Source organism: Crinia signifera, chromosome 8, assembly GCF_055691185.1.
Source record: "Crinia signifera chromosome 8, ASM5569118v1, whole genome shotgun sequence".
In the NCBI taxonomy this organism is placed as follows: domain Eukaryota; kingdom Metazoa; phylum Chordata; class Amphibia; order Anura; family Myobatrachidae; genus Crinia; species Crinia signifera.
This window is the reverse complement of record NC_139224.1, coordinates 142,898,567-143,042,745: the sequence shown is the minus strand read 5'-3', so window position 1 is coordinate 143,042,745 and position 144,179 is coordinate 142,898,567. Positions and strand designations below refer to the sequence as shown.

Below are 144,179 nucleotides of genomic sequence, written 5' to 3'. Positions count from 1 at the left end.
CACCCAATGGTATTGTGGGCTTCTGAGGTTTAGAGCAGGTTAGGGATAATTGGAGGAACAATAATAAAGACATCCAATTAGCTAAAAAAGAAATGAGGTGGATTTATGACATAAACACCCTTTCACCCCATGGTCTTAACTCTGACTTCGAACTAAAATGTTTTTTATATGTTTTTTAATCATTTTAAATGTATATCTACTTTTATTATATTTTATTGTTCTTTTATATGTATATTTTTGTAAAAGTATGGGTATTTATAAGTGGTTTGCTTTTTGTTACATATCCCCTATATTTATTCAATATTATTTACAACTGCTCTTTTGCACTACTATAGGAATAATACACTACAGTCAAGCATTTTATATTCATATTTGCTGTCTCTCTAACTACAGTAATGATGCACTTTATTTGAGCTCCCAACAGTAACCATAATATAAGGTGTTGGGTTGTAACCTCGATTATTTACTAAGTCCCCGCATTTGAGCTATTAAGGAAGTGTTGGATGCGCTCCATTTGCGTTCCAAATGTTCACTTCCGGGAGCACTATCATCCAGAGTAAGCTAGTACTACACGCACGAGCGGCGGAAGTGACGTCTTCCGCGAGCGTGCGTGTCACCCGCCGCTCTGCTATGTCTCATATGTGAGGGAATGTAGTGATTGGGGAAGTCAATTATACGTGCTCCAAAATACCGGACATGCACATCCGGTGACAGGGACCCTTACTGATTGGCCTGTAATATAAACGGACGTGACGTATGCGCTCCATGTGCGTGTCACTAGCCGTTTCCGGATATGTTTTATGAGCCCAAAAAACGAGGTTATGTTCATATTAATTCGTTGTAAATTATATAGTTCAACTTATTAGGAAAAGCGATATGCCTACATTTATTAGACTAAGGATGGGGGCTTATCTAAATATGAATTCCCCAGCAACATGAGGAACTTCCAGGCTGTATCCCCTCCCCATTGTGGGAGTTACCAGGAAGATTGAACCACTGGTATAAATACCACTACTCAGCACATCTCCTCTCCAGCCTTGAAAAAGACAGGGAATCTGTCGAAACGCGTTGGTGGAGAGGAGCTGTGCATCTACACTATCTGTACCATCTGGGGACTACCTGGCTGACAGTGGATGGCCATACATTGCCTTTCAGGTATTGTTTCCCCTTGTTTTTTTGCATCCATTTGGTGCATTTTGTTTTTAAGCACACCACGTTATCCCGTTCAATAAAATAACATTTGTACTGAGATAGAACCTTGTCTCCCTTTATGCTATACCGGGTACATTGGAGGTAATCATTGAAGATCCCACCAACCAACTGGGACCCAAAGATACCTTGATAGGAGTACCATCACTAGTGTACATGTGAGTATTGTACACACCTGTTGCAAATCTATTCCCATGCACGGAGGTGTTCTGTTGAAACCAAAGATACCTTGATGTGGATGTGCACGCATTGTTTCATGTGAGTGAGGGTACGATATTCCCTTGGGAGTTCTTTCTATTAAACCTTCTGTCCACTATCTGTATACAGACCCCTCATTGATCACTGTCCAATAACATTTGCTGTCAAAAATATATCTATACTGAGAGAGAACCTGTTTTCTTTCATGCCATACTGAGAACATTGGAGGTAATCATTGAAAATCCCACTAACCAACTGGGACCCAAAGATACCTTGATAGGAGTACCATCACTTGTACATATGTGAGTACGGTACGCACCTGTTTCAAACCCATTCCCATACACGGAGGTGTTCTTTCTGAAAAACCTAAAGATACCCTGATGTGGATGTACACGCACTGTTTCATGTGAGTGAGGGTACGATATCCCCTTGGGAGTCTTTTCTATTGCGCCCCTCAAACCTTCTGTCTATTATCCATACACAGACCCCTTAATGATTGCTGTCCTTTTTTGTCATTTTTGTTTTTCCTCATAAATCTGTATGAGCCATTGGACAGCTACCACATTGGGTCAACAAGAATCCAGCGCCCCCTATACACTGGTTACTTCTCCACCTGTACACTGAGTGTACAGTCAGCAGCACTGCAGCCCCTGCATGTGAGCACTGCAGAACCTAGTTTACATCAAAATAAAAAATCAGTCACTAAATAAATCACAGCACAGGGCACAGGGCATGGATCACGGAGCACAGAGCACGGATCCCAACCACCCTCTTCCCTCTATAATGGAGTGAAGATGGCGGGGCGCGCGTGCGTCTTATATAGAATCCAGATCCCGCGAGAATCCGACAGCACGATGATGACGTTTTGCCTCGTTTTCGTTCCGGAATTCAGGCGGGAACTCCTGAGCCGACTCGGATCCTGACCCGGATCACCATATTCGGAACTGACAGATCCCGGAGATCCGGACCCGCTACTCTTTAGTTGATATAAGGAGCCTTTGCTGGCAGCAGGGGGTAAATTTACCCTTGCCAGGCTGCCCATGATATTTTCAAGAATTCCATGGAGGCTTTTATTGAATACCATGCTTTTTAAATAGGCATTTTCTTGAGAAGGAAAAGAAGAATTGCACAGCAAATTCCTTCTTAGATGGACAAAACCATGTGCACTGCAGGTGGGGCAGATGTTACTTGTGCAGAGAGAATTAGTTTTGGGTGGGGTTTTACTTCAAAGTGAGATCTATATTGCAGTGTAAAAATAAAGCAGTCAGTATTTACCCTGCACAGAAACAAAATAACTCACAAAATCTAATTATCTCTGCACATTTTACATCTGCCCCCCTGCAGTGCACATGGTTTTGTCCATCTAAGAAGGATTTTGTCAGAAGCAGTGAATCAGAATAAGGCCCTTAATGCTAAGTGAAAATATAACTGAAGATTCAATAAACAATTAAATAAATGTAACAATAAACATAAATGTAAATGCTCTTGTGCATGCCTGGCATTCTAAAACATTGGGGTAGATGTATTAACCAGGAATAAGTGCATATGCTGCACTTAACACTGGTTATTGGGGGGGTAAATGTTTTTTTAACATGTAATAAGAGTGCACTTAACATGCATTAGGGGCAGCCCACTGTCCCCTTCAAACCCCCAGCCGGTCATGCATCGCCATACCTCACAACTTTATCAATCTGATAATACGGACACTTTTCCGCGCAAGCCCCCGGAAAGGGGCGTGGCGTATGTAAATGAGGGTGCTGCTTAGGCTAATTAGGCCACGCCCCATTTTCGGTCGCAAATAGACACTGCGCATGTGCATGTGCACAGCGTCTATTCTGTCAGATTGGGGGGACGACTCCCAACTGCCCCCCCCCCCCCACAGCGACACTGCCGGCTGTGGGAGCTTCCCCAAAAAACAGGACGTTCCCGCGTTTAGCGGGACAGTTGGGAGGTATGCATCGCCCATTAAGCCGCCGAGGGCTAGTGTTGTCCTATTCCCACTGCAGAGAAAGCGCTGGTCCGGTTGCTGGCTCTGGGCTGCCCTCGAGATCTCACAATAATAGAGAGATTTTGCGCATGCCCATTACAGCCGGCCGGGGGGAAAGAGGTTTTTTTTTAAAAAGTGCGCATGCGTATTGCTGCCGGGGCGCCGATAAGGAGAGCCGTGGGCACAAGACATAACAGCTGTCCTTTTCATGGCAAGGGGGGTAACGGGTGCCGGCAAATGTAAACAAAATAATAACACATCTCCCCCAATGGCTGATAATGCCTTCAGTTCAGTTTTTCTATGCCAGTAGTATTGTAACAATTTCAAATACATCCCGCCAATTATCTCAACAATACTAATTTCATATACAGTATATTAAATATGTGATTAGTAGTACAAAGGGAAGCTCTTCCGAAAAGAGCTGCCTTTCCCTATGTGAAGCCGCCGGCGCCGAGTGAGAGGATCCTCGCGGGTCTCCCTCACCTCCTACGCCTGGGCGCCTCCTACTGCTTATGGAAAGTCTGCGGCTACCCATTGATACATATGAAAATGCGATGTAAAGGTGTGGCCCCATTGAAAAAATAATAATTGTGTGGGATACAGAGGGAGAGAGATGACAGGCTGCAGCTGTCTCTCTCCTCAGCTCAGCGCACGGCACTGAGGGGTAGATTTATGAAGCAGTGATAAAGGAGAAGTGATAAAGTGCCTGGTACTTTATCACCGGCCAATCAGCTCTTCCCTGTCCCTTATTAAAACCAGCCTGTAATGTAACAGTCAGGAGCTGATTGGGGAGTGATAAAATACCAGGCACTTTATCTCTACTCCTCCCTTATCACTGCTTCATACATCTACCCCGGAGCTCCATGTGCTGAGCTGGGGAGAGAGGCTGTGCTGCAATGGAAGCCTGTCATCTCTCTCCCTAGTGCCTGGCTCCCTGCAACTTGGGAGGGGGCCCAGACCCAGGTCCAGGTAAAAATGAATTAGCTACCCCCCCCCCCCTCTCGACGCCACTGGCACTGCGAAGGCCGTGGGGAGAACGAGGCCCCTGATGACATCAGGGGCCTTCCCTACCAATGACCAGGGAAGGTTCCTGCCCCCAAATGGCCGCAATCACCCTGCGAGCAGCCAGCAAAGGCTAGCATACCGTGCACATGTGCAGTCATCTGATAATCGTGTGTGCTGCGAATTTGCAGCAGTGTATGCAGCTCTGAATCGGGCCCATGGTGTAATGCAATGCATGAATCTTGTACATTCTCCATCCAGCCTGTAACTGCCTATGAAACCTGGCATTTATGGCCTGTTTATGACGCTGGGCTCCTGTTACATTACCATGGGACACTGATCAGGCTCAGCCAGTGCAGAATGTGATTTTGAAGAATAAAATATCACCTTTACTATTCATGGAAATTCTTTGTGCGCAAATCACTATGATGATATTTTTACAGACAGACCTCATTTGAAGTACATGGGGCGAAGGAATCTTGGAGTGCGCACGTTATTACACACGTGTATCAAGAGGAGCCATCATGCTGGGACTTGTAGTTCTACAAATAAAAAAAACTATGTTAAGTTCTTCTGTCACATATTGCGCAATAATCAAGGTTCTTGGTTTATGTATTGGCCAAGAAACATGAAGTACAGTAGCTGCTGGATGTTTGCTGTAATGGCTAGCCAATGGCTCCGGACCATAGTTGCCTACCCTCCTGCATTCTGCAGGAGACTCCCTGAAATAACAGCAATCTCCCTCTCTCCCTTATTAGTATAGCAATCTCCCTCATGTCACCTATCCCACATTACAATGTTACATTTTTGGTGAAAAAAAGGAACGAGAGACAGATACATTTACATTAAATCATCAGCACCATTTCCCAGCACTTTACCAAGTATAGTATCTCTTACTAACAGCTTTGGGGCTCATCTACATTTGTATATAAGTCATTGTAAAAGATTCCTCTCAGATGTAGCAGTACACACCCACGCTTCTAGGTGCCACGTTCACAATCATTTTTCACAATCTCTCCATATATGGAACTAGACACGCCCTTTGGGTGGAGCAAGAAATGCCCCCTCAATGGGGCGCTTTGCAAAAATCTATTTCCAACTATAATCTCCCTGAAACTAGTTTTCAAAAGTAGGCAGGTATGCTCCGGACACATTTTGCTTTGTTATGTATTGGCCAAGAAACATGAAGTACAGTAGCTGCTGGATGTTTGCTGTAATGGCTAGCCAATGGCTCCGGACACATTTTTGCTTTGTTATGTATTAGAGTGGAAGGAGTTAGACTATTGTAAACAATTATCTGACTTGTGGTTTTTAATGAAAAAAGCATGTGTGCTACATAATAAGCATGCATAGTAGCTATGTATTAGGAACATGAAAAGAAATTGTTAAATATATTATTTATGTCAATATTTATAAACTTTATGGAAAAAATAATCTATTTTAAAACACTGCTAGAATGTTGCAACCGCAGCTTTTTTTTTTCCCAATACATGTTGCACCATGTACATACTCGGACAGAGACGGAAGTACCACATGCAGCAGATGGGCCCACTGTTGCCCCTGTCACCCACTGTTTTTCCCTGTCACACTCTGTCTTCCCCTGTCTCTCCCTGTGACCTACTGCCTTGTTGCATATTGTTGCAGGTTGGGGTGGACTGGGGCAAAACGAGAAAATTACATTGGGTCTTATTCAAAACCATGTGCACTGCAGGTGGGGCAGATGTAACATGTGCAGAGAGAATTAGATTTGGGTGGGGTTTTACTTCAAAGTGAGATCTACAGTATATTGCAGTGTAAAAATAAAGCAGTCAGTATTTTTCCTCCACAGAAACAAAATAACCCACCCAAATGTAACTCTCTCTGCACATGTGACATCTGCCCCACCTGCAGTGCACATGGTTTTGTCCATTTGAGAAGGAATTAGGCTTTGCTAGTGAACCAGAATATGGGCCATTGTTTGCCCCACCACACATCTTTCACACTGCTGGACCTGGGTTATTGCCGGTGTGAAAGGGCCTTTTGAAAAATACCAGGTCCAGCAATACGACCCGGGTAAAAAGAAGGGTTCTACTCAGGTCGGACCTGGGTTACTGGGCAGCGTGAATGTGTAACCCGGGTCCTGTTTAGTTCTGTGGAGGCAGCTGTTTCCTCCCCCGCCCCCACTTGATACGCCGCAACTCCGCTCTTAGATGATGTCAGCGACCCGGAACCACAAAGCTCGGGTCACTCCCGGGACGTACCCATGTCCAAATACCAAGTGCGACACGGCATTTGCAATGTGAAAGCAGCATAAATGATATCAGTAACACTTTTCTCCTACTAATGGCTAATCTCGAGCACTTTACTTCTCCAAGTACCCACACACTTTAGAGAGGATCCCCCCATCTCTGCTAGTCCTCACAGGACTGGGACACCTCCAGCGGATACCTTGGATTACAAATTGCCTCCAGCTATTATCTTTATTTTGGCCCCACTGGACCTCCCAAGTACATATCACACGTTAGAGAGGATCCCCCTACATTTGTATGTCCTACATCGTACTGGGACACCTCCAGCGTCCATCTTGGAATACCACTGACTCCAGGGGTTACCATTGGCCCACAAGTGGATCTCGCATTGGGAGATTGACTGACCAGAGCAGGTTATATCACCATTAATTATTCAGGTCTCAGTGACTCATGGTTTTATTATATGTACATTTATGTAGTTTTTAATTTTGCTTATCTTTTAATTTACTAAATTCACTTTTAATCATTATAATTGTTTGAATCATTAACCGAGCGCTGCGTATCCTTCTTTGTTCACGTTTTATCTCGCAGGGGTCTGACTAGCCCCTCCTGCAGCTGCTCATATTAAGCAGACAGCCTTGACAAGCGCTCTATACAGTTATTACTGTACATTTTCTCTGGTGGAAACAATGGGTCTGATTCAGGACAGTTCGTATGCGCAGACCCCCTGTGCAAACACCTTCAGCGAGCATCACACCGGCTGAGGCGTTGCACTGGTATAAGTCATAAATTAATATGACAGCCAGTGATATACAATATCACCTGTTTGGTCACAATGCTAAAACAAAAAGAGGGAAAAAATAAAATTCATGCAGACCCAGGCCAAAGAAATGTCCAGTTCTGCAGCTAATATTAGTCTGGCAGCCCTGCCTCTATGTTTACCTGTATTATGGATTAATGGCAGTGAGGCTGTAGCTGTGGCTAGGCAGAACCACTTCTGCTGTGTAACAGAGCATACTGTGCATCCTAATAGTCCTGCGCTGCTCCAGTTATTACAGCACTCAGCAATTTCACACTTCATACATTTATACTATTTTCAAGGAGACTTCTTCATTTTCTCTCTTTAATATCTGGCTTCCCAGTCAGCAGGCATGGAGGGCCCGTCTTCCTCAGGATGCCAACCTTCAGGAGATAGTCACACATCTGGCATGTCCGGTGGCTTTATGCTCCAGATGTGACGAACATTAACTGTTTGCAAATTGGTCGGCCTTCTCCATGGCCTGCACAGTAAACTGCCTCTAGACAAACATCATATTATATGTGAAGGACAGCAACATAAAATGTAGCAGCGATTGGATTAATACCCTACAACCCTAACAATACAGTTTCATGCTTATTGTCATGACTAGAGACAGGATTATATGCCTTTGCATATTTGCATATGCATTTGCATATTTTGCCCATTCTCACTGGTTATTGCATATTTTACCTAAAATCTAGTGATGGTGCATATTTTAGGCCCCGCTCCCTTTCCACCCGCGAGTCACAGCACTGCTTTGCCCTGCTGCTGCTGGCCAGGTAGTGGTAGAGTGTGCAGGCTGGGGCAATATGTGCGCAGTGTGGGGAACCTTGGATGTACGCTATGTCTGACACTGCTCTAGGCTGCCTATCCATGTTGATAAAAGTCAGTCGGAGTGGATGCCATTACGAAGCTCCTGAACCTTTGCCTGCCCCTGGCCTGGGACTTTACACCAAGATACAGACTTCTGCAGCAGTGGAGGTGGGCAGAAGGGTTGTGACATCACGTGGCGCAGAGAAAATGCCATGTCACAGTGAGTATGCGGCGCAGGGAGGAAGCCTTCCACTGCGCCGCCCTCACACGCTATGATGACATTTGATCCATCGGCGCTGGAGATGAGGGTCTGTGTAGTTGATGCAAGAAGAGCCTAGGACGCTGCAGCCTGCTGTAGCAGCCAGGAAGAAAAAAAAATCCTGTGTACAGCACTAGACATCTGCAGATGCTGTGGGCCTATATTTGAGGTTTATTTGCAACTAATTTTATGCTGATTTTTTTAATAAATAAGTTAAAAATTACTTTTTATTATTATTTAATGTAGCATATTTTAACACTTTTCATGCATATTTTAAGTATTTTTCAGGCATATTTGCATGCATATTTCAAGCTTTTTATGTTGCATATAATCCTGTCTCTAGTCATGACTGTAGCATGTCTACTCCTAGAACTATGTTGTTGGGTTCCACCCTGCAACAACATTCAGGGACATTGTGCATTTATTATTTATTAAGTTTCTTATATAGTGCACATTACATTCCGCAGCGCTTTACAGGGAATATTTCAACATTCACATCAGTCCCTGTCCCAAAGGAGCTTACAATCTATATTCCCAACCACATGTGTACTATATATATTCTCACACTTAGGCGTACTTGCCTACTTTTGAAAACTAGTTTCAGGGAGATTATAGTTGGTAGTAGAATTTTGCACAGCGCCCCATTCAGGGGGCGTGCCATGCTCCACCCAAAGGGCGTGTCTAGGTCCATATATGGTGAGATTGTGAAAAGAGATTGTGAACGTGGCACCTAGAAGTGTGGGTGTGTACTGCTAGAGGAATCTTTTAAAATTACTTATATCCAAATGTAGATGAGCCCCAAAGCAGTTAGTAAGAGATACTATACTTGGTAAAGTGCTGGGAAATGGGGCTGATGATTCAATGTAAATGTATCTGTCTCCCATTCCTTTTTTATCAACAAATGTAATAGTGTAATGTGTCCTGCAAAAATCTTGACAGTTGTAAGGTGTGATATTGTACTACAAGAGAGGCAAATGTGCAGAGAGAGTTACATTTTGGTGGGGTGTGTGCAAACTGAGATCTAAATTGCAGTGCAAAAAAATAAAGCAGACAATATTTACCCTGCATAGAAAGAAAACAACTCACGCAAATTTAACACACGTTGGGTGACATTTAATAGAATGCATTTTTTGCCACGAATTTGCATATTTAATGAGGTGCGTATTCTGGGCAAAAAAGTGCGATTAAGTGCAATAATGTGAGGTTTTTAGGCATGAAAATGTGCAAGTTTGAGGAAATGTGTGAATTTGTGTTTTAAAAAAAAGAACAAAAAATGGTGTGGGGTCCCCCCTCCTGAGCATAACCAGCCCTGGAGCATAACCAATCCAGGGTCCAGCGCTGGTCTCTCTGCTGCAGAGCCAGCTCATCCCGCACTGACAGCCTGCTAGCGTGGTTAGCCGATGCGTCTCCATGTGCAGGGTTATTGCCAATTCACCTGTCAGATCCTGCTCTGCATGTGTGGCGATCTTTAGACACGTTTTTCCGAATTCACATCTCATTCAATATGCAAATTGTATACTTTTCATTGGGAAAACATCTGGATGCGAGTTCCAGCGCGACTAAAAATCGCACTTTCAGAATGTGCGATTTTGCCTTTTTCGCATCTCATAAAAAATAGGAATTGGGGGAAAAAGTGCGATTTCGGCGGTTTATTGCCTAAAAATCGCAAAAATCTAATTTTCGCCTATTATTAAATGTCACCCATTTTGCATCTCATTAAATGTCACATCTGCCCCACCTGCAGTGCACATGGTTTTGTCCAATAGAGAAAAATTTGCTTTGCAATCACCTTTGAATCAGACCCTTAATACATTCACTAGAAAAACTGCAATTGCATACAACCCAAATGCCTGGAAAAAAATTATGGATCCTGTAATGCTGAAGACTACTGTAGGTGCAAGAAACTTGTCTGAAACTGGCTTCCCTTGCCATGAATACTGTAGAACAAGACTCCTGCTATGCTACATACCCATGACACTCCTTTGATACACCCACAATACAGTACAGTGCCAATGCATTGTCACTGCCCAGTTCCAATTCATAACACTTATTTCATGCAAAATAAACCTGCAGAGATCATCCGCCTCGGAATCGGAAAGAGATACTCACAAATGTGTACATTTATTTACTTGCTGCAGTAACAATCACTGGCCCTTATTCTTGTTGACTCGGACAGAGGTGTATTTTCAGATGGCCACCGAGTGTTCTTAGCCCCGCCTACCGTACGGATCGCTCACACTGTCATAATGCGAAAGACGCCGAGCAAACGGACCACAAGTGGATGTTTCATGTGAACACCTTCCCAATCTGTCGGAAATTCCCCCATCCTCCGATGGTCACCGACCATCGAATGATGGACCGAGCGGTCAGGCAGCACCGAGTGCTCCAGACCACTATGACATTTTTCAGGGATATGGGCGGGCAGCTGGCATCCGGCTATGTCAGCTGTCCGCCCCCCACACATGCGGCAGGATTACCATACGTACGCCCAGCGTTTTAAAGGGAACGCCCATGACATGCGGGGCGTACGCATATGGTAATGATCCCAAACAGCCCTATACACCCCTCTCCTCCCCCTGCTCGGATGGATCCATACGATCCTTTTCTGACTGTAATTCACGCCGTGTTTGGATGTGCAAGGCGTCCGCACATGCGCAGAAACGCCTCTGCACATGCGCAAACACAATACATAGGCTGTCCGACCGAACACGCAGCCGTCCGACTCAATCAGAATAAGGGCCATATGTGCATATGTGTGTATCTGTGGACCTGAGGTCACGGATATAGGCAGTAGGCCCAGGTGTGCCGCAATGAGACCCCCCCAATCAGGTGATTGACTACCCACATGAGTGACCCAGCTAAAGTGGGTATGGGTCATTAGGTCAACCCATATGCATTGGGTCGACCACAGAAGGTCAACATGGCTTAGGTTGACACACGAAATCGACATGGCTAAGATCAACGGGGTTGGAAGGTCGACACATGCATTAGGTCAAAAAAGGCTAGGTCAACAGTCAAAAGGTTGACATAAATTGTTCAAGTTTTTTGTGCAGAATGTTGACATAGTCGACATGGACACTGTCAAAGTGCACCGCTTCCCCTTGCATGCTTCGGGCACGGTGCCCCGCTACACTTGGCACACTATTCTATTCTCCCTCTTCGCTCTAGTAGATGGTACATGTCGGCTCAAAAAACCTTTAAAAAAACTCATGTCGACTTTTTGACTATAGACCTAGCCATTGTCGACCTACTGCTTGTGTTGACCTTGGCCATGTTGATTTATTAGTCAACATCAGTGGTTGACCCAATGCATGTAGACTAATGACCTATACCGCTAAAGTGGGGAGGTCCTGTTGCGTGTCGCTAAAGTGGGGAGGTCTTCCTGTGCCAGCTCCGCCACATGCTCTTAATCCTGATTAATCTCGGTGCCACTGACTAGATTACTACTTTTATTGCAAAGGAATTTGTGTCACAGATTAAGCACAGAGAGGGCCACATTCGTATCAGTCCTTCCTCTTTTGCCTAGTATAAGACGTGCTGTGGTTCGTTAATTAGGGCGTATTTGGCATAACCTGAACAGAGATATCTAATATGGACACGTCGGAAAGTGGTGTGTGGAACACATTGATACAGTACATAAAGTGGCAGAAGAACAACAACTGTATTGTAGTGGCCGGTGGTGGGACAGTCCCGTGTGCCTACTGTAATGCAGTGCGTTATCAGTCATCAGTATTACAGCCATTGGCGATTAGTATATAAGTCAACAACTTACTTTAAGCATATTTTTAAGGCTTTGTCACACGTGGAATTAAGGTGGCCATACATCAGAAAGACCTGCTTACAATCATTATTGTGTCCAACTTTCCCTTCAACTCCCCGGCAGTTCTTGGTGGTTTTTGGACACACAATGTGCTCACAATCCGTCATACAATCTGTTGTACAATCCAGCTGCTGCATATGACCAGTCATCTCCACTGCATATGACCGGTCATCTCCCAATCGATTGTATGCACCTAAAATGCCTGAAAAACTGCCATTCAAATGACGCCGATTGTGTGACCAGTCAAATTACAAATTGCATGTGTTTAAAAGCACATGCAATCGGCTCCCAATTCCAACTGATTAACTGATGCAGCACATCTGATCAGAGGACCGATCCTCCAACCTGCGGGGCCGCGCATTGCACGATTGTGTGCACACGATCATCATACAATCCCTTGATTTTGTATGATTGGGTTTAATGTCTTTCAGGTGTATGGGGGCCTTAATTCTAACCTCCACACCATTATCTGGGGGAGGCTTGAAAGAGTTAACATAGATTGGATATCTATTTTTTTCTAGAGATGTTTCACAACAATTAGCATTTCCACTACAGCCACAATCATCCCCAGTTCCCTGCTCCATCTGTTACATGCAGATTTTTTTTTATGATCTGGTACTCCATCCTCTGGCATCGCAGAACATGTGCCTTTAATCATAAGAAGGTTTTGCCAGAATTTGTTTAGACTGTCTGATAGTCCCAGTAAAAGGATGGGAATAATGCCTGCCGGTGCTTGAGACCGACTGGTGCAAACCTCCAGTTTACACGTCCCCTGTCTGCAGCTGGAACATTCCTCAGTGCCTACAGTCTCTTTGATGTCAGAATGCTGCATGTGATACATTCAGGATTTGTTTTCTATATATGCTTTTGAAAACTGTATCTGCAGTAGAACAGGTATGCAGGTTCCCGGCTGATAGATAGCACACATCTTCACAGCCCTGTCTGCACAACCACAGGTTCTTTGGTTGTGTACAACCACAAGGTTATAAACATCTGTGTGAAGGACTGGAGATTGTGATTTTATTTTATTCTAAAGCTTTCATTAGAGAACAGATTTGGGAGATTTTTGTTACCTTAAATCTTTAAGTTTTTATTTATTGTCTTATGTACGGTTTGTGTCAGCTCACATGTACGCAGCGTCTGACAACATATTGCGCTGACAATAGTAGGTACCCCTAGAGAACGGTGCACTATAATCAATGACATGACAACATCAAAGAAGACAACATCAAAGCGGAAAAGGAGAATTCTTTCCTTAATAATGACCTTGTGGCAACATTTTATTTCATTATTTTTTGCGTAATAATTACTCAAGTGTATGATTTATTGCATGGCTAAAGCATTGCGACACAAAGTAACTGGTGTATGTAAGAAAACCTTATTCTCGGTGCCTGGGAAGAGACCTGTGGGCAAAAGAGTTTATCTTTGTGCTTCCGATTCACCTCCCAGTCACCACCTCTGTGCATGCACTCACAAGTGTCCTACCAGTTATATTATATCACATGTGCAATAGCAAAACTTTGGTTAATTTTGTACACAAATCGGCATTGCGTGTGAGGCTCCTTTATTGAGGACTCAGACTCCATTGCTTCTTCACTTAGCATGGCATGCGGCTCCCTTGCTCAAGAATCAGACTCCAATGCTCCTTTACTTGTCATTGCGTGCGTCTCCCTTTCTCAGGACTCAGACTCCAATGCTTCTTCACTTAGCGTAGCATGTGGCTCCCTTGCTCAAGATTCAGACTCCAATGCTCCTTTACTCAGCATTATGTGCGGCTCCCTTACTCAGGACTCAGACTCCAATGCTTCTTCACTTAGCGTAGCATGTGGCTCCCTTGCTCAAGATTCAGACTCCAGTGCTCCCTTACTCAGCATTGTGTGCGGCTCCCTTACACAGGACTGAGACTCCAATGCTTCTTCACTTACTGTAGCATGTGACTCTCTTGCTCAAGATTCAGACTCCCATGCTCCTTTACTCATCATTGCTTGCAGCTCCCGTACTAAAGACTCATGAGGAAATTTAGGTACTTGTGTATTATCTGGGCACCCAATTTTTTCATTGCATGCCACTACTTAAGGCATGTAATGCGATGCAATGCGATGCAATGTGATTTTTCATTGTAAAGACCCAATTTTTAATTGTATAGTCACCCATGGGTGATTTCATACCCCCACTATCCAACTACGCATGGAGTTGATTTTATATAGTGTGGCGAGCGCAGCGAGCCACCGTGCCCGACGCGGATTACTTTACATGTATTCTGCTTCCCCTCGCGGGGCACGCTGCGCTCGCCACGCTTCGGGCTCGGTGGCTCGCTGCGCTCGCCACACTATATAAAATCAACTCCATGCGTAGTTGGATAGTGGGGGTATGAAATCACCCATGGGTGACTATACAATTAAAAATCTGGTCTTTACAATGAAAAATCACATTGCATTGCATTGCATGCCTTAAGTAGTGCGATGCGATGCAATACAATGAAAAAATCGGGCGCCCACATATTACACAAGTACCGAAATTTACTAAACTGGGTACGAATGCATGTAGTCGTACCCATTAGATGTAGAATACGGCTGGTAAATATATCAATGTTGAATACCTGCTGTGGGTTGAAATAACTAATCAATCTGAATAAGCCTCATGTTAATAAAGTGCCATGTAGTAAAAAAACAAGCAGTTAAACCGCCCATACACGTCCCAATACGGGTGTGCCTTCAGTGCTTAACTAGCACGCATCACATCACATTGCATTGCCTGTGCATGCGTTGTGCATGCAATGCGATGCAATGTGATGAAAACGAAGAACAAAAAGTATGTGCAAGCACATACTTTTTGTACTGTGCGATGAGGTGCTGCGGGAGCGCGCACCCCAAAGCACACATCGGACAGCCCGCATTGCAGCGTGTATGGGCTGTTTTACACTTCTCTATCTATAAATGACCAATCAACATCAAAACTAAAGGCTAAACAGGTGCACATATGGGGCTGTATATCATTAATGGGATGTAGCAAAATGGCACTCAATCCTTACTATGCTGCAGAGTTGTAACGTTGGGAGGCAATGGAGTGATCTGCAAAAAGGCTCCTGCTCCTAAAGGGGCACCTCTCCTCCCCTGAAAGTTTGAATCAGTTAATTAAAAGGCATCCATATGGCTTCTGTGGCTGACTCCTCCTCCTAGCAGGACCTTAGAGGTCACACTCTGTTTATTCTTTATCATTTTTGCAAGTGCCACACCCTGTGAACCCATGGCCTGTTCCAGAAGCCGATACCTTACTGATAGAGCTATTGCACCTGCATAGGAAGCTTGCAAATTCTAGCTATACATACCTCCCAACTTTTGACCTGAAGAAATAGGGACACTCCCGAAAAGGGGCTGGGGCGGGGCGTATGCAAATGTGGGCGCGGCTTATGCTAATTAGCCGCGACCTCATTTTCATACGAGAATAGACAATGCCTGCCGCGGGTGGGACAGCGGGACAGGACCCGAAAATCGGGACTGTCCCTCTAAAATCGTGACAGTTGGGAGGTATGCTATATGACACTACACAGCTCTGCTTAATAATGGTTTTGGACCAACAATTATACATACTGTAGTCAGAATCTGTAGGCTTACTGTGCAGTAAGGTGTCTGTCTCCAGTGAGACAGGTCGCAGGTTCTAATCCTAGGTATGACTGCCAAACAATGTTTTTGTTTAAAATAAATGATAATGTGAATAGTGCAATCTAACAAGATTTATAGAACTAATTTCTGAATTGTTCTATTATATACTTATATATAAGGTGTGGGACCAAAAAGTACACTAGAATTGCAATCACTTTGCACAAAATAAAATGTGTGATTATTACAACATGTACTGTAAGTAAGAAGAAAGAAAAAACTCCATCACACAATTCACAGCAAATGCACACACTATAAATACTATATTTAATACAAAAATAGAAAGATTAAAAAAAAATAAGATGTCGCTGGGACTAATTCAACAGATAGTTCTAATGTTGGGAGTAATGGGAACTGGTCTCTCCAGTGTGCCAACCCCGTCTGTTGAGTTTCATAGTTCAGGGGGTCTTGAAGGAAAGAGTAATACACAGAAATGGCCTTTAAAAGAGGAATTTTCTTTCATCAGCAAGTTACCAAGCGGGTTGTTGTAACCTGGGGCCTTATTTTGGTTCATTCTTTCTGACAAAATCCTTCTTAGATGGGCAAAACCATGTGCACTGCAGGTGGGGCAGATGTTACTTGTGCAGAGAGAATTAGATTTGGGTGGGGTTTTACTTCAAAGTGAGATCTATATTGCAGTGTAAAAATAAAGCAGTCAGTATTTACCTTGCACAGAAACAAAATAACTCACCCAAGTCTAATTTTCTCTGCACATTTTACATCTGCCCCCCTGCAGTGCACATGGTTTTGTCCATCTAAGAAGGAATTTGCCAGGAGTGAACCAGAATAAGGCCCAGTGTGTGTGTGGATGATGAGCACATGCCTGTCATCCATCCTGCGCTGTTCTCCCACTTCCCAACCCCCCTCCCCCCCAAACTCCCTCTGCACGCATGACACTACAACCCACAGGTGGGACACAGCAGTACAGTTCCAGAAAGTGGGATTGTCCCACAAAATCAGGACAGTTGGGGGGAGCAGACATATTAGCTCTCTGTGTAGATACTTTCTGTGACCTCTTATGGTGTTTTTACTTTGCAAAACTGGGTGTAGTATGCAACTGTTATATAACATGGAAAATATTACATAAAACAGAAATGAAGCAGTACGTGTCCTCTGCAGCACCACACACACATAGGAACCGATTCAGATCTGATGGTAGGGCTTTTGCAGCCCTGCGATCAGTTACTACCCTCCTGCCCCATGTGAAGAGGGGGGGAATTCAATCACCCTTGAATTAAACCCCCCATGTGCCATACTTACTCAAGCTGTGGAGAGATCGGGGCCGCTGATGACGTGATTGTCGGGCCCACCTGCATTTATGTGCGGCACTCCTAGAAAACACTGGGGTGCTGCCAACAAATGCAGGATGGCTGTCAATCAGACAGCGTACAGCCTGCAATCGAAGAATGTCGCTGGCTGTTGCCGCATGGAGGGCTTGCACATGTCCATTGTGGACCCTGCCCGTGTGCGGTCCTCTGATCTTTGCAGTCCTGCGATCAGGACTGAATCAGCCCCATACAGCATAGCAAGTGTTGCTTTCACACACCTATGTAGTAGTAAACTATGTAGTAGCCAGTATAGATGCAGTATAGATGTAGCCAGTATACTGTAGATGTAGATTAGATGTAGCCAATATAGATGCGGTATAGATGCAGATTAGATGTAGCCAGTATAGATGCAGTATAGATGTAGCCAGTATAGATGCAGTATAGATGTAGCCAATATAGATGCAGTATAGATGTAGCCAGTATAGATGCAGTATAGATGTAGCCAGTATAGATGCAGATTAGATGTAGCCAGTATAGATGCAGTATAGATGTAGCCAGTATAGATGCAGATTAGATGTAGCCAGTAAAGATCCAGTATAGATGCAGATTAGATGTAGCCAGGATAGATGTAGTATAGATGTAGCCAGTATAGATGTAGCCAATATAGATGCAGTATAGATGTAGCCAGTATAGATGTAGTATAGATGTAGCCAGTATAGCTGCAGTATAGATGTAACAAGTACAGATGCAGATTAGATGTAGCCAATATAGATGATGCAGTATAGATGCAGATTAGATGTAGCCAGTAAAGATCCAGTATAGATGCAGATTAGATGTAGCCAGTAAAGATCCAGTATAGATGCAGATTAGATGTAGCCAGTATAGATGTAGTATAGATGTAGCCAGTATAGATGCAGTATAGATGTAGCCAATATAGATGCAGTATAGATGTAGCCAGTATAGATGTAGTATAGATGTAGCCAGTATAGCTGCAGTAAAGATGTAACAAGTACAGATGCAGATTAGATGTAGCCAATACAGATGAGGCAGTATAGATGCAGATTAGATGTAGCCAGTAGAGATGCAGTATAGTCTTGTAGCCAGTAGAGATGCAGCAGTGCTGAGTTCAATAGTTATCAATTTGTAGTCTGTAAATGTAAGGATCATCATCTCATGATAGACAACAGCAGATATCTCTTCTTTCTGCTGCGATTTCCTTTATTTTCGTTTGTAACAGCAGCCCCAAGATAAAGATGATGTTAGCCACTGTAGCCTATCGGCTATTGATCACAATAGTTATTGGGAGAGGATCTATAAGATCCCTCCCCCCTACACTCTTCTACCTGCTCAGTCATCAGGCCAAGCTTGCAGTAGCTATTGTGTTAAATCACAATATACATCATATTTTATTTCTGCAGTAAGCGTTCAATAGAAATGATAATTATGGGATCTAAAACCAGATCATTAATGACTAGGCCCCTCAATCTTATCTGATGCACAATGTTGCCATTAGTAAATCATTAGCTGTCCTGAAGCTGTGGAACTAGCTCTCTATGCAGTCCCTAGATGACACAGAATTCTTAGAAATCTAGCGGTGCATCAGAATGAGAGATACATGTCCGTACCTGGCGAATTCTCACCCAGATATTTCAAATATTATAATGTTTACTACATAAACTCACCATCAGGTATCCCCCTGGCCCACCCCGACGGTTGATACACCTAAATACAAACTTAACTCTAAACCTTATATAACTTAACTTAAAATAAAGACACGACACAAAGTGCTGGCATTTCCAAAAGAATGTCAAATTTATTTTGACAATTAACTAAGACTATGAATGGTGGCGGCACTAAAGAACGGTCACTATAGGAAAGGTGGGGTTAAAGATCACTAAGCATACTTACAACGCTGGGTGACCACTCTCCCTGGTCAGCCACCAGGCCTGGTGGTGACGGCCATTCCCCGGACAGAAGCATGGCCCATGACAATCGATGTCGAGGGAGAGTGCACCCCACTACCTACACACACACACAGAGTTCTTAAAGAATGACCATTCTTTACCGCCGCCGAAGAGGAAGAGAAATAGGGAAGGGTGGGTGGGGCTTCTTGAACAGAGGGTGATCACTCTAAACTCGTGATCATTCCTACCCTGTCTAAACCCTCCCCCTGCTCTGATAGGCCTTGTGCCCATCCTCATTACAATAGCATGTGACCAACAGCAGAGTGTACCCTGGGAGAACCCTCAGTGGTTTATGTCACCTCAGGCTTATTCAGCCTTCTGTGTTTCTAATTCAGCAGTGTATTACACTGGGATGTGCATCACAGTAATTTACAATGGGGAGGAAAAATGGGGGGGGGGGATGGACGGACTGGTATTAAGTCTCTTACATAATGAGCTGTATGTCAGTGCTGTTATTTTCATTTGGTTTTCATTCTTTTCTCCAACTTATGAAGTGGGACAAATTAAATTAGATTCGAAGGGTGCACATCAGCCGTTCCCACAACGTATTAACACCAGCAACTGCAGCCCGATTCCTCCTCTTCAAACACCTGGCCTTATTCACCTGAAAGTGGTCACTGACTATGGTCAGCAAGCACTTATCAGCGAGATCCCTGCCTCCAAAAAGTGTGGCAGTATCCGGTGAATTTGGCCAGCGCGTCCTCAGGGCACCTAATTGAATTCCCCCTCTGAGCATTTTTCAGCAATGTCTCACCTGTGCACATTTGGGGTAAAAATGTTTAAGCATACTAACCCCATTCATAGAATCATGTAACCTAATGACCCTGTTGACCTAATGACCGGGTCAACCTAGACTCATGTCGACCTAATCAGTGGCGTCAATAGGGTTGGTGTCACCCGGTGTAGTAACTCACGGTGTCACGCCCCCAAATTTCTGGAAGATGGAGACGGGATGCTGGTGTGCGTCGGAGGCGGCTGAAAAAATTAGGGGATTGGTCTATCAGAAGGGGGTGTCGCCTGTACCATGATTGTATTGTGTACCTGCAGAATGCACATTTTAGCAAACTCTGTAATACCCATTACACGTAAAGCCACATGACGTAATGCCATTATGCCGCACACCGTGATGCCAACAATACATTACGCCCTATACCGCAATGCTAATTACACAATATGCTGCTCACTGTGATGGTAATTACACATTATGTTGCACACCTTGATGCCCATTACACCCTACACTGTGATGGCAATTACCCAATGCTCCCTACACCGTAATGCCCATTACACATTACGCCCCATACCATGATGCCCCCACAGTGCTGAATGTACATATGCCCCCACAGTGCCAGATACACATATGCCCCCACAGTGCCAGATACATCTTTGCCCCACAGTGTCAGATACACATATGCCCCCACAGTGCCAGGAATGCCCCCACAGTGTCAGATACACATATGCCCCCACAGTGCCGGTATGCCCCCACAGTGCCGGTATGCTCCCACAGTGCCAGAAACGCATATGCCCCCACAATGCCAGAATTTCCCACCAGCAGAGTGTAACTCACCATTGTTGCTGTCTCCATCTGCTGCTGCTGCCAATAGGAGCTCACGGTCCAGCAGCCAAACAGGAGTGGCCACCAATACCACCAATGCCGCCCCTGATTGGCTGCCGGCCGCAAGCTCTGGCTCGCGGTCCAGTGGGAGCATTGAATATATTGACAGGGATGGAGCTGCTGCTTTGCTTAGAAGTTAGACAGTGACTATACAGCCGGGCAGCGGCAGTGCACAGTCCTTTCTGCCAGGCTGTCATATCTATATAAATTGCGTGTGCCCGGTGTCACTCCCCCTTGGCAACGAGCAATACCCTCCCCCTTGGCAACTAGCAATTCCTTCCCCCTTGGCAATGAGCGATTCCCACCCACCCCTGGCAACAAGCAATTTTACTCCCCTCTGGCAACGAGCAATCGCCTTTGGCAACGAGCAATCCCCCCCCAACAAGCAAATTCACTCCCCTTTTGCAATGAGCATTTAACTCCCCCTAGGCTAGGGACAATTCACTCTCTCTTGGCAACAAGCATGTATTCCCCCTTAGCAATGAGCAATCCCCACTTCCCACTGCAATGAGCATTTAACACTCCCTCTTGTCAGCAAGCATGTATTCCCCCTTGGCAACGAGCATAAAGCCCCCTTGGCATAGAGCATGAAGCCCCTTGCATCGAGCATGAAGCCCCTGGCATCAAGCAAGAACCGGCGGGGTTTTGGGAACCGCACAAGGTTGTACCCACCTAGTGTGAAGTAGGTCAAAGGAGACCTCTTTCACCTTTTGGTGGGGTTCGGCCTGGGTAGCCTGGTACCAACTTTTATAGACGTTATGTCCCTGAACGGGTAAAGGGACTTTGTGTGTTGGTGGTGCTCCCCTGAGTCCAGTTTAAATGCAAAGTGGGGGAGAAGGGAAAGAGGACTCTTTTTGTGGGGCACTCTTGTATCTGAATTTGTAATAAAATTGAACTTTTAATATGTTTTTAATTAGAATAGAGTGGACATACACTTTGTTTATTTTTGTGTCTTTTTGTTTGTTTTGACAGTGTATGTCCACTCTATCTTAATTAAAAACATATTAAAAGAAAAATGTTATTACAAATTCAGATACAAGAGTGCCCCACAAAAAGAGTCCTCTTTCCCTTCTCCCCCACTTTGCATCAAGCAAGAACCCCCTAGCAATGAACATGTAGGTAAGCGGCAAATATGTAATGGCATTACGGTTTGTTATATAGTATGTAAAGGGCATCATGATGTGTAATTGGCATTACGGCGTGTGGTCTTATGTGTAATTGGCATTACGGCGTGTGGCTTTATTTGTAATGGGTAGTTTGCTAAATTGTGTAATGGGCATTACGGTGTGTGGTCTAATGTGTAATACCACGCCCCTTTCTGTGATGACACGCCTCCTTTCCACGAGACCACGCCCCCTTTTTTGCCTCACTGCTTCACCGCGCAAAGGTCCTACCTGCTTCGGTACTTGGATCTGGTACCACACATTACCATATTTCTATTCGCCTATGTCTGCACCTCTGCCCTCATCAAGAGCCCAGTGACCGGTATCAGAGCTGTCCCAACGCTGCTCTGCTTCATGCCTCATCTAGTGTAACAGTGAGTACAACTGCACCTTCTCCTATCAGTAGGCCACACTACTAGTTAAATCACACTACTTCTGATTGGGTAAAACAATTCTGCCGTTGTGTACATGCCAACCCTGCTGTGCACACAGTATTTTCATCAGTTGCTCAGTGCTTTGATGGAGCACCACACTGATGTTATCCATTTGTCACGACCTTTTGAGTCACAAGTCCTGAACCTAATCAATAACTCATGGAATATTTGTGAGTGATGTCTCAGACAGCTATGTACAGTCTCTGCGCGATGGACGTCCATGCATCGATGGACGAAACATTCTCCATGTCCTAGTGTCAGACCTCAGCCGCGAACGAACAAAGTAGTCCGAGACTTGCCAGCCCTTCCCTGGCATTCTGTGTATGATATATAAATGAATGAACTCAAAAGCTTATAGACAATGGACCTAACTGCACGACCACAAATTCATAGCCCCGCTCCAGTGAAATCCCGCCTTGACAATGAATGTGCACGCTATACGAATAGATGTGTACGTGTCCACATCCATTCGCATCCGAGTGAAAATGACAAATCCCATCAGAAGCTGCTTACCGTAGAATGATTTTTACACTGGGCACCAGTCATTGCAGGCGCTGCATAGCCCAGGCCTTACACGGCGGCTGCGATATCCAGGCCCATCCGGGCTGATACTGGCATCACACACCCTCCCCTAACAAGCCCCTCACCCCTGCGTTTTCCCTGACACTCCCAGAATTTTTTTCGCCACTCCCAAGAAACGGTCGGTTACCACCCCACACGCCCACTGCCTGCCAGTCACAGCCAGCGAAGAGAAATATTTGCAGGATTTGATCGCAGCCGAGCATCGCCTAATGCGGCCCATATACAGGCACAGCAGGGACGTGCGGTGAGGTAAAGAGTCCCTGGCAAGTACCAGAGCCAGATTTGCACACAATATATGAGCCATGGGGAACATACCAGCATTATACACATGGGCAGCAGTGTGTACTGCTGGAGATTCACTGAGTTTTGATAAGAGATGTGCAGAAAAGGTAGCCAGGTGAGGCACTGCCTCACCTGCCATAAATTTTTTTACTCCAGAGTTTTGACTATAAAAATGACTAGAATAATAAAAATAAGATTTTTTTAAATATATTCTTTGTATTTTTGACATACTTTATAAATTCAAAACGCCGTCATATACGCTAGTATGACAAGAAAGGCTGTGCCTCACCTGCCTCACCCCACCGCACACCACTGAGGCACAGTACATTGATAACCGGCGCTGTGCGATCATCAGGATTGAATCGGACCCAATGTACTTACATGCTATATAAGCACCAGTGCTGATGCCGGGAGGAAGACCCTCTACTGATAGATCCTGCTCACTAGGTACAATTAGCAATGCGGTCAGTCTGAAATTTGCTCCATTGAATGTTGAGTGTTAATCCTTGATAGATCGAGCTATAAAAGGGCTGATCTGAAACCAAATACAGATGTGTGCTTAACATGACGGACATGAACCACAAACTGCAGACGACCCATGATTTCAAAGCGTCGGTTTCCTAACAAATACTTGAAAGGGATTTTTATAAGAACTGTGACATTTGTGAGGTTCGGGCTGGTGATCATTAGCCGCTCTCACGAGGTTAAAGGTCTGGGTGCCTTCTGTATTTCCTAGCAGATAATGGGCATTTGATCAGGACCAGGCGTATGCCTCCGGGTGCGTGTGTATCGATTGATGTGCCTGTACACATCGACATACCATGTTGCTTCAAGTCTACCTTAAGTCAATTAAACTTGAATTCCTCCTTATCTGAATCTCAGAGGGGGGGCGGAATTCAGAGAAGTGGTAATTCCGCAGCTGTGTTGGATTATATTGGAAGTCAGCCGCTATTACAATATCCATTATAAATCTGACATCAAAGGAATGTTCGAACATCTCCTCGAATGCAGTGCTATTAATGACTTTTTACTTTCCATTATATCACACGTCCCAGAGCTGTACTTGAAGTGTCTCATTTAGGACATTATTTATTCACCGTGGAGTGATATATTTGCTTAAACAGTCGTTATCTCTTAATAATAGCTATTACAGCCAGAGATCTTTCTACCGTGCTGTGTTGCGCTCCGATACATTCATCAAATTGGTCACATTACTTGACAAATGCAAAGTTGCTTGTAGGAAGCGTTGGCAGGTGTCCAGGACTGAATGCTGGGAGAGAACCTGAGGAGCAGCATGAAAGCTGCGCATGATTGTACAGGTGTGCGCTACCTACAGGTGAGCTGCAGGATATCTGGCCGCGCTTCGCAACCTCTTTGTTGTAGCAACACGTCGCCTGGAGGCACAGATGTCAGGAGATTTATTTTTATGTGAGAACATTGCGGAAAATATTTCCGTAAACATTAAAGAAATATCATTATTATGAAAATTTACAGTCTTTTTTTATGAGTTTTCCACTGATAACTATTCATGCTCGTAAAACAGGGGCGTAGGGAGGGGTGTGTATTGGCACCCAGCCCCTTCATCAAATTCATACGCTATTCTCGAACCATCAAACAATTTTTGAAGTCTGTGCAAATGTGAGTAGGTTTGAGGCTTCCACAAATCTGCGACTGAGAAAAGCAGGGCCACCAATAGGGAGGTGCTGTGGGTAAAGCTGTCCCGGGCCCCCGGATTCTGGAAGGGCCCGGGCAGCTAATTTTGCCCACTTGAACATCAGCAACTGCCGCTGTTGCGCTGCGCTCAGTGCACTGAACAAAGCAGGTTCCGGAGTGCAGGCTTATTCAACCCAAGATGCCGGCGGCCAATTAAAATGCTGCACCGGCTTTTGAGCCAATCAGAGCTCGCATACCGGCAGCCAATCAGAGCTCTGATTGGCTCACCAGCCGGTGCTGCATTTTTATTGGCAGCCGGCATCCTGAGTTAAATAAGCCTGCACTCCGGGACCTCCGGGCTGCAGCTCAGCGGAAGAGGAGATGGGGGAGCAGGAGCTGGGTTATGGTAAGTCAAGTGAGGAGGGGAAATGAGCCCTGAGCCCCAAAATTCCTGATGGCAGCCCTGGAGACACGTGGTAAACGCGGAAGTCACAGGCCCTATTCGTAAACTCCTGATTACACCAGCATTTCTTCCGATACACCATGAAAACGGTTTCTGCCCCCAAATGCCGGATTCCTGTAAGTCAAAGTCCTGCCACAATTCATTTATGATAAATCCACATTTTCTATCGATATTTCCTCTTGCGCATGTACGATGCAAATGTTACGCATGCGCAGTTATTCGATAATCGCTTGATTTGCAAATTCTCAAATTAGTGATCAGGCCTGAATCATTTCCTGTGTCTAAAAATGAAGTTTCACTGCTGCCCATATGTCCTAGTCTTTTTCTACCTTTCTCAGAGATAATCCTCTCTGATTTTTTTTTGCCACAGTTGTACAAGATTGAACGCTGAAAGCTATATTCTACTATATAGAACATTTAGGGGTCTTTTGTTAGTGGTGTGTTAGTGGGTTTTCTCTGCAACACAGGGTTTGTATAAAAAGTAATGAGACCTATTTTTTTCTGATGCGACTGTACGTCGCAGCGTGCATGCTCCAGGCAGGAGAGGGGACACTCCTCGATGGAGAGGGGACGTCAGCTTCAACACGCACCGAGCCTCAGTCGCCTACTAGCTTTCGTGCTGTTCGTATCGTGGTTTTAGTGGCTCAGTTCAAGCTTAAAAATACAACATTCTATCAAACAGCGCTACATCATTAAATTCTGTGTGTGACTCAGAAAATCGGATATGGAGACGTAGGCCATGATCCAGAAAATGCATTGCCGCCAATTGGAAGCTGCATCATGACAATGGACCGAGCCACACCTGCTTCGTAGTCAACAACTGCCTGGCCCGGAACGGCATCACACCGCATCCCCAGCCCCCTACAGTTATGATCTGGCCCCGTCTGACTTTTTACTGAAAGCCTGCCCTGTGCAAGTGTGTGAGAGAATTGCAAGTGGATCACTATTCCCTTTTATCTGTAAATCCATACGTTATTCACTCACCATTTTACCAGTCTGTGGAAATGTGAGTAACTATGACCCTTCCACAATCCTGAGACAGAGACAGGCTGATTGAAGCCATAGCTGATGTCATGACCCTCCCGGAAAATGTCCGTTTACCACCCATAGATGCCAGCTTCACGTCTGTCAAATTGTGAAAGGATTGCAATTAGATATTTTCGCTATTTCTAATGCTATTTTGGCTCGTGCGTGGGCGTAACGGTCCCACCAGGGGCGTAACTAACTATTTAGCGCCCCCCGCCGCACGTTTATTCAGCGACCCCCCCCACACACCTAACCTGCCCCCCTTCTTACCCGCGGTCTGCGTCTCGCCTGGCTCTCTGTCGGGACCTTCCTGACCGTCACGGTCCCGGCCGGCTCCTGCTGCTACAATGAAAACGGATACTTAGAAAATGGCTGCCCCCATACTGCAGACAGAAAACTGTCTAATTGTCAGTTTTCATTGCAGCAGGAGCCGGCCGGGACCATGACGGTCAGGCAGGTCCCGGCAGAGAGCTGGGCGAGACGCAGACCGCGGGTAACTATAGCCCCGCAGCCCCCCCGGCGGCACCCCAATTTCTCTGCGCCCCCCCACGCCACCGCGGGGGCTGCGGAGCTATAGTTACGCCACTGGGTCCCACTCCCTACTCATGTGCAGTCATTCGATAATCGATATGATTATGAACTCGCATAATAACAATCATATTTTAACACATAACACATAATTTCTGAATAACCCCCTAAGAGAGAGAGAGAGAGAGAGAGAGAGAGAGATTTACCATAGACTTTGTGGAGCTAATATCAGACAACCATTCGATCAGATGCATCCTACTGCATTGTGGAACCAAGCTTCTTTTATGATGTCTATATAACTTAGGTGGAATTCCTAGTTTGTGTTCGGCACTGTCTGCAATGTGAACATTTGCTAGCATATTGTGCCAATACATAAACTTTAATCCCCTTCAGATTTATAACAATAACTCACCATGCTCTTTTTATTACCTCGGTATCCTCAGCTTCCCACATCTGCTGCTGCTTATGCTACATTTTGCTACTAGTTTATTCACTTTTACCTATGGGCATAAAATTCCAAGTTGTTTCATTTACTTTTTAACTGTTTTCCTGCCAGGGATATAGATCATTTCTATTTACAGGCTACAGGTACCAATGGACATATGACCTACAGTATGTCACATATTGTCACTTAGCTTAGTAACCATGGTCACTACTACCAGGAAAAATGCATTCTGCTTGCACTCCAGAGGTTAAAGGATAGCCCTCCAGTCACTAGATGAGAGACCTCTGGCACCGTGATCTCTTAGCCTGGAAATGCAGCAGTGTTTATAGGTATTTTGCATTACTGGCCTCAGGGGGAAATCTGTTGACCGTGTGAGAGTGAATTATATACCATCCAAGCACTCCCTGAGTCAGCAGCGGGTTATTCAGCAATTTATTCCCTTCAGTATCCCTTATACATTATCACACGGAAAACAGTACTTGTTTCCTAGCACGCGCCCACTACGTTGATTGCGTAGAGGGCTATTCTGCGTAAAAAAAATTGCATCGCATGCGATTTTGTGGGATGCTATGCCATGACATTAGGGGGGTGCGTTAAACCTATTTTTGGAACATACAATCATATTATTGTATACCTAATGTCATTGCATCGCACACCCTATAAAATCGCATGCGATCGCATGCAATTTTGCGGGACATGCGATGCTAATATGTATACTTTAGAGCAGAGAAGGGAAAGGGGGGACATGATAGAAACTTTCAAATATATCAAGGGTTTTAACAAGGTACAGGTGGGAGACATTCTTCACAGGAAGAGGAGCAACAGAACACGAGGACATGCACTGAAACTAGAGGGAGGAAGATTCAGGGGAAATGTGAGGAAGAATTTTTTCACAGAAAGAGTAGTAGATAAGTGGAATAGCCTCCCAACAGAGGTGGTAGACGCAAATACAGTAGTACAATTTAAACATGCTTGGGATAAGCATATTGATATCCTTACAAAAAAAAATAAGGATCAAATATAGTTTGAGGTAACATGTTTAAAAAAAGGGGCAGACTAGATGGGCCAAGTGGTTCTTATCTGCTGTCAAATTCTATGTTTCTATGATGCCATGCGATATAGTGGGGTACAATGCCAATAGAAAAAAAGACATAAAAAAAAATCGCATTGCATGCCGCTATAACGGCCCATGCAATGCGATTTCCCTACGGTACCGTACGTAGGAAATCTGGGCGCCTTTCTAAGAAACAAGTACCCGGAAAACAGTATCTGAGTATCCCTCCCCCCTAATAATGGGCTAAATGTAATAAACAGCAAGCTGCCGCTGGTCTGTGACTTTGGATGGTATTCAATCTCCAGCCGCTATTCCCAATGGGGGAAATAGCACCGGGGCCTTACTCAATGCTGTCTTCCCTGACAGCATTGAACAAAAATCTCTGCAGAACGTGCCTAACTTTAGAAGCAGTCAGGCACGATGTGCAGAGAACGGCCGTGGATTGTCGAGCTCCCGGCCGCAGCTCGACGAACCACTGCCGTATCCCGCAGCCACGCCCCCTTTTCAGCATTCAGCAGGTGGGACATTGAATCCCACCTTCCGATTACCAGTCGAGCCAGCTGACAGGACAGGGTCAGGGCTATCGGCCAGTCCGACAGTAGTAACTCGGGATTGAATACCCCCCTTTATGTGAGTATGCCTGTATTTTTAAAAATGGCAATCATTTACAAGGCAAAACCAGGTTGGTTGTGATTTATAAACGATTGCCGCTTAAAAAATCCACCAGAACCGTCAGCTCCCAGGCTATTACAATTAGCAAAACATCAGTTTAAAACTGTGACTCACTGTCCTAAAGTAAGGAAAATAATGAAATAGGTACAAAAACACACAAACACAGCAATGTCACTTCCCACTTGTCTCTTTGGATCAGGCGGCATTTTAGTGTCGCCGCCACTGAGGATGAAACCCAGGTGCAATAAAATCAGGGGGCCACGTCTTTTCTCTATGCAGTGCACCACACCCAGCGACACCTATGTCCCTGTGGGCCAGTCTGACTGTATCTCGAGGAAAGTACAGTATTAACACGAAAACAAAAAGAAGAAGAGAGTTCCTATCTTGGGGCATTTGGCAAATCTTTATTTGTAAGACTCGTCTCATCTCACATGGAATCGTTCAACTTTTATTAGTACAAAAGCTAAAATTGCTGAAGAGCAGCAAAATATAACGTGAAGTGTGAAAAAGTGTTGAAAGTGAATGAAGAGATTACAATGATGTGCATTGCGTTTATATACAGTACTATGAAATTCTACTCTGTCTTATATAGGGTTACCTACCCTCCCGGAATGGCTGGGAGGGTCCCGAAAAATCAGGTCCCCCTCCCGGCCTCCCGGAAAGATGGGCAACCCTTCCCCCGTACCGCCATTTAAATAGTGGGATATGGCAATCTTCGATGAGGGGGAGGGGCTAAAGTGGCAGAATCATTTCATTTTAGCACTGCCCCATCTGCTGTGATCGGCAAACCGGGTAATTCCCATGATGGGTGGGGCTTAATGTCGGAATGCTCCTCAAGCTCCGCCCCTGATCTTCTGCTGCTCCCAGAGAGGAGATTCAAAAAGTTGGCAACCCTGGTCTTATAGATCTTTATAATTACTCTGTATATAATTACATTTATCCACTATAAATCAGTATGATACTATATCCAGGGGGATAAGCTTTTGGTAATCCCATGCAGTTTCAATCGTCAAATTATAATTACCCTGCCATCAGTCCCATAAATGCCGTATTAATTGTCATTCACCAGTGTGTGGTTGGAAGTTACAGTATGTCCACTTAGACCTAAATCTGGTGCTAACTCCTCCCATGGTACATCTGTACTCCTCCCCTCATCAGTCTGGCAGGCAGACTGCGTTACAGATGGCAGTGTCATCTGTACTTTATATCGATGATGGAGAAGTATGAATAGTATGCACCATCGCTGATCACCAAAGTGCAAGCAACGTCTCGGAGGTGTGTGGGCCACTCTGGCAATGGGGCGAAATTATGCATACCCCTATATCCAGGAGAGAAAAAAATATGGCTTCCTATCTGCAAATCTTTTCACCATTGTAGAAAACGATCTATAGTCGATAGTCAGCCCTACTCTATCTTCCCTGACGGAGCTTGAATGAAAATTGATACGGGATGTAATGCTGACCCAAGTTCGGTGGCCATTTGGTATGCCGGATGAACTTGGTTGTTTTAAAGGGGCAATCACTTAAGCCCCATACACACTAGTCTATATTGGCGTCAGCGGGAACTCGCGGTACTGGCATCAGCAAGATCATACACACATGCCAATGCCAGTGGGAAGGGAGCGACGGGAAAGCATGGTCCTCGTTAAGGCAGTCCTGACTCGTCTGTACATGTACAAATGAGGGAGGGGGATTGTTAAAGAAATTCAGTGTAAACGCTAGATGATATAGTAAATGACATCGCTTAGAAGGGCCCTTGTAAGGTATTGCCATTTTTTTTTTTTAAATGGCTGAATTCGTCCAGCATCCCTCATGGCCTCCTAACTTGGGTGGCATTATATCCCGCCCCTAGTATTTGTTGATTTGTCTGCACTATTTGTAGTGGTAAATAATAGACACCAGCAGCATCCAGCAGACAGCCCAAGGTGTCTGGTTTATTGAAGTGTACCAGAGATGTTTATACAGTTGTTACAATTACACACTAAGGGGATCTGAATGGAGAGCAAATTGAGCAGAACATACAGAGGACCGGCTAGTCATGCAGGATACAATGCAGGATACATGCGGGCAGTGGTGGCTCCTACCTTATGGTAAGAGGGGGGCAATGCTGGCACCATCCTGCCACCGCCACTCCTCCTGGTCCCAGCCGCATCGATCCCGGTGCCTGTACAATGAGGACAGGCGCCGCGACTTGCGCATGTGCAGTACCGACCTCTGTACTGCGCATGCGGCCAACTTCTATGGGCTGCTTCGGCAACAGCCCCTAGAAGTGAAATCATCCCGGATTTTATGGGCTGCCACGCAGCAGCCCATACACTGGGACAGGGCCGGCCTTAGGCATAGGCCAACTAGGCAATTGCCTAGGGCATTTGGAATGCCTAGGGGCATCAGCAGCTTCTGCTGATTAAAATGATATGCAGCATGCCTATATTCTGTGTGTGAGTGAGGCCATTCCCCTTCCCAGCAAGAACACACCCCTGTTTGGGCTGTGCACAGAATGTGTGCACTGTTTCTATTTAAAATATTGCGGGTAGGAGCACCAAAATGATGACTGCTATGATGAGGGTTGATGGTGCTGGGAAAGGGGAGCAGGGTCAGAGGCAGAACTAGTGGCGGTGCTAAGGGGCGCCAGCCAAAATCTTGCCTAGGGTGTCATTTAGGCTAGGGCCGGCTCTGCACTGGGATCCCGGAGGGAGGGAACACCTCCCAATGGGCCTGCCTTGGGTGACTGGCAGCTCGACTTCCAATAGGAAGTCACTGCCAGTCACAGTGAAGCCAGTGCAGTCACACAGACTTCATCTGGCTTCACTACAGTGGAGGATTTTATCTGGGGGAACGGCACTCCTGCAGCCCATAGGTAAAAACCGCCACTCATAATACATAATACATTCGTATTATTGCCTGCATTGAAGAAGCATTTTACATTAGTTAAACAGAGCACTGGCAACAAAAGCCTTTGCCTGGAAGGTGGTTCCACTGTATGCAAGAGCTGCCCCGGCATGGTGGAGTTGTATATAATAATCTTAACAGGATGTGAAATATGCTGGTATTTGTTATTGAAAATCTGCCAATTTGATAAACAGACACCTAAATAACCAACAAAATGTATATTATTGCAATTAGACCAGGGCCGGTGCAAGGCACCGGAGCGCCCCAGGCGAGTCGGGGTGGGGGCGCCCCGCTGCCGGGGGTACCTGTCCTGCGGCTGTGTATATAAAGCTTGTGGTGGCGGCAGCGGGGGGTCCCTGCAGTCAATAAGAAATAACGAGCGCTATCCGCCGGGCTATGCGGAAGCACTTCTGTTGTGAAAACACTGGCCGCACGGCGCACGTTGATTGGCTGAATCTCAGCCAATCAGCGTGCGGCCAGTGTTTCCACAACAGAAGCGCTTCCGCTTAGCCAGGCGGATAGCGCTCGTTATTTCTTATTGACTGCAGGGACCCCCCGCTGCCGCAAGCTTTATATATACAGCCGCAGGACAGGTACCCCCGCGGCATGGGGGGGGGGGGGGGGGGCGGCAAAATGCCGCCCTCCAGTGGCCGGCGCCCTAGCCAAATGCCTAGATTTGCCTAGTGGTGGCGCCGGCCCTGAACTAGACCCATGCAATGCATCTCCTAACACACACACACACACAGTATACTACGAAAACACGCAACTGAACATTGACAGTAAATCTGATTCAGGCATGTCAGTGGGGACACTGTATCCCATGGTGGGAGGTATATCTCTGGTAGCATTCCCCATATATTCATCAGCTCTCCCAGCATGGCTTAGAATCCAACAAGGCTGACAGCCTGCACTTTATGACCTCATGTCTTGTCTGGCCCAGATACTTTTGGCTGTAGGCTAATATAATACTGATGCACAACATACTCCACGGTGTATGGTCACTGGAGGTGATTCCAGGATGATTTACTGCAAGAAAACGCTTCACTGTTTTAACAGAGCTGTACCTTCTATATGTATCTGTACCTACATGTATCTCCACTGCGTTATTATGCCATATATTCATGATGTACGAAGCAGCATAATTGTGTGCACCATAAATAAAATATATTATTATTATTATTATTATTATTATTATTAATAATAGTATTACAGACTCACTAATGGGAAATAATGTGGCTGAGAGGAAGTAAATGAATGACAATAAAAAAAAGACATACCTTCCTCAATGTGGGCAGGATGCACTAAAGCAAAAATGCAGACCCCCTGCCACATCGCCGGCTGCATCGCAATAGGGCAGCTCTTAACGCAAGAGGTGTCCTTTGCGACAATAATCACGTATGTTAGTGCACATGTGATTTTATCGTTGCAGTAGCCGGCGATGTGCGGCGGAGAGGGTCTGCGGATGTAAGTGCATCCCACCCTGTGTCTTCTGCACTGGCTGAGAAGTAGTCCCTCTCCTTACCATTCTACATGTGCATAGGGGGGAACAGGGAATGCCAGGGGGTTGATCCCCTCTAAGGCCCTTATTTTGATCTGAGCGGTACGGACCGCGTGCGGCCGTACCGCCGATGTTTACACTCTGCACATGCGCAGAGGTCACTCTGCGCATGTGCAGGGGAATTCGCCGAGTAAAAAATTTAGACGCCGCAAAGGGGGCGTATAGGGGTGTGAGGGGCTTAATAGCCTCATTACCCTATGTATACGCCCAGCGTTTCATGGGCGTTCCCATGCAAACGCGGGGCGTATGCATGGTAATGAGGCTATGACGCCAGTGATGGGGGCGGAAAGCTGACATCGCCGGATGTCAGCTGCCCGCCCCAATACAAGCTTTCACACGGACGATTGTCCGTGTGCTCTAAGCTTGCGTGAGCGGGGGGAGCGTGCGGCCCTGCCTTCGATGGTCATCGACCATCGAATGCAGGGGGCAGCTCCCAACATGGTGGAGGCGTACGCCCCGCCATTTTCATGCGGATCGGCAGCCGTCCGTGTACGGACGGCCGTGCCGATCCGTCTTGTAGGCGGGGATTCGTCTGGTGCGGTCGGAGCCGCATATGCGGCTCGACCGCACCAACCAGAATAAGGGCCTAAATATTCTAAATATTTGAGAGGAGCCAGTCATAGTACTGGGTCATGGGTAGCAGTGCTGCTGCCATCTACACTTGTTACAGGTAGTGTCAGGATGGATATAATACTATTTTCCTCCCGGTCCACAGCTATTTTCCATGCCCCTCCTCCACGGCCCCACTCATCCCTGCTCCAACCCCTACAGTGTGTGACAATCCCTGTGCAGGGCCATCTTAATGCATGGGCTTGCTAGACAGCTGCCCTAGGGCAGGGGTTTGCTACTGTTGTGATCCCTCTACATCACTTCCTTATCAGTCCCCTCCTAGTGTGCGGAGACCAGCCACATATCACCTCCAAATCCACTTGTTTGCAAAGACAGCCATCCCTCTTTCTTCATTCTTGTGCACCAAGGTTAGGTCTAACTTCAAGTGGGCTAAAGGACCTCTTGACGCAACAGGGGAGGAGAGGGGGTGGAGAGAGGAGGAGCAAGGTCGAATAAGGGACCCAAACGGACCCTCACAGGCTCGCTTCGCTCGCCACGCTTCAGGCACGTTGTCTCGCTCCGCTCGCCACCTGGTTACTTAAGGCAACCAGTGGTGGCGTGGATAGTGAAGGAGCAAGGCACCCAGCTTTGCTCCTCCTCCCTGGGCGTGAAAGGTCATTTAGCCCACTAGAATTTAGCAACTACCATGGCACCAAAGAAGATGTCCTGACCATTTTTATTCCTGTGGGGTTCTGGGATCAGAGGTTATCCTGGCTAATTTGGTGTGTAGGATTGGCCGGTGCCATGTGGGAATGTATACTTCTCTACTTTATATCTCTCCAATGCTTGAGACATCTGACGCTAGATAAGTAAAGTAGAAATTTTGCAGCATTAGATGAGGAAATATAAATATCATTATTTTTATACTTTATGGCTGACCGGTGGCCAACTGGGCGACTGGTCATCATTATGCTGTCATAATACTGGGGGCCAATTTTTATGCGGGGTCACAAGGCTGTAGTCAGCGGCTCTGACAAGCTTACCGGACCCCAGTAAAATGAGCGGTCAGGGACAATGGGAGGAGGCGTGGCTAGAACTCCTTTAAAAAAGAAAAGAAAAATGAATTTCTTTGTTTGGCCGTACCCGCTACACAAGGCGATAATGGTGTATAACCTGGTAGCAGTGGGGAGCAGGGAGAAAGAGAGGACAGGCTGCCTCTCTCCCCCGTAACACACGTCAATGAATAGTGTGTGCTGGGATGGAGAGAGAGGAAGCTGCTGCAACAGTTTTCTATCGCTCCCTGCAAAGGGGGACGGGAGGCGGGAATTGGGCCCCTCCAACAGACCCAGGTAAGGAGTACCCTCCCCCCTCAGCGCCCCTGGCTGTGGTACCTGGCCCCGTTAGTAAAGAGCAAGGGGAAAATGCACTTGCAGGGTGAATACCATACATGTAAGCATTTGGCTGTTCCCACCAACAATATATCATATCCAGACTAACGACTCAGATTAAACATTTTGGGAATGTCTTTATTCTAAAAGTACCTTTCTTTACTTTCTCCATCATAAATGGGAACCGCTTGATCTATTGTCTGCTTCTCTAATAATGTAATGTTCATTAGGGCCTGTGGAAGGAAATCCTACTCACCCAGGTCCACCATGGAAGCTCTGAAGTCTTGATCCGACGTAGTCCTCTGTCACCTTCTGTGACACTCCGGCAACTCCATCGGCTCCCCGCACCGGACTGTCAGAGGCGCAGAGATCCTTCATCCTCTGCGCCTCTCATCAGAATGATTCAATAGAGCTCCTGATTGGAGCTCTATTGGCTCCAATCAGGAGCTGAGAAAGTCGGCTCCTGATTGGCCGCCTAGCGACCAATAGAATCATTCTGATGAGAGGCGCAGAGGCGCCTCTGACAGTCTGGCGCCGGGAGCCGATGGAGTTGCCGGAGTGTCACAGAAGGTGACAGAGGACTACGTCGGATCAAGACTTCAGAGCTTCCATGGAGGACCTGGGTGAGTAGGATTTCCTTCCACAGGTCCCCCATGGATTTCTTCGGACCGGATGGACGCCGACAGACGCCGCCGACACAGACACCATCGACATGGAGCCCACCGACGACATGGAGCAGGACAAGGCACCGGATCAAGACCCTGGGACCTAGCTATGGGATCAAGATAGGTAAGTATCAGTATGTGTGTGTTATGTATGTATTAAAGTTTTATTTTTCTTATGTGTCAGTGTGTATTTATTTACCTAATTTTTTTACTGTGGAACTACAAGTGCCAGCGGGCCCTTTAATGTCCCGCAGGCTGGGACTTGTGGTTCTCCAAGTCCCAGCTTGTGGGGGAGGCTTGCTGGGACTCATAGTTCCACAGTTTAAAACAATAGTTTTTACATCTATTTTTTTACACTGAATCAGCCCGGTGGCCACCGCACAGGGCCACCGGGAACAGCACCAGGCTTCAGCCTGGTCAGGTAAGTCCTGGAGGGGGGGGACCCCTTTGATGGGGGGTCCCCACTCCCCCAGGGCCCCTGGCCAGGCTGACTGGACAGTAGGTTGATGTTTTGGCCGGAGGAACTTATATAAGTGTCCCCCGGCTGTGACATTACCCTGCTGGCTGGTTTGGCCTGGGGCTGGTTCTTAAAATACGGGGGACCCCTACTCATTTTGTCCCCCGTATTTTGGGAACCAGCCCCGGACCTGGGGCTGGTTTTAAAAAATATGGGAACCCCTATTTGTCGGGTTCCCTGATTTTTAATTACCGGCCCCAGCTCTTTCAGCCTGGTGCTGGTTACAGCTGTGGGGGGGACCCCACACTGTTTTTGTTTTTTTAAATGTATTTATTTTTCTATTTTTTTTACACTGAAGCCTGCACGGATCTGACTGATCCGTGCAGGCTTAAAGCAAATACGACAGGAAAATCAAGGTGTATTTTCCTGCCGTATTTTCGTGGCTGTTTTACGCCAATTAGAGGCCTTATTATCAATACGGGTGCTTAGTAAATCAGGAACCACCATTCTTTTGAATGGTGATTCCTTTCGTATCCTATCGATGGTGTAGACATTCGTATTTGTAAATACAAATACGAATGTCCCATCTTTAGGAATACGAATTGCTGTATTTTCGGGATAGTAAATCCAGAAAATACAAATGTGTAAAAAATAGGTGTATTTCTGCCTACGAATACACCTATTTTTTACGTATTCCTATTAGTAAATTTCCCCCTGTATTACAATATTTACCATGCAAACAAGGTTTAGTGAATAGAAACACAGACTGGTCAGGTCCCTCCACCAGCGCAAAGAGATAGAGAAACATTACGGACCTACTGTGTAGGTGGCGTCTCCTCTTCTCCGAGTCCGTAACCAGGGTTTGGCATAATCAAAACTTTCCCTGAGGACTATATTCAGGTCTCTGTCTCTCTTCTCCCTGTATATGGGCCAACTTTCCCGGTGTGTCAAGCCGTGGTAGTTAAACAGGGATAGAAGCAAAAGTAGGACCAAATATAGTGTAGTATTTATTATAATAAGAGAAAATTCAATAAGACATGCAGTAAAAAAATCACAAATTCTTTAAAATTCTTTAAAATTTAGCCAGGTGGGTGTAGGGATAGAAAGGTGGACAAATACCCTTTAAGGTGGAGAACTGGGTTTTAGGCAGCTCTCAAACTCGCATAAAGGGCAAACAGTCTTTCAGGCAAACAGTCTTTCAGGCAGGTACCGGTTTCCTCCCCCAAGATCTGGATGGTAATACAGGATGTCCACCTTGCAGTCCTCAAACACTCTCCCCAGCTTCCTCCAACGCGTTTCAACCTCCACTGAGGTCTTTTTCAAGGAGTGTAATGGCTGAAATTCTGGGTCTGTAGTTATCCTCTGGATGCCCAATCCAGAGGTCTCAAGCGCCCCATGTGATCAGCGTGTCTTCTTCCTGGTTGTAGTGGTGTCTGTAATGTTTGACCTGCCCCACTTCCGGCAGTTGCGTGCCCCACTTCCTGTATGCGCAATATTTACCATGTTTACCTTACAGTATATTGGAAATATAATCTGTTTTTACAAAACATTTTTCATTTGAATTTATGGAATTTATGTAACAAATGTGTGTTCTATTTCACATAGGATGTTGCTCTGGGCAACCAATCAGAATCTACTTCCTGTTTATTTAGCGCCTTTAAAATGATAATAGAGAGTACCCGATTGGTTGCCCATAGAATACATCCCAACTGTCCCATTTACTGCAGAAACGTCCCGTTTTTTGGGGACGTTCCCGTGACCTGTCCGGGGCCAGCAGTGTCCCGCGGTGTGAGGGGGAGGGGGGTGTGTGAGTGGGGAGGCCCTGCTGCCACTCGCTTGTCAGCAGGGAATAGACATATCTATTCCCCGCAGGCAGAGGAGCAGCAGTGGCAAAAACGGGGTGTGGCCTTGCACAAGTGATGTGTTTGAAGGCCACGCCCCCAAAAGTTCGGGCACGCAACTGCGCCCCGTGCAAAGGTCCTGTTGGACCACCAATGAAAGTTGGGAGGTATGCCATAGCAACATCCCATGTGAAATACATCTTAGAAAATCCCCCCCTCTCTATCCAAATGGATTGCAAACGGCACAGGAGCAAAACATACTGTATGCCCAATTACATGAACATCACCATTGCTTACCACTAGGAATCAGGCCCTATGTATCCTTGGAGGAGATTTATTAAAGTTTGGAGAAAGATAAAGTAGAGAGAGATAAGGTTCCAACCAATCAGTGTCTCTCATTTATTCAAACACAGCCTGTAACATGGTACCTCGAAGATGATTGGTCGGTATGTTATCTCTTTCCAAGATTTAATAAATCTGCATTATTTCTTCTGCAACCTTGTCCTCAGAAATGATCTGCCCTTTGCAATGTATTTCTGGTACCAGTTGTTGAGTTTTGGGTTCTACACATCACATACATATTCTCCCATATGCGAGTCTAAAGAATGAAACAATCCTCTAAATCCTGCACAAATTTGCCCCGTCCTTTGCCATGAAACACATGGCCCATCTGGGGAATCTGTCTCTCGTAAACAGTGGTATTTGTGTTATGTAGAACGGATCCTCATAAATGGTCAGCTTTATGCATTTCACATGTCACCGAGCGTTTGGCTATCACACTGCTTTCCCTTTTGTCACTATCTGTCCTTTTGTCATTTTGCCCCTAAAATTTATTTTTATTGTCTCAACTTTGTTTGCCATTTGCTACGAGGTTTTAACCGTTATTTAATTTGTGTCACTTAAATGGTTAAATATTTCTCACGACTAATTTCCACCGGGTCATTTTTGCCGCACACGATGCAGGGATAAGTAAGCAATTAGAAAAGTTTGCAAAGTAATGTCTCAGTCACATGACGTTACAGACAGGGCTATTTTTGTGCAGGCTCCAGCAGGAACTGTGGCCCTTATTCTAGCTCACTCTTTCTGACAAAATATTTCTTAGATGGACAAAACCATGTGCACTGCAGGTGAGGCAGATGTAAAACCCCACCCAAATCTAATTATCTCTGCACAAGTAACACCTGCCTCACCTGCAGTGCTCATGGTTTTGTCCATCTAAGAAATATTTTGTCAGAAAGAGTGAGCTAGAATAAGGGCCACAGTTCCTGCTGGAGCCTGCACAAAAATAGCCCTGGTTACAGATAGAAACTTCCCCTAATGTACTGTATTCATCAGACTGTCCTAACGTAACCTCTCTGCTTAGTGCGAAATGCTGGGATCCTCAACTTAAGTTCATTAACAAGAAGGCTTTAATTAAGTGTAGACTGCTTATAGTCAGAGGGAAGGAAACTGTATGGGAGTTTATTTGAATGCTAAGACGTCAGCCTGATGCTTTTCATCTGGAAGATATTAGTCTACTGCTTCCTGAAATGAGCGCTGGCTTTTTCCTTGAGCAAACATCATCTCAAACCATTTACCTCCAGAAATTAACTGCATCCAATTTAATTCACAAAAATAGTCAGGCAAATGTCAGTGGGATGCAATAGATTAGAAACAGTGGTTCAAAAATGCAGTTCTTTAGGCACCAAAATAGTCCGGGTGTTAAGAATATCTATGCTTAAGTACAGATGACTAAAGCACCATACACGCTAGAACAGGCATGTCCAATCTGCGGCCCTCCAGTTGTTGTGAAACTACACATCCCAGTATGCCTTGCCATAGTATTGCTATTAGGGAATGCTAAAACTATTGCAAGGCATGCTGGGATGTGTAGTTTCACAACAGCTGGAGGGCTGCAGGTTGGACATGCCTGCGCTAGACGATTCGATCTGGGAGCATTAACGATAATGATATTGTTGGAGTCCCCGAGTGAACAATATAGCGCACACACACTAAACAGTGTTTATATCATACTTGCGTACTTTTGAAAACTAGTTTCAGGGAGATTTTAGTTGGTAATAGAATTTTGTAAAGCGCCCCATTGAGGGGGCATGTCATGCTCCACCAAAAGGGTGTGTCTAGTTCCATATATAGAGAGATTGCGAGTGTGGCACCTAGAAGCAGGGGTGTGTACTGCTACATCTGAGAGGAATCTTTTAAAATGACTTATATCCAAATGTAGATGAGCCCCAAAGCAGTTAGCAAGAGATACTATACTTGCTAAAGTGCTGGGAAATGGTGCAGATGAATCAATGTAAATGTATCTGTCTCTCATTCCTTTTTCCCCAAAAAAATGTAACAGTGTAATGTGGGCTAGGTGACATGAGGGAGATTGCTAGACTAATGAGGGAGAGAGGGAGATTGCTGCTATTTCAGGGAGTCTCCTGCAGATCTTTATTGTTCAGTGATGTCACCCGGCTCCCGCTGCTAACATGCTTTGTTGACGATAACAGTGAGCATGCAGCACAGAGGACATTGATGGAGGATCAGTCATTAACAATGCATTGGAGTGCGCATTGTTAACAATATTAAGGGTACAAACTCAATTACATTATAAACGATATCGCACAGAGGAGCCAAAATTTGCGATATTGTTTATAAGAGAGCTTAATGTGTTTGGGGCTTTAATAAGTATCACTTAGGGCTAGATGTATCAAGCTTCAAAAAGTGATAAAATGCAGAGTGATAAACCACCAGACAATGAGCTCCTACCTGTCATGTTACAGGCTGGGTTTGGAAAATGACAGGTAGGAGCTGATTGGCTGGTTGTTTATCACTCTCCACTTTTGTTTTTGTAAAGGGTTATAAATGTATAAAAGAGAGGAATATGTGTAAAAATACTCAAGTGTACAAATATAAATTATTTTGTTCTAAATGAACAGTAAAACAATTTAATGTTCTGGAGTAGTACAGAAATATCTCACTCCTCTGACGGCCCACCGCAGCCTCCCAAGGAATGGCTGGTGCTTGTGTTTCTGGTTCTCAGTTCCAGTCCTTGGAAGTTCTCCTGCTCCAGAGAGGTCTGTGTGTTTATGTAATGCCAGATTGTGGTCTTCTGTTCTTTTTCCTTTGTGGTTATGTTTGTTCCTTATGTAACAATGTGACAGGATCTGCTCAGAAATTCATATACATCCTTAAATTATTACTTGCATATGTATATCGGATGAAGTCCTCTTCTGGGTTCAGGCTTTTCCTGACCTTATCTGTGTCTTCTTAGTCTGGTTATATTCACAACACACAGACACACACACACGCCAAATAACACAGCGGGGTAAATTTACTAAGATGGGAGTTCTATTGAAGTTGGGATGTTGCCCATAGAAACCAATCAGATTTGATTTCTTATTTATTTAACACCTTCAGGAAGATAATAGTTCTGATTGGTTGCTATGGGCAGAATCCCATCTTCCATAGAACTCCCATCTTAATAAATTTACCCCAGTTAGATGATAGTGTTAGGAAATCTTGCAGGGGGCGGGGTTTCATTCTGGCGTTGAGGCGTATACCTGATCCCTAAGCTATGAAAATCAGCAGCTGTGCAATCAGGTCTGTTCAGACACAAAGTTCTCAGATTGTTGGTTTTGGGAGTTTGGGGTACACCTGACAATTGTATGTAGATGCTACTTCTGTGTGGTAGTAAGCTGCGTCTTTGGCCCTTATTCTGGTTGACTCACAAGGCTGCGAATTTCACAGCCTTGCGAGTCCACTAAGTGCCATCCGCACGGCTGCCCCTCCCCCCTCTGAACCCCCGTAGGCATGCGACTGGATGATTTGCATAATCATCCATTCGCAGCCTTGGGTGCGGGGGAGACCATCAAATTATTTCTTCAGTGCTCGCAGATCTGAGACACCTCTATGGTATCTCAGACTTGCGGGCATCCTGTGCAAGGACAGGGCGGGCAGCTGACATCCGCTGACGTTAGCTGCCCTCCCCCTGCACCCGCATCACCATGCAATTTGCATGGGAACGCCCAGCGTTCTCATGGGAAATCCCATGAAATGCTGGGTGTTCCCATATGCAAATTGCCCACCCCACCACCCCACGCCCCTCCACGCCCCCGTCCGGACTTCTGTGTGCGAGTGCTGTGGGCGCAAACACAATTGGTCGTCCGTGTGAATCACAGTACCCCCTTTATCCCATTTTTACCCCCTCTGAATCAATTTCTAAATATAAAAGATCTGAATAGACTTTCCAGGAATGCTTTTGGGGCAGTTCCTCTTTAACAAACTCCTGATGTACATTCTATGTGAACATGCATGATCAGAAGTACATGCCCATTGGTAAGAAGCACTGTGCAAGTCTATCCATGGTTGGACTGGCCCACAGGTCTACAGAGAGAATCCAAAGTGGGCCCCAAACCCTCCTGCAGACGTGAGTAACTTGGTGGAGCACGATCATGGATGAACTTGGGTGCTTGAGTTGCTTCTAAGGAAACTACACCAAGATGAACCCTCCTTGCTATCAAAATAGATGTTCTGACACACCCCTGTCCCCTCCTTTATAAAGTGTCCCTACTCTTTACATGTCCTCTTTCATGATTGGCCAAATACCTCTCAGGTGTCTAGCCATGCCCCCCCCTCTGGAGAAAGGCCACACCACTTACGCTTCGGCCCCCTAGCACTGCATTCCCTGGTGGGCCCTTCATACCCTAGTCCAGTGGTTCCCAAACTTTTTGAATCACGGCACCCTAAAGTATCAGAATATTTTTCACGGCACCCCAAGGCCAAAAGTTGGTTACTAATTTCAGGAAAAATATAAAAAAAGTTGTGATTTAAATGTTTTTCCTTAGGTCCACTTATGTGGTGAGAAACATGATTCACTTCTGTTTACCCACATATTCTTAATTGGAAGCCACAAGCACTGATTTTGCCTATTTAATTGGCCATAAATAACTTGAATTGATTCTGTACCACCAACCTGAGGCACCCCTGCAAGTGCTCCGAGGCACCCCAGGGAGCCTAGGCACACAGTTTGGGAACCACTGCCCTAGTCTGTAACAGTATACACAGAAACATACACATACATAGACACATCGCCACCCTAATATGGTTTGTGTATGTTGCAGTTTGCGTCCCGCAAAGTGTGGAGGGCAAAGCCAGGCATATGATGGTACATGGTACACTAATTTGGGGTCCTTCAAATGTACAAATTGATACAGAAAATAAATAAATAAAAAAGCATTTTGACCTTTTGGTTGTTTTGACTTTTTCCCCATGTCGACCTTGTGTATATTGACACTGTCAAATTTATTACTGTTGACCCTGTGATCTATACCTTAATGAAGTAAGCTGAGCGGCCCAGTAACATTACATGTCCTGGCAATAGCTATAATTATTCCTTTTTACACATACGGTAGACCTGATACTAGAGATATTATTTTCCGGAATTCAAGTAACAGTCTGAAAGTGTTATTACACCTAAGGCAAATAACTCTTCTGCATTCCATTGCTTAAAAAAGAAACCTAAGTCATTCTAGATCAGTGTTTATCAACTCCAGTTCTGAACATATCTGTCTGTGGGAACAGGTACGCTAATTCCTGACCCAGCCAAGGCTGTCATGTATGCATTGGGATGGCCATTATATATCGATGTTCTAAAATGATTAAAGGTTTATGGGCAATGATGAATGCTTTTGCAAATGATGGGGAGAATCAGGTAGTTTCCCACCATCAACGGTATTGACCCATACGATGGTGCCGAGACACAAAGTATAGCTCTGCCCATGACTCCCACAAAGCCACTTGATCTTGCAATTCTAGATGAGTGGGCAAAAAAATGGAAGATGAGGTTCAATGTAGATAAATGTAAGGTTATGCACCTTGGGAGACACAACCAGTGTGCAAGTTACAACCTTAGCGGAGAGGAACTGGGTAATTCCATACTTGAAAAGGATCTAGGAGTCCAAATAGACAGCAAACTAGGATGTAGTGCCCATTGTAACGTAGCTACAAAAAAGGCCAACAAAATTCTGGCATGTATTAAGAGGGGAATGGAAACTAGGGACTCGAGGGTAATTATGCCACTATATAAAGCATTGGTGAGACCTCACCTAGAGTACGGAGTACAGTTCTGGGCCCCACACTATAAAAAGGACATCATAGAATTAGAAAAAGTCCAAAGGCGAGCAACAAAGCTTATTAGTCGAATGGAGAATTTAAGCTACGGGGAGAGATTAAGCAATTTGGGACTATTTACATTAGAAAAGAGACGTTTAAGGGGGGACATGCTCAACATGTACAAGTATATCAAGGGCCAATATAAGGAACTGTCACGCACCCTCTTTTCTACTAGAAAGGAATCTAGGACACGAGGGCATGAGTATAGATTAGAAGAAAAAAGATTTCATTCAGCTAGTAGAAAGAATTTCTTTACGGTCAGAACAGTCAAACTCTGGAACTCTCTTCCCAGAGAGGTGGTAACGGCTGGCTCATTAAATGCGTTCAAGGCAAAGTTGGACAAACATTTACTGAAGAAAAACATCCATGGGTACAAATAAGAAATATAATTTGTCTGTAAAATACCAGAACCTACCAAATCAGCAATGGATATCTATACCAGGTTGAACTAGATGGACGCAAGTCTTTTTTCAGCCTTACCTACTATGTAACTATGTAACTTCCCCAGCTTATGATTGGCCAAAAGGCCAGTCAGTGTAAGTACAGTGATGATCATTGGGTAGTGTATATATTGATGTCAACTATTGCATAGTATGTAACCACTGATGGACACATTCCATTTCTCCTTAGATGGTAGGCACATTGATGGCCATCCCTATATGTGCTTGAATAAAGATATCCAGAAAACATGAATGGTTGGCAGTGCACAAGCAATGGAGCTGCTATACACTGTTCAATATGCATCAACAATATAATTACTAGCAATTTTTTGTAAACTAATAAATACAGCATGTCCAACATTCCTACCCCACCCAGTGTATGAATGAAAATTTTATTACAGAGCAATGGTTTTAAAGGTACTATACTCATGGGATACGATCACTAGGTCTACAAGTATTATGTCGACAATCATTAGGTCGGCACCACTAGGTCGACATGCATTAAGGTTGACCGGACTGAAGGTCGACATACAGGAAGGTCGACATGACTGAAGGTCGACATGGTCATTAGGTCAACAATCATTAGGTCGACATGGGGAAGGTCGACAGTCAAAAGATCAACATGGAGTTTTTTTCTTATTTTGAGCATACATCTGCCGACAGGCCCTACCTTCCACTAGGGCGTGGTGGGAGAATAAAATAGTGTTCCAAGCATGGCGAGCGCAGAAAGCCATGCGAGGGGACGCATTGCTACACTTCAGTGTCCATGTCGACTGTGTCAACATTCGGGACAAAAAAAGTGAAAAAACCCATGTTGACCTTTTGACTGTCGACCTTCCCCATGTTGACCTAATGACTGTCGACCTAATGACCCTGTAGACCTAACCTATGTCGACCTTCAGTCATGTCAACCTTCCTGCATGAGGACTTTCAGTCATGTCGACCTAGTGGTGTTGACATAGTTGCTGTCTATCCAATGATCCATACTCATGTGCACATTTATTACAGGGTTGCCGACTTTCAAATTCTCCTCTCCGGGAGAAGCCCAGAGAGGAGACTTTCATTACCCGTTCGGGGGCGGGGCTTGACTGTGACGTCATTAAGCCCCACCCCATTACGGGGAAATAGTCTAAATCACTGATCTCCATGGAGGGGGCGGGGCTAAAATGACACGAGGGTGTCATTTTAGCTCCGCCCCCTCCTCTGAGACCCGCGGATTGCGGCATTTAAGTGGGGGTCCCCCTGAGTCCGGGAGGGTTGCCCACCCTTCCGGGGGGCCTGGAGGGGGACCCGATTTTCGGGAGACTCCCGGTAATTTCGGGAGGGTCGGCAACCCTGATTTATTATAATTAAAAATGTATGCAGGTTTACTGAGACCTTCAACCTTATTTTTTCCCCCTTCATTTGTGGACCACAAATAATCATAAATAACCCTAAATTGAGGTCAAGTGTATATAGAAATATGAAGAAACACCTCAGAGTATTACACATTCCACCAAAACGACAGAGGCTATGACAAGCTTGTAATATCATGTTTACATACTTCTGCTACATTTCAAATACCTGAAAACATTTGTTCAGTGTGTTTTACTGGTATTTGTGTCTGCTGTTTAAAATTCAGAGAGAGGGGGAGGACTTCATAGGCAGATGTACTTTAGGACATTTAATTCAATGCAGAAAGGGGTGGGAAGGGCATACAGGGGTAACTCTGGCACGAAAGCAACACCCCTGCATTGACGATTGGTCCTTACTGCTGGGTCTGAAAGGAACATAAACATCTGATAGAGGAAGAGGCTAACAGAGTCCAAATCATCAGATTGGGGTAGGTGTGTGCTAATCTGTGGTACCCAGTGCAGGAATGCATTGAGGATAGAGAACACTACTTAGTAATACTGTATATCTCTGCCAGTTTTCAGCAGCAAAGTAGAATAGAAACTTGTGAATATTATCTTGTAGCTTGTGAGACAATTGTAGCTTTATTATGAAGAAACTTTTTGTGTAAGTTTTTGAATTGTTGCTGTTTATAAACTTGTTTAACATGTATTGATATATAGATATATTAGCTATAGAGATACCTATTGTAAAATGCCATGCTTGTAAATATACTCTGTATCATGCATCAAAATGTGTGAGATTACAATTGTATATGTTTCGTATTAGGGGAATGCGTTTTAGTTCTAATAATTATTGGGACTCAAAATGAGAAACACATGTGCGCTTTATAATAGCACAGAATGTTTAATAGGAACAGCAAAATGAGCATCCTGTACTGTATGTTTACTAGTCAATTACCATTTGTAGTACTTGTAGTATATATATATATATATATATATATATATCTATACACACACACATATATTAAACACAATTATTAATAGAGTTCAATTTGTATTTGTCTTGTTTTGTATATTTGTGGTATTGCTTGTTGAACAGCCTCAGCCAAGAGCTACAACATGGAAAAAAACTCTGGGCCAGATGCACTAAGCATTAAAAGTGATAAAATGGAGACTGATAAACAACCAACCAATCAGCTCCTGCAAGACATTTTTCAAACACAGTCTGTGACATGACAGGTAGTAGCTGATTGGCTGGCTGTTTATCACTCTCTGTGTTATCACTTTTGAAGCTTAGTGCATCTGTGAGGTAAATTGACTAAAGTTTCTTAAAAATAAAAGTGGATATTGCAGGTGATATAACAACCAATCAGATCCTATCATTTCTCAATTGCATCCTAGAAAATGATAGACAGAACCTAATTGGTTGCTATGGGCAACCCCACTTCTTTCATTTTTTAGAAACTTTAGCAAATTTACCATTACATTTCTAGTGCGAGTCGTCGTTGTATATTTCAACCACATTTTTTTTCTTTTAACAACCAGATTTTTGGCACTTTATGAAATGCTGTCTGCTTGTAAAACACCTGAGCATGTATATCAGTGATAAACATGTATCTCTACAGCTAATGTGGGACTACAAGTGCCAGCAGTCCCAGCCACCATGATTGCTTGTCTCCCCTTTAGCAGGCATCCTGAGACTTGTAGTTGAACAGGAGTGGTATCACTTATGTAAACAGTATATACAGGTTGAGTATCCGGTATCCGGACATCCCTTATCCGAATTATTCCAAAAACCGTGGTTTTTGGAATCATTCGAATTTTTTTTTTTTTTTTTTTAACCCCCTAACCCTCTTTTCATACTTACCAAGTCCCCGGGCGTCCACAGCAGGCCTCCGGCATCTTCTCCAGGGTCTCCAGCGGTCCCAGGAATGCATTGCGCGAGTGTGCGCGCGCGCCGGTGACGTCACCGGTGCGCGCGCGCACTCGCGCAATGCATTCCTGGGACCGCTGGAGACCAGGAGAAGATGCCGGAGGCCTGCTGTGGACGCCCGGGGACTGCGCGGACGCCGAGGGACGCCCGGGGACCATCAGGGGACAGGTAAGTATGGCTGCAAAAAAATATTCTAAAAACCGGAAAATTCCCCTATCCGAAATGCTCGCGGTCCCGAGCATTTCGGATAGGGGATACTCAACCTGTAACTAGTTCCAGTACAGTAGAGAATTAATGTCATTTATATTTCTGCTATGGAACTTAAATCTTTTTAATGGGCCTTATTTCTCTGCATTTTGTACTTATAAATATGCCATATTGTTTGATTAACCAATTTATGATAAATGTCCACCATAAATTCCAGAAAAGGGGGTATCACATGCAATTTATCGCATGCAATAATCCCAGGGAGCTGAAGGTGGGAGGCAGAAGAATTCATATAAACACATTCAAAATAACGGACGGCCGCTGATTGGCTGAGAGAGCTCTGTCAGCCAATCAGTGGCCAACTATTCTTTTTAACGTTTTTGTTTTTAGATTATTATTATATGGTGCCAGCATATTGGACAGCATTGTACAGTGTGTGATATGGACTACAGTATTATTATATGGTGCCAGCATATTGTACAGCATTGTACAGCGTGTAATATGGATTGTTATTATATGGTGCCGACATATTGTACAGCATTGTACAGTGTGTGATATGGACTATTATTATATGGTGCCAGCATATTGTACAGCATTGCACAGTGTGTAATATGGATTATTATTATATGGTGCCAGCATATTGTACAGCATTGTACAGCGTGTAATATGGATTGTTATTATATGGTGCCGACATATTGTACAGCATTGTACAGTGTGTGATATGGACTATTATTATATGGTGCCAGCATATTGTACAGCATTGTACAGCGTGTAATATGGATTATTCTTATATGGTGCCAGCATTGCACAGCATTGTACAGCGTGTAATATGGATGATTATTATATGGTGCCAGCATATTGTACAGCATTAGCATGTAATATGGATTATTATTATATGGTGCCAGCATATTGTACAGCATTGTACAGTGTGTAATATGGATTATTATATGGTGCCAGCATATTGTACAGCATTGTACAGCGTGTAATATGGATTATTATTATATGGTGCCAGCATATTGTACAGCATTGTACAGTGTGTAATATGGACTATTATTATATGGTGCCAGCATATTGTACAGCATTGTACAGCGTGTAATATGGACAATTATTATATGGTGCCCGTATATTGTACAGCATGTAATATGGATTATTATTATATGGTGCCAGCATATTGTACAGCATTGTACAGCGTGTAATATGGATTATTATTATATGGTGCCAACATATTGTACAGCATTGTACAGCGTGTAATATGGATTATTATTATATGGTGCCAGCATATTGTAAAGCATTGTACAGCGTGTAATATGGATTATTATTATATGGTGCCAGCATATTGTACAGCATTGTACAGCGTGTAATATGGATTATTATTATATGGTGCCCGTATATTGTACAGCATTGTACATCGTGTAATATGGATTATTATATGGTGCCAGCATATTGTACAGCATTGTACAGCGTGTAATATGGATTATTATTATATGGTGCCAGCATATTGTACAGCATTGTACAGCGTGTGATATGGATTATTATTATATGGTACCAGCATATTGTTCAGCATTGTACAGCATGTAATATGGATTATTATTATATGGTACCAGCATATTGTACAGCATTGTACAGCGTGTAATATGGATTATTATTATATGGTGCCCGTATATTGTACAGCATTGTACATCGTGTAATATGGATTATTATATGGTGCCAGCATATTGTACAGCATTGTACAGCGTGTAATATGGATTATTATTATATGGTACCAGCATATTGTACAGCATTGTACAGCGTGTAATATGGATTATTATATGGTGCCAGCATATTGTACAGCATTGTACAGCGTGTAATATGGATTATTATTATATGGTACCAGCATATTGTTCAGCATTGTACAGCGTGTGATATGGATTATTATTATATGGTACCAGCATATTGTACAGCATTGTACAGCGTGTAATATGGATTATTATTATATGGTACCAGCATATTGTACAGCATTGTACAGCGTGTAATATGGATTATTATTATATGGTGCCAGCATATTGTACAGCATTGTACAGCGTGTAATATGGATTATTATTATATGGTACCAGCATATTGTACAGCATTGTACAGCGTGTAATATGGATTATTATATGGTGCCAGCATATTGTACAGCATTGTACAGCGTGTAATATGGATTATTATTATATGGTACCAGCATATTGTTCAGCATTGTACAGCGTGTGATATGGATTATTATTATATGGTACCAGCATATTGTACAGCATTGTACAGCGTGTAATATGGATTATTATTATATGGTACCAGCATATTGTACAGCATTGTACAGCGTGTAATATGGATTATTATTATATGGTGCCAGCATATTGTACAGCATTGTACAGCGTGTAATATGGATTATTATTATATGGTACCAGCATATTGTACAGCATTGTACAGCGTGTAATATGGATTATTATTATATGGTGCCAGCATATTGTACAGCATTGTACAGCGTGTAATATGGATTGTTATTATATGGTGCCAGCATATTGTACAGCATTGTACAGCGTGTAATATGGATTATTATTATATGGTGCCAGCATATTGTACAGCATTGTACAGTGTGTAATATGGATTGTTATTATATGGTGCCAGCATATTGTACAGCATTGTACAGCGTGTAATATGGATTATTATTATATGGTGCCAGCATATTGTACAGCATTGTACAGCGTGTAATATGGATTATTATTATATGGTACCAGCATATTGTACAGCATTGTACAGCGTGTAATATGGATTATTATTATATGGTGCCAGCATATTGTACAGCATTGTACAGCGCGTACTATGGATTATTATTATATGGTACCAGCATATTGTACAGCATTGTACAGCGTGTAATATGGATTATTATTATATGGTACCAGCATATTGTACAGCATTGTACAGCGTGTAATATGGATTATTATTATATGGTGCCAGCATATTGTACAGCATTGTACAGCGCGTACTATGGATTATTATTATATGGTACCAGCATATTGTACAGCATTGTACAGCGTGTAATATGGATTATTATTATATGGTACCAGCATATTGTACAGCATTGTACAGTGTGTAATATGGACTACTGTTATATGGTGCCAGCATATTGTACAGCATTGTACATTTTGAACACTCGGATTCAGCAGTCGGTCCCCTGGAGTGTATTCTGTAACAAACTGGAGTGGCAGGGATGGAAGACATCAGGGACCCTGATTTTACAACCCAGTATAACTGGGTATGAGTCTACCCTATTTAGGCAGCATACAATGGGTTGACCACTGAAGGTCAACAAAGCTAAGGTCGACACAAGTATTAGGTCAACAATGGTAAGGTGACAGTCAAAAAGTCAGCTTTTTTTGTAACTGATGTTGACATAGTCGACATGGACCCATCAAAGTGTACCTCATCCCTTCACATGACTCGCTGCTCGGGCACTATTTTATTCTCCCACCACGCCCTAGTGCAGGGCTGGGCAACACCAGCCCTCCAGATGTTGATGAACTACACATCCCAGCATGCCTTGCATCAGTTTCAGCATGGCCACATAGCAAAACTAATGCAAAGCATCCTGGGATGTGTAGATCACTAACATCTGGAGGGCCGGTGCTGCCCAGCCCTGCCGTAGTGGATGGTAGGGCATGAAATACCGCCTGCTGGCACGTTGGCTCAAACAAAAACGTGAAGAATCATGTCAGCCTTTTGATTGTCGATTTTCCCATTGTCGACCTAATGCTTGTGTCGACCGTCAAACCCTGTCGACCTATTTCAGGTATTGACCTAAGCCATGTCGAACTTCAGTGGTCAACCCAATGCATATCAACCTGAATAGGGTGGACCTAGTGACCCTTTCCCGTATAACTGATATGCATGCTGCAAACTCTTCTGCCGCCCACTGCTGCCAAGCAATGCTGTGCTATATGTTGTGTGAGGGGGTGGAACCCAGGTGTCTGCTATATGTTGTGTGAGGGGGTGGAACCCAGGTGTCTGCTATATGTTGTGTGAGGGGGTGGAACCCAGGTGTCTGCTATATGTTGTGTGAGGGGGGTGGAACCCAGGTGTCTGTCTTTCCTCCACCACCGGATATTCCTGCAGGGATTACCTTGTTGCTATGTGCTATAGAGGATTAGTTAGAGTGCAGCACACTCTATCTCCTAATCCATAATGTGGGTGGTCTGGTGATCATCAGCCCCCTCCGCTCTGCACAGAGGTCTTTCCCACATGTCTGTGGTGTGAGCTGCTGTTAGGAGGATCAGAGCCCGTATCCGCTCTACGTCTGTAGGCGACAGTGGGAGGAATGGTGACAAGGACAGAGTTATACTGCCATCTGCAACAAGAGGAGAGTGCTTCATGCACCACATTGTGAAGTGTAGCCAAGATTCATGTGTGGGCTATTTGTCCATGGCATAGTACATCCCAGGGCCCAAGATTGCCCTGTTCCTGAGAATAGCACCATGTTAGTAGGCAGCTGTGTGATTGCTGATCCGCAAGGCATACATTGGCCCATTTATCATAGTATATCTGCAGCGATATCCACAAAAACACACAGATCGGGCCACAAAGCTGCCTAAATTACCTATATACAGGAGGCCATTTTTTGGGGACTGTCCCACTTGGTGCCAGCAGTGTCCCACAGTGGGGGTGGAGGTTGGAGAGGGGGGTAGTTGGGAGTCCCCCTGCTACCAACTGCTCTGCTCAGAGCATCTATTCAGAGAAACAGAGGGCCTGGGGGCATGGCTGGCAGCTGGCCACTGTGGCAGAACTGGGGGGTTAGGCATCGCAGGAGTACCGCAATCAGGGGCCTCGACACGCATATGGGAGGCCACACACCTACTTTTTATAGGTGCACCCACATGTCCCACAGCCGTGCATTGAGAAATTGAGAGGTATGCTCAATTTATACCAGTCATCTCTATATTAATACCGTGTCACCTCCCCCTTGGAATGCATTCCTCCACCTCACATCAGTAGTAATATATTCCACCCTCACCGTTCCCTGGAAATCACTTCCCACCCCCAATCTCTGTAGAGACATTCTCACCTTCGTAGCAAGAACTTCCCCCTCACCCCATCCCTGGAACACATTTGCTCCCCTATGTAAGGAACAGGTAAAGTGCTAACAGCAGACAAGAATAGTACGTAGCTAGTCCAGGGTCAGGGCTGGCAGCCGCTAGAATTAACATTATCATGTGATTAATCTGGCTGGTGTCAGTGTTTATCTCAATACAAATGAAGTAACAGTAATACTACTGATAAAAAATATACTTCAGAATTCAACTAAAGAAACAGGTGGCGGTTATCAAATGGTTTACTAGAAAATAAAAATTGAAACATACATAAAATATACATAGTCGGAGGTGCACCTGCCTTTTCTGCTTATGCAACTACAAAGCCCTTCCCTCGTGTACACCAGTGCGATTAACGCGATTTGCAGGCTATGCCGTTAGGCAACGCCCCCAAATTTCACACGCGCGCCGGAGGTCCTGCGTCCGTATTCTTCTTTTTAGAGAGCCTGGCACCAGAGCAGTAACTTAAGGACGTCGTGTGCGGGATTCACTATCCATATATAGGAATTGTTTCCTGACGAAGGGGGTTACACCCCGAAAGCTTCATGTATAACAATACAACCCGATGTTGAGGTTTTCATTCATGTCTCTTGACTGCCATCATTCCTTGGATTCTGTGCATTACCTTATTGCGTTGGACACCAGGGTTATATGGATATATATATATATATATATATATATATATACAGAGGCGTAACTCTGGGAGGAAATTGCTGCTGGGCTCTTGCTCCCAATGGGGCACCTCTCCTCCGCTTCAGTTAATTGAAAGCCATTTATATCGCTTCCTGGCTGAATCCCCTCCTAGCAGGACCATAGATGTCACACACTCTTTATTTTAAACAAAACATCCATAACATATATAGTTGATATACTGTACATACATATACACATGCATGTAGGACTATTGGTAGATCAGCTTAGAACATTTGTAGTAGTTAAGGCTGAAAAAAGACTTGCGTCCATCTACTGTAGTTCAACCTTGGTTTATTAGCTTAACCCTTGTTTTTATGTAGTGAATACTGATATTTTATTTTAAAATGTAAAGACTGATTATCTTAATTGTACCCCTGGATGTTTTGAATCAATAAATGTTTGTCCAACCTTATTTTAAACGTATTTATTGTGTCTGCCGACACCACCTCACCAGGAAGAGAGTTCCACAGTTTAGTTGCCCTGACCGTGAATTTTTTTTTGTTCCTTCTAAGGCAGGGGTGGGGAACCTCAGGCCCGGGGGCCGTGTGCGGCCCCCATAGCAGGTCTGAGTGGCCCTCCCACCCGACTGGCGGCTTTGCCGGGAGTAAAGTACAGGGGAATTCTCGCGAGAGGTCAGTAGTTCTCGCGAGGTTCCTCTTAATCAACAGCAGCCAGAGACTGTCAGTCATATACAGTGGCAGCCGCCGGAGCGTGGGACAGCTGCAGCAGGACAATTTTTACATATGGCCCCCGAAGGATTTTTTTTCCCCATACAAATGGCCCTTGCCACAAAAAAGGTTCCCCACCCCTGTTCTAAGGGAACAAAATCTTTTCTCTTCTAATCTAAACTCATGCTCACGTGTCCTAGAGTCCTTCCTTGTAGTAAAAAGTAAGCTGGACAGTTCTTTATATTGTCCCCTGATATATTTGTACATTTTAAGCATATCCCCCCTTAAACGTCTCTTCTCTAGCGTAAACAATACCAATTTGTTCAATCTGTCCTCGTAGCTTAAATTCTCCATTCCCTTTATTAGTTTTGTTGCTCTTCTTTGGATTCTTTCCAGTTCTATGATGTCCTTTTTATAGTGTGGGGACCAGAATTGTACTCCGTATTCAAGGTGAGGTCTCACCAGTGCTTTGTACAGTGGCATAATTACTTTTGAGTCCCTAGTTTCCATGCCCCTTTTTATACATGCTAGTATTCTGTTTGCCTTGTTAGGCATTCTGTAGAGCATGTGTTTAGTTTATTGAGGCAAACATCTGGATACCAAGCTGTTGCTGAAATACAACCTCCACCAGCAATAGTGCCATTACCCCAGGGAGTTTATATTTGAATAGCAGTTAGTGGCAGTTACAGTAAATAAACTCTTTATAAGAGTGTGTACAGTACTAAACAATGCAGCAAAACGTTTAACAACTGCTATAGTTTATATGTGTGTTGTAAAAGTATTTGTGAATGAGAATGTGTCCGCACACAGGCATGATTCCAAATTGGACGCTGTTAGCACCTCTGCTGTTACCATACCTCCCAACAGTCCCGATTTTATCGGGACAGTCCCGATTGTCAGGGCCTGTCCCGATGTCCCACCCGCGGGCAACAGTGTCCCGCGGTGTGGGGGGGCTGTTGGGAGTCCCCCCTGTCGGCTGCTAAGCAGCGGGGAATAAACGCTGTGCGCATGCGCACAGCGTCTATTCCCGCAGCCAGGGGGCTGGGGGCATGGCTAGAGGCTCACAGAGCCTCTGGGTCATGCCCCCATAGCGGCAAAATGGGGGCGTGGCCTCGCGGGGAGCCGCGAGTATAGGCCACGCCCCCGAAATTAGGCCACGCGCGGGAGATGCGTCCCGAGTCGCCGGAGACAAATGTTGGGAGGTATGCTGTTACCATGCGCACAACAGAGATGTGAGCAGCATGACCATTGGTCGGCTGAGTAACCCTCAGAAGAGTGTGACACAGTGACGTATTTTCAGTTTATGCTGACATTTGCTGTAGCTGTCTCTATGCAGGACAGGTGCAAGGTTTTTTGGCACCCAGGTCAAAATTACAACTTATTGTTCCCACCACCAGCCAGACACCAATACCGACTTTTCAGAACCTCAGGTGAAAGTGTGGAGGTGGTTTCCAGGAAGTTCAACACTTGCCATCCTTAATTTTGCACTGATCACTTCTGTGATAGATATAAGGAATTATCTGCAAGGCATCTTATTAGATAGTTGGTCCTCTCTATGGCCCAGATTCTCTAAGCTTCAAAAGTGATAAAATCCAGAGTGATAAACAGCCAGCCAATCAGCTCCTACCTGCCATGTCACAGGTTGTGTTTGAAAAATGTCAGGCAGGAGCTGATTGGCTGGCTGTTTATCACTCTTCATTTTATCTCTTTTGAAGCTTAGAGAATCTGGCCCTATGGCCCTTATTCAGATCTGAATGCAGTACAAATTTGTTTGGAAAATGGGCAAAACCATATGCACTGCAGGTGGGGCCGATGTAACATGTGCAGAGAGAGTTAGATTTGGGTGGGGTGTGTTGAAACCGAAATCTAAATTGCAGTGTAAAAATAATGCAGCCAGTATTTACCCTGCACAGAAACAAAATAACTCACACAAATCTAACTCTCTCTGCACATGTTACATCTGCCCCACCTGCAGTGCACATGGTTTTGCCCATTTTCCAAACAAATTTGTACTGCGAGTAGATCTGAATAAAGGCCTATAGTAGATCACACATTACTAGCTGGTGCAGATGCCACCACTTCTGTTTCCAACATTTAGGTTAGTCCTGGCCTTGGCACTCCAGAAAAATAGGGCTAGATGTCTCCACCCCCTTCCTCCCATAAATGTATTCAGACTGACAATTCTGCCCAACATCGGATTAGTGCAACTTTTTTGAATCATGGCGCCATAGATTTTTTTACATTTTTTAAGTTTCTTATTAATTTATTTACAGTTTCTTATATAGCGCAGCATATTCCGTTGCGCTTTACAATTAGAAACAACAGTGATTAAACAAATTGGGTAGAAACAAATCGACATGGAGGTAGCTTATTAAGAAGTGTAGAAAATAACATTAAATTATGTAAATTTGAATAACTTCTGGACCACCGATCCGAGGCACCATTTTAAGTAAAGCAAGGCCCCCCAGGGTGTCATGCAGTGGCGTAACTAGGCCTCCGCAGCCCCCGCCATGGCGGGGAGGCGCAGAGTAACTATGGGCGCCGGGGGGGCTGCGGAGCTATAGTTACCCGCTGCGCTGCTGCCCGGCCGCATCTTCGGTCACTGTCCCGTCACTCGCTCCCGGCGCCGGCTCCTGCTGATAATGAAAAGTGACACTTAGAAAATGGCTGCCCCCGTATTGCAGACAGTTTTGGCAGCCATTTTCTAAGAGTCACTTTTCATTATCAGCAGGAGCCGGCGCCGGGAGCGAGTGACGGGACAGTGACCACAGATGCGGCCGGGCAGCAGCGCAGCGGAGCTGAGGGAGACGATGCGGCTCTGTCAGGTATGGGGAGGAGGGGCGCCGAAATTTTTTGGCAGGGGGGCGCAAATTATATAGTTACGCCACTGGTGTCATGGCACACAGTTTGGGAACCACTGGATGAGTGCATAGACCATCAGGTTTACATACTAATCATTATAAGGCCCACAATCTCCAATAACACACGCTTAGCTCCTAATCACATACAGAAATGGTCAGTCCCACATACATATATGAGCACTGTCCATGATCGGGTATGGGCCATTAAGTCAACCACTGAAGATCGACATGGCTTAGTTCGACACCTGAAATAGGTTGACATGCCTAAGGTCGACATGGATGGAAGGTCGACACACATATTTGTGTGTCGACCTTCTGGCCCATAGACACAGCGGAAGGCTGCACCTGACAGAGAATCAGGCCCAAATTGCTGCAGCTACCTGTCATGGGATACATGAACACTGATAGTCATTATAAACAGCTTCAGCAATCATATATAATAACATGGGTGCGTGTGGGTAACACAAATGTCCAATATTCAAAATATGACACAATATCAACGATGTAGTCCTGCTGTCAAAGTTTCCGAACATGAGTCTGAACGAGCATTAGTAAATTCCAATCCGCCCCGTCACACCTGGAATGGAAAATACATTTTGCTTTAAACAATGACAGTTTTGTTGATGCGAACAACAAATCTATTAGACAACACGGCTCTCTACAATCATGGTCAACTTGATATCCCAGCATGCTTTGCTCTTCGGATCCTGTAGCGGTCACTCTGCAAAGCCAGATACTGCTAAAGTCATTTCTTTCAACCAATAACTTTATTCATATCTGCTTCAATACTGGTCTATTTTTTTAACAAATCTTCCTTCCATTCACAGCATGGCTCATTGCCCCAGTATTTCTTCCTGTTTCGCCTACATTTCCATCATGCATTTTTTTCCAGGGATATCTCCATCCATCATTTTGACTGTCCATTTACACCAATAATCTCCTTCTCCAATCTTCCTTTGTGTTATCTATTTTCCTTGTAGCCATGATGTATTGATATTATCTCTGTGCCTCTGGGAAACTTTCCATCCAATCCATCACAGAGGTCAGTAATGCTTGTTAACCTCTGCTCTTCATAACTTCCTAAAGTGAGAAATGTGATCAGCCGCCACTTGTAGATGAAGTGACAGCCTGGTCTCCACAGAGGATTATGTAGAGAATACATGCATTAATCATTCAGACATTGGGAGGGTGGGGGGGCAAAACTCACCCTCCGCAACATCTATAAAGCTTTGCAAGGGAATTGTGAAATATGGGAACATGAGGAACGGGGTTGGGCCAAGATTATGTGATATTTTGGGCCAGTTTTCATCATGCGCATCTGAGCATACGTATGTGCTGTGATATTGTCCCAATCTGCAATGCAATCATTTCTTGTACTACATCGCACGGATGTATCAATATCGTATGCATCACTTATCACTTGCAATTGAATTACATATGCAATTTGCGGTATGAGTATACTGTAACAATGGCTTGCATGACCCTTAAGTGTTCTTAGGGGGTGATTCACTAGTGAACGGACAGGGCTGAATTCGGTCCCATTCTGATGGTGAGGGGTCCACGCATGTTTCCTCGAGGCGTTTGCACAGGTAGGGGAGGGAGAGGGGCGGACGGTGACAAACACCAGCCCAGAGCAGGGGAACGGCCATGTTTTATGGGCGGGCCCATGAAAACTCTGGGCTCTCCCCTGGGAATGCAGCTGGGCCAAGCGTCTGACATCACATGACATCAGTGACCGCCCCCGTCTTTGGCAGACTCCGAAGGAAATAAGTCAGTTTAGAGTAGACTGATGTTTATTTCCCGAGGGGAGCAAAATCATTCGATAGTCGGTGACCATCAAATGATTGCTCTCCCCAGCAGCCGCAAGTAAGGGAGTGTGTTCGCTTACATCCCCTCGCATGGTGCTAAGGAAATTCGGTGGCAGCAGGGGAGGGGGGGGGGGGGGGGCTGGCATTTGGACGAGGGGCGTTTATGGGCTCGGTAGGCAGCAAATGTATGCTGCTTAGCAAGCCTTGTTGAATCAGGCCCTTAGTTAGGAACGTTCTTATAAAATTATTGGTAGGTGGTATATAGTTGAAAGGGTGGACAGGGATGTTTTTTTGGAGGGGCATGGCAGGAGTCCTCCTCCACACACACTGTGCTGGGCTGAAGTGGGGCCAGGTAGGCCGTTGCAGCTGAGCAGAAGGCTACTCTGCCTGAGCAGGGGGAGGATGACCGCACTGATTGACATCCCTCCATGAATTTGTTGATGGTCTGACCGTGCCGCCCTGTTCAGCAGGTGGTGCTGCAAATATTTCTACATTTTCTCTTGAAGGGGGCATGCCCAATATCGGCCAATTCTGGAACATGATGCCAGACGTGATTGGTTAGATAAGCAAGGAACTATTGTTGACATACAGACAAGAGGGCAACAGTACACGCTGGTCTGCAGGATAAATATAACACATTTGGATGCAAATAAAAGGCAGTAGGATATGTAAAAAAATGGGACGGCAGCTCAAAAATATTTAATAAAGACATTAGAATCCCACATGAAGAGTCTTTAACTTCAGCGCTACAAAGTGATACACATAGGTCACAATTGAACATAAATGCAAATTGTGTCTTTTTCTCTGGCAAGAAGCCGACCAATGGTGATTTTGCACGTAGCAATAACCTAAATACAGTAGAATTTTCAATGAAATTGGCAAATATGACACCTAAAATTGTCTTTATTTTCTTACAAACTTCCAGGGCTCCCAGCACTGACCCAGAATGGACCACTTAACTGTCTCCAGGGCTTTGGTTTGGTTCATTCTCTGCTGCCCCTATGATCTTCTGAGCTCCGCAGCTGCCATCACACCCGCAGAATCCAAAGACTGCAGTGGTGAGAAGGAACTCACCATCACTCATATTTACAGTGTGCCCGGCGAGGACAACGGACAGATTCAAACAGTGCAATCAGACGATACATCGCTAGTGTTCAGGCATCAACTGCGGCTGCAGACCCCGGCTGCAAACTGTGAGAGGGATGGGCTGATCAACGACCTCCTCGCCAGGCTGCTGGCTCTAGAGACAGAGATGAAAGAGGTGAAGGAGCAGTACCAGGGGTGTTGCCAAGGTAATCCATCATTGTATTGCTCTCTGATCACATTGTAGGCCATTCTGTCTCAGAGCAACCCTACTGTCGCTCACAATCAGTGTATGATCTCTAGAAGCCTGGTCTTCTACAACCTTCTCCTCACAGAGGCGCAGGTGCATTGACCATATGTTTATTCTATACATTTATCTGCGCTTCTAAGCAGGCCTTCAGAAAATCTTAATATTGAGAATCAGAGGCAGAACTCTGGGAGGCAATGGAGTCGGGCTCCTGCTCCCAAGGGGGCACCTCTGCTACCCTGCAAGTTTAAAACCTTTAATTGAAAGCCATCAAAATCGCTTCTGTGGCTGGGTTCTGAAATATATACAGTATGTGTTATCTCTATTTCTATTTCTCTCTCTCTCTCTCTCTCTCTCTCTCTCTCTCTGGGGGGGGTGGGGCGGCACCAATATACAACTTGCCTCTGGGCAATTGGGACAAACTTACGCCACTGTTGAGAATGATCCTCTGACACAAGGAGCGATCAAGGGGATGTGTTTGGCTCCATTCCATTCCAGAAGGGTTAAGTAGTTCACACGATTAGTGGGTGCATAGAATTGTTCTTTCATGACCAGAAATAATAATCTATATAAATACCGGCTGTGGTCTGTCCCATCTGTAATGTGCGCAATGTGGGTCGGTGCACACAATGCCATAGTGATAACCATTGATGATTGGTGGTTTACAACCATCAGTAGAAAACCATCAATGGTTTTTGCCATCGATGGCTCAGTGTTGTGTTTTCCAGACCTCAGCCATCAGGCCGGAGACGTTGATGTTAATCCTGAGGGTTTGGATTATTAGATAGTGCCTAGATAGACAGTCAATAGCTCGACCCCAAAAGGTCAACGTGCAATAATTCAACAGGGTCAAAATTTCAACAGGGTCAAACAGTTAAAAAAATATGTAGACATGAAAAGGTCACCATGAGTTTTTCACAATTTTGGTGTCAGTTTCTACAACTGTCGACATGGACCCCCAATTAGTGTAACACGTACCCTCGCATTGCTTGCTTCGCTCACCATGCTTCGGACACTATTATATTCTCCCTCTATGCCGACATGTATGGTGAAGTAAGAACAAGCCAGTTGAAAAAATCATGAAAAAACTCATATCGACCTTATCATGTTTCTACCTCTTTCATGACGACATTTTGACCCTGTCAACCTGTTGCATGTCAACCTTTTGGGGTAGACCTATTAACTGTCTATGTAGACACTGTAGATCTAGCAACCGGAACTAGCCAATGATTTGGTGGCATCGGCTACAAACGCAGGGATTAGACACATGAGATTGATGGGTACTTGTTTAGTTTCAAGGCGGCAGCGCGCGCCACTCTGTGTTTGAATCTTGGCAGCTTGCCAGACTGCCTTACTTCTCTAAGCTACATTATCAGTGTTGCAACTGTTTGAATCCTGGCAGCTCGCCAGCTGCCTTACTTCTGTAATCTACGCTATCAGCGTCCTACGCTGACTCCGCAGCAGCCGAGCGCTGACAGGTCATTGTGGCACTTGCAGTTTCACAGAGAAATAGACAGCCCGGGACACCGCTAACAAAGAGGCGTCTAAAGTAGACACCCCGGCACACCGGGCTGCCTTACTTCTCTAAGCTACGTTATCAGCGTAGAACCGGCAGCAGCGCTACGCTGACTCCGCGGCAGCCCAGCGCTGACAGGTCATTGTGGCACTTGTAGTTTCACAGAGAAATAGCCAGCCCGGCACACAGCTAACAAAGGGGGCATCTAAAGTAGACACCCCAACAAACCGCGCCAACAAAGGGGTCGTCAAAATTTAGACGCTGTAGCTTAGGCGCTGTTGCGTCTTAATTTAGACGCTAACAAAGGGTTTTGACGCTAACAAAGGGTGCATCTAAATTTAGACACTCTAACGTGTAAATTTAGTTGGGTTTTGCAAACCTTTCAATTAATTTGTCATCTTCATTTCCCTTTATTGAGCTCTATCAGCTTCTTAGAATTCCTTTTCATGGAAAATATCCAAAAGAACCTGCAATGAAAGTGGCCATGAGATAAGGGGCCTTATTTTGATTCATTCGGTCCTCCGTGCAGGGCCGGCGCTACCCACTCAGCAGCTCCTGCAAAGCAGGGAGGCGCCATGCTGAAAAGGCGCTGTCTCCCTCCCTGCTCTGCCTCAGCTGCCTCAGCCCTCACTGTCACTGCCTCCTGCACGCCGCCCGCAGTGCCTGTCTGACAGCGGACGGCAGTATGGAGAGGCTGAGCAGCTCCCTGCACCGCGCACACACTGTCCTCCTCCTGCGACCTGCCCCCTCTTCCTCACAGACACTTGCGCTGAGGCATGTAGCGCTGTCTGTAAATGCCTGGATGACATGTCTTGTCCAAATCCTCCCCCTACCCATTGCTCCCTGCGCCTGTCAGCTGTCATTCAAATGACGAATAGGCAGCAGCGCCGCCTCCCCTCCCTTCCCTCTTCTCAGTGTGCTGTGCCAGTGCCACTGCCAGTCCTCAACACTCCGCCCCCTCTATCTCCTCTCCTCTTCTCCCATCTCCTCCTTCTCTCCCCTCCTTTTCCCCTCAGTCACGAAAGGGGTGTAATGTGCTGCACATACTTTTTGGATACCTCCCAACTTCTGATGAAATGAAATAGGGACACTCGCACGGCGAATGAGGGCGCGGCTTATGCTAATTGGCCGCGAACTCATTTTCATACGCACAGCGTCTATTCTATTAGATTTGGGGGTCTACCAACTGCCACCCCCCGCAGCGGGACAATGCCTGCCGCGGGTGGGACAGCGGGACAGGACCCGAAAATCGGGACTGTCCCGCTGTAATCGGGACAGTTGGGAGGTATGCTTTTTGTACTGCTTTAGGATCGCATCGCACACACTTTGCATGCATGCCGTGCGATGCGATCTAGCCCATAACGTGATTCTCGCAGCGTGTATGGGCACCTTTAGTGCCTGCAACATTTTGCGGACGCAGTACTGAGATGGTGTATGCATACATGTACATGCACCCGAGATCCTCCATAGGATCGCATGTTGCATATACTCCCACAATCGGGCTGCAGCTTGTTGCAATGGCACTGTGAAAGGGCGCAAAATGTATGGTTTGCAGGAGGGCGCCGGACACCTTAGCCCCGGCCCTGCCTCCGTGTGACCGATGTTTAGTGTCTGCGCATGTTTAATATCTGTGTGCACCTGGCGAACTTTCAGTTCGCCAGGTGCACACACCCTACTCGCCGAGGGGGGATGCTGCCGGGCAGCCCCGTTAGCATATGGGAACGCATGAGAACGCTGGGCGTTCACAGGCTAATGAGGCTGTGACGGACAGGCAGGATGTCACCTGCCCGCCCTGTCCACCGTCTGATCAACTTGCAAGGCTGCGAATTCAATCCGAGTCAATCAGAATAAGGCCCAAGATGTGTTACCAATCCTATTTCTCTTTCATACTCGTTAGATATTATCCCAATACACTGGGATCCTAATTACAAAATCAGAGCTGAAACCTAATGGAACCGGAATTACACATCTTTTGCTCGTGTTCACTAGTTCCCAGTGATTTATCGTCGCTCAGACATTGCTGGACATAACGACGCTGTAGATTCATTACCAGACAGGTTAAAACAAATCGCTGGAAACATTTCTATCACTGAACTCAGTAGAATAAAATGTTGACCCTTTCTCAATACTTGTGCATATTACATTCATTTAGTAAGATATTTATCACACCTTCTATAGGAGACACGTGGAGACCAATCAGGTTCTAGCTTTTATAGAATGCGTTAGATACATTATAGTTAGTCTTTTAGTGGTTGCTATGGGCAACATCTCCATTGATAAATCTGTACCTAAATGATGCTGCAGGAAGTTGCTATGGGCAATCAATCACATTATTTTTATTATCTTCTAGAAGGTGCTAAATAGATAAATAGAATTTGATCGGTTGCTATGGGCAACATCCCATCTCCAATAACTCCCAACTTAGTAAATTTACCCCTTAGTGTCACACCTCAGGGCGTGGTTTGGTCTGGATTGGCGTATGGTACTGATATAGCCTCTTTCTCTTGGAGTGTGAGAGCGATGTCTGGGAACAGAGTTGCTCCGACGGTTCGCTGAGGACAACTACTTTATTGTGCACTAAGATATACTAGAGATGCTCACGAGACTGGATAAGGATTGGTGAGCACCCGGAACCGTATTAGTGTCTGGAGCCGGGTTGGAATTGGAAGAGCTTAATACCAGACTGGATCAGGATTAGTGCTGAAAGCCTATCTGGAACTGGACTAGTGCAGGAAGCTGGACTGGAACTAGACTAATGGTGGAAGCAAGTCCCAATTACCAGATTGAATCTTAGAGGAAGTAACACTTGATACATGGAAGTTGAAACCTCAAGGGTCGTATGTACTGGAGCCGTAGAGACACTGATTTGCAGAGTGCACAGCATTGACTTCAATAAAAGCGATATCCTACTGGCTATTTGACCAACACAGGGAACAGAATTTATAGGGTTGACTTTAAGATGATTTGTTGTAGCAGTCAGGTGACTTGGGAGTTGAGGGGGGTCTGATGACTAGCCTTTGGAGTGGAATCTCTGAGAATGGCAACCTGCGGGGAAGTGCCTTTATGCACAGACTTAGAACACAGAGCGGCACCAGTGCGAACAGCCAGCTGCTGCATATAGGACTGCATATAGGACTGCAGTGAGACCAGTATGTATACAGAATGTCCAGGACACACAGGGGCCAGTACAGCCACACATTACAGGGATCTTTTTAGTGTCTTTTGCTATAGCAGCATCTGTGGCCCTATGCTAATTCTGCATCAGCCCTTCCACTGGTGTAAAAGTGTGCATCTAATCTAACTGCGCAAGAGCTGGGATGCCCACTCTGAGCGGCTGGCGGTGTAACCATCAAAACTTGAACCTGTCCAATACTGTGTGTATAGTCTTCATCATAGAATGACCTCCAATGTGTACAGTTAAACGTCCGAGTTTGCAGCCAGTTATGCCACACAATCCTGACACTGCCATAACACGCCCATACGTTGTTCCAATTCCAGGCATCTGAGTAGCCGCCTCTCAGTCACCGCCCAGAACCTTTCTGAGACCATGCTCAGTCCCCACTATGTCTCTCTGGTGGCACACAGGTCCTTATCCAGATCGGATCGCAGTACAAATTTGTTCCTGAAATGGGCAAAACCATGTGCACTGCAGGTGGGGTAGATGTAACATGTGCAGAGAGAGTTAGATTTGGGTGGGGTGTGTTGAGACTGAAATCTAAATTGCAGTCTAAAAATAAAGCAGCCAGTATTTACCCTGCACAGAAACAAAATAACTCACACAAATCTAACTCTCTCTACACATGGTATATCTGCCCCACCTGCAGTGCACATGGTTTTGCCCATTTTGAGAACAAATTTGTACTGAGCTCAGATCTGAATAAGGACCACAATATAATGCATATGCCATGCAAGTCTTCAGGGAATTTTGCGCATGTAGTACCGAAAAACACTCAATTCCGTGAACATCGGCATTGGGTACGACTCACCATTAGGCCCAGAATACCGACTTTATGACAATCTATAAAAAGTCATAATTTCATGATCTACACATAATCAAAGGTGTAACAAGGTTGTGTTATGACTGGTCGACATTCAGAAGTTTGTCATGCAGTATGTCGACACCTGAAGGTTCTGAATATCAAAAGTCAGAATGCCGAAAGTTAGAACCTTGCCAAGATCATTAGTTCAACAGCTAAAATGTTGACATGCAATTTGGTAGACATTTTAACATGTAAGCACATTCAAAGTGTCTTCCTTTTTAATATGTCGACACCAAAATTACAACTTATTTTTGCTTATTTTAGCCTGACCCTGACACTAAAGCTAACCACTAAATGATGCTGCAATATGAGTAGTCACTGGGTGAGATTAGCAACAGAATATACTAGATATAGCAATGGGCATAATCGTGGCACAAACCAAAAAGTCAGACTTCATGAGCCAAAAATAGGTCAAGGTCAGGATCATAGGCACAGGTTTGGAGTCAGGGATAGCCAAGATTGTATTGGAGGATGTAGCACAGCTTAGTATTACTAAACAGTGACCTGGAAGGTGGTTTGTAGAAGAAGCCATGTTTACATAGCTGCAGCAGAGACTTCCACTGATTGGTTGCAGCTGGTGAGCCAGCGGAATTCCTGCATTATAACTGTGGCTGATGTAGTGCTGTATAGTGGTTTATTTAAATTCTTTGGGATCACCCTCTGCCTGCTGTAACTTAGGGGGAGAAGCGCCAAGGCAGCAGAATATCAGCAACATAAGTTACAGTCCCAGGAGGTTCCCAACAATTCCACTGGAAGAGATGTCTGAATTGTTTAATACTTGATTCTCTGTGAGGTTATTGCTCTGTGCCGGCTAATCTGTATTCCAAGAAATATGTTTATCTATTTCCCTAGTAGAGGAATAAAAAAAAAATTAATTGAGATACAGAACCCCAGGAACAGATGGGGCCGGCTCAGTGACACGCTACAGCGACCTCTTTAGTGTCTTTGCCATAGTAGCATCTATCTGGGGTATTCAATGCCGCAGCGAGCGGCCGGCGAGGGGGTTAAACAGCGAGGATTGCTGAAAACCAGCGGTCCTCGCTGTTTAACCCCCGCGCCGGCCGCTCGCTCTATTCAACGTCCTTGGGAAATTCACAGGACGGCGAGAATTCCCCAAAACAGCGAGACCCGCGGCTGCTGCAGAAAACTCGCAGTTTTTAGCCGCGGGTCTCGCTGCTTCTGGAGCCGCATCCGCCAATTCCCCCTCGCTCAAAAAACGGAGCGAGGGGGAATTGGCGGATGCGGAGGCTGTGTTGAATGCTGTCAGGGTGAGTGGTGACAGCGAGCAGGAAGCTCTGCTCGCTGTCACCACTCGCAAACAGCATTGAATACCTGCCTATGACCCTGTGTTAATGCTGCCTCAGCGCTTCCCCAGTGTATAAGTGTGCGCTTGACTGTACAAGGGCTGGGATGCCCATTCTGAGTTTTTTTTTATACCAAGATGGGAGTTCTATTAAACATGGGTTGTTGCTATGGGCAACCAATCAGATTATATCTATTATCGTTTAGATCAGGCATGTCCAAACTATGGGGTGTGGTATGACACACCGACAGTCGGGATTCCGACAGTCCTTTCTCCGATGCACAGCGGGGGGGGGGGGGGGGGGGGGAGCGCAATTAAGCCCCTTGCGGGCTCGCTGCGCTCACCACGCTGCTCTCACCACGCTGCGGGCACAGTGGCGAGCAGTCGGAGTAATGACTGTCGGAATCCCGACTGTCGGGGAGCCGTCCGGCACCTCAAACTATGGCCCTCCAGCTGTTGTAAAACTACAGGTCCCATCATGCATTGCCGCAGATTTGCTATTAGGGTATGCTAAACCTATATGGCAAGGCATGCTGGGATGTGTAGTTTTACAACAGCTAGACATGCCTGTTCTAGATGGTGCTAAATAAGTAAGTAGATTCTGATTGGTTCTTATGGGCAACATCCCCTCTTCCATAAATCTTATTAAAAAAAAACAAAAAAAAACTGAGAGCCTGCAGGCGCAACCATCAAAATTTGAACCTGTCCCAAGTCAGGTGCAGATTCTTCTTCATAGCATGGCCTCCAATGTGAGCGAGTAAACATCTGAGCTCGTGACACTGCCCTAACACGCCCATAAGACGGTCCAATCGAATGCATCTTAGTAGCCACCACCCATTCATGCCTTGTACCTTACTGAGACCATGCATCTCAGTCACTACAGTGCCTCTCTGGTGACACACTATGTAATGCATATGCCATGCAATTGTTTAGGGAATTTTCACTTAATTACGGGAACATTGGAAATGGGTACGATTTAGTCCAAAAAGAGAGTACTGACTCAAGATCTATATTCATCATTTCATAGTCAAAAGTTATTAAAGATAACAAGGGTGTGATAGGACTGATCGACGTTCATAAGATTGTCATTCAGGTTCTCAAAGTGGACAGTCAGAATCTTTTACAGAGAATATTTGAGCATTCACGTCAGTTCCTGCCCCAGTGGAGCTTACAATCTATATTTCGTACATACACGCTCACACAGACATTCTAGGGTTAATTTTGTTGAACCATTTAATCTACCTGTATATTTTTGAAATGTGGGAGGAACCCAGAGCACCCAGAGGAAACCCACGCAAACACAGAGAGAATATACAAACTCCACACAGTTAGGGCCATGGTGGGAGTCAAACCCATCTCCCTTTAACATGTCGACACCAGAATGACAACATATTCTTTGTGTATTTTACCCCAACGTTGACACTAAACCTAACCCTAAAAATAAAATAAAAAATATGTTGATCATTTGGTGTCGACATGTTAAATGTATTTAATGCATTTTTAATGCGTTGACCTTGATTCGCATCAAACTAATGACTGTGTCGACATCCTGTATGTCCATATTTAGAACCTGTCAACATTTGTTTTTTGACATACTGACCTTCTAAATGTCAGTAACCAAAAACGAGATATCAGACATTTAAAATAACATTTTATACATCATCTATAAATCTCATTCAGGAAAGAGAAATACTAATAACCAGCAACTTATTGTAATATTTTTTGTACATTATCTGGAAAGGAAAACTTAATTTTCTGCTAATAACCTCATTGCCTGATCTATTAAACTGAGCTTAACCAGACAAAACTCATTTTCACCCACAGGTACGGTGTGAGCTCCATATGATGGTGATTACAAGGTCAATTAAACTGTAACTGCGTATAGTGGGGAATTATCTCATGACTGCTCAGCAATAATAATTCCATCATTACCTGCAGATAGGCCCGCACAATAGGAGATAACATAACACTTGTATATAACAACGTCCTTACAAAATGGCTTCGAAGAACTATACCTCAGTGGAACTTTACATCTGGTCATTACTCATTGTGAAATTCATTAACATATGGTAATTGCTTTTCCAGATTAGAACTAATTCATAAATGTATTCATTTAGAACTCTTTATGTTGCGTGCTTATGTCCCTTTCTGTATGTCAATAACATACTAAGGGCCTGATTCAAACTGTATACTCACAGTCTAGCGCCAAACTGCCGCCCCCTCCCTGTCGCAATTCCACCCCTCCTGAAGCGAACAGCTTGGGCCGAATTCGTGCCGGAACGAATGGGTCTGAATAGGCCCCTAAGTGCAATGTAAGAACCTTATAGATAGTATTGGAAACAATATTCATAGTGTTGCGCTAAACGTTAACCTTAGTATATACTATAATGAAGTCCCGGTGCTCAATTTATTTTCACTAATTCTATAATAATAGTTAGAAAAGGAGAAGCTGATGTTCCAGTGGTAATCAGTGTAGATTGGAAACTAATGAGATCATTGGTTTTAATGAGAAAAAGGATCTTTCTGTAGTTTTGTGATAATCTCACATTGTTAGCGCTACTTGGATAATATGCATGTGATTTATTCCTAATAGGTTTCCATCAATGAAGAAACTACTTGGGAATTGGGGGGTGATTCTGGTTGGTTAGCAAAACCAAACTCCTTCTTTAAGTGGAGTTGATTTTAGATAGTGTGGCAAGTGCAGCGAGCCAGCGAGCCCGAAGCGCGGCGAGCGCAGCGAGGCCCGCGATGGGACGCGGAATATGAGCCGAGCCTGAAGCGCGGCGAGCGAAGCGAGCCCTGCAAGGGGACGCACAATACATGTAAAGTAATCCGTGTCCGCTCGCCACACTTCGGGCTCGGTGGCTCGCTGCGCTCCCCACACTATCTAAAATCAACTCCACGCCGACATGGATAGTGGGGGTATGAAAAGGTCGGAGGACGCGTACCGCCGCCCCTCGCGGGCTTGCTGCGCTCGCCACGCTTCAGGTTGGTGTTGATAGTGGGGGTGGCGTTGCCAATGGGGGTGCATTTAACATTAAAAGCACCCATCAGGGTGCTTGTACAATCAAAAATCGCATCGCATGCAGCTATATTGCATGCGATGTGATGGTATAAGATGTAATACAATCAATATCGGGGGCGCCGTGCTAGGAAACAAGTACCGTTTTTCCTTGTTTTATGCAGTAGCAGGAAATAATGGAAATATGGCAACATTGGCATTTTGCCCCCACTCTTATCCTCTGTTGTTTTCTGACAGACCACCGCGACTCCTTTGCTCAGCCTGTCTCAGTGGTACAATTTTGATGAAATGGTCCCTAAATGTAAAAAGTCTGTTGTTTAGACACCTAAAGTGCTGAATATTATTTTGTGCAACTCTGGAGAGTGAGAGAAAAAAAAGTGACCTCCGTGGCTGCTGGGTGCCCCAACCGCAAAACAATTTAATTACTGCTAACTGGCGCCATCTAGTGACGTGATTTTGAATCCCTCCCCCCTTCCATAATTTAGCTGAATGGCACCTTAATCTAGTGACTATATCTGTGGAATCACACCAGTTCATGCAAATTCTACTTCCAGGGTCTGGACTGACTGGAAATAGAGGGAGGCCAGGGGTGTACTGAGAACTGAAAGTGGCCCTGGAAAAATTTCTAGAAGTGACCTCACATGGATGGCACTAAATCATATGTAACCGACACCAAAATAAGCAGGATTAATACATCACTACTCCTGTGTGGAAGCCATTGCTTTCAATATGCTTGGCAGTCTGGCGGCCCCCAGACCTTTAAGCTGCTGTGACAAACCTCAAACTTCCACATGTTACATAATACCCCCCCCCCCTCCCCACTAAGATTAACCACAGACCCCAAACCTTCAGACAAATATCACAAAAATCCCCATCCATCCCACAGTGGAGCCTTTAACAGATGTCTCAATGCATATAGATGGGCGCCCACTTTAGATAAGTATTTGCAGCATCGGGTAAACCGGCTAACGTTGTTTGGGTACTTGTGTAGTTTCACGGCGGCAGTTACGTAGTCGCGTATCGTCCCTGTCACGCTTCGGGCTGGCGTGGATAGTGGGGGTTTCAAAAGGAGGCATTTGCTAGTATGTAACATGGAGCACTAGCAAATGCGTCCTTTATTGTGCATGAGACGCACTTGCGCCGCACCCCCCCCTTTGCGCACGATACACACACACTACCGAACCCCCTTACCCCGTCTCCCTGAAGCGGACACGGGCAGGACTGCCGTACCCTGCCTCAAGAATTACTGAGACACACAAGCGTCTGAGGCAGATGGAGCGCCTCTCCGCCGGCGCCCGCATGATCGCTTCTCCGCCGGCATCCGCCAGCGCAGAGGATCTGGCGGTTACCGGGGACAGAGCTGCATATCGCGGGGACAGTACGGTGACTACGCTGCCTGACAGTAAGGTGACTAGTGCTGCCGCGGGAATGCTACGCTGACTACACTAACTACGCAGGGCTGCCACGGAGACATTACGCTGACTACATTAGGCTAGAAACTACACAAGTACCGTTGTTTGTGTGGGAGACAGGAGGGGAATGGGGCCACTAATTTGGGAAGTGCAACAAGTAAGTGGCTGACAGGCCTCACACGTGCCCTGGTCTCTGCTGTTTTAGACTTGTGGTGTCCTGGTCTGAGAACCGGGTGGGCGGCTAACGTCCTGTGACATCAGCTACCTGCCCACGGCCTGTGTTTGCATGGGGATGCCCAGCGTCTTCCTGGGTGCACCCAGCATTGGGTACACCCAGCGTGGGTATACCCAGCGTGGGTACGCCCCCTGCCTGCCTCCATCACACACCCCCCCCCATGCGTGCACCACAAAGACTATGCAAGTCTCCAAAGGTGCCCACACAGAAGTCCTACACATGTGCATATGAGAATATGTACATAGTTACGCAGGGTCCTAGGTGCGAACACGCCAGGGACCGAATCAACCAGAATAAGGGCCAATATGCGTTACTGCCTGATCTATAGTCGAGTTCAGATTCCCCCACCCACCTTACGCACAGCAGTGTAGAGTCTGTATACTGTTGCTTAGCCATACACTGAGTTATATAATACCAGCACCATTCTGCTGCAGAAAATGTTACAGAAAGATTTCTCTTATTTTCTTTTTCAGAAATGTATTTTAAGTCTTCCGACATCTGTCAGCAAAACCGACAAGCAAATATATAGACATTAGCAAACCGATCTTCCAGGATTTCTCTCAATAACCTTTATTGCACATTATCTACCTATCTGGAATTATCAAACGCTTCATGCAATGATTATTGCAAACTATTCTCCTGCAATTTTGAAAGTCACCACAAGATGGCACTTTGCACCTGAAAAAAAAAATCTTTGCAACCTACACTCCAGCAATACAAAAAAACTATATTACTGTAAATATTATAAATCTCTCAGGCAGTCACATTCAAATCCCTTGCAGACCTCATAGATATAGCATCATTTCCCATAAAACTTTTAATTTTTCTGCAACAATAAACATTTCACAAATAAACCGGTGTAGCAACCTCATGCCAAGCACCATAATTAATGGAAAAAAACAAATATACTGTACTGGAGGCTTTCAGCAAACTTCCTTACTTGGCACTGTAATATACTTGATTAAAGATATGTGTTCTTTTCAATGTGCCTTCCAGTTCCAGAGTTCTAAATGGATGCACTTTAATAACAATTTAATTGGCTCCTGCAGTGGTGTTCTGTCTTTGCAAAGGACTCTGGGTACCACTTGAATTACAGGTGTTAATGATACTTTCTAATTATCTATACTTGTTCTTCTTTCTGCTCCTGATTATCTCACAATTACCAGAGCTAACCCGATGACAGTTTTAAACCTTAATAGAAAAGAATTCATAATGAACATATTTTTTCATTTAACTTTTTTATTTTTTGTAAGTCCGTGTTCTCTGAACAGTAACAGAGTTTTCTTCATATAAACTAATGAAAGTTTAACTGCCGGAGGAAATCATTGTAAAGGTGCCCATACACTGACGATTTCCCTTTAATCGCCCTAGAAGCTTGCTGGGCAGCAGGATCGCGTACTATACATCGTATGCTGTCCTTTTGCATACAGTATATTACATGCGATCCCAGCAAGGGCTGTGCATCCGATAAACCTTAAGTTCATCTCTTGTGATTTTCGGCTCCGATCCAATGGGCACGGGACTGCACAATGGATCGGAATCAGAGCTGAAACACATTAGATTTGACACTTTTCATCCGTTGGGCAACTTTAGTCTTCTGTCAAGGCACACTATGCAACGCCCCTTGATATATTGCATGCATTTTCATTCTGCACTGCCGAAAGGCTGTTCGAGTTGGAGGCCAGACGTGCAGCACAGCCGAGGTCAGATGTGCAGCACAGACGGTCTTCGACCGCACATCAGATCAGATATCAAACACATGCAGTTTGGTCACTTTTCACTTTCTTGGCCCGATCCGCCAGTTTAAGAGTACAAGATTAGAGTTCTGTTAATGCTAAATTGTCTACAGTTTGGTCTTGGATCTGAGGGCTAGATTTAGAGATGTTTGCAAACCCGATGTTTTGCGTACATCTGTGATGTTTGCAAATCTGCGTATGCGGATCTGTGCTGCCCATGTGCAGATCCCTGACTGAGATGACGGTCGCAGTGTCCTCTATGCTGCAACATGACTGAAAAGCTGCTGCTATTTAGAGATGTGGAAAGGGGTGGTGACAGACAGCATCACAAAAATCAGGGGTGTGTCATCCCAATTTTCTGGGTGTGCCGAGACGCAGACTGTGTGCAATCATCGGCCATCCTGAGTAACTGGAGGTTCATTCAGGATGGCCAATGTTCATGTAGAGTGATCCAATGCTGCATCCTTAGACGCAGCAGTAGACTACAGGAGCCACCAGGAAGTGTCACCTCTATTTTCTAAGATGCAATGACTGAGTCAGCTCTGTAAATGGAAAACCAGTAGGCGGAGCCAGTGGTGCTATCAGGATCAGTGACACCCGATGCGGCCAATAGACAACCCCCTGCACGTTTTATTGAAAAGGCGTATGCAACCCCGCAAACCTTTCATACCCTACAAATTGAGGGAGAGGCATGGTCACTGGTAAAGGGGGTGTGCCACAAGTAAAAGGGGTGTGGCCATGTCGTCCTTTTCCTATCTTTTTCATAGATCGGTGGCATGTCTGGACTGCGGGGAGAGGTGTCCGGCTGGAGCAGGTGCTGCAGGCAGTGGGGTGGAAGGGGGAAGATGGGGCTGGTGGCTGCTGTTGCTGTCCCATTGCTCTGGACTTGCCGGAGCCTGAGGAGGCAGCAGTGCTGCTTCGGGGGAGGAGGGAGTTGAAAAGTGGTACAACAGGGGACATTGATTTTAGCCGGTACAAACCATAAAAAAAATGGTACTGTACCGGCTAAAACATTACAGTTGGAGGTTATGGGGTTGTGGCTAAGCAAAAGCCCCCTGGTTGCATCACTCTGGGAAATCCCTGGAGATGCTGGGCTGCCCCATGAGATTCTGACTGTGCAGCTGGCTCCTTCTTAGTGACAGGAGCCAGGTGCTGCAAGATAATGTCACACTGCAGCACCCAGCTCACGTAACTGCAGTGGAGCTGGCACTGACAGCCGCTGCAGTCAGCATCCCACTCGTGACACCACAACTTACTATGTTAGTCATTATTACTTTGCTCATCAACTCTGTGATAACGTTTTTTGTATGTTTCTTTTACATTTTGGCTTTTGCTTGTGGCCATGTAAAATTATAGCAGCACTGTGTGACCTGTTTTACTAGTAGTATCACATAGTGCTATTTATTCATTTGTGTTTCGTTCCTTTACTTTTAGGAAACAACTGCAATGGGAATGGGAAGTATGTGCCGGCACTAGGTTACTGTCAGTGCGATGACGGCTGGGAGGGACCTGATTGTGCTACAAAGAGTTGCCCAGGCAATTGTGGTGGAAATGGGGTATGTATCGATGGCGTCTGCCAATGTGCAGAGGGCTTCACTGGTGTGGACTGCAGCGTGAAAAAGTGCCCCTATGACTGCGGCTTGTACGGTACCTGTGTTGACGGTGGCTGCCAGTGCGCGGAAGGGTACACAGGCCCAGCATGCAGAAAGAAGAAATGCCCGGTTGACTGCAGTCCACATGGTCGATGTGTCGACGGATCCTGCCAGTGTAACGAAGGCTATACCGGCCTGGACTGCAAAGAAAAGAAATGCGCTGTCGATTGTCGCCCCAATGGCCAATGTGTTAATGGACAATGTGTCTGCAATGAAGGCTTTATGGGAAGTGACTGTTCCGTAGGTAAGAGCCTTTATTAAACACTATGTATTGCTACGGTTCTTATTATTTTTAGATACACTGCATGGAACCCAACAGCTGGAATGTGCTTCATAAAGCATCAATTGGAGATTTCTGATCTGTAAAGTGAGCATGCAGGGCCTTGCCAATAAGGAGACCAATTCCCTGGCCATTTTTTTTTCAATCCTGGAATTTGGGATTGAAAAACGGCTATTCCTGGGATCCCGCGATGGAATCGCAGTAGGCAGCAGGGATTGTGGGTGTTTCAAGCAATGAGAGTAGCAGGGAACAGCAAAAGAGGTAGCAGTGAGGGAGGGTCATTGTAGAGAGCAGTGAGGAAGAATGAGAGTAGGGAGCACTTAGAAAGTGTGGGAGTAGGGAGCAGTAAGGAAGGTTGCAGGAAACAGTGAGGGAAGGTGGGAGTAGAGACTAGTGAGGGTGGGTGTTTGGGAAAAACAGACAGGATGGATGTAGGGAGTGGGTACAACATGGCATTTACTATTAGGTGATCAGCCTAACAATACTACCTTGCCCCAACACCTGATGTGTCTGGATTAAAGGAGGTGGAGCAGCATCAGGTCCCGGATAATCGGTGGTCAGCCTGTATATACAAGTACAAAAGTTGCATAAATGTAGATCCCTGTACAGTAGTCACAGAGAGGGTTAATCTCTGCAGCTGTTGCTCTTAGTTACATTGTTGCAGAAGCTGAGCTGGGAGCTGTAACCATGGACCAGCTGCACTCATTTCTCCTGTATATAACACAGCATCAGGGCCAGACTAACAATGCAATTCTGGATCTCTTGTATATATCCTGTAGTAGTGTTCATGTTCGGTTATCCTGCTTATTAGTATGATGTAACCTTTATTCACATCACATATGATGAGACCTGATGAAGGGAGGGGGAGGGGGTGGGGGCTTGGGGGTGGCCATTAGGGTGTCTGGGTGATAGATCTACAGTTAAAAGATAGGCTGTCAATAAGTCATCCCCAGATAGTCAACGTGCAAAGGGTCGACAAGGTAGACAGTGCTTAAGGTCAACAAAATGACAGGTTTATAAGGTCAACATGACCAGTGTTCCCTCTAAGTTGTGCGCACGTGCGCACGCACACAACTCGACGAGCATGCGCACAGACATTACAACTGAGCGCACAAAGCAGCAGTGGTCCCTTTTTGCAGTTGTGGACTCAATTATTGTGTGTTTCACCCATTAACTACATTGTGTGCTGTGTTTTGAATGTTTAAATGCTGAATGTCATTTTCCAGTTATATATAAGTGACGCACAAAAATTTTAATTTCCTTCCAAAGTTGCACAACCAAAATCTTTTACCGCACACAGACTTCATAAAATTAGAGGGAACATTGAACATGACCATGGTTGTCACACATGTTTTTTTCCCAAAACTTTGCTGTCTACCTTTTTATCTTTTTTACTGTAATGAACCACACCCGGACATGAGATAGGAGGAGATTTATCAAAGCTTGGAGAGAGGTAAAGGGGAATATTTATCAAAGCGTGGAGAGATAAAGCAGAGAGAAAGTACCAACCAATCAGCTTCTACCTGTGTTTGACAAATAATAATTAGGAGTTGATTGGCTGGTATTTAACCTCTCTCCATTCTGTGATAAATCTCCCCTTTAGTGTCCTTATGCGTCACATGCCCCAGTGTGCCCCTTAGGCGCTCAGGTACAGTTGGATGCATTCATCCAGCATCATCAATGCGTGCCAATGAATCAGCACCATCTCAATCCCTCCCATTAGAGAACACACCCACTGACCTAACAACTAGCACAGCAGGAATAACACTAGCGTACAGTAACTATGAATACACCCCCATCATACGGATGCTTGTTCATGTTTGCACTTAGATCTATAATTGGGAAAAATTACATAAAAAATGTGTCTGCAAATCTACTTTTCCTGTCCCCATTTATTGCAGAGATGGCTAGTCTTTGTAGCTTTAATGGCAGATTCCAGGTGGAAACGGGCACCTGTGTGTGTGATGAAGGCTGGGAAGGACCCGACTGTTCCCAGAAGAGCTGCCCCAACAACTGTGCTAACAATGGCGTCTGTGTCAATGGCGTCTGCCAGTGCGCAAGTGGTTTCACCGGCCCCGACTGCAGTGAGAAGGAATGTAACCCAGGCTGTGGCGTTAATGGGATCTGTGTTAATGGTGTCTGCCAGTGCAACGTGGGATTCACGGGGCCCACCTGCAATCTGGTGGACTGCTTGGTCAGTTGTGGCGAGAACGGGCGCTGCGACGGAGGGCAGTGCTTCTGCGAGGAGGGATTCTTTGGTGATACCTGTTCTGACGGTAAGAAACTGTTTCAATGGATTTCATGCATAAGTTTAATTCATTGATTACCGCATGTCCTAATGCATATTTTACCGGGATTAGGAAAAAAACGGACCCGGACAAGACCCCGGAATGCGAATCAAACTCTGCATTCCGGAGCTTGTAGTGTGCGTTCCAGGGGGTCTCCTTGTGATAGCTTTCACATGAGAAGTTGAGATTACAGTCTCCCTGTGTGGTCCAGACCGATCCGGTTTTTGCTACATGCCCGTACCATAGAGGGAGGGTTTATTCTCCCTCTCTTCCTCTCCCTGGTGACAGCTGTCACAGTCCGCCCCCCGGACAGGACACCCTCTGGGTCTTGTCCAGGTCTGGTTTTTACCCATACCCCATTTTACCTATCGTTCTAGTCTCCTGTGTTCTCCTAGAAACTGTTTATAACCTAAAGCCCCATACACACTAGGTGACCCAGCTGAAGCCAATAACAGCAGCTGCGGGGACCCAGCGGAGGGTGCTGACATTATACACACTTGCTAGCTCCGTAGTAAACAACGGCGAAGGGGTGGCAGGAGGGGGCGTCGGCTGGGCTGCCTCTACATACGGCAGTCACTGGTATACACCCTGTTAGTACCAGCTCCCCCACTCTTAGTGACCCTGGTTACCCATCTGGGCCAGCAATAAGTGTTGTGCCACGGCATTATCTTCTTGTAAGACAGATCTGAAGAAAATAAATGATATCACCATGAAAAGTAGTGATAGGAAATCATTCCTTTTTATCCATTTTAATAAATAATCCCTCTAGTGCGGCTAGTCTTGCTTATGTTGATACACATACATAGTAACGTTACAGTACATATATGTTATTTAGAAGTGAACAACAGTGTTAGAACTGTAATCACAACTATTCCTTTTATATTTTAAAGGGCAAAACAATGTTATTTACATGTTAGTCTTGTATCCTTGTGGAAAATAATACTTTTCATCTTGGTAAACTCTATCTTGTAAGAACTACTCCATGAAAGGGGGAGAGAGGTGATTTCTGCTGAGGATGTAAATCAGACGCCTCGCTTTCATTTCAGTTGTTATTACAAGTCATGTACTTTCCTCTGCTCTATAATAGTGCTGGCGGTGGAGAACCTGCGTCTCGTCAGTACATCAGAAGACTCACTGAACATCGCCTGGGACGTGCTGGTGGAGGTGGACTATTACTATATCAGTTACTATCCTTTTGGTGATGAAAGCCTGAAACAACAAATTAAAGTGTCTGCAAACCAAGACTTTTACCAGATTGGGGATCTGAGTGCAAGCACGCTCTACCAAATTCTTATGTACCAAGTGAAGAACGGAGTGACCAGCGAGCCTGCCGAACTGCAAGGCAAAACTGGTGAGGAGCGCCAGAGAGCTCGAAGCTGTAATACAGCCCGATAGGGGTTTACAAAGTAATGACTTAAGGTCCATACACACTGGGCGACTATGCCCAGCGTGTATGGACAGCGATGATCGCTATCATCGCTGGGGGGAGAGCCGCTCAGTGCATACACACCAGCAGCGCTATGCAAAGCCGTCCTCAAAGCCGCTCATCTGCTGGTTATAACCAGATGAGCGGCTTTCCCAGCGATGATGTGGGAGCGCGCAGCAGCGCTCACCGCTGGGGCATACACACTGGGCGGCTTTGAGCTGAAAGCCGCTCAAACCTGCTGTTTTGAGCGACTTTCAGCTCAAAGTCGCCCAGTGTGTATGGGCCTTTACACAATGGGGGTTATGGTTGATTCGCTCGGATGCAAATTTGCATCCTTGCGAGTCAACCTAACCCCGCCTTGCGAAAGGTAGAACGTCGGCCCGCCATTCGCAAGGTGCGTTCCTTCGCACTGGCTGCGGATGGATGTTTTGCATTAACATCCATTCGCATCTTGCTGGCTAACACCCACAATGCAATGATGTTGAACATGCACTCATATGTACAGTTCAGAAGGAAGTTGGTGGGCAGCTGACATCTGGTGATGTCAGCCACCCGCTCCCCTCACCCGCGTCGCGGCCTCTTTAGCATGAGAATGCCCAGTGTTCTCATGGGAAATGCTAATGGGGCCACCCACCGCCCCCCCCCCCCCTGCCCGCTGTCCTAGGTGCATGCACCCAGCGAACAGACTGTTTGCAGTGGGTGCATGCACCCTGCGTATGCACATGTGCAGAAATACACATTAATAAAACATCAGTCCCCGTGCGAATGAAGCTCTGCTGCGAACGGACCTGAATAAGAACAAATGTCATTGGTACCTACAAATAATCTCTCTTCCAACAGTTATTTGCCAGTATGGAACCAAAAACTAAAATTGCCTTAATCCATTATGACCTTGGGTGGACTGGGTTGGGTGCCGAAGTTCCCTTGAAGTATTGCTCAGAGCCAGATACTTCCCTTTATGGTGCCCATACACTTGTGCGATCAGTTCAATGCGACATCGAAGTGCGATGTCCATCAAACCCGATCGCATCTTGTGGTGCTAAAGTGCCCCCTTTACAGCACCTGATGTCGCATGCCATCTTGAGATGGCACATCGGGTGCTGGAGGAGGGCAGCGTTGTGTAGCGCAAGAAGTAGCGCTAACGAGTGGCGGGGGTCAGTCAGCGGTGGCGGCAGAAGTGTTTAAAACACTGGGCAGCCCTCTGATTGGCTGAGATAGCTCAGCCAATCAGAGGGCTGCCCAGTGTTTATACAATTCTGCTGCCACAGTAGCACTTACGGGCGGCAGAGGTCAGCAGTGGCCCAGTGTTTTAATCACTTCTGTTGCCACCGCTGACCCCCGCCACCCGCTAGCGCTACAGCTACAACACCGTCCTGTACATGTGTTTACACCAGACTAGATTGGCCAAGTAGTTCTTATCTGCCATGAAATTGTATGCTTCTATGATGGCGTTAGCTTTTCAGAACTTGGCAAATTGGTGGTCAGTGGGGTTCTGAGGGTCTTTAAATAATGCAGGAAATCTCTATAGCTCCATACACATGGAGCCATACATTGCTCAGTGTCCTGTTTCATCAGCGACCAGAGATGGTCACTGATGAAAATGGGACACTGCCGGGGGAAGAGGCAGGGAAAAAGCTGACTGTCAGGGGAAGCCGCTGGTTGCAGAAGTATCCGCCTGCGAGCACCCCAGGGTGCTCCCGCGACCATCACCCTGTACACACGGGATATGGTTGCTTAGCGACCACGTACCCGGTGATTATTGATAAAATCGCACCGTGTGTACAGGGCTTATGATATATATAATTTATAATCGGGCGCAGATGGTTAATTAAATAGTTTATACAAAATAAACAAAGTATTAAAAGGAAGCTCCCAGTGGATTCCCACAGGGGGACCCAATAGATCAAAATATGGGGGATATAATTATTTAAATCGAATAATTGTAGAGAGCGCACTGAATTAAGCACAAATATCTATTAAAAGATCAATTGATGAAAAATGGCTTTTCTCTTTCAATGGTCCTGGTGACACAGCTCAACACTGGGATGTAGGAGGGTCCGAAGGAGCCAGGCACCTATCCTAAAGCTTTAGAGGGTAGGCTCCTCCCCTACTGCATCCCTGGACTCTTCAGTTCGTGTTAGGTGCCCACTGGAGTGGGTGCTATTCTAAAGGGCTGCAGGAGCAGCCGAAGAATTAGAGTAGTTAGGGGATTTTTATTATTTTATTAACTATTACCCTAGCTAGGTAGGCACAGTGTGAGGATTCTCATAGTGAATCCTCACACTGCTAGCGCAACAGGAGCTGACAGAAGCGCGTCCTGTCAGCTCTCTGTGCACAGGGGAGACACTGTCTGGTCTCCCTGTGCTGCGCTTACAGCCTCTATTAAGAGGCTGCCTGGGCTCCGGAGTAGCCTGAAATCGGCTCCACAGTTAGGTGGGGATCATGGGGGACAGGCGCTCCGTGATGGCGGCGGCCATTTTATGCGGAGCTTACACGCTGAGCTCCTGATTGAGAGGACAGCAGCGCTGTGACAGGCATGTTCCAAGTGGTTCCCATTCGAGGGGGAGACACTGGAACTAGGAAATCCTACCTAAGGAGCGGCTGGCTGGGGGTGGTTGGCGCCAAAAGGTCACGGACCCCGCAGCAGCAGGGACTTTTGGTCTCTTTCTTCACTCTGACTTTGGCGCCTTTCAGAACGCTTGCAGCGGAGCTGAGCTGGCTAATTGATCCTGCAGAGTGACTTGGATTTCCTGGGCATCGCTTCCCCGCAGTTGAAACCTACAGACAGCTAAGTGACTGGGTGCATTGGCTTTGTATAAACGCTTGTACATTGTTTGCACTGTGTATATTGAGATATATATATTGTTTCACTTGCATCATGTCTGAGCATCAGGCTGTGGTTTTGGGGGAGGGAGCCCTTAGTGCACTGAGCGCGTGCAATGTTTGCACACAAAAGTTTGTCCCTGAGCAGATGGCCAAGGGGGGCTTATGTATTACTTGCGCTGATGTGAGACCCATGGGCAGTGAACCCCATAGGGCAGAGCAGAGTGAACCTGCGTGGGCCAGTGCCCTAGGCAGGTCTGTAAACGCTTTGGTGCAGCTTCTGGACAGGCAGAGTGATGTGCTGGTAGAATCACAGAGACCTATGCCATCATCTCAGCAGTCTTCTGGCTCCTTGCCTCTTACCCAGGCAGATCCTGCGCTTATTCAGGTGATGCAGGATACTGCTAAGGGGATCAACAGATTCAGTGAAATACTGGACAAAATGGATGATGTTGCAGGGACCCCTAAAAGGTCTTATGCTATGCCTACTGTGGTAGATGAGGAGGAAGGAGAGTATACTGACACACCCTGGGACCAGGGTGATGATTTTGAAGAGACCTCTGCTGCTGGTATAGAGGATCTCATTGTGGCTGTAAAACAGGCTTTAAAACTGTCTGTAGAGGATAAGACTCCTGTTAAGGGTGTTTTTAAGCGACAGCGGAAGGAGGCTGTCACTTTTCCTTCAGATGAGGGGTTGCAGGAATTACTGGAAGGGGCTTGGAAAACCCCAGATAAGAGGCTACAGATGCCTAAGAGATTCCTCAGTCTGTACCCCATGCCAGAGTCTCATGCTGAACTCTGGGAAAAGGTGCCTGTTGTAGATGCTTCAGTGGCACGTTTATCAAAAGCTACGGTATTGCCTGTACAGGGTGGTGCAGCTTTTAAAGATTCTGTGGATAAAAAGCTGGAGGGAAACCTCAAGGCGATTTTTGAAGGGGTGGGGTTTACCCTACGTCCCCTTATTGCTTCAGCCTGGGTCTCTAAGGCCATTATAGAGTGGGCTGGTGAGTTATGCACCATGCTGCAGGCTGACCCTGGTGCCTTGCTGGTAGCAGAAAAGATTAAGGCTGCTGCAGAATATGCGGTGGAAGCAGAGGAGGAAGCTCTTAAAATGGCTACCAGAGTGTCCACAGTCTCTATTAATGCCAGGAGAGTGCTCTGGCTTAAGGCCTGGGAAGCGGACAATGAGTCCAAAAAGGCCCTAGAAATGTTAGCTTTCAAAGGAAAGTTACTTTTTGGTTCTGAGCTAGAGGAGATTATAAAGCAAGCCACAGGCGGCAAGAGTACATTTCTGCCGGCCTCCTCCACAAAGCAGTCATCCAGATTCGCTGCTTTTAAGCCGTCCTTTCGGCCCTCCCCTAGAGGAGGTGCGTCCTTTCGGGGACAGTCCTTCAGGGGAAAGTTTCAGACCTCTAGGGGCAAATCTCAAAGGTCCAAGTTTGGCTCCTTCCATAAGAAGCCTGCCTCCAAAGGAGAGGAAAAACCCTCCGCATGACTGCCAGGGGATAGGCCCGGCAGGGATAAAGGTGGGGGGGCGTCTCACACACTTCAGGGACGCTTGGGCTTCTCTAGACCAGGATGCCTGGGTCTTAGAGATTATTACCCAGGGTTACAAAATCCCTTTCAGAGGGCTGCCTCCGAAGAGGTTCATCCCCACACCCATGCCAAAACAGGCGCTCCTGCGCACAGCTCTTATGAGAGCGGCTCATTCCCTTTTGGAAAAAGGGGTGGTAATTCCGGTTCCCAGGGCAGAGTGGAAGAAAGGCTTTTACTCCACGCTGTTCCTGGTGCCCAAACCAGACGGGTCTTTCAGACCAATACTAAACTTGAAGTCCTTAAATGTCCACCTATGGGTAGACCATTTCAAAATGGAGTCTTTGAGGACTGTACTCCTGAGTCTGGATCAGGGAGAATTTTTGGCGTCCATGGATGTCCAAGACGCATATCTGCACGTTCCCATTCACCCGGAACATCAGACACTGTTGAGGTTTGCTATAGGAGACCTGCATTTGCAATTCCGGGCGTTACCCTTTGGGCTAGCAACCGCGCCAAGGGTATTTACAAAGATAATGTCAGTGATGGCGGCTGTGCTGAGGCTCAGGGGAATCACAGTAATACCCTATTTGGACGATCTCCTGTTCAAAGCAGAGTCAGCAGCCCTGCTTCAAAGTCATTTAAAAGAGGCCATCAGTTTTTTGCAGGCTCACGGCTGGATTTTAAACTTACAAAAATCTCAGTTGGTACCATCACAGAGGCTCCAGTTCTTGGGAGTCATACTGGATACCCATCTCCATCGGGTATTTCTCCCGGAGATAAAGGCCAGGGACCTGGTCACCTTAGTTCAGGAGATTCTCAGAACTCCGAGCTTGTCAGTATGGAGGTGCCTCAAGCTCCTGGGGAAAATGGTGGCGTCATTCGAGACGCTTCAATTTGCCAGGTTCCACTCTCGAGTATTCCAATGGAACATTTTGTCAGCCTGGTCAGGAAACACTTTGACCATGAAGACGGAGTTGATAGTGCTGTCTGCGGACACTCGGGACTCGACAGAGGTAGATTCCCTTCAATGGGGTCGGTCATTACAGACCTGGGACTGGTTAGTAGTAACTACCGATGCCAGTCTCAGGGGCTGGGGGGCAGTAGTCCTGGATCTCAGGCTGCAGGGCCTGTGGACGGCAGAGGAATCAGTGTTACCAATCAACATCTTGGAGCTGAGAGCTGTCTGGAAAGTGATTTCCTTGGTGGGAGACAGGTTACGGAACCTCCCTTTGAGGATTCAGACCGACAATGCCACAGCTGTGGCGTATCTAAATCACCAGGGAGGTACACGCAGCAGATTGGCCATGTGGGAGGTGTCCAGAATCTTCCTATGGGCGGAACAGAATGTTCCTGCCGTATCGGCTATATTCATTCCAGGAGTGGAGAATATAGAAGCAGACTTCCTGAGCAGGGAGGAGCTCAAGGAAGGAGAATGGAGTCTACACCCTCAGGTGTTTCACCAGATCACTGCAATGTGGGGTACTCCGGATTTGGACCTAATGGCTTCCAGGTTCAACCATCAGGTGCCCAGGTTCTATGCCAGAACGAGAGATCCGCTAGCAGAGGCAGTGGATGCCATGACGACTCATTGGCAGGGAAATCTTCTTTATGCGTTCCCGCCAATTCCAATGTTAGCGAGAATGTTGAAGAGGGTACAGGACCAGAAGGTTCCGGTGATCCTTGTGGCCCCAGATTGGCCAAGGAGGTCCTGGTACTCCAGGCTTCAGAGGTTATCAGTGGATTCATGGCGTCTACCTCTGAGACCAGATCTGTTAAGACAAGGCCCATTCAATCACCTGGATTCCGATCGATTGATTTTGACGGCCTGGCTATTGAAACCGCCATTTTGAAAAAGAAAGGGTTTTCTGATGCAGTGGTGCAAACTATGATAAAAGCCAGAAAAGCTGTTTCTTCAGCAAATTATTATAGAGTCTGGAAGACTTATATTAGTTGGTGTGAGAGGCGAAAGGTTCACACATCTCACTTCAAATTATCAAAAATGTTGGAATTTTTACAAGATGGGTTTTCATCGGGCCTAAGCCTTCAGTCATTGAAGGTGCAGATTTCGGCCTTGTCCATCTATTTTCAAAAAAGAATTGCCATTTTGCCGGAGATTCAAACCTTTTTACAAGGGGTATCCAGACTAAAACCCCCTTACAAGCAACCAGTAGCGCCTTGGGATCTGTCACTGGTTTTGGATTGCCTTCAAAAGGCACCATTTGAACCTTTAAGGTCGGCTGACTTTAAGTTTCTCACGTGGAAGCTAGTGTTTTTGTTAGCAGTAGCATCTGCTAAAAGAGTTTCAGAGTTGGGAGCCTTGTCATGCAAATCTCCCTTCTTAATTTTTCATGATGACAGGGCTGTTCTGAGAACAGTGCCTCAGTTTTTGCCGAAGGTTGTATCTGCCTTCCATTTAAATCAGGAGATAGTTCTACCTGTGTTTCAACCCCCAGAGGGTTCTAAAAAAAGGGACAAGTTGAAGACTTTGGTTGTTGTGCGTGCCTTACGCATATATGTGGACAGAGTGAAGAGTGTCAGAAAGACTGACACATTATTGGTACTGTATGACGTACACAAAATTGGTTGGCCTGCATCTAAGCAGACTATTGCTAGGTGGTTGCGATCTGTGATAGCCTTTGCTTACGCCAAAGCGGGTAGGCCTGTACCGGCTAGAATTAATGCGCATACCACCAGGTCAGTTGCCACCTCTTGGGCGGTTCGACATGGGGCCACAGCTGAGCAGGTTTGCAGAGCTGCCACTTGGTCATCTGTTCACACATTTGCCAAATTCTATAGATTCCATGAGTTCGCGTCGGAGGACGCATCATTCGGGCGAGCAGTGCTGAGAGCTGCAGACCTGAGCGTACCCTCCCAAAGGACCGGCTCTGGAACGTCCCAGTGTTGAGCTGTGTCACCAGGACCATTGAAAGAGAAAAAGGGATTTTTGTAAGAACTTACCGTTCGAATCCCTTTCTCTGATATGGTCCTGGTGACACAGCGATCCCTCCCTTACGCTCAGTAAGTATGCCAGAAATTTCATGATGTTCATGTTAAAATGGTTAATGTTAACAGTTACTGTTATAAAATGTGCATGTAATATGTGCAGGCGTTTGTACTGAGTTAATGTATTCCAGTGGCTTTGAAAGTTGAACTGAAGAGTCCAGGGATGCAGTAGGGGAGGAGCCTACCCTCTAAAGCTTTAGGATAGGTGCCTGGCTCCTTCGGACCCTCCTACATCCCAGTGTTGAGCTGTGTCACCAGGACCATATCAGAGAAAGGGATTTGAACGGTAAGTTCTTACAAAAATCCCTTTATATCACAATCACAATTATTTAATATAACAATAAAATCAATACAACATAATATATAAAAATAAATAGAACTAAAACCACTTGGGCAGTCACTGACACCCCACACAATGCTATATTTATATATACAATGCTATATATTTATTCATTATAGCATTGTGTGGGGTGTCAGTGACTGCCCAAGTGGTTTTAGTTATATTTATTGTTATATATTATCTTGTATTGATTTTATTGTTATATTAAATAATTGTGATATACCAGAGTGGGTGACGTTGCCTAACTTGACAGGCGCTTACATACAGTATGTCAATTCAATGTTACTTTCTGGTTACAAATTCAATTGTTGCCATTGGTATGTGATAAGGAGACAGCAACGTATCCTGTCTCTGTGTACAGTGCACCAAACACAATGCCTGTCCGCTTTCTATCTCCAGATGATTCAGCACTAGGAACTCTTTGGGTGACAGAAGAGACAGAGGATTCTTTGGAGGTGGAATGGGAGAATCCTGCCAATAAAGTGGACTATTTTAAACTGAAATATGGTGCCCAGGCAGGAGGAGCTGAGACAGAGGTTCAGGTGTCTCAGTCAAGTGACCCCAAGAGCAGGTATATCATTACAGGTGAGTTATCAATAAGGAGTTAAAATTAAATGAAAATACTTTCATGTTTCTATGTGTCTCTTATACATTTTATATAGAATGTGTGACCCCTGTGGAGGACTAGATGAAAATCATCCATTGGTCCAGGCCTGGCAAACCTGTGGCTCTTCAGCTGTTGTAAAACTACATATCCTAGAATGCCTTGCCACAGTTTTAGCATTCTCTATTAGCAAACAGTGGAAATGCACTGCAAATGCCACAGGTTGGTTATAAAAGCAGTGTAGGGCTGGATTACAGGGTATGCAGCTACTGTGATCAGAGAAGCAAAACTGGATTACAGAGTATGCAGCTGTTGTGGTTAGAGAAGCAGTGCAAGGCTGGATTACAGGGTATGTAGCTGTTGTGGTTAGAGAAGCAGTGCGGGGCTGGATTATAGGGTATGTAGCTGTTGTAGTTAGAGATGCACTGTGAGGCTGGATTACATGGTATGCATCTGCTGTGATTAGAGAAGCAGTGCTGGGCTGGATTACAGGGTATGCAGCTACTGTGATCAGAGGAGCTGGGCTAGATTACAGGGTATGCAGCTGCAGTGATTACAGAAGCAAGAAGCAGTGTGGGCTGTATTACATGGGATGCAGCTACTGTGGTCAGAGAAGCAGTGCGAGGCTGGATTACATGGGATGCAGCTTCTGTTGTCAGAGAAGCAGTGCAGTGCTGGATTACAGGGTATGCAGCTGCTGTGGTCAGAAAAGCAATAATGGATTACACGGTATGCAGCTGCTGTGATGAAAGAAGCAGTACTATGCAAATTTACAGAGTATGCAGCTACTGTGGTCAGAGAAGCAGTGCAGGGTTTCTTCCAGTACAAGAAAATGCTGGTAGATGGAAGGAAAATTAAGACCTAAAATTTGAACTACAACCAGGGCCGGCGCCACCACTAGGCAAATCTAGGCATTTGCCTAGGGCGCCAGCCACTGGAGGGCGGCACTTCGCCCCTCGCCTCTCGCATGGAGGCTGCAGGGGTGTCCGTGCCGGGTACCTGCGGCACTGTGTGATCTGGCGGCAGGGTCCCTGCAGTGATGCGCGATATCCGGCAGCCAGGCGGCGGCGTGGGAAGCGCTGCTGGGTTTGAAAACATTCCGCATGCTGATTGGCTGAGATTCAGCCAATCAGCGTGCAGCGAGTTTTCAAACCCATCAGCGCTTCCCACGCCGCCGCCTGGCTGCCGGATAGCGCGCATCACTGCAGGGACCCCGCCGCCAGATCACACAGCGCCGCAGGTACCCCCCCCCCCGTAGGCATCGGGGTGCCCCACCCCCCCTCGCCTGGGGCGCTCCGGTGCCTTGCACCGGCCCTGACTACAACTAGAACTACAACTGCTCTCTAACATATCTAGCATGCTGTTTAAGGGGTCAAATGTGTATAATTCAGCATCATACAATGAATCATCTGCTAAATGAGGCCCTTAAATTGTAAACCTGAAGACTGCCATAAATTATCACGTGATCCCTGTACAGTACTTTATATTAAGATTGCCAATATATAAATAAAAGAATAAGTGGTCAAGGGGAGGAAAGTTGGTGGATGAGTCTTGTATAGGCCATTATTGATGCCAGAAAGCACTAAATTAATAGTATTTGTATTTCTATCATGATTTAAAATCCTTTACATACACGTTCAGAAAAGGTTCAGAACGTGTAGTAGACATTTAACATTCTGTCTGTCACTATCTAGGGAGTGCTTTGCTAGTATTAAGAAGTCTTTGCACCTATAAAATTCTCAATTAGTTCCCTTATAACCGTCAGTTGGTGCAATAACCATAAATCATGTAACAGCTCTTTGGTTTAAATTATACATTGTCTCCTGTAATTAAAAATCAAATGCAAAGAATTTACAGCTGATGCGTCGAGTTGCTGAGTTACTCTATTTTCCATGAATTCTGACACTAATAAATTTCATACAGATAGCAGGGGTCTGGTAACAACTGTCAGTAGCAGTTTAAGGTAACTGGTTCCATGTGTTCACAAGCTGCACGGAACATCTTGTAGAGGTTGCGCTAATGCACTGCTGGCCCCCAAGGTAACAAAGGAGATAAGAAATGTAATACAGTTATAATAGTCGAACGGCTTAAGTGCATTAACTTGTTACTTAAAGTAGTGGATGCTTATAATACAGTATGATATACTGTATGATATTTATGTCTTTATCCTGTCTGAACGTGGCAGAGATAGGAGCCGCCACTTATAACAGCAGTGCACTGTGGAAAATATTTCTATGCAGTACAATGTAAAATAATGTATAATTCAAGTGCACAGTTTGAAGCCTAATACCTAGCAGAGAAGGTGGGGCCCCAGTCATTGCGGTCCCAGGAGGATTTTCCCCTTACCCCTGTGGGCCAGTTTCTATGCCCCTGTATTTAGTTGCAGGGTAAGGTACAAAGGTTCTGATTCAGAGCTGGTTATTAATGCTAAATAAATAGTAGGTAAACCTACTCTTAGGTTTACTCGCACCCATGAAAAAGAGGCCAGATCTTTTTCGTCCTTCCCACTTCCTAGTGAACTGGGCAGAATGAGGAGACTTTACTGGGAATTGTGAAGAATCATAGAGGGGCAGGGCTTAATGATGCAGATTTGTGTCATTTAGCCCCGCCCCTCCTCATGGACCGACAAATCACAGCATTTTGGGGACAGAGCTTAGTGACAGCCCAAAAGTCTTCATCCTGACAGGAGACTTTAAGGAAATATACAAACCTCAGCCTTCCCTTTGTGCTCCACCATGTGATGTAGTGTGTTCAACTTTATGTTACACCCTGAATCGGTCTAGGGGTATGGCTCATAGGAAAGACAAGAACTAGGTCAATAAGCATTCGGTCAACACACTAGGTCTTCATCCATGAAGATCAACATGACTGAAGGTTGATATGGGCTAGGCCGTCAGGGTCATTAGGTCAACACAAGCATTAGGTTGACATGGTGAAGGTCGACAGTTAAAAGGTCGACATGGGGTTTTTCACTTTTTTTGGCCCGAGTGTTGACACAGTCGACATGGACACTGAAATGTAGCACCGCGTCCCCTCGCATGGACACGATGCCTCTCTACACATCCCCTCGCATGGACACGGTGCATCTTTACGCTCCGCACACTATGTTATTCTCCCACCACGCCATCAATGGCATCAAATACCACCTGTCGGCACATGTCGACTTTAAGTATATTCAAGCCCCTTGCCCCAAGCTGTGGACCTCCACGAGGGAAAATAACCAGTGTAAGTCGGGTTTCCAACAGTCGGGATCCTGACAGTCGGGATCCTGATATTGGAGAAACGACCGCTGAAATCGGTGAGTCACCCGGCATAGAAACATAGAAACATAGAATTTGACGGCAGATAAGAACCACTTGGCCCATCTAGTCTGCCCCTTTTTTTAAACATGTTACCTCAAACCATATTTGATCCTTATTTTTTTGTAAGGATATCAATATGCTTATCCCAAGCATGTTTAAATTGTACTACTGTATTTGCGTCTACCACCTCTGTTGGGAGGCTATTCCACTTATCTACTACTCTTTCTGTGAAAAAATTCTTCCTCACATTTCCCCTGAATCTTCCTCCCTCTAGTTTCAGTGCATGTCCTCGTGTTCTGTTGCTCCTCTTCCTGTGAAGAATGTCTCCCACCTGTACCTTGTTAAAACCCTTGATATATTTGAAAGTTTCTATCATGTCCCCCTTTCCCTTCTCTGCTCTAAAGTATACATATTAAGATCTTTTAGTCTTTCCTGGTACGTTTTGTGATGTAGGCCATGCACCATTTTAGTTGCTCTTCTTTGTACAGTCTCTAATGTATTTATATCCTTCTGGAGATATGGCCTCCAGAACTGAACACAATACTCTAAGTCAGGCATTCCCAATCACGGTCCTCAAGGCACACCAACAGTTCAGGTTTTGCAGATATCCAGGCTTGAGCACAGGTGATTTAATTAGTATCTGAGGGATTCTGATTAAACCATCTGTGTTGAAGCCTGGATATCACTAAAACCTGCACTGTTGGTGTGCCTTGAGGACTGTGGTTGGGAATGCCTGCTCTAAGTGATGTCGTACCAATGACCTATACAGTGGCATTTTTACTTCTTTCTTTCTACTGCTGATACCTCTCCCTATGCAACCAAGCATCTGACTTGCCTTCTTCATTGCTTTGTTACATTGCCTACCTGCTTTTAAGTCCCCTGAAATAGTGACACCTAGATCCCTCTCTTCCTCAGTAGTTTCCATTATAGTGCCATTTATACTATATTGAGTCTTTGGATTTCTGAGACCCAAGTGCATGATTTTGCATCTTTTGGCATTAAACTGTAGTTGCCATTCTCTTGACCATTTCTCTAATCTGCCTAGATCCTCAATCATTTGTTTTACCCCTCCTGGTGTGTCTACCCTGTTGCATACCTTTGTGTCATCTGCAAAAAGGCACATTTTACCCTCAATTCCATTTGCAATATCACCAATAAAGATATTAAAAAGCACCGGTCCAAGTACAGATCCCTGGGGTACTCCACTTGTAACCTTTCCCTCCTTTGACTGTACTCCGTTTACTACAACTCTCTGTTTTCTGTCCTGCAACCACGCTCTTATCCATTCAACTATCTTAGAATCCAATCCCAAGCTTTCAAGTTTATTTAACAGTCTGCGATGTGGGACAGTGTCAAAAGCTTTACTAAAGTCTAGATAAGCTACATCTACAGCCCCACCTTGATCTATTACTTTAGTCACCCAGTCAAAAAAGTCAATAAGATTTGTTTGACATGATCTTCCCCCAGTAAACCCATGCTGTTTTGGATCCTGAAAATTGCTGGTTTTAAGATATTCTACAACTCTTTGTTTTAAGAGTGTTTCCATCAATTTCCCTACTACTGATGTAAGGCTCACTGGTCGATAGTTGCTTACCTCTTCCTTGCTTCCACTTTTGTGCAGTGGGACTACATTCGCTGTTTTCCAGTCCTCTGGGATTACTCCAGTAGCTAGTGACTGGTTGAATAATTCTGTTATTGGTTTTACCAGCTCCCCTTTAAGCTCTTTTAGTATCCTTGGATGTATCCCATCTGGCCCCATTGATTTATCCACTTTCAGTTTTGAGAGTTCTGTGAGGACTTTCTCCTCTGTAAATGTACTTGTCTCTCCCTCAGTTTTCTGACTATACTTGCAACTTAACTGTGGCCCCTTCCCCTCTCTTTTAGCAGTGAATACTGAGCAGAAATAATTATTAATATTATCTGCTATTACATTGTCCCCCTCAAGAAAACTTCCACTCTCTGTCTTCAGTCTAATTATTCCACTTTTTGTTTTTCTCCTTTCACTTATGTACCTAAAAAAAAAGTTTTCCCCCCTTTACCCACTGACTGGGCCATTTTCTCTTCAGCCTGTGCTTTTGCACATCTGATTACCTTCTTAGCCTCCTTCTGTCCATCTGAGCAGAGGCTCAGGGTCAATAAAAGAAGAACAAGAATTCTCAGCCTGGAATTCCTCTTTAAGAACTTTGCGTCCAATTTGCTGGAACAGTGCCAGGTTCCCTCTGCCATATCTGTCTCCCCCCCCCGTGCAGCCGTGAGGTAGATTGTACAGTGTACTTGCATTTACCCAAAGCTGGCGAGACTAGAAAAACTGCATGTACTGGTTGTAGATAAACACAATCACAGCCAGATATATCTGACGTTCTGTGGAAAATACAATTCTAGTTAGATAAGTATAAATTAGGTTGTTCATCAGGGAAATATTCTTTTAACACATCCTGAGATTTGTAAAATAAATCTGTTCCACACAATACAAATCGGAGGCAGTTTTATGCTCCAATTTGATCTCGATTCTTCAGCTGTAATCTTAACACAAAGTTCTCGGTGACTGGGGAGAAATATAAACAATTTATAAGAGAAGATCTTTGTATTTAAATGTGCTTTGTCTTATCTGTTTGAGCTGTTCATCTCAATGTGAAGAACTTTCAAACTGAGCCATCTAATGAGATAGCTCATTTAGGCCCATTTATTGGGTTCCCATGGACAGACAGATGCATCAGGCCAGAGCCATTAACTCATTAAAACAGTATCAGAAGACACTTTGCACTAGCAGCAGTTGATGTAGGGAACGTTCTGCCCTCTGCATACTGTGATAGTCATTTTCATGCCTATGTGTGATATTTGTAATACTATTCTGTATGCATTACTTTGTATCATGTAGCTGTGATTTATAATTTCTGATGTACGGGCTTATATGCTTACAAAAACTCTATAACAAATTTCTAGGCGCTATTTCATGTACGTGTCTGGTTTTTATCCCCAGGTCTGCAGCCCAGCACCTTATATGACATCAGTGTAAGGTCTGTGAGAGGAGCCCGGGAAGGGAAGGCTGCCAGTGTAGTTGGCATGACAGGTATGGTGATAAGGATATGCAGTATCACATTACATGCTGTAAGATGAGCGCTTCTATGCCAATGTACATATATCTGTCCTGCGTACATTAGTAGGCCATCCAGTAGAATGTGTTCACTCCTCATCAAGTACACTGTGTTTATTTGTAGGCCAGACAGTAAACTTGCACTATACTCATAGACAAACCAGTAGTGCTCCCTCATCGTCCAGTCAGTAGAATGTGCTCACTCATAGGCCGAGTATAAACCACTTGGGGTGATGTACAGTTAGATGCTGTAAATTCCCAAAGCTAATGAGTTCTCTGGGGACTATCCAATTAGACCCTATAACTCGGCAGTTATTGGGGATTATGCTTTAGGTGCCTCAGACATCTAAAGCTTAATCCCCGATAAGCAGCCCAAAGATCTGCGATAACACATGGGTTATCACCCAAAAACAGGACCTAATTGGACAGCCCAATCATAACCATTAGGCTAAAAAGCATCAAGGCTAATTGGATACCATTGCAAGTCATAGAGCAACCAAAACACGCTCACAGACAAGCCAGTAGAATGCACTTACTTAGGCAGTAGAATGTGCTACCTGCAACTTGCGATTACCCAACAGCTCACGTACACTCACACCCATTGGGATGGATTAGAAATGTTGCAATTTGTGAGCAAATGCAAGTGCATTACAGCAACAATGCATGAGGACACATCTGTAGCTCATAGACCAGACAGTGCCATCTCATAGAGCAACCAATTGACTCATTGCTTTTTGGTACCCACCTTGGGACCCACCTTGTGTAATATATTCATTAATGATATAGGAAGTGACATAGTGAGTAAAATTGCAATATTTGCGGTCGACACAAAATTGAGTAAGGAAATTAACTCAGGAGAGGATGTGGATGCACTACAAAGTGATTTATACCCCTTTTACACTGCCATAAACACCTGTGTTTTTCCCTCGTGGACCAGGGTCAGCGGCGGTGTTTAAGGGGTCAACCCATGTCCATTTACATGGGACTTCTTCCCAGGTCCTGACAAAGGTGGAACATGGGAAAGAGCTGGGTAGTGGGCAGTGTAAATGGGTATGCCGGCTCATCTGACCCGGTTCCCGTTTACAGCAATGGGGAAGCCCAACCTCTGGACCGCAGCGTCCTGCTTTCACTATGGAGCTTGGGTGAGGGGCGCACACAGCCTTTGCTGCTGTCTGCTGTACTGTGTCAGGTGTGTACAGGTCTGCCTGTAGAGCACCAGATAGCAGGGGTGCCCGAAGCCTGTGTGTGCTGTCCACTCATGGCCGTGTCCTTGCTGGCTGCTATCTTTTGCCGCAGCAACGCACTGTGGAACGCGTGACTGCTTTCATCACTACCCGGATGTTGGGACTGTTTACACCGCCCACTACCCAGGTCCTACCAGTGTTCCACCCTGGTCAAGACCTTGGTAGGATTCCCGTGTAAATGGACCTGGGTTGGCTCCTTTAACACCGCCGCTGATCCAGGTCCACAAGGCAAAATCCTGGGTTTCTGCTTTGGAAAGGTTGGTGTAAAGGAGGAAAATGCGATTTCATGTTGATAACTGTAATTCATTATGGGAACAAAAACGAACAAGCTACTTATAGGCTAAATTAAGTTATTATTGGGAATTCTGCTGCGGAGCAGGACTTTGGCGTCATCATGGATGAAAAATTGGGTAATAGTGCACACTGCTCAAGTGCAGCCGCAAAAGCAAACTGGACACTGGCATGCATTAAAAGGGGAATGGATTCAAGGGATGCCAATGTGATAGTGCCACATTACAAGGCATTGGTGAGACCACATGGGAATGCCCAGTGTTCTCATGGGAACGCCCATGAAATGCTGGGTGTTCCCATATGCTAATGGACCGCTCCCCCTCCCGCCCTCTAGGATGGGTGTGTGCACCCAGGGTACAGTTTGTTTGCCGTGGCCACACTCACCCTTCGCATGCACAGAAGTGCGCACAGACAAAACATCGGCCCCGTACGAACAGGGCCGCCGAGAAGGGGGAGACGGGGACTAATTACCCGGGTCTGGGCTTGCAGGAGGGGCCTTGGTCTGACACACCCCTTTTCCCTCCGTCCCTCCCAGGCAGCACACACCTATCAGCACAGCACATGCTGTTGGTGTGTGCGGCTGATGCTGGGGAGGGGGGGGGAGGTTTGACAATAACACTCCCCCCTCGATTTTAAAGTGATTTTTGAACCCCCTAAACGTTTTGGTGGCCACCTCCCTTGATTAGGCCACACCCTAATTTTTTTACTGGGGCCCGGCATACCTCTCGGCGGCCCTACGTACGAACACACGCGGCTGTGTGAATGGACCTGGATAAGGTCCATAGACAATTCAGTAGAATGGGGTTACCTATAGATTTGCCAGTATCACACAGTCAACCAAAACTAATTAACCATTTCAGCGACTGATTGAACCAATACAAATATGTTCACGTGACCTCATTGAGCCACAAAGTGACAAATCTGAGTATAGCTTGATCCCAGTGAGTTTAAAGCAGTGGTAGCCAACTCCAGTCCTTGAGAACTACCAACAAATCACATTTTCCAGACACCCTAGCTGCTGCACAGGTGCACTCATTATTCACTGATCCACAGGTGGAGCTAATTACTTCACTTGTGATTCTGTGAGGAGACCTGGAAATCATTAACTGTTGGTAGTTCTCGAGGACTGGAGTTGGCTACCCCAGGTTTAAAGCATGCCTATGTGTGACAGCTGGTCCGGGAAGCACAATGGCTGCCTCTATTGCACTAATGCTCTTACAAATATAATCCTAAGTAATAAGGGCAATATTATTGCTGTGTGATGAATCCTTTATATAATGTCAGTGGTACCAAGAGAGGGGGGTATGGGGTACTAATTACCTGGGCCCTGGTCTGTTGGAGGGGTCCAGTGGAGTCCCCCATTACCTGGCCGCTGCAGCAGCTCTTCTCAACCCAGCACATGCTTCTGTGTGGACAGGGAGGTGCTTAAAGTGCTATGTTTTTTTGTATTTTATTCTAAGGGTGCATGACCACACCTCCCACAATTAGGCCACGCCCCCCAAAAAGTACCTAGACCCGGCCAGGCTCTGTATATTATAGATAATATGTAAATTGCTTTTTTTTTTAAATATGTATTGTCTAAAAGGGATCTCACTGTACAACAGAGCCACCGCTGCCATCATGCTTGCTGGGTGAGCAGCAGGTACATAGATGGCATGCATGGCATTTACACAATGCGGGACAGCCCATACCCACAAGACCATTTTCCTTTTCGGATACACACACACACAAAGGTGCGCAAGGTGTCCCGCTCCACTGCCCATCAGAGTGGGAAGGTATAAGTGTCACCCATGAATATGACATGAAAATGCTGTAAAACGTTAATCTGGCATTTACATTCCTACGTGTATAAATGATGTCCCGGCTGCTACACTGATATACATTGTTTTTGCCCCTTGCATGTAAATTTAGATGGAAGCTGCTCAGAGTTATTTATTTACAGTTTCTCTGTGATCCGTCATTAAGCAGTACTGTTTACCCAGAGTGCACTGCATGAAAATGCTACATTTGCAATTTCTATCCCAGGGTACACAAGCCCTCATGGGTATCGTAGCGTATATATCATCAGCCGCTGCCTCGTACATCAGTCAGATAAATATCACTTATTCTGCAGTCTTGTACAATTTCATTATCCATGTTTTCCTATCTCCGCCACTAGCTCCAATCCATAAATCGCTGAATTATGTATCATTTAACCCCATCTGTGAGGAATTATTTTATGAAGAGTAAAGTGCGACTTCTCCTCAGCACTAAATAATCCAGAGGTTTTTTTATATACTAAAGACAGCGAAGAAAACACTCGGGCAATTAGTTTGATTAAGAACACTGGAGCATCATAAAACAAGTAAATGAAAACAGAAACATGTAGAAGTGAGATAAATACCATTACGTGCCGTCATATTACACAGAATATAAATTGGTTCATAGACAGCACAGGTCCTCTATTTGGTTAGTAAATGATATGCAAATATTAAAATTCTGCGGTAAATTAGAACTTCCCCCTATCTAAGGGGGGTATTCAATCTCCAGCAGCCATCTTCCGATGGGGGAGATGGCTGCGGGGCCCTATTCAATGCTGTCTTCCCCGGCAGGGTATCTTGCAGAACGAGCCCGACTTCACAAGCAGTCGGGCTCGTTCTGCGGAGAACGGCCGAGCTCCCGACCGCAGCTCGCCGATTCCCGGCCACTTCTCGTGGGCATACCCCTTTCTTGGTGGAGCTGACAGGGTCATGGCTGTCGAGCCAGCTAGACAGCCATCACCCAATATTGAATACCCCCCTAAGGGGGCAGATGCAGAGAGGGTGGGGTGTGTGTTAACAAGCGTACTAACAAGCAGCCGCGATGTACCACTGTCAGGCTGCACATACGGTTTATCTTAAGTTCAGCCCGTCCGACTCCAATGCATACGGGACCACGCATGTTATTGAATGTCATACACATGCGATTTGGCCTGATTTCACCTGATTTCTCAGCCAGATCCCCAGGAATCGGGTGAAATCTGGTCCAAAACTGCATAAATAAGTAGAATCTGGTTGCTAATGACAACATCCCATCTTTATTAGAACTCCCAGTTTAGTAAATAAACCTGTAAGAGCCCTATCTATCACAATCCGCATGTAGAATGTGATAAATACTTTTTAGATAAATTAGCTATGGGCAAATGACTACCCTCCTGGTTAAGACCTGGAAACTGTATAATAGCGAAGCGCGGGATGGCAGAGACCACTTGCATAGACATTACCCATTTAGTAGTTTATAGACTGCTGTAAAATGTCTGCAAATGGCGCTATCCTGTTAGCATGGCCCTAAGGTGGGCAGTGCTGCCAGAGCCATCACCCAGGGTGGAGCGCGAGGGTCCTAAGTGCGATTGGAGCAATGCAGAAATGGCGGGCCCTCCCACCCGCTACAACAGCTTATGACAGTATGTGCCGAGGAGGGTGGAGGGCTGGCTGCCATCTTCACAGCCCCAGAGAAATCCATGGTGATTGTGGCTGCTATCGAAAATGGTGTTACCGCAGCAGATATTGGAGATATCTGCTACATTCCCTTAATGGTACAGTTAAGCGATACTTATTATCCCCCCCCCCCCCCACATCCTAATCCTCCGTGCCAGTGCCTAACCCAAACCCTCCATCCCAGGTGCCTAAAACTACCCCCATCCCCTCCCCCAGTCTAACGCTACCACTCCCTGCAGTCACTCCCTGCAGCGGAGTCCTGCAGTGTGTGTGTGTGTGTTGTGGAGGGAAGGGGGGGGGCAGCTGGGAGTGCCCCCCAACACTCACTGCACTGCTTAGCATAGCAGCGGTGAACAGATTTTGTGCGTCTATAAAATAAGAAAAACTGGGCATGGCTTGCAATAATGTCAGTTGCGCAAAGCTATGCCATGTTGGATAAAGCACCCCTGTTTGAGCCGGGCATGGCTACGCCGCGCAAAGTCCCGATTGGTATAGACTTGAATGTTGGGACGTATGGCATGAGACACAATGTACCCTGTGCTTCAGTAATATGAAGGGCTAGGATAAATTGACAGATGTTCTGGCTTTGTATATATTACTGTTGCCTCTGTTATGTGAAGCTGAAATGTTCATTTTAAAGGTAACAGAAAGCAGAATGTATATCATAAAAACCAAAACGATTGTTAATTGCAGCAACGCCGACAGAAATGTAGTTATCGGTATTGGCCCTTTAGAGAAAATGATAATAGGGAAAGGAGATGACTTAAAAAAAAAAAGTCACCACTTTCTACAGGTGATAAACATACGACCATCTGTCCTCATATAACTACAAGAGGACCATGAGTCTCAGTGGGACTTTAATAAGCTGACAATAAAGCTGGAATAGGGCCGTATACCGGTGGTGCTCAGGATATACAATGCACCTGCCCCGTTGTTCAGAGCGTTACAGTGGGAAAAGAACAATATTATTTATCATTTAAAAGAGAATTATCTCCATAGGGCCGAATTAAGGATTGTGGGGACCCCGGGGCAACTAACTTGTGGGGTCCCTGCCAATATAGTTATCATTATTATATGCTGGAGATGTTATTGGGCAGTATAATGTGTGAATTCTCCACCTAGCACCACAAATGTGGCAAACACACTGCAATGCCCCCAGAAACCCCAGGTCACATACTGTAAGCCATAATGTAATGTTTGGTGAGCCTGTGATTACCCCTGCCCTGCTCTACAAAGGAGCCGGTGACCATTGACAAGATGCTGTGAGCATACACATGACATCTAACTGTGCGGGGAGTCCAGATGCTCAGGGAGCGCTAGGCACAACCCCAAAAGGACAAAATCGGGGGTCTCTGCACTAAGCTATGCCCCCTCCATTGAAGGCCCTGGCCACCCCTACCGATGCCCTGACCCTTTTTAGGATTTAGTTGGGAGGTATGATAGTGCAATGTTAGTTCCCCCTAGTAGGCCAGAAGTAGAGGTAAGTAGGGAAAACGGTACTTGTGTAACATCTGGGCGTCCGATTTTTTGATCGGGTCGGAAAAATCTCGTTGATTGCATCGCATGCAACCAAATTGCATGCGATGCGATTGACGCGATTTTTCCATAGGATTCAATGTTAAATGGTCCTGTTCATACCCCCACTATCCAAGTGGGCAAGGAGTTGATTTTATATAGCGAGCCCGAAGCGTGGCGAGCGCATCTGATTGTATGCCTTAAGTTAAGGCATACAATCAAACACATCGGGTGCCCAGATATTACACAAGTACCGGGAAAACTGTACAGCACAATGGGGCAGATGTATTAAGCCTTAACAAGAGATAAATGCAAGGGTGATAAAGAGAGATAAACGTCCAGCCAATCAGCTCCTTACTGACTTTTTTCAAACACAGCCTGTAACATGGCAGTTGGCAGGTGATTGGCTGGATGTTTATCTCTCCTTATCACCCTTGGATTTATCTCTTGTTAAAGCTTAATACATCTGCCCCAATACCGGGTTTATTGACTAAGATGGGAGTTCTAATTCAGATGAGATCAATCTAAAAACCGATTGGTTTCCCATAGCAACATCCTTTTTGAAAGAGAACTCTTAGTAAATAAATCCCTACAAGTCTTCTAAACATTCAGTGGAGATATAATGGAAAGTGAATCAGTGAGAGCTACAGTATAGTATGAAGAAGTCCTAACTTACACATTTACACGGTGTGTCAGGAGTATTCTTATTACCAAATTGTTCAATAATTGATTTTTTTAAAACAGCCAATGGAAACATCTTACATCATGAGTATAGATTCTAGATGTTTTAGTAATGGGGTCTGATCGTATACAACAGCTGGTTGAGCCCCTGCTCCTTGTTATGGGAAGGAGATCTAGGGTAGCAGAAAGGGATCCAAATGCATTACTCTGCCACTTCCACATTAGCGCAGCTTTTAGCTGTATGCATGTGTGAGCAGTGATCACACATGCGCAGTTGGCTGGGTGGTCTCCAGTCGGTATCACTGGCACTACTTTACCAATGTTACTGAATAGGCCCCGAAAACACATATAATTCAAGGAGCATAAGGTGCGATCCATTCTCTATTCAATACCGATTCAATCGGGATTGAATCACAAAGCACAGTGTACACATTCCATTCAGACTATATAATACAGATCTGCACTATATAGTCTTGCCTGCAAAGTCTATTATTATTCGATTTCGATGCCGTGGGGCTGCGCATCAGGAACAAATGCAACTGAAAACCGTTTGATTTCCATTTGATTTTGATCATACAATCCAAAGCATATCGAAAGTTAGATAAGATTGAACCGTGTGTACGAAGCTTTACTGAAGCCGGGGAGATCTCTATATGAAATCTCTTTGCAATTGCTATGGAGTTTCATACAAACTGAATTCCGTGGCAGAACAACATATTTTAATCAGGTTGAATGTTCTATCAATGTTATCTTCCAGTTCCTTTGCTTCTGAATTTATTTATTACCAGTTATTTATATAGCGCACACATATTCCGCAGCGCTTTACAGAGAACATTCACATCAGTCCCTGCCCCAGTGGAGCTTACAATCTATGTTCCCTACCACATCTACACGCACACACAGACATTCTAGGGTTATTTTAGTTGGGAGCCAAATAACCATCCAATATATTTTTGGTTTGTGGGAGGAAACCGGAGCACCCGGAGGAAACCCACGCAAGCACAGGGAGAATATACAAACTCTGCACAGTAATGGTGGGAATTGAACCCATGACCTTAGTGCTGTGAGGCAGTAATGCTAACCATTACACCATCCCTGCTGCCCTAAATAAGTACTAGGCTGCCAAATAATCTTGCATTGGTCCTGCATACAGCACTGTATATGTAACCTTCAAATCATGTAGCATCAATTCATTCTGTTATGTGATGAGGTTGTGGTATTTTAAACGGAATCTCCAGGCATAATAAATAGATTGTGGAAGTCACCCAGGAACAGGGGTTGCCAAAAACCCTAGCACTGGCCCTGTCTCTGCCTAATGGGGGGGAGGGGAGGGGGTGTAATTAGGTGGCATATATAAAGAGATCTTCAGTGTGACTTATCTATAGCATGCATACATAGATCGATATACTGTATATATTTTATGTAAGTATAATTTATATAGAAGACCATATGATTTTCAGGTATTGATGGCCCCCTAAACCTGGCGACTACAGAAGTGGGTGAAGACACAGCCAGCTTGTCCTGGGAAGCTGCACGAGCTCAGATAGACCGCTATATATTATCATATGCATCTCCTGATGGAATCAGGGAGGAGGTGACTGTGGACAAAAAGAAGACCTCCACTTCCCTGAACGACCTTACCCCCGGCGTGGAGTATGTCTTCCAAATATGGGCAGAGAAGGGCAACAAGAGGAGTAAGAGATCGACCGTCACAGCTATGACCGGTAGGAACTGTCATGTAGCGGAGGATTCGTCTCTGTTATATATTATTATGTGGTGTGACCTATAATCAGTCAGTTCCACTCTGCCTGGAAGTTTCCATACTTTGACAATAATATCCAAAGCTATCACTGTACCTTTTCTGCAGCGTACTTCAGTGCAACTGCTGCTGTATTGGTCTACAGAGAATTTATTACCTATTTCTGTGGACTCTAATTTTGTTATAACAGCATAAGGCCTGTTATCATATAAATAGAGGGATATATGCAATTACCGCGAATTACGTATTTTGCACGGAAAAAATGAAAATAACTTGTTATAGTTTTAATTATCTCTACGGTACTTGGCGCTGAAATAAAACCGTTAAATTTCTCATATATTGGGCCAGCTTGACTTGTACTGAGGCAGAGTTGGACTGGTGCATGAATGGTCCACCGTGGGAAAGCAGTGGTAAGGGCCCATGCTTAAGGGTGTGGCTATTCTGTATAATGGGTGGGGTCAGCTACCGTAGAATCTTGGCTGACCATTGGAAAGTGCATGGTCTAGACCAGTGGCTCTCAACCTCAGTCCGACTCCTCAAAGACCCCCAACAGTGCACGTTTTCCAGGTCTCCACACACAATCAAAGGTGAAATAATTAGCTCCACCTGTGATCTTTTAAAATGTGTTAGTGACTAATGAGGGCACCTGTTCACCTGCCAGGTGACCTGGAAAACATGCACTGTTGGGGGTCCTTGAGGACTGAGGTAGAGAACCACTGGTCTAGACTACTTTGATTGGATATATACAGTAAATACTGCTGATGCACGCATTATAATGTACCAGCCATGCACTGTAATAAATACATTCTAGTCCTTTGCAGTAAATGATGATTTAAAATTCAACCGCACATTCTGAAACCTGAAGAGAGGGTGGGCTCTCAAGAAGTGGGGCCCACTGGGGGTTTCCTCTGTGGGCCAGTCCAGTCCTGTACTGAGGTATACTGTACTCTTTTCTAGACATCGATGCCCCTAAGAACTTAGAGGCCTCTGAAATTACGCAGACAGAAACCACCCTGACTTGGACTCCGCCCATTGCGCAGATAGATGGTTACATACTTACTTATGAGGATGAAAATGGCAATCGTCAGGTAATGTGGGATAGTATTTAAAGCCTTTTTTTTATATTTAAATACTGTAACTTATCATTGTGATTTTCTGTCCAGCTTGTAGATTCAAACGTACTAATATCAGGTCTTAAAACAGGCCCTAGTAAGAAAAATGTCTCTATGTCTCTACGTGTACAGTATGGCTATGCAAATCTACCTGAAGTAAGGAGAGTGATTCCTACCACCACCTGACCCTCTCGTTCAGGGAGAATATGCTCTGTTCCTGGACATCCCTGGTAATGTAGGATTGCCATCACCTGTGGGGAACTAGGTAATTAATAAGAAAGGTGTTTCACCACAGGTGATGGCAATCCTACATTACCAGGGAAGCCCAGGAACAGAGCATGTTCTCCCTGAAGGAGAGGGTCAGGTAGGCAACCATGGGCTAATGTGAGGATTCCGCAGTATACCTACCTTACTACCTTATGCTAATGCCAGTTTCCGTAGGGCTATTGTGAGGATACCACACTGTATACTTACCTTTGTACCTTATGCTAATGCCAGTTTCTATACAGCAGTAGCATACATTTGAGTGAGGGTTTAAAAGTAGTCTGTGGTGACTGTATTCAGGGCCATCTTATCACGGTGCAGTGATTTTTGAGGTAAAAGTGGTTTGAGGCACATTTGTTTGCGATGTGAGTCACAATAGATCAAAGTGTGAAGCACAATTGGTTGAGGTGTGAGGCACAGCCTAAATTTGGAGGGTTATTGTTAATAATCTAATTGTGGGAATATCAGTGTCAAAAGGGATGTGTATTATTAGCAGGTCAGTAGCACACCATGGCACCAATTTGTGGTTATTTTGGATAATTTCCCCAAAATACCTTTCCTCCAAATAGATATTTAATTACAATTACTAATGTGTATTATTAATTACATTTATTATGGCGCCCTGTGGAGACAGAAAGCAGCTGCACAGCATCAGGGAAACCAGTCTGCGCATGTCAGCATTCAAGAGACACATTGCGTATGCGCAGAACGCAAAAAAAATAATAGAAACTGTAACGCAGGAGAGTGCACTATACGCGCAACATGCAGGGCGGAATAATATATAGAACAAAAACTAAAGAAAACTGTGCAGAGCGCTTATCAAGGCAGGTTTACTCAAAGGGAGCAGCTGCAGGAGGGACTAGTCAGGCCCCTTAGTATTAACAAGAGGATATTGCAGCGCTCCTATTTTTTAATAATTCAACCACTTTTTATAATTAAAAACAAATTTTATAAAAAGGTGCATGAATATGATATAAAAACAAAATAACATATAGGGACCTGCCAAATGGTGTGTAATATAACCTGCTCTGCTCATTTAGAATCCCAGCATATTGGAGAAATGGGACCAAAGGGTTGTTGGAGTCCAGTGTTTATAATCCCAAAAGTTGCCGCTGGAGGTGTCCCGGTCCTGGAAAAGGACTTGTTGGTTGGTGGGGATCCTCTCTAGGAAGAGTTTGTGTTTGTGGGAAGGATGCTCCAAATTGTGATCCCAAGGATCTCCTTAAAGGTGTCCCAGTCCTGGGGGGGGATAAGAGGATGTCAGTATCCAGATCGATTGGCAGGTACAGTACAAGGCAAGGTGGCCAAGGCAGGTCCCAATAGATCACCAACGCGTTTCGCTGTCACTTCAAGGACAGCTTTTTCAAGGTGGGTGGCAACTTTTGGGATTATAAACACTGGACTCCAACAACCCCTTGGTCCCATTCCTAATAATAAATGTGGAGGGTGCTACATAGTTTGTTTAGTATATATGTAGCGTCCTCCACATTTATTATTACCTCTTACCTAGGTAAGTCTTATCACATATAATTTCCCCTATCCCTTTTACTATCACTTCCATTTCACACTAATGTGATGCTATGGGGTGGTTCTGCTGGGCTGGCCTGGGGGGTCCTGTGCCCTGGACCTGTCTCAGAGTAGTGTTAGGGACTTGTCCTATTGAGGTAACCTGGACGCGGTGGACAAGCCCATAATAATGGCCATCATTATGCTAATAACCTCAGAAATGCAATATAGCAAAGATATTAAAAGGTCTAGCATTTATATTTAGTGTGCACCTGCAAACTCCTCCTCCTGCTTGTTATATTACACACCATTTTGACAGGACCCTATATGTCATTTTGTTTTTATATCATATTCATGCACCTTTTTATTAAATTGTTTTTTTAATTATAAAAAGTGGTTGAATCATTAAAAAATAGGAGCGCTGCAATATCCTCTTGTTCATTTTTGGAATAATATATAGTACATTACCCAAAAATAATCGTGAAAAGGGTGCGAAACGGCCACGTAAAAAAAAACAAAAAAAAACGAGAAAAATATTTTTTTACTCACAAAAATAGATACATCCCGGTCTTGTAAACCATTCCCATCATAGGAAAAGGAGTTAAACACAAGTCAGCTAAAATGATGATCTGGTGCTGGCGACCCAATGCTTTTGCCCTCAGTGCTTGCAGTAAGTGTTAATTGCTGGCTCTTGAAACCGCAGTGTAGCAGCTGTAACTTTAGTACCATTCTCTGTGTGCAGGAAAAACACAAGCAGCCCTGGCTTAGACATAAACACATTATTTTGTGTTGCACTTACCCCCAATAGTTTTATCCTGGTTTATGTACAGAAACATAAAAATCTGATTGAGTAAAACCTGCTACAGTGCAGCTAAAACTGTGTAATAAAGGTAATTACAGCCAGCCAGATGGAGGAATACAAGCCTGGTTTGTGTAGTAAAGCTTTCATAGCTACTTAATGATGTCCGAGGTTGCGTGTTTTAGCATTGATCGCTAAACGTACTCTGATCAGAACTGTGCCAGTCTGTAATCTAACATACAGCAGATAAAGCAGCCTGTTACTTAGCTTATGGCTGTATGCAGTGTGCAGACAAATACTGCTGTATACAAGAGGTGAATGTGGTGCATAATTACACATTGAGGGGTAGATTTATTAAGCTTGGTGAAGTGATAAACTGTCTGGTTTTTATCACCAGCCAATCAGCTCCTACCTGTGAAGTTACAGGCTTTGTTTGAAAAATGACAGGTAGGAGTTGATTGGCCGGTGATAAAAACCAGACAGTTTATCACTTCACCAAGCTTAATAAATCTACCCCTGAGCCACTTGTGTATTACATGGGTGTTTTAGTTGCATACAGTACATTGGGCCAGATGCACTAAGCTTCAAAAGTGATAAAATGGAGAGTGATAAACAGTCAGCCAATCAGCTCCTGCCTGACATTAAACTCCCCATCAGGTATCCCCCAGGTCCACGCTTCCACTCACCCATAACTTAACCTAAACCTTAAACCATAACTTATCTAATAAAAAAGACACAGACACAAGTGCTGGCGTTTCAAACATGAATGTCAAATTTATTTGACAATTAAACTAAACTATATATATATATAATGGTGGCGGCACCAAAGAACGGTCATTATAGGAAAGTGGGGTTAAAGATGTTACCATACACACCATCGCTGGTGATCGCTCTCCCCGGTCATCCACTCGTTGCTAGTGGTGACCACCACCCCGGGCGGGAGCATGGCCGATGACCATCGATGTCAGGAGAGAGCGACACCCCACTATCTACACACACACATCAAGATCTTACAAGGATGACCGTTCTTTACCGCCGCCGAAGAGAAAAGAAATAGGGAAGGGTGGGTGGGGCTTTTCTGGACAGAGGAAGTTCTTCTGGTATCACATGCCCTTTCTTCCCTGTCTATCTCCTCCCACCACTTCTGATAGGCCTTGTGCCCATCCTATTAACATGTCAGGTGACCTTCCAGCGTAACCTGGGGAACCCATCAGGGGTTTATGCTCTCTCATTGCTTATTCAGCATTCGTGGTTCTTAAACTCCCCATCAGGTATCCCCCAGGTCCACGCTTCCACTCACCCATAACTTAACCTAAACCTTAAACCATAACTTATCTAATAAAAAAGACACAGACACAAGTGCTGGCGTTTCAAACATGAATGTCAAATTTATTTGACAATTAAACTAAACTATATATATATATAATGGTGGCGGCACCAAAGAACGGTCATTATAGGAAAGTGGGGTTAAAGATGTTACCATACACACCATCGCTGGTGATCGCTCTCCCCGGTCATCCACTCGTTGCTAGTGGTGACCACCACCCCGGGCGGGAGCATGGCCGATGACCATCGATGTCAGGAGAGAGCGACACCCCACTATCTACACACACACATCAAGATCTTACAAGGATGACCGTTCTTTACCGCCAAAGCTAGGCCCTAAGCCGCAGCACCGCCACCAAGTAGGAAACGCTCAGCACTGTGCATCTAACCAACTAAAAACATCGCCTAAAAACAGAGCCACGCCCTCCGGGCTCAGATGAACGCCATCGCTCCTATACAGCGCACTCCGCTGAAAGCTGATGGCTTCATGGCGAATAACACCCCCGCCACTGGTCAGCAGATACCTCTCAACTGCAGCGTTCACCGTCTTCCGTGAACGCTCCAGGCGGGGGCAGGACACAGCATTCCTCCACACAATCCTGGAGATAATGGAGGACCACACTAACCTGCATGTCGGTAAGTACCGTGAAATAAAATAGAGGTCCCGAACAATCACTGAGCGTAGCTCAAGAGCGGTTACCCGCCCCAGGTCATTGCCACCCAGATGAAATATGATGACCTTCGGGACCCCAAAATTTCGCAGGGCTCGAATCAGCCCCGCCTGCAGTCCTCCCCACAGCATGCCTCTCTCACCCAGCCACCTAACCTCCCCAGCTCGACCAAACACACTTATATCAGAAGCGATGTTAGCCCTGGAAGCCCAATAGACAAAGGAATGTCCAATCATCCATATGGACTTAACGTCCTGTCGACCTGAAATATTTATATAGAGGTTAGAAGGCTGTCGACAATGTTGCATGCCATGCATTCATCACACTTGTTAGGAGAGAGGAATGAGAAAAAACCCTGGCCGACCAGCTCTTGAGGCACAAAACACACCGTCTGGAGTAAACTAACAAGTACGCCATGCCAGATTGTAATTATAGCCGAATTGTGCCCCCAGACGGATGTGAAAACACACCTCAAGGCCCCCACTGGAAGTTGGCGAGCGCTTATGCGTCCAGTTGACCAAGGTTGAAAGAGACAGATAAAGCTGGCCGAATGTACCTCCGGAATGCTGCCGAGCGCCATCGACCCAGAGCTTGAATCTCTGCGTCGGAGCGGCCCTCCGCAGCCGCCCCAATCCTAAAGGAATGAGACCCAAATTCCTTAGGATCGAGACCCGTGGCCTCCAGCGCCCGTCCCAATACATGACAAAATTGGTATTTGGTGAGCGGTGACCCATCCTCGTGTATCAGCCATGCGCCCGGGAGGTCCGGGCGCACCTGGGCGAAGGCCGAGACCAACGTCACAGGGCACGCCCTTTCCACCGTGCACGGGAGCAAGGACAGCCACCGCCCCCTCCCAGCCTGGTCCGTCTTGGAACGTCGCAGGTGACATAGCACCGAATCAGCTTGGACCACCAGATCGTCCACGGTCAAAGGTGAGGGCGCCCGTTTTGACGGGGCCACCAGCTCCCCAATCCTGAAGGCCCCGTGATACGCCATTACGTACGCCGTGCGGAACAGCAGGACCTCATAATAAGGCCAGCAAATGTCCACCAGGGCGTCCAGCAATGCTGGAAGTAACGACATATCAATAGGGCGCCTGCAGTCCGGGAGAACGGGCGTAGCCCTCCGCCAACCCCGTAACGCCCTGGACACCAAGAATGACCGTGACGGGTCCGCCCTACCCTGCAGAGAGGAGAAAAATGACACCCCTGCCAAAGTTCTGCGCACGGAGGCGACAGAGCGACCAGAGGAGTATGCACTCCACACAAAAGCCACCATGGCCGCCTCAGGTGTCTTACCTGCTTGCGATGCGGACAGTCGGAACTGCTCCCACTCCTGCCATCCTGCTTGATAGCAATGGAGCGTCCTCGGTGCTACAGCCCGCATGGCTAGCCCCTCCACTCCGGCCTGATCATCTGCCAAATATAAGAGGGACAGCGTTCACCAACCACATCTGCATCAGGTGCCAAGGCCCGGAACTTAACCCAGTCGGCCCTGGACAATGCGTCTGCCACAGAGTTCTCTACTCCGGGTACATGCTGCGCTATGAATTGGATGTTAAACATCAGGCATTTTAGTACTAGCCGCGCAAGGAGGCGAACGACCGGCATGGATGCTGAGCCCTGTCTGTTCACCACGTGCACTACTCCCAAGTTGTCACACCAAAATATTATACTAGAGTCGCGGAGCCTCTCTGCCCACAGTTCCAGGGCGACTACGATGGGAAACAGCTCAAGCAGCAAAAGGTTTTTTGTGAGGCCCTCGGCAAACCACTCGACGGGCCATGGCGCGGCGCACCAAGAACCGTGCAAGAAGGCTCCAAAGCCAAACCCGCCCGCAGCGTCGGTATACAGTTGCAACTGCGCATTGGTGCGGGGTTTCGCTGGCCAAATAAGGACCCCATTAAATTGCTCCAGGAAGGCAAGCCAGATGCGCAAGTCCCTCTTCACCTCCGCTCGCAGGCGGACGTAATGCAGTGGGTGCTTGACCCCGGCCATGGATCTCTCCAGCTTCCTACAAAACACCCTGCCCATGGGTATTACCCTGCAGGCAAAGTGCAGAAGCCCTCGTAGAGACTGAAGCTGGCGCAACTGGAGTTTTCCCGTGGCTAACGCCAGGCTAACCGCCCTTTGAAGTCTAGCCAGCTTGTCTAGCGGAAGGCGGCAGCAGGCTGCCACAGTATCGATCTCGATGCCCAAGAAGGACAGGCACGATACTGGCCCCTCCGTCTTGTCCACCGCTATGGGAACCCCCAAGTGCTGAAAAAGATCCTGCAGGTATGCCAGGATAAGACCGCACCGCTGTGATCCTGCGGGTCCCACGCACAGGAAATCATCCAGGTCACTCCCGACTCGCCCGAGCCTGTCACTACGCACCCGTGTAAGAAACTGCTAAAGCGCTCGAAGTAGGCGCAAGAAATCGAGCAGCCCATAGGCAAACACCTGTCCACGTAGAAACCCGTGGGGAGGCGAAAGCCCATGAACCGGAACGATTCCGGGTGTAGCGGGAGAAGGCGGAAGGCCGATTCAATGTCCACCTTCGCCATCAGAGCCCCGGGGCCATGGCCGCGCACTATATCCAGCGCCTCCTCAAACGACTGGTACCGCACGCGGCACAAGTCCTCAGGGATGGCATCGTTGACCGATGTACCCGGGGGGTGTGACAAGTGCTGGATGAGCCGGAACTTGCCGCTGGCTTTTTTGGGGACCACCCCCACTGGGGATAGCACTAAGTTCTCGATAGGTGGTGCCGGGAATGGACCCACCATTCTACCCAGGCTCACTTCCTTGGCCACCTTTTCTAAAACTACCCCGGGCATCTGGATAGCAGATTTTAAGTTTCTGGGGGCGTGGGCTATGATGTTCCCCTGTATAGGGAGGCGGAAGCCCAGGAGAAACCCGGACTCCAGGAACTCAGCCTCCCCCCTACGCGGGTACCTACTCAGCCAGCTGGCCAAGCGGTCGACCCGCACAGGAGAAGGGGCCTTAGTGAGGTGCACCCCCGGCTGCTGCAGGCTGGGTGGCCCCTCCCTGCTTTCCTTTCCTGCAATCCTTGAAAGGATGATTGCCCCAGCACTTGGAGCAAGCATGTTTGAACTTGCAGGTGGCCCCGAGGGAGCAGCCCGCACCGTTAAAGGCGAAGCAACGACCTGCGGGGGTTCCCCCCGCCCTCCCTCGAAAGGGAGGCTGGGGTTTTCGCGGGGGAGGGGTGGAGACCTGTGTGGACACCTGAGCTGAAGAGGGCTTCGGCCCCATCCAGATCTCCACGTCCTTGCACCCGAATGCCATGACATGCAATCCCGACTGCTTGCGCCTGAAATTTTCATCATAGGAGCGCCATGATGAGTCAGCCTCCGAGAGGAACATTTGATGAATCATGTGCATGTAACGCACCATATTCATGTGTTCCTGTGGCCTCGTCTCCAGGTAGCAAGCCGCGAACATAAACATGCCCGTCTGCCACCGGTGATAGGTGCAGAAGGCTTCCTCCCCTAAACCCCCTCGGCGCTTGGCTGCCCGGTATTCCTTTTCGGCTTGTGCCGTCATGGAAAAGAAACTAACATATTTCCCTTCATTTATTCTTTCCTGTACGCTGCGTCGCAGACCCCTAAGCACCGCAGTATTTTCACATTGAACCACCTGCCCCCTAGGGAAAAGTGGTGATCCAGAGCTCCCGCTAGAACTGGAGTGTCGGCGACGTCGGTGCCGACGCCTCCTGCGTGATTTGCGGCCGCCCTCCCCCTCGGACGTTCCCGAATCGGACCCGCCCGAGGAGGATGAGGTGTGCGCCCTACGCCTGCGCCGCTTACGCTTAGCTGCTGACCCACCTGCAGCGCCTCTCGCTGGCACGAGGCTCATCTCGGCCGAAGTATCCACTGTCCCCACTGGAGGAGTCCCGGATGCGACAACCGCCACGGACGTGAGGGGTGTAGACCCTTGGTGAGAAGTGGAAGGACCCGCCACCACTGCATGAGGAGGGTTAATCGCACCGGAAGAGGCAGTAGCAGACTGACTAGAGGCGGACACCTGCCCCCCTTGAGGGCTAACCTGACTCATCAAGCTGGACAGCAGCGTCAGGAACTGTTGCGCCCCCCCATCCCCAGTTGTTAAAGGGGTAGTGGCTGCTGCCACTGCCGCTGGTGCAGATGAAGACCGCAGAGGAAACAGCCTAGCTCGCCTGAGTAATTGGCGGCTGGCAATGTGTAAAGGGGACCTACCCCTAGGTGTCCCCAGAGGGACACCTGCCAGCCCAGCAGGGCCTGACTGTCCCCCCGCCATCTGTCCTTGCACCTGTGCTACCCCCCTAGCCCGCCCCCGACCTCTGCCCTGTGCGGGAGTGTGAGGGGAAGGGGTTCCAGAGGGAAGCCCCCTTTGTCTTGTGCTATGATCCGGCACAGTAGTGCTGGCGCGAACAGTGACCCTGTCCCTGGTGCCCATACTGGCACTCTGACTCCGCCTGACCTGACCCCCTGACCTTACTGCGCGAGCCCGGCTGGAAGGCCTCACTGTGGGGCCACTGGCTTTATTGCCACGTGCTGTGTGTCGGGGGCCCTGCCCATCATTCCTTTCTATGGAGCCACGGGCTCTACCCGTGCCCGACCCCCCGTCACTGCGGCGTGGCTGCTGCCTACCGCGGCCTCTAGAGGCCTGTTCTTCTGGAGCCTCGGGAGCTGCGGGGCGGCGTAGGCCTGGCCCGCCACTCCGCGTCACTGCGCCACGGGCTCTACCCCTGCCCGACCCCCCCGAGGGCTGGCCGCGTGAATCGCGGCCGCCGCGGCCTGCGCGCTGAACACGCGAGGCCCGGCGTCTGGCCGCGTCATAGGCCGGCGCTGCGGCCGTCGCGGCTGGAGACGCGGCCCGCTCAGGAGCCACAGTGCCGCGTCGGGCACCCCTCCGGTCCCCACTGGAACCACCAGGGATGGCTCCGCTTGGCCCTGCAGCCCCCCAAGCCAGGTAGGCGTCCTCTGCCAGCCGGGCGGGCGGGCGAGACACTCGGCGCGGACGGGGCATATCGAGGGAGGTGCAGTGAAAGATAGTAAAAGCTGGAAAAAGAGTGAAGGGAAAGAGACAGCCTAAACAGGGAAAGATTGATAAGAAAGAAGAAAGAGGTTAGATTTTATATAACACGTGTACTACCCAGTCAGCTGCAGGAACAGGTCTTGCCTTCTCCACAGCTTTTCTGGACAGAGGAAGTTCTTCTGGTATCACATGCCCTTTCTTCCCTGTCTATCTCCTCCCACCACTTCTGATAGGCCTTGTGCCCATCCTATTAACATGTCAGGTGACCTTCCAGCGTAACCTGGGGAACCCATCAGGGGTTTATGCTCTCTCATTGCTTATTCAGCATTCGTGGTTCTTTTTCAAACACAGTCTGTGACATGGCAGGTAGGACCTGATGGGCTGGCTGTCTGTTTATCACTCTCCATTTTATCACTTTTGAAGCTTAGTGCATCTGGTCCATTGTGCTTTAGTTGTACATTCTATACCTATTTGTACATCTATCTATACATGTGAATAATCGGACATACTGTACTGTATCTTGCACTTATGACTACTTACATTTATGGGCTGATTCTAATGCCCCATACACAAAGCTGAGAACCTGGGTTCAGTGTGAGTCCAAGCTCAAGGGTCGACCTGAGTCCATCCTGGGTTCTCTTCTTGGGTCACGACCTGGGTTATTCCCAGGCCAACCTTGGTCAGCTACAGTGTGAAAGGCATCATCCTGGATCATCGATGACCCAGGTCATGCCTAAAAGGCTGTTGATTGTCTGTCTCAGGAGCACTTGAAGATTATCCATCATCTCCAAGTGTCCTGTGTGAGCGTTGATAGCTCAATATCCAAGGTCTGGCAGAGGTCAGAGTTGGCTCTTCAGATATTGAACTTGTCCCATGGTAGGTAGAGCTCCACCGTCAAGAGAATGGCCTCCAATGTAAGCGATTAAGCATCTGATTTTGCAATGAGTTTTTTATTATTGCCACCAAACCATGACCGGTACATTTCTGTGGCATTTCTCTGAATCTGGGCCAGAGATGGAAGCATTAGCAGCGGCTGTGCTAAAATATGCTAATGCCGCAGGAGGTGCCTTGTATAAAGATTCCTCTTGATGGCTTCTCTGATATGTTGCTGTATCCGTAGATGCAGCATCGAATCTATGTGATCATCGGTCATGTGAGTCAGGTCAGGGGGGTGGCCTGTTTTTTATTCCCAGTATAGTGATGTGCTTCCTATGCTGATAACAACGAGATACACACACACATATTTGTCAGCAGGCGTATCACGTGGACCACAATTGGGAACGGTAAAGTGTGCCTGAAGCATGGTGAACGAATCACAACTCTAATTGGGCTTCCATGTTGACATGTGTCAACATTGACACCAAAAACATGTGGAAAAACCCATGTCAAACTTTTCATCTGTCAACATTTCCCATGTTGATCTTTTGCGTGTATAGCATAACCTGTCAACCTTTTGTCATTAACCTAGACACTGTAGACCTTTTTAATCTACATCCCTTAGGCTGGGGCCACACATAGCGGCCAAGTGGGTTCCATGAACACATACATTCAAATGTGTATGTGGTTGTCCTGCTGTCCTGGCCGCACCCTCGCCATGTATGTGTGGGTGGCCGCATAGGAGACTTTGTGCAGGCTCCTTCCAGGGAAGTGGGTCCCGCTGAATGGGACCCGCTTGGTCGCTATGTGTGGCCCCAGCCTTAGAGCATATATACACACACAATTCCTGTAGTAGGGACATCATGAAATATGCACTCTAGTTGTAGGAAGGGCCTGCTGGCACTTGTAGTTACACAATACCTGCTGCATATAGACTGATTCATATCTTTATAACAGGAGATAGAATTGGATGCTGCAAGTAAGAGTTATGGGCTGAAAGGCCTGAAGATGGGATCACAGTACACAGTGTACCTGTTGGCGTACAGAGGGGACCGGAAGAGCAGACAAGCCACCACCATGTTCTTTACTGGTAAGGATCTAAAGCACTGGTAAATCAGAAGCAAAATGTTGCAGTACCACAGTCATACACACATAAAACAGGCACTTTACAAGACCTAATAACTGAACAGGATCGGAATCCAACAGTAATGTACTTTCCATAATCTCACTAGGCATTAAATTAGGTAAATAATGTACTGAAAGATCCATATAATATATGGGTGGCAGACATTTTTCTGGAGACCAACATTAATTCAGGCTTATGTAAATTACTCATCTACTGCAGCATGTGCATTGGAGACAAACTAGAAGGCACCAACACAGGTGACTATTAAGGCCCATACACACGTGGTGATTTTAGGGATATTTCTAATTAAGCAGAGATTGCTCTGTGTTTATAACCCTGGCGACGGCGATCCCGCACGTCGCAATCTCCTGAATTGATCTTGTCTGCATGCATTCAATATCTAGTCGCACCTCCAGTGTTCTCGCTTGAGAACACTGGTGAGCACAGATTGCTCAGCACACATCGCTGGTGCATCGCACGCGTGTCCGCGATGTGTGCTGAGCGCTCTGTTTTTAAGCACATCGCTCAGCATGGGGCACCCTTCGCCCCATATGTACTGGGTTTTAGGTTAGTTCAGTGCCCAATATTTGAAATTTTGAATGTAAACAAGGTGCAGCAACACCCCCAAAATGCAGTATACACATATAGGTTTTAACATGGCGTGGCCAATCCCATTAACCCCTTCTTTATACCAGGGCCAATATTTCTAGGTAACCATAAAGAGATGGTAGCAATGAAATTCTGCAGGAGAAACCAGCCATTGGGGTAAATTTACTAAGATGGGAGTTCCCCATAGCAACCAGATTCTACAACTTATTTATATAGCACCTTCTAGAATATAATAGATAAAATATGGTTGCTATGGACAATATCCCATCTTCAATAGAACTCCCATCTTAGTAAATCTAACCCTTACTGTCTAAATGCCTTGTGTATCTGCTACAACAAGATATGCAGACTGAAAGGGTTCCAATAAATGTGCAGCTGGAGTACTGTAGTATGGCACTTGCAGGATGAAATACATTTTTCCTTAATATGTTTCCAACTGATGTTTTACTGGATGAAACAGAGTAGGGAGGAATTTCCACATCACCTGCTTTCATTCATCCTCCAGGCTCCATATGAGTCAATCTGTCTGTTTCCTGGAAACATGTTATTTATTGGTCAGATTTGTATTTGAGTTGTTGATTTTGACCTGTATGCGGCACCTTCTGCTCTGCAGATCTAACACCTGGCCAAACCGCAGGATCACATAAGGAAGCGTCAGCCTGTGGCGGAGAGAGCGAATATACTTGTGTAGCCCAGAAAGATTTATTATACTGATCTTAGTAACAAGAGTCTTGTATTGGAACAAACTGAGCATGTTCTACACTTAGTTCTATTATTGAATATTGATTTTAGAAGCCAACTTGTACAAAGTCTAAAGGGCCCATTTATTAACATTATTTTACTAAAATAATGTGAAAAGGGGTGTTTTACCACCCTTTTCATATTATTTTAGATTCACCGGAATGAATTAAAGGGCTTTTTGAGTCCGTTTAATTCATATTAGTAAGCAGATTGCATTTCCCATACTTATAATAGGAAATGCGATCTGAGGAAATGTACTAAAAAAAATGTGAAGAAAAATCGCATTGATCCCTATGACAATAACTCCAGCTTCAGCTGTTGAATCAAAGGGTTCAGAAGCGCTTCAGGGCTTCTGCACAGCTTTCTCCGCTTCTAGGTAGAGAAAGCAGTGCGGGGACGGGACAAGGGTGATCCGATGGACACACAGGCTGGTCACTGTGTAAAATAAATAATCATACTTACCTCCCCTGGGTGCGGGGATCGCTGCTCCGGAGAGGGGTGCCAGTCTCCAGGTCTTCCTGCTGCGCTGTGACCAGGGGCGTAACGAGATATCCATAAGCCCCATAGCAAAAGTTTGAAGCGGCTCCTATATACCAACTAATGGTAACAAATATATAGAGCACATATAACTTACATAGGAAAGGTGGGGCCCCCTAAGCTCTGGGCCCCATAGCAGCTGCACCCCTGGCACCTATGGTAGTTACGCCCTTGGCTGTGACCCTGGTGTAGTAAAATGACACTGCAAAGCAGCAAGTCACTTTACAGCATCAGGAGTCACTGGAGACGGAAGCCTCGAAGACCAGCAGAAGCCGATCCCCAGGGGTTGGTGAGTATAAATCAGTGAAGGGTGGTCATCGCGGAAGGGAGGAGGGTGCCAGCAGATACCTATTGCTGTGAGAGCTTTCTCGTAAGCTCTGTCCCTGCATGTTATAATTGATGCATCCGTGCAATGTATGCAGTTATCGCATTGTTAGTTATCACATCACATCTGCATCCTCATATGTAAGTGGTGATAAATGGGCCCCTAGGGCAGCTGGCATATTCTTATGAGAATGAGGCCTATACTGCCTCTAGAGGTGGCTAGTGAGATGGCAAACTAGACAAGGCAACTCATCCTTCTGTTCAACTTCAAACCAAACATCTACTAACTAGGGAAAAACATAATTTTCTTCTTTTCTTCTCTTTGTTGTGTCTTTCTCCTTATGTCCTCCCATTTTGCCATACCAGTGTCTTTGGTCTTCACCTTCCCTATTAACTGTGCGCAAGTCCGGCTTGCTGGCAACAAAGAAAGTGGTGTATATACTATCTACCCTGGAGGGGAGAACACAAATGGCGTCAAAGCATACTGTGACCAGGATACTGACGATGGAGGATGGATTGTAAGTGTCACAAGTTCCACCTACCTGCAGTGATGCATTCATGTCCTATATGTGAGTAATGGTGTCATTATCCAGTGTCTGACATTATACCCGTGCCATACAGGTATTCCAGAGACGGACCAACGGTAAGCTTGACTTTTATCAGCGCTGGAGGACTTACGTTGATGGATTTGGAGACCCCAATGATGAGTACTGGCTTGGTGAGTGATACTGCACCAACATAAAAAATTGGGGTGTAAGATTTTGGCATCTCGTTAGGTCACTGTCACCACCATTGATGGAACTCATAGTGGTAGATCTTTGTTTATTTAGGATTCTATTATTTTCGCTATATTTGATATGGAAACATTATATAGCCTAAGCTGTTCGGCAGTGGGCTCCTTGACCGGTGTCATTTATGTGGCCCCTGTTTAATGGACATGGGTTCCATAAGACTTAACCAATATACCATAAAAGAAATTTAGAAATACATAACTTTTACATAAACACGTTTTTATTCTTATCAAATACTAAAAAAAAAAAAAAAAGACAGAAGCAGAACAGGCAAGATAGAACAATAACTTATTGACCCCCTCCACTGTATTTCAAGTAACCAGCACCAGGCTCTTGAGCCGGTACTGGTGCTGGCTTCTGCAAACAAAACTGCTCACAGGGCAGTGTAGTTATGTATTATCATTAATATGTATAGCACCGTTGTGCTTTATGTAGATGTATGCTGTATGTGGATGGTGGAAGTTGAATCATTGCCACCTACAGAAATAGTTTGTTATACAGGAAGTGACTCTGCAGCCATTTTGTTCAGCATGACTGCAGCAGTATTAAAGACACACTTCTTCAGCTCTCCAGAATCCTACAGAATCCTATGGTTATTTGTGCGCAAACCACTTTACAATTAGAAATTATACACTAGTAAATCAAGACTTGGTAATAAGACAAAGGTAAGGTACTTCTCACAAGCCTATAATTTGACTTACAATGTTCCTTCACATTTCTATATAGAATGCTCATAAAGGCAGATCATCGCAACGGTAACACTCATCTACATAGGGGTGTGCTGGAAATGAGTGAAGGGATACACATTGAATAACTGGATACAACCAATTTACACACCCATGTACGGCAAGGGCATAAGAACCGCAGCAAGCTTCATTGCATGCTGTGACTATTTACAGTGGGCGATGCCACCATTAAAGCCTGGCACTAGTCGTACCATCCATGTCACAATGCTTATGCTGTATATGGCCACATCGTAGGAATATGCAGCCATTCGGTGCTCTGACAGATAACAGGAGGCTTAGATCAGCATTGCGCTCAGCACTCGCTGATAGCATCAAACATTGAAGTTGTTGCTTCTTGTATTTACTCAGCTATGCCTCATGCTGTCACAAGTGGTTTGTGAGCTTTAGGAAGGAGCTGGCATTTAGCAGAATAAGTGGAATGTGATTTTGTATATCTATCTCTGCAGGTCTGGAATCCATTCATAAACTGACATCCACCCCTGTGCAGTATGAGCTGCGTGTGGACCTCCGCGCTGGGGACGAGTCTGCTTATGCTTTATATCGCACCTTCCGTGTGGGTTCCTCTAGAGATAAATACAAGCTGACGGTCGGTGACTACTCGGGCAATGCAGGTACAGGATCACTTTATACCACTGAAATATTGGGTATCTCTGTATGTCTGTTCTATGTCAGTATACTCCACTACTGTTCTAGTGAGCTAGAAGCTGACCTGAGCAAATGTTACAGGGTCTCTCTCAGGGTTCACTCCCTGGGTTCCAGCTCACCATCCTCCGGCCCCTCAATGCTCCACTCGCAGAGGCCAATGCACAAGGCACTGCTCTATAGATTGCCCCAGTGTGGGTGCCCTTGCGGAGCTCCTCCACCTGGCTTAAGGTCCACTAGTGTAGCGCACTTTTTCAACGCTAACTTAGGAAACCTAGAAGCTGGGCTCTGACCGCGGACCTGCCATTACTGAGGTTGACCTTCTACCACCTGCCTGCTGATCTCCATGGTCTGCTGCCGTGGCTCCGATACTTGAGCCACCATGAACCAGATGTGGTTTGGGCACCCACGAACCTTCCTCTTGGCCTCACTCACCACCATCCTGGCAGGCTTACTTTTGCTCCTGACACTGGAACCTCCTGGAACTGCACTGGAGGAGATCAGTCACATGGCCAGTGTACCGCACAATCGCGTACCCACTTCCCTGCTCTCTGGGGTTGTTTCGCCTTCCCTGAAAATGTTGGGCTCCTCATTCAGCATCAGGTAGAACAGATTGGCTCTGCTCTGCAGGGGGACCCAGGGACGACACACTGGTGACTTCCTCACTGATCTGCGGCAGGCTATTTAACTGTACCTTCATTTTGATTAACAAGTTTTGTTATGATGTCTGTAAAGCGACTTCGAGTTCTATGGGAGAAAAGTGATATGTACATAAAATTATTGTTATTATATTATTATAATATGACCCACAACTTACTTTCTCTTGTGCTGCTTTAGGTGATGCTCTTGGGTATCACAATGGATGGAAATACTCCACGTGGGACAGGGATAATGACATTGCGCTCACTAATTGTGCCCTCTCTCACCGTGGTGCCTTCTGGTACAAGAACTGCCACCTTGCCAATCCCAATGGACAATATGGAGATAACAACCACAGCCAGGTAACATCTTTTAGCTTGAACATGAATACGGTCAGTGTCGTGATACATGTCACCAAGGGTGGGTGGGGGGGCTCAGGGCCATCATCCAGACATTGCTATTATACAAGAGAAGTCAAAAAGGCAATCGTCAGGTTTAGTAGATGATGTATTATTTACCCAGGCTTCAGATATTTACCCCTGAGAACAGTGGGGCCGGTTATTACTTCATATCACTTTACATAATGGGCTTGGATTAGATTTGCAGCCGCTCCGCTGTAAAACAGTCGGTATAGGGTCTGATCTCCACAGGAATGAATGGATGTTCTGCTGATTTCTGGCCGCTGTGAAGAAGACTGATGGGAAATAAGACATTTACATAATTTCACTGCTATTTCTGGCTCCATACCAAACCCATTAGCATAATACACTAAGATTAAAGACATCTGCAACCATAAGCGCAATATCTCTCTGTAAGAGACAGAACTGAAAGTGCAGCCTGATATCATCATACCGCAATGGGATTTCTGGAGTTCTGTCCAATGGTGTGTCCACCCCAGAAGTGATCATCATAATAGGTACAGTCAGAGCTGTAGGGGAAGGTTATGGTATAGGGTCAACAGCTAAAAATGGTCGTCATACCATAAGTCGACATTGACAGGTGGACACAAGCTTACGGTCGACATTGATATGGTCCACACTCAAAATGTCGACACACATTGTTCTTGTTTTTTATGTCTATGTCGGCATGGCCACCGTACAAGTGTACCGCGTCCCCTTGCATGGCTCCCTGCCCTCGGCAGACTATTATATTCTTACTCAATGCCCACTTTGATAGCAAAGTATGAACCAAGTCGGTCTAAACAAAAAAAAACATAAAAAACTTGACCATGTCCATGTCGGCCTTAAATTGCGTCGACCTCTTTTAATATCGACCTATGATATGACAAAGATTTTTCGGTGTCAACCTAGTCACTGCCGACCAATAGTGGCTGTCGACCTAGGCATTGTTGACGCAGGGACCGAATACCATAGGGGAAGGGTAGGTGGTACCACTGCCCATGGCACCCTGCAGCCTAGAGAGCGGCTGTCCAGACGCTTCTCTGGTTCAAGAGAAGAACATGTTCAGGGGGCCAGAGCCATCACACATCCTGCTGATATCTGTGTGAGATGAGCGTTAGTAGAGGACTTCATATGCCTGGTGCACTATTCGCTTGTGTGACTTCTCGAAGGAGAGAAGTCACACACGATCCCCCTTGAACTGCCCATCAGCTTCCCAGATGGGAGGATCGCATATGATACATTGGGACAGATGTATCAATCTGCCTATAACGTTTGTAATATAACGTTTCCCACTTCTCCTGGCATAACGCTGAGAAGCAGGGACAGTTTTCACCCTAATGTATTATCTTTAAGTTAGTGAGTAACGATAATCGCTAACTCACCTCTTTTCCGTAGTTTTTTTTTTTGCGTCTCCATGATAACGCCCCCTGCACTGCACATGTGTGTCCTCTGGCCACATCTCCTCCTGCCTCTGGCAGCTTCCTGTGCTAAGTTCTGCCTCCTGCAGCAGCTCCGCCTGCTTCTCATTTTTGCTCCAGCAGCAGCTGAGCTCCCCGCCCTTCTGATCGGAGCAGCCGCACCCCGTACCAGCTCTGGCGTTATTGCTATTAGTCCCTGTCCTCCTGGCCGTGGCTGCCGCTCCCTGTCCCCCTGGTCATGGTATCTCATTGGCTGAATTCTCTCAGCATCCAGTCAGTCTTTTCAAAATATTTTTTCAAATTCAGCAGCGCTTACCGCCCTGCAAATACTGCTACAAGCTCCCAGCTGCTGCTGCCCAGACTGTGCTGACCACCGCTGCTCGGACCCGCCTGCTGCACATGTTGGCTTCACTGCTGGCACACATGTTGGCTTCACTGCTGGCACACACCTACGGATCGGACCACTGATGGGTCGGATCCAATAGATTTAATGTGCAGCCCGTCCAACCTCCCCACTTTGACCTAATGCACATGGGACCACACATTGGGTCGGCGGGGATGTGAAACACATCCGATTTGGGATGATTTCTAGGCCCGATCCGTCTGGATCGGGTGAAGTCAGCCTAAATGGGACAAGTGTATGGGCACCTTAACATGTGCAGAGAGAGTAGTTAGATCTGGGTGGGTTACATTGTTTCTGTGCAGAGTAAATGCTGACTGCTTTGTTCTTCCAAAAGAACATGCAAGACATAGGCCCTTATTCAGATCTGAGCTCAGTACAAATTTGTTCTCAAAATGGGCAAAACCATGTGCACTGCAGGTGGGTCAGATGTAACATGTGCAGAGAGTTAGATTTGTGTGAGTTATTTTGTTTCTGTGCAGGGTAAATACTGGCTGCATTATTTTTACACTGCAATTTAGATTTCAGTTTCAACTCACCCCACCCAAATGTAACTCTTTCTGCACGTTACATCTGCCCCACCTGCAGTGCACATGGTTTTGCCCATTTTAAGAACAAATTTGTACTGCGATCAGATCTGAGTAAGGGCCATAATCTATGTATGGGAAAACAAGCTCTTATGTTTCACCCCTATCTGGGATATAGGGGAGAATTCAGACATGATCACTACTGAACGAATTAGCAGCGTCAGTGATCTGGAGCTGACGTCACACACCCTCCCCTAAAATGCTTGGGAACGTCTACGTTTTCCTAGGCATGCCAGGCGTTTTTCTTAGCACTCCCACTAAATGGACTGTTAGCACCCCCACACGCCGGCTTCCTGTCACTGACCTTGTTATTGGCTCGCAAAGGATAAAAGTAGCAAGTTGTCATTGCGTACCACAGGCCAAACGCATGTGCAGTGTATCGATAATCGGCCACTGTGTGAATTCACAGCGGTGTTCTGGTCTGAATCGGGCCCACAGTGTAATGAAATGATGTACTTATAGTACTTTAGCTACTGTAACTTTGACATTATTACATTCATTTACATTTTTCTGCAAATTCTGTTCCGGTTTTCAGGGAGTTAATTGGGAGCCTTGGAAGGGCCACGAGTTCTCTATTCCATTTGTGGAAATGAAGATGAGGCCCATAGAGATGTCCTGAGGAAGAACAGCAGGAAGACAGGGTGGCTTGCTGCCACCGCATCCAATGGTTTCTCTTTAAAAGTTGTGTCTGCTTGAAATTTTGTAAATTATTTACATTTAAAGGTCTCAGGACTACAAGCTACACATTGGTTTTTTTTTTATGCTCATGTCCACCGATAGGTTCCTAGGTGTCACATGTCTAAGTCTAGTCCTTACCATTTCCTGATACGATGCTGAGGAACAGCCTTTCCCAGTAGGTGGCTGCAGATCTAGAGCCTGATTCTGGTTCATTCGCTAAGCAGCGGACTTTCGTAAATCCCCACATCCATTCGCATGCGAGCGTACAGGGGAAAAATCATTAGATGGTCGCCAACCATCAAATTATTTCTTTCCCCGTTCACAAATAAAAGTACATTTATTTGCCTCAGTTATGGCTGTGAATGTCCCTGTGCAGGCTTCACATTGGGGACACCCACTGTTTTTGTGGTCACGCCCAGGAAACACTGGTTGTCCCTGTACGCCAAGCCCCCCGACCCCCCTTTGTGCAAACTCCTCAGCGACTGAGAAAGTTACCAAAGGCGGTCACACAGCGGCCCTGCACATGCGTATATTCTCCTATAGGCATGTGCAGAGCCACACTATGGTTCCCCGCAGCGAATTCGCCCAGAATCAGGCCCCTAGTGCAATCATCACTTCGGTTCTTCTAGAACCAAAGTATACAGTATTCCAGATAGATTTTATTGCTGGTCAGGAGGAACCGGATAGCCTAAGCCAACCCTACAGCAGCAGGAACCTCTGTACCTTCTCTTCTATTTTATTCAGCACAACTTTATATTTCTAATATTTAACCGGATTCAATGTTTTAAATGTTTATTTAAGGTGAAATCTGCACAGCAAGTTTTGATGTTTGTGTTGTGTTTGTTAAGATGGATACACACCTACAGATTTATCTGTCCAATCTATCTGGTGAGAAGCAAAATCTGGAAAAGTATGAAAGGATATGAAAATGGAATATTTGCTCGCAAACACTGGAAAAGAGACGATGCCCATTAAGACACATTGGTTAAAGCCATTTCATTTATCTGAACAATTTTTGGGGCAGATGGTTGATTTTCCTTTGCTCCAGTAAATTGCCAGATTTTTGTTCTCACCAGATAGATTGGACAGATAAATCTGTAGGTGTGTATCCAGCTTCATAGGTCAGGACGGTGGCAGAGACTGATTACAGCAGTCCTCACCCCCGGAGCAGGCAGAATGTGTAAATAGTATTTTTCTACATTGTTTTTCTTGCTGGCAAACTAACTTCTCAACCTATTGTCAACTGTATATGTGTATATAGTTGTATACTGCACTGCAAGACCACAACATCTGTACTAACGGAGAAAAATAAAGACATTTACAGGAATCATTGTCTGGGGACAGCACCTTTCTTACTTGTTTGCTTTATGGCACTATCATTGGCGGATATCCGTGGATTGTACATTTGACCTTATTCCAGCCAGTTAAGGCCTCAATACACGGGGGGAGCCAGGAGGGTCACTGCAGATGAAGGGGGATCCAGGAGGGACACTGCAGATGACGGGGGAGCCAGGAGGGACACTGCAGATGACGGGGGAGCCAGGAGGGACACTGCAGATGGCGGGGGAGCCAGGAGGGACACTGCAGATGGCGGGGGAGCCAGGAGGGACACTGCAGATGACGGGGGAGCCAGGAGGGACACTGCAGATGACGGGGGAGCCAGGAGGGACACTGCAGATGGCGGGGGAGCCAGGAGGGACACTGCAGATGGCGGGGGAGCCAGGAGGGACACTGCAGATGGCGGGGGAGCCAGGAGGGACACTGCAGATGACGGGGGAACCAGGATGGACACTGCAAATGACGGGGGAGCCAAGAGGGACACTGCAGATGACGGGGGGATCCAGGAGGGACACTGCAGATGACGGGGGAGCCAGGAGGGACACTGCAGATGACGGGGGATCCAGGAGGGACACTGCAGATGACGGGGGAGCCAGGAGGGACACTGAAGATGTCGGGGGAGCCAGGAGGGACACTGCAGATGACGGGGGATCCAGGAGGGACACTGCAGATGGCAGGGGAGCCAGGAGGGACAGTGCAGATGACGGGGGATCCAGGAGGGACACTGCAGATGACGGGGGAGCCAGGAGGGACACTGCAGATGAAGGGGGAGCCAGGAGGGACACTGCAGATGAAGGGGGAGCCAGGAGGGACACTGCAGATGACGGGGGAGCCAGGAGGGACACTGCAGATGACGGGGGAGCCAGGAGGGACACTGCAGATGACGGGGGAGTCAGGAGGGACACTGAAGATGACGGGGGAGCCAGGAGGGACACTGCAGATGGCGGGGGAGCCAGGAGGGACACTGCAGATGGCGGGGGAGCCAGGAGGGACACTGCAGACGACGGGGGATCCAGGAGGGACACTGCAGACGACGGGGGAACCAGGAGGGACACTGCAGATGACGGGGGATCCAGGAGGGACACTGCAGATGACGGGGGAGCCAGGAGGGACACTGCAGATGACGGGGGAGCCAGGAGGGACACTGCAGATGGCGGGGGAGCCAGGAGGGACACTGCAGATGACGGGGGAGCCAGGAGGGACACTGCTGATGAATGGGGATCCTGGAGGGACACTGCAGATGGCGGGGGAGCCAGGAGGGACACTGCAGATGACGGGAGATCCAGGAGGGACACTGTAGATGACAGGGGAGCCAGGAGGGACACTGCAGATGATGGGGGAGCCAGGAGGGACACTGCAGATGATGGGGGAGCCAGGAGGGACACTGCAGATGATGGGGGAGCCAGGAGGGACACTGCAGATGATGGGGAAGCCAGGAGGGACACTGCAGATGACGGGGGAGCCAGGAGGGACACTGCAGATGATGGGGGATCCAGGAGGGACACTGCAGATGACGGGGGAGCCAGGAGGGACACTGCAGATGACGGGGGAGCCAGGAGGGACACTGCAGAAGACGGGGGAGCCAGGAGAGACACTGCAGAAGACGGGGGAGCCAGGAGGGACACTGCAAATGACGGGGGAGCCAGGAGGGACACTGCAGATGAAGGGGGATCCAGGAGGGACACTGCAGATGACGGGGGATCCAGGAGGGACACTGCAGATGACGGGGGAGCCAGGAGGGACACTGCAGATGAAGGGGGATCCAGGAGGGACACTGCAGAAGACGGGGGAGCCAGGAGGGACACTGCAAATGACGGGGGAGCCAGGAGGGACACTGCAGATGAAGGGGGATCCAGGAGGGACACTGCAGATGACGGGGGATCCAGGAGGGACACTGCAGATGACGGGGGAGCCAGGAGGGACACTGCAGATGAAGGGGGATCCAGGAGGGACACTGCAGATGACGGGGGAGCCAGGAGGGACACTGCATATGACGGGTGAGTCAGGAGGGACACTGAAGATGGAGTAAGAGCCAGGAGGGACACTGTAGATGACGGGGGATCCAGGAGGGACACTGCAGATGGTGGGGGAGCCAGGAGGGACACTGCAGATGACGGGGGAGCCAGGAGGGACACTGCAGAAGATGGGGGAGCCAGGAGGGACACTGCAGAAGACGGGGGAGCCAGGAGGGACACTGCAAATGACGGGGGAGCCAGGAGCGACACTGCAGATGATGGGGAAGCCAGGAGGGACACTGCAGATGACGGGAGATCCAGGAGTGACACTGCAGATGACGGGGGAGCCAGGAGGGACACTGCAAATGATGGGGGAGCCAGGAGGGACACTGCAGATGGCAGGGGAGCCAGGAGGGACACTGCAGAAGACGGGGGAGCCAGGAGGGACACTGCAGATGACGGGGGAGCCAGGAGCGACACTGCAGATGACGGGGAAGCCAGGAGGGACACTGCAGATGACGGGAGATCCAGGAGGGACACTGCAGATGACGGGGGAGCCAGGAGGGACACTGCAGATGGCGGGGGAGCCAGGAGGGACACTGCAGATGATGGGGGAGCCAGGAGGGACACTGCAGATGACGGGGGAGCCAGGAGGGACACTGCAGATGACGGGGGAGCCAGGAGGGACACTGCAGATGACAGGAGATCCAGTAGGGACACTGCAGATGACGAGGGAGCCAGGAGGGACACTGCAAATGATGGGGGAGCCAGGAGGGACACTGCAGATGATGGGGGAGCCAGGAGGGACACTGCAGATGATGGGGGAGCCAGGAGGGACACTGCAGATGACGGGAGATCCAGAAGGGACACTGCAAATGATGGGGGAGCCAGGAGGGACACTGCAGATGACGGGGGAGCCAGGAGGGACACTGCAAATGATGGGGGAGCCAGGAGGAACACTGCAGATGGCAGGGGAGCCAGGAGGGACACTGCAGATGACGGGGGAGCCAGGAGGGACACTGCAGATGACGGGAGATCCAGGAGGGACACTGCAGATGACGGGGGAGCCAGGAGGGACACTGCAGATGGCGGGGGTGCCGGGAGGAACACTGCAGTTGCCTTCCACCACACTCCAAACAACTTAGATGTGCCCTATTGAATGCACGCTCTGTTTGCAATAAATTAACATCCATCCATGACCTCTTTATCTCTCACAAATTCAACCTGCTGGCAGTTACAGAAACCTGGCTCACACAATCAGACATGGCCTCGCCTGCAGCACTGTCACATGGTGGTTTCCACTTCACTCACACCTCCAGGCCTGGTAACTGTAAAGGAGGTGGGGTTGGTAAAATACTGTCACAAGACTTCACATACTCAGTTCTACATTTACATCATTTGAAGTTCACTCTATTAGGGTTTTTTCCCCTTTCTCTCTGCATGTTGCTGCTATCTATCGCCCACCTGGGCTTCCCAAAACTCAATTTCTAGAAGATTTCTCTGCCTGGCTCCCCCATTTCTTATCCTCTGACATCTCCACTGTCATCCTGGGTGACTTCAATATTGCTATTGACAGGCCATCATCTTTGCATGCTTCCAAACTTCTCTCTCTAACCACCTCTCTCAGCCTCTCCCAGTGGTCTGACTCCTCTACTCATGAGGAAGGCCACTGCCTTGACCTTGTTTTCACCAGGCTGTGCTCAGTCTCTGATTTTACTAACACTCCCTTCCCTCTCTCTGATCACAATCTCATTACCCTCTCACTCTCCTCCATTACCCCAAGCTCACTGACACTGAAATCATGCAAGCCTACTCTAACCCGCAGAAATACTAATGCTATTAATTTTCCACAACTTACCACCTCCCTGCAACAACAGCTCTCACTAATTTCTACATTTACCTCTCCTGACTCTGCTGTTTCCCACCTCTACCAGACTCTTGAAACAGCCCTTGATGACGTGGCTCCAGCTACCCATTACACCCCACGTAGGCTTAGATGCCAACCGTGGCACACCAAAACAAGACAACTACGAAATCAGTCACGTAAAGTAGAACGCCAATGGCGCAAATCTCATAGTATGACTGATTTCCTTGCATATAAAACTAGCTACCACTCCTACTGCAATGCTTTGGACGCTGCCAAACAAACATACTACCAATCTCTCATCTCTTCTCATGCCACCAACCCTAAGTGACTTTTTAACACATTTAAGTCTCTTCTGTACCCTCCCCCTCCTCCGGCTACCATCAGTGCACAAGAACTTGCCTCCTACTTTAAGGACAAAATTGATAACATCCGAGATGAAATGGTATGCTCTTCCACAACCTCTAACCCTCTTTCTTTCCCACCTGAACCCTCTGGCACTTTCTCTTCATTTGAGCCCACAAATGAAAAGGAAGTATCCACACTCTTCTTATCCTCTTACTCTACTACCTCTCCTCTCGATCCTATACCTGCGCAAGTTATTAAAAATCGATCTCCTGTGATTATTCCAACCTTAACTAAAATCTGCAATCTCTCTCTTACTACTGGTACTTTTCCTTCTCTGCTCAAACATGCAGTGATAACTCCCATTCTAAAAAAACAGAATTCTGACCATAACTCTCTAACTATCGTCCTATATCTCAGCTCCCATGCCTCTCCAAGCTACTGGAGAGACTTGTCTACTCTCGCCTCACAAACTTTCTTAACTCTAACACCCTATTAGACCCACTTCAGTCAGGCTTTCGCTCTCAACACTCCACTGAGACAGCACTGACTAAAGTGGTGAATGATCTGGTAACGGCTAAGTCTAAAGGCCATTACTCACTGCTTATTCTTCTTGATCTTTCTGCTGCATTTGACACTGTTGATCACTCTCTTCTCTTACAAACACTACACTCCCTAGGTCTTAATGATACAGCCCTTTCCTGGTTCACATCTTACCTATCTGATCGCTCTTTCAGTGTTTGCTTCTCTAACTCTACTTCTTCTTCATTACCTCTGTCAGTCGGAGTTCCGCAAGGTTCAGACTTAGGTCCTCTGCTTTTCTCAATCTATACCTCCTCTCTTGGCAAACTAATCAGCTCTTTCGGATTTCAGCATCACTTGTATGCTGATGATACTCAAATCTATCTATCAACCCCAGAGTTGTCACCAGTGGTTTTGGGTCGAGTCTCTGATTGTCTCTCTGCCATCTCATCTTGGATGGCTTGTCGCCAACTCAAACTCAATATTTCCAAACGGAATTACTTATATTCCCGCCAACTAAGAACAGTTACCATCCTGACATCTCCATCGCTGTTGACAACTCGATAATCCACCCTACCCCACAAGTTCGTTGCTTAGGGGTCATCCTCGACTCTGAACTGTCCTTTCTTCCCCACATTCAATCTGTCTCTAAATCATGTTACATGCATCTAAAAAACATATCCAAAATACGACCCTATCTCACGCAAGACACTACCAAATCTCTTATCCATGCACTCATTATATCCCGCATTGTTTATTGCAATAGTCTCCTAACTGGTATTCCCAAGAACAGACTCTCACCACTGCAATCAATTTTAAATGCTGCTGCTAGGCTGATCTTCCTTGCAAGACGCTCATCGTCTGCTGATCCGCTCTGCCAGTCCCTCCATTGGTTGCCTATATATTACCGTATTCAGTATAAAACACTTCTACTTGCATATAAAGCTATTAACCTTACTGCACCAGCATATATCTCTCTACTTATCACAAAATATCTCCCATCTCGACCACTCCGCTCTGCACAAGATCTGCGTCTCTCTTCTGCACGGATCACCAGCTCCCATTCATTATTACAGGACTTTTATCGGGCTGCTCCCATCCTATGGAATGCCCTTCCACGCACATTAAGACTCTCCACCAGTCTCCAAACTTTCAAGCGTTCCCTGAAAACTCACCTCTTCAGGCAAGCCTATCATATTTAAGTTCTACATGCATAACCCTCCGAGGCACTTATGTATTATATAGCTTCCCTTTTGGACTTGTAACTGCTATGCTATTAATGTGTCCTTGTGTTTCCCTCCTATGTCCCTATAGATTGTAAGCTTGCAGCAGGGCCCTCCTACCTCCAAGTCTGTCTGTTGTTGCCCAGTTTGTTTTATCACTGTCTACTATTGTAAAGCGCAACGGAATCTGCTGCGCTATATAAGAAACTGTAAATAAATAAATAAATAATGACGGGGGAGCCAGGAGGAGGCTGACCGCTGCAGCACTGCCCGTTGTAATGTATATGTAGCAGTGTGCAGGCAGTGCTGCAGCTAGCAGTGGGGCACAATAGAAATAGCCACCGGTGTGACTGGTTCTCCGTCCAAAGTGCATATGCGCTGCTTATGTGCCGAACACTGTCAGCACCCACCCTAGTTACAGCCCTGAAGCCAGGGCAGGGCAAATTTCATCATGTGGGTATGGATCATTGGATAGACAGCAAATAAGTCGACAAGCATTACGGTAGGTCAACACCACTAGGTTGACATGACTGAAGGTCGACATGCAGGAAGGTCAACATGTGATAGGTTCACAGGGTCATTAAATCAACATGCATTAGGTCGACCTGGGGAAGGTCAACATGTGTTTTTTTTACTTTTTTTTTGTCTCGAATGTCGACACAGTCAATGTGTCGCATCCCCTCGCAAGGCTCACTACGCTCGCCATGCTTCGGGCACACTATTTTATTCTCCCACCACACCCTAGTGGATGGTAGGGCATGAACTACCGCCTGTCGGCACATGTCGGCTCAAAAAAAGTTAAAAACCTCAGCCTTTTGATTGTCGACTAGCCATACCCCTTGCCTGTAAATACATATCTAGCTTTATATGACAATTGTTGTACACCAGCAGCATTAATTCAAAATATATTAGGTGCATTTATTTTTTATATACAACACAAGCATTTAGGCCTGCCAACCGCAGCTGAGAACGTCGGTCAATAAATTGGTGTCTCTCGTCTCGCTACCCCACATTCTGCAAATTTATAGAAAAAAATCGAAATGTTTTGCAGGAAAAGTGAAAATAACTGTTGTTTCAAATAAAAAGAACTGTAGTGTTATAAAGAAGCATTTCCAGTGTCACGCATCTGTAAGCCTGGCAATACCATGACAACGGACAGAAATCACTGCTTCTTGTGATCCCGACTGAACCTGTCACAATGGATTATACCAAGCAAAGTGGCGCAGGTCCATATTTTATGGAAGAGAAACTAGTCAGCTCATAAGAATTGATTGTCATAAAGACTTGCCTCGTAATTACTGTACACCGCAGTTCTGAGGGATGCTGTCAAACACGTTAAAGCATTAGAATGACAATTAAACACCAATAAAGCAGCACAGACAGTGTAATGGTTAGCATTACTGCCTCGCAGCACTGAGGTTCAATTCCCACCACAGCCCTAACTGTGTGAAGTTTGTATATTATCCCTGTGCCTGAGTGGGTTTCCTCTGGGTACTCCACAACACCCCCCCCCCCCCCCAATATACTAGTAGATTAATTGGTTCCCATCAAAATAAACCCTACAATGAATGTGTGTGTACATGTGGTAGGGACTATAGACTAAGCTGTGGGGCAGGGACTGATGTGAATGTTCAAATATTCTCTGTAATGCGCTGCAGAATATGTGTGCGCAATAACTGGTAATAAATAAATAAATTCGGTACTGCTTTCCTCGCACGGCGCCCATCTCATTGATTGTATGCCTTAAGTTTAAGGTACTTAAGGCATACAATCAACGCGATGGACCCGATTTTTTAATCTCATGGATCTTATGCATCCATAAGATGCATTAGATCCATGAGATGAAAAATCGTGAGCCCCCAATAACCATTGATAACGCTACCAGCACTATCAACGCCAACCCGAAGCGTGGCGAGCGCAGCGCACGTCGGCGTGGAGTTGTTTTTTTATAGTGTGGCGAGTGCAGCGAGTCACCGAGCCCGAAGCGTGGAGAGCGCAGCGAGCCCCGCGAGGGGACGCGGACTACTTTACATGTATTTCGCGTCCCCTCGCAGGGCTCGCTGCGCTCGCCACGCTTTGGGCTCGGTGGCTCGCTGCACTCGCCACACTATATAAAATCAACTCCAAGCCGACGTGGATAGTGGGGGTATGAAAAGGTCAGCGGACGCGTACTGCCACCCCTCGCGGGCTCACTGCGCTCGCCACGCTTCGGGTTGGTGTCAATAGTGGGGTGGCGTTAACAATGGGGGGGCCATTTCACCCATGAGGGGGGGTTAGCAATTAAAATTGGGGTTTTGGGGGCTTTTTACATTGATCTCAAAATCTCATCGATCGCGTCGATTGCATAATCTCATGCATCTTATGCCGCACAAACACATAAGATGCATGAGATGCTTGAGATATCAGCCCCACACATACAATCTAGATCGTGGGCGCCGTGCTAGGAAAGCAGTACCATAAATTCAATATACATGCGATGAATGTAACATTAGTTTACTTTGCAGCTCATACTACCGGCTGGACCACAGCTAATTATGGGGCAGATGTATTAAGCCTAAAAAAAACAATAACAATAATGGAGGCAGCGAATTCCAGTAGAAATAAGTCACTACTGGACTTTGGAAATACAGATGGGGCTGGCTTCATCTTTGCAGGGCTGGCGTTTCTAACGCCAGCCCCGCCATCACAGCAGCCCCGCCAGGGGGCGCGCGCGCATCCTGGGCAACGGAGCCTGCCTCCGGTCCCCGCCGCCTCCCCCGCCCTGAGCGCCCCCCTAACGCTGCCCGTCTCCCTGAAGCGGAGACGGGCATGGACAGGCAGTGTCCCCGCCGAGAGACTGGGACATGCCGGCATGTGCTCGCCAGCGGGGAGGGTCTGGCGAGACCCTGCCAAGGATGGCAGGGGCTCCATCTGTATACAACAGAAAATGCATTGTTCTGAATGTCCTGAGATGTATGATTAAATGGGTTCTCAATGATTTTGTTTCCCATACAATATATATGTAAAAACATATATATATAAAAAAAGGCTCAATAAATGTCATATACAGTATGATATATGTGGAAAGAACCCTCGTGAGATGTATAACTGTATAAACATAGATTTCACCATCTGAAGATGGATTCACCCAGGTGTTGCGACAAGGTGCTTACATGAACAAATGTAAGGTGACTGGGGGTGACATTCTATGGTTTGCGCTAAATGCGCATGTTTTTTTCGCGCACCACATCGCCGCAAATCGCCCTTTTTCAAATCGCACTTTTCAGTAAAAATTTAATGTGATGCGCATTGGAGGCTGAAAAGTGAGAAGTGGTGCGATTTGCGGCGAAGTGGTGCGCTGTCTTTAGTCCTGAAAATGTGTGATTTTCATGTCTGAAAATCGCACGTTTGCAGGACAGCGCAAAGTAAAAAAAAAAAAAACGAGCGCGGGGTCCCCCCTGCCCGAGCATAACCAGCCCCGGGCTCACTGAGCCTGTGCTGGTGACATAAAATCAGGGTCCCCGACAAATAGGGGTCCCCTTGATTTCATGAAACCAGCACCAGGCTCAAGGTCCGGCGCTGGTTCCCAAAATACGGGGGACAAAATGACTAGGGGTCCCCCGTATTTTAAGAACCAGCACCAGACACAACCAGCCAGCAGGGTAATGCCACAGCCGGGGGAAACTTATTATATAAGCTCCCGCGGCCAAAGAGATGTTTCTTCCTCGGCGTCTGTATTCAGAATGATTTCTGGCCAATCAGGAGCCGACTTTCTCGGCTCCTGATTGGCCAGAAATCATTCTGTGTAGAGACGCTGAGGAGGAAACATCTCTGCGCCTGTCAAAGTCCTGCGAGCCGGGTACCAGATGGGAGCAGCGCTGTCACCGGAGAGGATGCCGAGGTCGTCGCCGGGGACCAGGTGAGTTGGATTTCCTTCCTTAGGTACCCCTGGGGACTACCTCGGATCCCGGACCCCGGATTCTGCAGCCCAGGAGCCCCGGAACCCCAGGACCAGCCCCGGAACCAGGACCAAGGCCCCAGAACCGGACTCTTCTGCCCTGGAGCCCCGGATCCAGGGACCGACCTACGGGCTCAAGGTAGGTAAGTATCAGTGTGTGTGTGTGTTTTGTGTGTATTAAACCTTTATTTTACAGTGTGTCAGTGTGTTTTTGTTAACTATTTTTTGTACTGCAGAACTACAAGTGCCAGCGGGCCCTTTAATGCCCCGCATGCTGGGACTTGTGGTTCTCCAAGTACCAGCATGCGGGGTAGGCTTGCTGGGACTCATAGTTCGCCAGTACAAAACAATAGTTTTTATTCTTTTTTTTACACAAGCCATCAGCCCGATGCCCACCACCCAGGGGCATCGGGGACAGCCCCGGACTATCAGCATGGGCTAGTAAGTCCTGGAGGGGGGGGACCCCTTCATTTGGGGAGGTCCCCACTTCTCCAGGACCCCTGCCCATGCTGACCAGCCAGGGGGTTAATGCTTTGGCCGCGGGAGCTTATATAATAAGTTTCCCCCGGCTGTGGCATTACCCTGCTGGCTGGTTGTGCCCGGTGCTGGTTCTTAAAATACGGGGGACCCCTAGTCATTTTGTCCCCCGTATTTTTGGAACCAGCGCCGGACCTTGAGCCTGGTTTCATGAAATCAAGGGGACCCCTATTTGTCGGGGACCCTGATTTTATGTCACCAGCACCGGCTCAGTGAGCCCGGGGCTGGTTATACTCTGGCGGGGGACCCCGCGCTCGTTTTTTTTTTATTTTAACCCTTTGTTTTATTTTTTACAGCAGAACCCTGCACAGAACATTGCGATCTGTGCAGGGTTCTGGCTAATTCACCAAACAGACCCTGGTCTGAAATAAGTGCGATAATTAGGCACCTAAAAAGTGCGATGTGCAAATGCGCATTGCATTAAATAAGCGATTTGTATACTTTTCTGTACGAAAACATCTGGATGCGATAAAAATGCGAATTAATCTCGCACTTTTACTCAGCATACCTTAACGCACATAATATGCAATTTCAGTCCCTTAGCGCATCCCATTAAATTGGCGTATTAATGGAAAAATGCGATATCGCCATTTTGTAGTCTATTTAACGCCAAAAAACCCAAATCGCATCACATAGAATGTCACCCAGGGTATCTTTTACATGCGTACATCAACACATGCAAAACTAAGTGATGCTCAAACTCTGGCTTACCTGGTTCTATTGATTATATGTAGAGGTTACTTTGTTGGTCATCCTGATGCAGGGGCTTCGGTCTCAAAACCATTGACATCAAAACCAGTTTGCCTGCACTTTTGTTTAAATAACACTTCATTTTGAATCAGTGTGCTGCCTCCTGTCTTTATTTTCTTTGAAGTACACCAGCAAATACACACACACACGCACACATATATACGTCGTACGTACATACATACATACATAGTCACACACACATACGTCATACATACATACTGTACACACACATAAATTGAAACTGGCAAAAGGAATTGGCAATCAGCATTGTTTATTCCATATTTTATACTTGATTCATATAAATATTTGAAGTAATAAAATAAATGAAAATGACCTGGATTAAAATGATAGGACACTTTAGGTAATATTTCTCTGCACAATCTATAGCGGCTGCAATCCAGTAATTCCTGTGGGATACGGTCACTAGATAGGCAAGCATTAGGTCAACAAGCATTCCGTTGACATGCATGAAGGTTGACATGACTGAAGGTCGACAGGGTTATTAGGTGAACATGGGAAAGGTTGAAAGTCAAAAGGTCGACATGCCATACCTAGGCTGTGTATAGAATAGGTTTAGGTGTGCGTAGCGAGGCACCAAACCCGAAACATGGCGAGGGGACGCGGTGCACTTTTTTAGTGTCCATGTCGACAGTGTTGACATTCGGGGAAAAAAACGGTGAAAACCCCATGTTGATCTTTTGACTGTTGACATTCCCCATGACCTAATGACCCTGTCGACCTAACCCCATGTCGCCCTTCAGTCAAGTCAACCTTCATGCATGTCGACCTAGTGGTGTCGACCTAATGCGTGTCTATCCATGATCCCAATTCATTCCTGTAGCTCTCAGAGACTTCTGTACCTGTCACCATGTGGTTTGGGCCACTTTTACCCGGATGACTCAGATCATGTAGGCCGCTTCAGAGCAGTCCATTGTTCTGTCCGTATCCATGCTGGCAATACCCTATAGAAGCCTATGGGCTTCTTTTCGCCGCCCGCAGCAAACCCGCCGCCTCGCCGACCCCCCCTCCGGCTTACCTTCCTGAAAGGTCCTCCTGGACCCCGGAAGGTAAACCCCTCCTCCCCCTAGTGAAGCAGCCGGAAGGACGTCAGTGGGGAGGAGGAGGCGCCAGGGACAGCCTGCTTAGCTGTCCCCGGCGTGAGAGGAGCAGGAGGCGGCAGGAAGGTGACGGAGACCCCCCCGCACACCACAGTCACCGCACCGCGATGCCAGCCGCATATGTTAATATATCCCGCCCTAAACCAGCATATGTAGCGCAGCCTGTTGGCTAATGTTTGACCAACAGAAGTCTGAGTAGAGACCAAGTTACAGCCAGATAATTAATACAAATGTTATCGGTGTAATATGCAATTACCAGCTACCATAGCTACATGTGTGTAGGAGTGGGGGAAGTGATACAGTACTTGTCCATGCCCCCCTTTGCTCTGCTATTGGTAGGAAGGAGTGCGTAACCAACTAACACCATCAGCCGACCAATCAGGTGTTACATACTGTACCGCATGCTAATCTTACATGGCTATATTACCGCCCTCACTATTTAAGGCGTCTATACATTTATTTGGCTTGAAACTCTAACACACCCTTTAAGCTAGCTTAACTAAAAATAACTCACGCTGAGACAATAAAGACACGGACACCGTAACAATTAGATTTAAAGGCCATAAGTATATTTATTAACGTGGTATGACCCTCTCGTAAAGGGCTGGCAATAAGGCGCCACGGAATGCCCAGCTCTAGTCACATCTCAAAATGGCGGCGACTTAAAACGCCCCAACTGATTATATTAAATATGGGGACGACTGAGACGGCCCATCTGTCTAAGGCACAACCTAACGCTGGGAAGTCTCACCACCCCCGCTCTGGCCGGTGTGGACACTCCGCTGACGGAGTGCCCACCGCGCCCCCCCGCAAAGGCAGGACACCCTGCCGTCTTTCCAGGGGGCAGTGCCTCCCAGCGCCCTCTCATGCCACAAGTGACCGCTGGACCGTGACGCCCTACCGCCTTAGCTGAGAAAATGGTAAATGTACCAATGATTTTACTATAAATTGAAATGCCGAAGGCAAGGGAGGGTGGGTGGGGCTGAAGAAAATCTGCAAGAGGAAGTACCCCTGTAAGGACCTGCCTATATATACCCCTCTCCCTAAGCTCACGCCCCCCCCCTCCAGTTCACCCAAAGGCTACTTCCACAAAACTGAAACCAACTTTAAACACACTAGCAGTCATTAACCCTTTCCTGCCAAACCAAAAAATGTAAGTCTCTTAAGTACGCTCTGGCTTAGGCAGCCCTTGCTTAATCTAGTAACCATTTGTGTTGCTATAATTGACAATTTTTTACAGTTATTTTTGTTTTGGTTGCAATGCAATTCCTGCGTCTATCCATTTCCTCATAAGCAAAGAATTATGAGACTAAATATACATAGCAAGCAGACTAGATAGGCAATTTATCAAACTTGTTTATTAATGTTAGGTAATGGCCATTAAGAGGCAGCAAATATCATCACATTAGCTCAGAGCTGACTAATGGATATATAAATGTGTACGGTTGCTTTATTCCCTGTTTTGCTGATCACTGTCAGCAGTGCTGTATGAGAGATAATTATGTTGTATAGTTACAAAGCCAGGGCATAGAAGTTGTCCTACAGCACATGAGTATCAAGCACACAATGTACAATGTGCAGTCACTCTATCCCACCCACAATGCAGCATCATCTGTTCCCTAAACTTGATCACAACCTAGTGGAGGTCCAGGCCAACAAGTGGAGAATGAAGCTTCTGATTGGTCCTTTACTATAAGCAATACTAGATAATCGGTAATATGTCATTCAAATGCACGAGGCGGCTAAAGGTCCACACACACTGGTCGACTATGCCCAGGGTGTATGGACAGCGATGATAGTGTTCATCAGTGCGGGGAAAGCTGCTCAGTGCATACACACTGAGCGGCTTTCCCCCTGCCCGGCGCCGACGGCGTTGCATAGCAGAGCGCTATGCAAAAGCATCCTGAATTCCGCTCATCTGCTGGTATAACCAGCAGATGAACGGCTTTCCCGGCAATGTTGCGGGAGTGCGCAGCCGCGCGCACCGCTCATCGCCAGGCCATACACACTGGGTGGCTTTGAGCTGAAAGCAGCTCAAACCTGCTGTTTTGAGGCCACACTTAAGGCCCCCTTAGATTTATCCGAGCAGCTCCCCGGGAGGGATCACATGCGATGGCACTTCGTGTGCCAAGTTTTGCATGTGATAAATCGCATGCGATTTATCAGATGTAACTCCCGGGGAGCTGCAGAGACAATAGGATTGGGGGACAGCAGCGGGGATATGCCCGCGACCAGAGGGCGGGGGAGGGCGGGGCGCAGGGAGCCGGGCAAGAAGCCGCTGGGCAGGGAGCAGGGGGGGGGGCGGCGCAGAGTACCAGGGAGCCGGGCAGGAGAAGATGATGCAGCAGCACTTCTCCTGCACCGCTCCCTGCTCCCGCTGATGGCAGCGGCTTCTTGCCCGGCTCCCTGCGCCTGATCCCTCCGCCCGGCTCTGGTAGGTCCTCCGTTGCGGGGGAGCACGGCTCTGGCCAGCACATAAGATTTAGCAAATCTTATGTGCAGCCCGTCCAACCTCCCGACTCCGATCTGAAGCGCACGATGCCGCGCATCGGAGGGGATGTCTCCATATGCGATTTGGGACGATTTCACGGCCCGATTCATCCGAATCGGGCAAAATCGTGCCCAAATCGCATAATGTAAGGGGGCCTTTAGTCCCAACTAAGCGCCAGCAATGGGTGAATGGATGAGCTTCTGCAGTTGGGCATGTGTAGCAGGTTCAATTTCAGCCGTAATAGAATATAGAGACACGCACTGGAGCGCAGCACAATATGGGCAGATGTTGCTTTCCTACTTGTCCCTCTTATACCACTTTCACACCAGCCTGAATTCCAAAAAAACTTACCAGGAATTCAACCTTGCTAGACAGCAGGGTTGCTCCCGGGACCTGCCCGGGATATACTGTAGGCCAGTGTCAAAGGTACTTCCCCGCCATCCCGGCTTGCTTCCATCCCGGCGTGGTCCGGGCAGCCAGGTGTCGGGTTCCAGGCAGCGGAGTCCCAACTGCGGGCTCTGTGGGGACTCGGGCAGCGGCAGCTGCCTCCCCCCCCCCCCCCCCCCCATACATTTATTATAATTTTTTTTAACCTAAAACTTCACTGCCAGGGGTTTCATGCCATTGCTAAGGGCTTCATGCTCCATGCTCATTGCCAGGGGTAATACATAGGACCTCTAGCATCTATCCATCTGTCTAGAATCTGTCTCCTCCGAGGCAGCGGACACTTTTTGGAGGGATTGCAGAGATTGCCCGGCCTGAAGCAGAGAAGGAATAACAGCTTTCAGATAATAATGAGCTATATATAGAAGTAACTGATAATAAATAAAATAGGAATATAAATGAATGTTTCTAAGAATTTTTTTAATAACAGAAGTGACAAACATAACCAAATATGTACCTCAATATATATAACTTGTATTCTAATCAGTCTGCTTATAAAAATGTCCCCCCACCATAATTTAGGAAATCACTATTAAATCCAATGCTAATATCACACATTCCCCCCAATTGATATAACATATACAACTTGTATGTAGTGCACAGATATAACTGGGTAATGCCACAGCACAGCACTTGCTGCTTTGAATGTTGTCATGGCAACCAAGCTGTTTACTTTCCACCCTCTGCTGCAAGTGGCAGTTGGTAGCCAGATGACAGTTGGTAGCTAGAGATGTGGAGGAGAGCTACAGGCAAGATTGCTACGTGGATGAGGACGGCTTTGCAGAGAGAAAACATGAAGAAGACGGCAATGAAGACTGCGATGTGGAGCATGGCCATGCGGAGGATGACCAGGTGGAGTTTGGCCATGCGGTGGAAGGCCAAGTGGAGTTTTGGCATGCAGAAAAGGACGGTGACGAGGAGGAAGGCGGCCACAAGGAAAAAGAAGATCTGCAGGAGGACATCACCCTGCTCAGAGGAGACCAGCGCGGTAAGAAAGAAGAGAGAAGACCCACGAGCACATGCAGACCGAAGAAGTAAGTGATACATACACACACACGGTGGTTATACAGGCACTGAATGTAGTTTGGTAGCTGTAGTATAGGAGCTAGGTGCTGAGGCCTCTGTGTCTACTACTTATATTACAAAATACATCTCCATGAATTTATGTACAACATGCTTGTATCCAAATCTAATTCAGTGATATCTACTGTACCTTATTGTTAAATCCAGTTTTATTTAGCAGTACAGGTATACCGAGATAACTGTGTTGTGTTGGATCACCTGGTCCCGCAGTCTGACTCCCTCCTATAGACTGTCCACCCGCAGCGTGACTCCCTCCTGCAGCCTATCCCCCAGCAACGTGACTCCCCCCTATAATCTGTCCCTAGTGCAGCGTGACTCTCTCCTATAATCTGTCCCCCCCTGCAGTGTGACTCCCTCTCTCCGCCAGCAGCAGCGCTTTTCTTGCTGACAGTAAAGGAGATATTTCTGCTGTTTATTTTTATTAATTTAACAGACTGGTTATCCCATCAGTTTTAAAAATGATTTCTGTAAATCATGTTTAATATTAACAAGTGCCAGTTTTATAATAGTCGTTATAGGTAGTGTAAGTGGGTAAGGCCCAGCGCTGATCACTGTCTGTGAGAGAAGCAGATAGAGGTGTAGATAAAGGTAGTCAGCACTTAATGAGAGCGGTACATAAGCTCCTCCCCTCCAGCCCCTTCCTCAGATTAAACATAAAAAGCGTGATGGGTCAATTGCATAAACAGCTGCTGGCATCCGTCTCCTATACCCAACCAATAAGGGAGGGACGAAGTGTCCACCAGATGTGGTCTCCATCCAACCATACAATAATTCCTCTGACCATGTAACTTACTCAGCCAGTAATTATTTGTGGTACTGATGTATTTGCTGGGCACCCGGCTACGCTGACAACGTAGCCACTGACGGGCGCCCGGCTAATACTGTATGTGACTTACTGCTTAGGGTGGCCGGCGGGGGACATCCCGGCGGCCAGCGCCGGAGTTTCTGCGGGTGGGCAGAGGGGGACATCCTGGCGGGCAGTGGCAGAGCTTGGGCGGGCAGCCGGCTGGAGGGGGGAGTAATGGTGGCCGCCGGAGCAATGCATGTAATTCACTGAAATGCCGCTGGGGGAGCATCACATGGTTTCCCTGCTCCCCCAGCGGCACTACGCTTATTGCTGTCATGACGCCCGCCTGTGCGGGGATCCGACTGCCTGAGGCGCTGTGGACATCGTTGAGGGGTAAGTATGATGCACTACACACAAACACAAACTATACACACAATCACTAACACAATCATATCCCCACTATCCAAGTCATACCTCCATTATCCACGTGGGCGAGCGAAGCGTGGCGAGTGCAGCGAGCCCCGCGAAGGGACACATCGCGGGGCTCGCCACGCTTTGGCTCAGGTGACACACTACACTCGCCACACTTTATAAAATTAACTCCACGTCCCCGTGGATAATGGGGGTATGACGTGGAGAGTGGGGATATGATCCATTATGTATTAGCACAGCTCCAGTTACGAAAATTACGTAGTTTACGTAGCCAGCATAGTGGTGTATTGGTATTCTCATTACACCACTACGCAATGGGCGCCCTGCTAATACATAAGTACCTTATTTGTTGCACACTCCCCCCCTATCTGAAGATAGCATTACCCAATGGGGACAAGATACAGTTGGTGGAGTTGGATATGTACTTCTCCAGTCAGAGCTGCACACGTGTGCGTATGACAATATGCATCGCTCTGTCCTGTTTCCCATGACTGTTCTTTAGTGCCGCCACCATATATAGTCAAGTCATAGTTGTCAATCAATAAATTTGACATTCATTTTTGAAATGCCAGCACTTGTGTCCGTGTCTTATT

General features: G+C 46.4%; 1 protein-coding gene across 1 annotated transcript; it reads left to right on the top strand.

The window, feature by feature from the left end:
• The first annotated feature begins 46,829 nt into the window (after window positions 1-46,829).
• Window positions 46,830-126,076, top strand: LOC146026523 (tenascin-N-like). The gene is made up of 15 exons (XM_083157281.1): window positions 46,830-46,884; window positions 60,588-60,954; window positions 75,691-76,152; window positions 78,090-78,464; window positions 79,564-79,827; window positions 88,004-88,189; window positions 94,491-94,580; window positions 103,251-103,514; window positions 104,507-104,637; window positions 116,079-116,211; window positions 118,825-118,976; window positions 119,080-119,176; window positions 120,442-120,606; window positions 121,475-121,638; window positions 124,618-126,076. Exons 2-15 carry the CDS (start codon window positions 60,609-60,611, stop codon window positions 124,699-124,701), a joined length of 2,913 nt encoding a protein of 970 aa, XP_083013407.1. The 5' UTR covers window positions 46,830-46,884; window positions 60,588-60,608; the 3' UTR covers window positions 124,702-126,076.
• The last annotated feature ends 18,103 nt before the right edge of the window (window positions 126,077-144,179 follow it).

Bases quoted from the DNA above. Each gene is read 5' to 3' on its own strand.
- LOC146026523 (XM_083157281.1), top strand. From the start codon at position 60,609: ATGGACCACTTAACTGTCTCCAGGGCTTTGGTTTGGTTCATTCTCTGC. The intron at 94,581-103,250 runs GTATGGTGATAA...TATGATTTTCAG, and splicing joins CAGTGTAGTTGGCATGACAG to GTATTGATGGCCCCCTAAAC. The intron at 121,639-124,617 runs GTAACATCTTTT...TCCGGTTTTCAG, and splicing joins GAGATAACAACCACAGCCAG to GGAGTTAATTGGGAGCCTTG.